At 45.2% G+C, this 114,751-nt stretch overlaps 1 protein-coding gene across 1 annotated transcript; it reads right to left on the bottom strand.

The window, feature by feature from the left end:
• Positions 1 to 35,004: 35,004 nt before the first annotated feature.
• SEMA7A (semaphorin 7A (John Milton Hagen blood group)) lies at positions 35,005 to 99,802 on the bottom strand. Its single transcript, XM_027858259.1, has 14 exons — positions 99,560 to 99,802; positions 55,862 to 56,004; positions 54,036 to 54,077; positions 52,965 to 53,057; positions 52,321 to 52,405; positions 50,810 to 50,920; positions 48,995 to 49,134; positions 47,552 to 47,736; positions 46,221 to 46,329; positions 45,681 to 45,876; positions 38,593 to 38,711; positions 38,239 to 38,399; positions 37,066 to 37,127; positions 35,005 to 36,540 (listed from the first exon to the last, which is right to left on the bottom strand). The coding sequence occupies exons 1-14, from the start codon at positions 99,768 to 99,770 to the stop codon at positions 36,173 to 36,175; spliced, it is 2,025 nt and encodes a 674-aa protein (XP_027714060.1). The 5' UTR covers positions 99,771 to 99,802; the 3' UTR covers positions 35,005 to 36,172.
• Positions 99,803 to 114,751: the final 14,949 nt, after the last annotated feature.

Raw genomic sequence — 114,751 nt, 5'->3', positions numbered from 1 at the left:
AAAGAAAGAAAGAAAGAAAGAAAGAAAGAAAGAAAGAAAGAAAGAAAGAAAGAAAGAAAGAAAGAAAGAAAGAAAGAAGAAGAAGTCTTAAAGTTTGGATATTTATTATAAAAAAATTAAAGGCCTACTACTAATAGTATGAAATATTAGGGTTTTAAAAATCAATTTTGTTCTCCTTCCAGCAATACTAAATAAAAGTTATAATAAAACCATCTCAGAGGGAGAGATTCAATTTCTGCCAGCAAGTGTTTTGGAGTTGGGAATGATGGTTGATGGTTGATATCAATGGCTCTAGTAAAATGCTTTGGAACAATTTCCATTTTCTGCTTTACTTACTCATATGAGCTAGTATTGAGGGGGGAGGGGGAAAGTGTTTCTGTAAATCCTTTTTTTTGCTTTGAAATGCCAAGAGTTTTATTTTCAAACTCATTGGGATTTGTTTGCAATGACTTTTGATATCATGCTAGAACCAGGGAATTGTACTATTTTTTTTTTAAAACTGAGCAGCATCACATATAGAATGCCAAAGAATCATCAGAAGCAAAGCCAGAGTCAGTCAACGAGTCTCACATTTGAGCTTTTTCTGTATCAGGGATCTGGTCCTTGAGGGGGGATTGTGGATGTTTGTTTTATTATTAGAGGCATACCCTGACTCTCTTGTCTCTTCACACTTTCCAGTTTTATCTACTTGGCCTTAATAAGCATCAGATTTTTTTAATGTATATTTTCAACAAAATAATAATGATTCTAGTGGATGATGGTTGATGTGAGGCAGGTTGGTGTACCAGATGGAGAGGAGGCCTTGGAGTCAGGAAAACTTGATTTCAAGTCTTGCTCTTAACCCATGTTGGCTGTGTGACCATGGGCAAGTCACTGAAATTCTCAGGGCCCAGACACTCAAGACTCTAAGTTGTAGAGGGTATAATCAGCACAGATAGAAGTATAGTTCTCTACACCAATAAAATAGTAACTCTGGACCAATATTTTGGTAGTAGGAGTAGTAGTAGTAGTAGTAGTAGTAGTTGTTGTTGTAGTAGTGGTGGTGGTGGTGGTGGTAATAGTGAAAGTAGTAGTAGTGGTGGTAGTAGTAGTAGTGTAGTGGTGGTGGTGGTGATGGTAGTAGTAGTAGTAATAGTAGTAGTAGTGGTAGTGGTGGTGGTAGTGGTAATAGTAGTGGTAGTAGTAGTAGTAGCAGCAGCAGTAGTAATATTAAATACTTATATAGCACTTTTTAAAGTGCTTTTTATATATATGTATCATCTAATTTGAACTGCACAACCAGCCTAGGAATTTGGTATTACAGGCATTATTATTGCCATTTTATGGACTAGTTGGGTGATTTAAGAGCCCAGGGTCTCTATTTTACACACATCATTCAGACAAGCTGGCAATCAACTGATTGTGCATCTTACATATCAGTAGTGTTCAGTAATTTAATCCAGACTGACAAGAAGCCAACTTTTTTTGTCATTTTGTTGGGTTTTGACTATCCAAAGGATCTCCAGGCTGGCTAACATGGTGAACACACATGGTACTATTGATGGAAACAGCAGAGAATAGGTTTTCTGAGCATCCTTGTTGATTGGTATAGTTTTTTTCTCTTCAGAACTCTTTGGACTGCATCAAGGAATCCTAAGGTCTGTGGAGCACAGGTTGAGAAACACTGGTCTGTGGGACAGAATCCAAACCCCTTATCCTGCATTCTAGAAGGGGTCCCCACCTACCATTCCATCCTTAGCCCTGTGCTAGGTGGTACTGTAGGGAACACAGACTCAGAAACATGATTCAATTTATTAACAATACAAGACAGTGTGCAGTGAGGCCCTCCACCCATCATTCAGATATTTCCACTGTCTCTCCCTCTATCCCATTTGGAGCTCAACAAACAAGTTACCTATTGCATATGGGCAGCAGGCCAGAGAGACTAGAAAGAATGAAGGTAATTCCAGATAAACTCTTGTGAAACTAGTCCTGCAGAAACCTAAAACACAGTATCACCTTCCTTCTAGCAAAAGCGTCTCTTGTCCTCAGCCATCTCTTCAATCTCAAAGACAAAGGACAGAGAATGGCACCAGAAGGCACCAGTTCAGCTGGCCTTCTCCCATTTGCCTTCCTACTCTCTTATACTTTAAAACACATACTTGGGTGGGCAGGGCTTCCCCCCCCCCCCCCCCCACCACAATACATTAGTCAGTGCCCTACCTAGCCAAATGCAGGTCATAGCCTGGCTGAGTCAGGCCCCTTCCCTGCCTCTTCACCTAAAATCTTAACAACCACGTGGTTGAGTCTCAAAATCTGTAAATGGAAATCAGTCCTGAAGGATCTTCAACTGAGGCTGCCACCAGCAGAGGAATCACAGAAATACAGAATCAAAAGGGACCTTTGAGACCAACTGGTCCAATCCTCTTTTTTTTCTTAAACAGGTGAAGAAACTGAGGCAGCAGGAGTTGAGGTGGGAGTGCACAAGTTGGAGAGCAGAGATTGTCTTGCCAAAAATCAGATAGCCAGTGCAGGTCAGAGCTGGGATTGGGGCCTCAAGTTTGTTGCTTGGCGCAGCAAAGGATGCCAATGTAACTCCCTGTTGGCTCCCCATTGAATTGACTAGGGCTGAGCTTCCGGCCTCAGAAGAATGCATAGCTCCATCCCACAGGAGAATCTCAGAGTGGGAAGAGAATTTGGTGGCCAGCCAGTCCAATCTGTATCCTAAATCCCTTCTATGAAATATCTGAAAAGTTATCAGCTAAGTGGGTTGGCTCATAGAGCTCTGATCTTTAGAGTTGGGGTAGACTGGAGTTGGAATCCTCACTCGATTATTTACTAGCTGGGTGACTCTGGCCAAGTCACTCACTTTCCTTTCTCTAAAATAGAAATAATAATAGCATCTATTTCCCATGGCTGTGGTGAGGATCTAATGAGATAACATATATAAAAGTGCTATGTAAATGCTAGCTAGCATCAGCATCAGCATCATAATCGTTCCCTTTGTTGTCGTTATTATGGTCTTCCAACTTTTGCTTAGAGACCTCCAGTGAGGAGGAACTCACTCCCTCTGTTGGCAGCCCATTCCACTTTTGAATAATGGTGGTTACTAAGAGATTTATTTCCTTACGGCCAGCCAAAACAGGTCTCTGACATTTCGCTCATTCATTTATTCGACAAGCATGTATCAAGCACTAAAACCGTATCAGGCACTACACTAAGCACAAAGACAGAAATGAAACAATCCTGCCTTCAGGGAGGTTACATTCTGCTGGGAGGAAACCACGAGTACACAGATCAAGTATAAAATATACAGGGTATCCCAAAGGTTTTAGGGCAGTTTCAAACTATTAAAGCTTAAAACTGCACTAAGACTTTTGGGACATGTTGTATTTAGAGTAATGGGAGGAGATAATTGGGGAGGATCAACTTCCACCAGGGGTTTTCAGTTCTGATCTCTAGGACCAAGCAGAAAAAAATCCTGGCAGCCTTCAAGGGCGGAAAGACAGAAGTGATTGAGAAAACACAGAACAGAGGGAAAGACCGAAAATAAAAAAAGCCCCAAACCTCCCAGCCCTGAGCACCAAGGGAATTGTTAAAGAGTCTGCCAGTGACGTCAAAGAAACCACAATTCTTTTTTTCTGCTCCCTGGGGATAAATTCCATAGTCTGCTTCTGAATAGAGTAACCCAGCCAATGGATGTACGGATTGCCCTGCGGATAAGAAACATTTATATCACACTTTACACAAATAATTTCATTTGATCTTCACAATGACTCTGTGAAGTAAGTGGGGAAACAATTATGATCTTCAGTTTACAGATGAGGAAACTGAGGCCCAGAGAGGTTAAAGGCACTGGCCAGGGTCCTACACCAGGTGTCTGAGGAAGGATTCTAACCCAGGTCTTCCTGATTCCAAAGTCCGAGGCTTTCTCCACACAACACCACGAAGCTGTACCATAAAATACCAGAGGCTAGAAAGGATCTCCAGCCCCTTTATTTTGCAGATATGGAAATCTGTGAATCCCTAGCCCATGGTCACACAGCCAATAAATGACAGGGCTGTGGACTCTTGGTTAAAGGTTGTTCTGCTCCCACATTCCTCCTCTCTACACACCTCTGTTTATCATTCTGTGTATGTGCACCTTGTTGGTTTGTATGGGTACCCATTTGTACGTATCTGTACTCACCTTGTGATTCTGCGTATGTGTTCATTCTTGTTTGGAGGTGTGTGCTTGTTCTTATACGGGTGCATAGGCATGTGTTTATAAGGTTCAGTAATATACCACCCAAGTTATTGCACAGTCAGGGAGAAGCTCATGGCCCTGGACAATTTGCCTCTTCCTCCTCATTCTAATAATGCCATACAGTTGTTGCTTAGAATGTCACCTAGCACCCATAAGAGGCCCTTAATGTGGGATGAATAAGTTGAGCAGGAGAATCAGGGCTAGACTTTTCTTCATCTGTAAAGAGTCTCCTCAGGTCACCACTCATGCACCCAAAGGCAAGTCTTGATCCACTCCCCTTTCCAAGGCTTCAGTTTCTCCAGCATGTTATCAAGAAGACCAAGTGCCAACCAGTAACTTAGTGCTGCCCTCCTCTCTATCATGGTGACCCTCCATGAAAGGCCAAGAAGAATCACTTGGAGTCTTTCAGCCCTCCAGAACAGGCAGGATTTTTTCTACTTAGTCCTGGAGATCAGAACTTTGAACCAGAACTTCTTCCCTGAACCCAACTTGGAACGATGGAGGCAGTGAGTCAGAGCATGCCCAGGTTGAGTCACGTTTTAACCCGGGGAACAGAGTGACTTCATTGGTTAATAATGGCAAGTGAAGGAGCTTCTAGTGACTGGGAAATTTCTGAACAGAAACTAGAAAGTGAAACGGGCCCCTACATCACAACTCTCCTCCCTTTAACACCAAAGGATGCCGCTGATTGGAAAAGGTGATGAGATCTTATTCCCCAGGTAGGCTAATTATACGACTACATCCTCTTCCACCCACATCAGGTCCCCAAATTGATCTACCCAAAGAGCAAAAATTTTCCTCTTCTTGGACCTCATTAAGTAGTTTGTTTATACCACCTAATTAATAATACATTTATTAGGTAATACTGAGTATGTCCAATATCAGACTTTGGGTCTTTTGTCCCCTGCTCCATGAGGGCAGGGGATCCTATCTGACATAAATCTTTTATATTCCTCCAGCTTTGAGCATAGAGCTCTATACATAAATGTTTGTTGAATAAATGAGTGTGAATGAATGAATAAAGACTAGCAGGGAAGAATTGATTGACTACTAACGGTTGATTCCAGTATTTTGGGGGAGAGGTGTGATCCTAGGAGAGAAGGATGGCTCCGAAACTAGAAGAAGCCCTTCCTGGTCCATTTGCAGGAGAGAAGTCCATTGTAGTAGAGTAGAGTTAGGAGGCAGCATGGTATAACAATGAGGCTTTATGACATAGTACATGGGTCACTGCCTTTGATGTTGGGAGGACCCAGATTCAAATCCAGTCTGACACACTTATTAGCTGTATAACTCTGAGCATGTCACTTAACCTGTGTGTGCCTCAGTTTCCTCATCTCTAAAATAAAGACATTGGACTCAGTAGTCTCTAAGAGCCTGGGATTCCAGTAATGGCTATGCCATTGATTTCTGGCATGATTTAAAGACAGTCATAATTTTACCTCCCTCTTAGATTGAGTATCAGATGAGATGATAAATGCGGGCATATTTTGGAAACCAGGATGCCTGGCACAAATGCGAGGATTGTTCTAACCCCTCTTAACTTTCTGCTGGGAGAGTGGCCCCTCACTCTTGCCTGCCCTCCACCCTGTCTTTCCCTATTACCACCCAACAGGAAGGAGATAGGTGTTTCTGAACACCCCCAACTTGAGCTGTGGTAGTGTAGCTCATAAGTGTGGAACCCACAACTTCCCCCACCCCAGTAGTCATGGACCCACTCTATCAGCAGCAGTCTCAACACCCACTTCCTGGAAGCCCCTGAAAGAGGCTGTGGTCTTTTAAGCTTTAAATGATGGACACAATACTGTACTTGGAATCAGGAGACATAGGCTCTGAGTCAATTTCCCTTTCCATGTATCAGCTTGCTCATCTATAAAATGAATGGTTTGACCTTTATGACTTCTGAGGTCCCTTCTAGCCCTAAATATGGGAACCGAAGCCCTAGAAGAATTGGGAGCTAGCCATCCTCCAATGTACAGTCCCCCAGGATTGAGCCTAATGAGGGATATCCAATAAATTTGTAAACACTTAACACAGTGCCTAGCATATGATAGGTGCTATATAAATGCTTATTCTCTTTCCTTCTCTTCCCTTTTCCTTTCCCTTTTCCTTTCTCTTCCCTTTCCTTTCTTTCTCTTCCTTCCCTTCTCTTCCCTTTCCTTTCCTTCTCCTCCCACTGAAGGTGATTCTAAAACCTTATAGTAGAGTGGGTTGATGATTTGGGATTGGGAATCAAGGGACCTGGCTCCTAATGCTAGCTCTGCAATTGACCTTGAGTGACTTCTTCCATTTGGACTTCAGTCATCTCATGCACGAAATAGGGATAATAATGTCTAGATCAAATGACAGCTTATGGGAAAGTGCTTTGAAAGGCAGGAAATGTCATACAATCAAGCAATGGGTATTTTTAAAGGCATTGAACTAGGTACTGGGGATGAAAAAGACAAAAATTAAGCAGTCACAAATGTGAGGTAGATTGTTAACATTTTCATTCTCATTAACCCCTCCACAAGGCAGGTCTGAGACTGGAGTTTGTTACACTGAAAAGGTATTCATTGATCAGTATGAGAGGCAGCAAGATGCTTGGAAACTCCACCAGGTGACATGAAGAATCTCAGATTCTCTAACCCAGGGTCTCCTACTACCTAACTGTGCTGGACAAGTCATTTCCTCTGGAGTCCAAGACTGAATCCCAATGTGAAGTCCTAGGTTTTCAGAATCATAGATTTAGAGCTAGAAGAGACCTTAGAAGTCTAGATAAAAACTAATTGATTAATTGATCGATTAAAATTTTTAAAAGAAATCTGGATAACCCAACCAGCTTCCTTTTTACAATTGAGGAAACTGAGACCTAGGAAAGTAAAATGGCTCACATAGTCACACAGGTATTAAATACTTTACTCAGGCTTTCCCCATTGCCTGGAATGCTCTCCCTCCTCTTCTTCTCTTGGAATCCCTAGCTCCCTTAAAGGTTCAACTGACAACAGAAGTTACATTGTATTGTTTTCTAAATATTTTGCTTATAATTGTTACCCAACTGCCACCTGGAGAATATAAGTTTCTTGAGGGCAGAACTTCTTTCCCTTTCCATCTTTGTATCCCCAGCACATAATTGGTGCTTAATATATACTTGAATTGAATGAACTCAATGAATCAATAATGTAATAGTCAGGTCCTCTAACCCAATTTTCTTTCCACTGCACCATTGAACTATTCAGCTCTGACATCCGTAAAGCCTCTAAGACTTTGCCTCCCTCCACCACATCCCCACTACCCAATTCTTGCCCCAATCAAAGCTCATATGGAAGCCATCTTTCTCTTGCTGACTCTACCTCCTTCAAAGAGGCTGCTTAGGAGACACCAGGAAGAGAAAAATCTGGTTCTCTGTTGATATTTACCTAGATCTTTGGGAACCATGCAGAAACATGGGCATGGGAGTCAACAGACTCATGATGAGAACTTTCCATGACCTAGAGTCTGAGAGCCACACCTTGACATGTTTAAACTCAAGCATGGGGCAGGGCCCTCTGGAATCATAGCACCCTGGTTTACTATATAGATAAATATATGGGGAAACTTAAGAAATCACCAAGTGGATCTGAAGAAAACCTAGAAAGGATGGGCATCATGAAACCATGAGGACTGGGTCCATCACTAATCCAAGCAATCTAATCTCAATTGGGCTCTCATCTTGACTCATATCGCATATCACTCTCACCACCGCATATGCTTGACTCAGAATCACATGATCATAGAATTTAGGGTTGGAAGAGAAAGACTTGATGAAGAAATCCTCACCCTACTGTCCCTGAAAAGTAGTCATCCAACCTATACCTGAAGACCTCCAGTGGTGGTCTCCTGCTCTTTGTGGCCAAACAGAACAAATCTTTCACAGGACAGCCCTTCAAGTGTTTGAAAGAATCCATGGTCACCCTGAATTTTCTCCTCTTAATGTCAAACATTCCAAGTTCCTTCAGGCTATCCTCATAGGATGCTGACTCAAGGCTCACTATTGTACTTCTCATGCCATCTGTTCCAAACCTTCTCCTCTCTCCTCAATCCCCCAATGTCATTCCATCCCTCTCTCAGCATTTGACCTAGCCCCTTTGTTTAATGAGAGGTCCCTCTGTTATGGATTCACTTACCTCCCCATCCCATACCTCCTTTGCTCAGAGGATGAGGTAGCCACTCCTGCCAAAGCTACACTCCCTATACTTCACCTCCATTCATACTTTTAATCACTTATAATCCTGTCACTAACATGGTATGGTGGAAAGAGCACTGAAAATGGAGTGCAAGGACCTGGTTGGAGTCCTAGTTTTGCACATTACTACCTACAAGATCTAAACCAAGTCAGTTTAGGTCTCTGTACCTCAGTTTCTTCATCCGTAAAACATAGAGTTTGGATTAGATGGGCTCTAAGGTCTCTTCTGGTTCTAAATCTATGTTCCTGGGATACTAATGAAATTTGTCTCAAAGATTCTTCTTTTCCTTCTTCTTCTCCTTTTCCTTCTTCTTCTCCTTTTCCACCTCCCTCCCTTTTCCTTTCCCACTTCCTTCCCTCCCTCCCTTTCTCCTTCTCCATCTGTCTCTGTCTCTCTGTCTCTGCCTCTGTCTCTCTCTCTCTGTCTCTCTGTCTCTCTCTCAGCTTCAGTTAAATTACTCTCTCTTGGGTCCCTTCCTGAATCTATCTGCTCCTTCTCAATGTCTTGGGATTTGGGGGGATCATTCTTCTTCTTCTTGCTCCCCCTGAGCTGGGTGTTCCTAAGGCTCTCTGCTAGCTTATCTTTACTCTCTGCACTTTCTCTCTTGGTGATGCCATGTATTCCCTCAAGTTGAATTATCACCTCTGTACAAATGGATTCTAATTCTCCACATTCAGTCCTAGCCTCTCCACTGAACTCCAGTCTTGCCTGCTGACCATTTCTGCCCAGATGTCTTGTTGGCAGCTCAAACTCATTTCATTCAAAACTAAACATCATTTCTGCTCTACTCCCAAACCTGAGCCATTCCCTCCTCCTGACTCACATAGTCAACACCTTAGTTCAGACCCTCATCTATTTCCCTCTGAAGCAGCTGAAATACCTTCCTATCATGTCCTTCTGCCTCCAGTTTCTCCTCTCATCAAACCATCCTTCTCACACATGTCAAAATAATTGTTCCAATTCATACATAGGATCCTACCAGTCCTCTACTCAAAAACTTTTGTTGGTTCCCTATTACAGAATCACAGAATCTCAGGATTGAAAGAGACTTCTGAAGACCCCTAGTTCAATTCACAGATGTCTGAGAAACCCCGCAAGAAAGTCAACAAATGATCATCAGCCTGTTTGAAGATCTGCATGGGGGGGGGGGGAGGACGGGAATCCACCACATTCTGTGGCATCCTACTCTACTTTGGAGCAGTTCCAAATTTCAGGAAGTTTTTCATCATCTCAGACCAAAATCTGTCTTTCTACAACTTCCAACTCATGCCCTTAGGGGCCAATCAGAATAAATCTAATTCTTTTTTTCCACTTAACTGTTCTTCAAATACTTGACAACATCTTTCTCAGTTCTGCCCAGGTTAGAGCATGTTCAGAAGTGAGTGAGTGGGATAGTAAGGAGAATGGGGATCAAATGCCACAAAGGTGTATTTGTGGGATGTGATGTTGAGCCTGGAAAGGAGAAGACAGGAGAATATAATGTTGCTAACTTAAATACAGAATGATAAAATCTCAGAGTTAGAAAGGATCTCCAAGTTCGTCTAGTCCAACCATTACCTCTACAATATCCCCAACAAATAGTAATGCAGCTTCCCCTTGAAGACCCCAAGAAATAGGGAACTCACTACCCCCTGAGTCAACCAGCCCGTTTCACTTCTCCATAGCTTTGTCAGGGCATATCTCTAATATGAAAGACTTCTCTGATATCCAGCCTAAATTTACCTCTCTGCAACTCCTACTCACATTTCTCCTAGTTCTGCCCTCAGGGACCAAGCAAAACAAGTCTAACAACTATTCTGCACACAACCTTTCAAATACTTAAATAGCTGGCCAAAAGGGAAATTGGCTGCTTTAATTGGTAATGAGCTCCCCCATCATGAAATGTGCAAGCAGAGATCACTAGTCCAGGAGGATGAAGAGGGAATTCCTGCTCAGTTATGAATCAGATCAGAGGATCTCGGAGGTCTCTTCCAACTGTAGGGCTTTATGATTCCATGACTTTACAGATGAAGAATTTGAGACCCGGAAAACTGAGGTGACTTGCCCAAGGTCACAGCTAGTAAGTGTTAGAATCAGGCACTTGAACCCAGATTTACTGACTTTCTCAGTGCTGGTACCAACCTTTTTTTCTTTCTTTCTTTTTCTGGCTTTGCAGTGTGATTAAATTTGTTTTAAAAGCCAAAGAAGACACAAGGAAAGAAGGAACCCCTCCCTAAAGACGTGGCCAAGTGTCTGTGGGTGCTCCAGACAAGAAGACAGCATCATTTGACCCATTTGATTTGTGGTTGCGTTTCCCAAAGAAGCACATGGATTATTGGTTTCTCCTTTTCCTCCAGCTTCCTGTCTTTCTTTGTCCCTTCATGTACTCAAGGTCAGACAAGGGGTATTAAAAAAAACTGACCTTTTTTCAGAGTTCATGAACCAGGGAGCAGCTAGGCAGCGCAGTGGATAGCGCTCAAGCTTTGGAGTCAGGAGGACCTGAGTTCAAATCCGACCTGAGATGCTTAACATTTACTAGCTATGTGACCCTGGGCAGGTCACTTAGCCTCAATTGCCTTACCAAAAAGTAAAAGAAAAAAAAAATCATGTTTGGAGCATTGTTAGGGGCAGCTAGGTGGCGCAGCAGATAGAGCACCACCCTGAGGTCAGGAGGACCTGAGTTCAAATCCAGCCTCACACCAAACACTTGACACTTACTAGCTGTGTGACCCTGGGCAAGTCACTTAACCCCAGTTGCCTAAAAACAAAACAAAACAAAACAAAAAGAAAACAAGAGTTCATGAACTATACTGCCCTGCACAGAAGGGGCAAGAGAGGTGAGTCCCTAAACTCCCTTGGGCCCAGCGGCCTCTGTCATAAGGATCAGGCCAAAAAATTGGCCAGACTTCCTTGGAGAGAGAATCATGGTATAGATGGTAAAAATAACACTGGCCTGGAAACCAGGAGACTGGAATTCAAGATCTGGCTCTAAGGTCAATCTGACCTTAGAAATGTCCCTTCCATTCTCTGGGCTTCCATTTCCTCATCTTGAAACATCTGTAAAGTCCTTTCCACATCCTGAAGTGAATAGCTTGTTTAATTAAGTCAGGTTGGAACTGTGGTGGTAGTATTTTCTTATCTCTGTTCCTTCCTCTAAGTTAGTATTGGTTTTGATCTTAGCTCTAACTAGCCCATGGCCTGATGATGGTTCAAAAATAACACCTAGCTCAGTTAACAGTTAGCAGTTCATTTCCTGTGTTGAGATGAAGGCAATTTCCATTTTTGTGGTGATGCTCAGTACTTCTCATGCAATGACTTCTGACTCTGTTATTGAAGAAAGCATTGTATGTGTATGTGAAACAGGATTCTGACTCATCAATCCACCTTTATCTCTTTCATTGCTTAATTCCAAGCCATATTTTCCAATATTGGTTGTTGTTGTTTTTTTAATCAATTTCCATTTTCTCATTGAAATCATCAAGTACCAAGGTATCCATTGTCTTATTTTACAGGATTCTTGGACAAATTCTTTGTAAATTTTTTCTATTTCACCCTCTGCAAGAAATCATAAGCTGGAACTATCTTTAGTGCTCTGCTAACATGAGCTCTACAAGATGAGTTGACCAGGTATCCCAGGAAATGGTGTTTCTTGATGGCTCTGAGCACAAAATAAAGCCAACTGTTTTGTCCACCTTCTGCAAGGAGAAACTGTGAGCCAAGCAGTCCAGCAAGCATTTATTAATCATCTATGTGCAAATCATGGTACGTGTGAGCAGGCTACAACATTTAACAAAAAAGGAACTTTGACGAGGAACTGGAATAAAGAATATCTATCATTGCAGAAATGTGTGATAGGAAGAGATGATGAGCTGGTCACATGATGACTGGTCAGCCCAAGAGCCCTACAGATATCTTCCAGATAGCAGGAAAAAGGAAGAATTCCAGTTTTCTGGGAGAACTCTCTATGGTGTAATTATGGGAGATATGGGAAAGACACACAGGATGGGCCTGCAGGGATGGTTGTGATCTGCCTTTTGAGAGGTTGAATGTTGCAGTGGAAAGAGCACTAAATATGAAATCAGATGACCTGTATTCAAATCCCAGCTTCCTGCTTACAACCTGTGTGACTGTAAGCAAATAACTCAGGCTATTTTGGCCTCAGTTTTCTCATCAGTAAAATGAGGGGATGGAATTCTCTAAATGGTCTCTAGGCTCCCTTCCAGCTCTAAGTCTAATCATACTATGATCCTTTGAGGAAAATGCTAAATTGATAAGATCACAGATACATTTTGAATATTTGAAAGTATGTGCCAGGCACCATGCTAGGCACTGGAAGAAAACAGTCCCCTTCCCCAACCTTAAAGGAGTCTGTAATCTTCCATTTAGCTGTAACGTCTTTATGTCTTCTGATTTCATTGATAGCGAATGTGTTAATATTGACACAACTCAGTCTCAGAGTCCTCCATAGTACATTCATCATTAAACAAAGATCTCTCGTTTGAGTACTATTAGTCTATTACAAATTAGCATTAATGTTTGCAGATGGTCTAAAAACTATGTAATTCTTAGCACCCTCTATCCCCTTTTCAAACTCTCCACCAACATCACTGTAAAAACAGAAAGAAGCCACACAGGACCATTTTTAAATTTGTTTTTGTTTCCTGAATCATCATGGTCAAAGAATTCATCACCTGGAACTTGTTTGTCTGTTTGCACATTTGAAGATATAAAATCCATGACTTCTGGCACAATAGCAGTCATCGGGTATTTGAAAGGCTGCTATATGGAAGAGAGTTTAGGCTTGTTCAGCTCCACCCTGGAGGGCAAGCAAAGGATAGAAGTTGCAAAGAGGTAGATTTAAGCTTGATGTTGCAAGAAATTTCTTGGCAATTAGAGATATCTCAAAGTGGAAAGAGCTACCTTTAAAGGGAATGAGTTTCTCCTCATTAGAGGTCTTTAAACAAAAGACAGATGGCCACTTCTCAGATAAGTTGTAGAGTGGGTCTTTTTTCAAGTACAGGTTGGACAAGATGGCCTCAGAGATGCCTTCCAGCCATAAAATTCTGTGATTCTTCAACCTAATGGCCAATCTATTGGTGACAAGATTTCAACACCTAGGTAGGCTAGTCCTCCAACAGAAGATACTGTCTAGGACAGGGGTGGGGACCCTGCAGCCTCAAAGCCACATGTCACCCTCTAGTTCCTCAAGTGTGGCCCTTCTGAGGACCTAAAGGGCAGCATGTGACCTTGAGACCTCAGGTTCCCCAGCTCTGGTCTAGGACCACACTCAAAGGCTTTCTAGCATTATAGATCCTTTCAGAACCTATGCTTTACTAGCCAGACTTCCGAGTTCCCAGGATCAACTCCCCTACTACAGGGGGAGGCTTTGTGGAGAGGCTCTAAGCTTTCTATAGTATGATTCCCTTTTGATTTCAAAGAATTTTTCCTAGAACACATGACATTTGGCAACCTGAGACTGGTCTATTTGCTTATTTTAAGAAATAAGAAAGAAGACATATAACACAGACAAAAAGTAGCTGCAAATGTCTGTGTCTACACTCCTCTTCTTTGTAACATTTTGGCTCAACACTGATATACATCTTCTCCTCTGTGTGTCTCTATGTGATGAATTTTTAGTATTCATAGTATGTGATGAAGGAAGACAAAGCATTGTGCCTTGGAAATAGTTTTTTCCTAAACCAAAATTCAAGAGTGCTAGAATAGTCTGGTGGAAGGGATGAACATGATATACGTAAGAAGCCCTCTGGACAAGGAGTCAAGAGACCTAGGTCTGAATCAAGAGACCTGATTCTCCCATGCTACTCTGTAGCTATATAACCTTGGGCAAGTCTCTTTCCTTTCCTTCCAAAGTCTCAGTTTCATATTCTGCAAAATGAAGGAGTTGGACTAGATCTCAAAAGTCCATTCCACCCTTAACATTCCATGACCCTGTGACTTTGGTTTTATCTGAAACCAGTCAGAAGTCTTGAGCTCCAGTCTATTTACTACCCACGTCACCTTGGGCAAGTGACTCAAACTCTCTGAGCCTTAACTACCTTGTCTGTGAAATGGGTCTAATGCTACTTTCAGTACCTGCTTCTCAAAGAGTGTTGTGAAGGTTGGGGAGCTAATGTATAAAAAAGTGCTTTGTAACCACAAAGCAGTGTATAATTGTGAGCTGTTGTTACAACAAACCCTGAATGAAATAGCCAGTGTAGAAGGCAAAAATGGAAAAGGTCAGTCAGCCAGTCAACAAGCATTTAGTAAGTGTTAATGGGAGGGGGGGAGAGGGAATAAGGGAAGAAGCATTTATTAAGCCTCTACTATGTACCAGGAACTGTGCTAAGGGCTATACGTATATTCTAGTCATTTTTATTATGTTGTACTTACTTTGTGCAAGGCACTGTGCTGGGGATGCAAAGAAAATAAAAACCATGGTCCTTTGCCCTCAAGGAGACATCTGCAAGGTATGTAGAGTATAAATGGCAAGAAGTCTCAAGAGGATGGCACTAGCAACTAGGGGGCCCAGGAAACGCCTCCTGCAGAATATGGAATCTGAGCTAAATTTTCAAAGAGGGAAAGAAAACTAGGAGTCAGAGGTGAGGAGGGAAGGCATTCCAGGGATGAGGGACAACCAGTGCAAAGGCCTGGAGTGTCCTATGTGAGGAACAGTGAGGAGGCCAGTGCAACAGGATCATCGTGTGCATAGAGAAGAACAAGGTATAAGACAACAAGACTGATGGAAGGAGCCATCTGACCCAATCAGATGACCCGTCTTCAAATTCCACCTCTGACACTTACTACCTGTGTGACCTGGAACAAATTATTTAATATCCCTGAGCTTCAATTTCCTCATCTGTAAAATGAGGGTGTTGAATTAATTAGGCATCATACGAGTTCCCTTTCAGTACTAGATCTGTGATACAGTGGTCTATCATTTTCTTCCAAGAAAATGGACTCACCAGTTGACATTGTCTGGGCACCATTGGAAGCAGGTGATGGCTGCCCTGAAAGGTCCTTGAGGCCAGGCTTTTGCCTTTTTTTTTTTAATCTCCATCACTTAGCCCAGTACCCGACGCATAGCAGGTACTTGGCAAATGTTTATCCATTAACAGGAGCTTCCAACCTGTGGCAAGAAATGCTAAACAAAGGCCAGATGTACGAGGTGAAGACACTCAGCTAGCCTAACACCTCCACTCTACTCCAAAGATGCAAAAGGTGTCTTGGGGTCAAGGTTAAGTGTGAGAAAATGGAGTGCAGACAGAAAGATGAATAGCTAGATGACCAGTGTTTCAGATGAATCAGCACAGAGCCTGGCACACAGTAAATGCTTAATAAATGCTTGTTGATTGATCAGATGGGCAGACGCATATGGGTTTCCTCTTCTACTTCATACTCAACCTATGCATCTTGCTCTTCCCCTAATCTCCCAAAACTATTGGGCTGAGGACCACTCTGTTTCTTTGCCTTTGCCACCAATGTTCACCTAGCCTAGGTAGACAGGCTCTTCCTTGCCCTTCATTCACTCAAGGCAGTGGCCAGGATTTTAAAAACTAACTTACAAATTAAATAAGAGTTAAAAAAAAAAATACTGAACTAACTGGGCTGAGGGGAGGATTTTCCCTGAAGATAATTTTGATCTGCCCATCTAGGCCTGGCTGCATCACTTGACCAGACACCATGCTGCCCCTTTCAAGGTCCAGAGACAGGGTTCTTTCCACTCTACCAAGCAGTTCCATATTGGCAGATTCTCTAAATGCCTCCCACTAATTTCTAGGGTCAGCATTTCTAGGCTCCCATTAGCAAGATCTCATCTAGACTGATGAGTCATCACTTAGAGTTCGTCTTCCCTGTCCCAGGGAGACTCCTCACCAGTTCATCACATCCTACATAGAGGAAAAGGCCCGACAATTCCCACCCCGGGCAAAGGAAGAGAGCTGGGAGTCATTTCCTCCAGGGAGAGGGTGAGGACAGGGGCTGCTCCAAACCGGTGCAAGCTGGCGACACTAGGAGAGGAGAAACAAAATGAGGAACCCAAGTGTGGAGGCAGTTTCCCAATTAGGTGGCTGAGGGGGAGGAGGAGGAGGAGGCTGAGATCTGGAGCATGGAGGGGGAGGCCAAGAGCAGGCTATTTTTAGAGATTCCACGTTGGCTTCCTTAACAAGACTCTGCTAGAATTGAGAGAAAAGAAGACTCCGGCTCCAACCAATCAGCAGTGCCAATCGAGGGAAGACATAAAAATAGTCCCTTCTACTTAGGATTTGAACCCAGGGCCTCAGGCTGCCCCTACAGCTTCCTCTTTTCACCCTCAGGGGAACTAGGGAGACCGAGTCAAGGTCCTTTCCCCCAGCAGAGGTAAGCCTTGCTACAGTCCTGCTCCAGAAAGGCCCCAATAATAGCTACTCATTTACATGCTGCTTTGCATATCATTTGCATGACATTCATACATCATTGGAATGAACACACACACGCGCGCACACACACACACACACACACACACACACACCCTCCAAGTCCCTGCTAAGCCCCTTAGACCCCAAAATATATCATTGCACACAGGGGCAGACCTTAAAGAAATTCCAAGTAATTGAGGCTGAGGACCCCATCCCCAGGAAGAAAGTTTGCTATTAACCTCTTGGAAAAGCTAAGTGAGATTCCCATTCCAGGGAGTCTTGGAATAGAAAGGAAATTGAAGAGGACAATACTGAATCAAAAGGCATCACTAATCATGGGAGCACTAATGGGAGCTATTTCAGGCACTGTGGTATAGGCATGGGGGAGAGGAGGGAAAGGATGTGGTGGAAATATTGGGAGGTTGAGGGCAGCCTTCTTGGTACACTTCATATCATATGAAAAATAAATCTGGACTTGTATTATCCACCCACCAATCAAACCAGTCCTTCCTTAGTCCAGTTGAGTTAACCTAACCTAGAAAAACCGTAGACTGAACTTCCTGACAAGACCTTTCTCAAAGAATTGTTTTTTCCTTTATGAGCTTTTCAGTGAATGGGTTGTGGGATCTCTTGTGGTTCTGCTGCTATTTCAGGAGCTGGAGGGTGGAAGGAACCAGTACATTGTTTAAACCCTCTCTTAAGCCCTCACTCCTGCAACATGGCTGACCTACCTCCTCTTCCAGTGGCCAACCAGCAGAAAGAACACTGGTTCAGGATCAAGAGAAGGGACATGGGATGTGAATCTGTCTCCTACACCTACCAGCTGTATGACCATGGGCAAATCACTTAGCCACTCTGTATCTCCATATCTCATCTGTAAAATGAGGGAATTGGACTCATTGACCTTGGAGGCCCCTTCCATCCCTAAATCTATGTTTTTATATTAAACAACAGAGGGCCAAGCCCAGAACTCTGTGTTGCTCTATCATGGGTTTCTGAAGTGGGAAATACCTCCCCTGAGGGGCACTGGAATGATCCAGAGGGGTGGTAGTAGCCTCAGGTGCAATTGGGGGCCATTGAATAAAAATAAGGGGGTAGTTAAAGCATAAAGAAAGAAGAGAAGAAAATTTTGAAAAACCATTTGTACATGTTTCATCTGTTGTGTAATAAAGTTAAAGTCATAGTGATTACAATATTTTCCAAATAAACACACAAAATGCAAGTTATAACCCATCAGTGGTCAAGTCTGCCAATGTGTCTTAAGCAAGTGTTGGCAGGCGAGCGTGTCGTGCATTGTTGGGAAGTCTAACATGCATCAGCAGGAGTATGTGACTATAATGACTTGTTTACAGTATAAAACTATATAGTTACATGATGCAATATTGCCTCAGCAAAATTTCAATGCAAGAAAAAACTACAAATTTATAATAAATTATTAAATTTAAGATGTCTTTTTTTAAAAAAAAATATTTTATATTTTCTTGAAATGACACAAATTTTTTAAAACTGTTAAAGGGTTAAAGAAAGTAGATTTCCAGGGGGGCATTGAGTAATTTTTTAAAGGGAGTGGTAGGCCAAATAAGTTTGGGAATCTCTGCCCTCTGAAGGATTTCCTTCCAAGTTGACATCAAACCGTGAATGACTAACCTTTGGATCCAGTCATTCAATTAAACCATTCATCCAAATCTACTTAAATTTGCTATCATCTAACCTCTATCTCTCCATCTTTTCCGTAACAATATCATGAGAGATTTTGTTGAATGCCTTGCTAAAATCTAGGCAAATATTTCCTTGATCTGCCCATTCAGTAACCTTGTTAAAAAGAGAAATCAGGTGAGTCTGGCATGACTTGTTCTCAATAAAATGATGTGACTCTTCATGATCTATTTACTCCTTTTCTAGATGCTCATTAGCCATCCCTTTAATAATCCATTCTAGATTTTTTCCAAGAATCAGAGTACAGTTCCCTGGTTAACAAAGCCAACTTCCTTCCTTTTTATTGTTGGAAAATCAGGACACCATTTGGCTTCCTCTGATACTGTGCATTCCCTTTTTTTCCCATGATCTTTCAAGATCTTTCAAATAACACCAATAGCAGCTCAGTAATAACATCTGTTTGTCTGGGCTGGGTGTCACATGATCTCATCTAGATCAGGTAAGTATCCTCTTTTTCCTTATTTATCTTGCCTATCAAACAAAGGCATGCCGATAAATGTTTAACAACTAATTCTCAAAATAAAAATATATGCAGGACACACTTTTAAATTTATAAATTTAATCTTCATTATTGGCTCTTAAGAGTTCGAGCTCAGTCCCTCACAACCCTTGGACTATTCAACTTCCATCAGCATTTTGCTTATATCCTTCCCAATCCAAAGATCATTATCTTTAGCAGAGAAAATAGGAAAATATGGGTTAAGCGGGTCTGCTTTCTCCCCATTGTCATTTATACCTACTTCATCTACCCTGTGGAGTGGTCCTATCTCTTCTTTGACCTCTCTCTTTTCCCCAGTGTAGATTTTAAAAAGGCAATAGTTTGTGCAGTCCTTTGCTTTCTTCACTAGCTCTGGCATATTCGGAACTTCAGCCCTTCTTCCAGGAACATACCACACTCTAGTAGCCCTCCTCATTTACCTGTCCTTGCTTTTATTTTCTACATATTTTTAAAACTCCAAGCTTATTCCTAAATTATTTATGTATCCAAATCAGCCTCTTTAAACAATGTCCCTTTTCTGCCTCATTGGGATTTTGAGATTTGGGATTGTTTAACTTTGTGAATTTAGAATTTCATTATTGAGAGCTTCCCATACCTCTTTAACTCACTACCCCTATATGTTTGTTTCATGGGATCCTACCAATTATTTCTCTGAACCCTTTGAAATCTGCTCTTTCCAAGTCTAGAATGCATGCCAGACTCTTTCTATCTTTCTTCTCTTTCTCTTTCACAAGTTCTAAGATGGTGGATCCACTTCCTCTCAAGGTTCCAGCCCCAGCAATCCATCCCTCCTTGTTGGTAAGAGTCAGATCTAGATAAAATCTCCCCTTGTTGGCTCCTCCACCTTTTGAAGGAGGAAACCATCATTAAGGCAAGTAAAAAAAATTATTAGTTGTTCTGATGTTGGGTGGGGGGAGAAAGAGAGAGACACAGAGAGTCAGAGAGGGAGAAGAAAGAAGAAGAGAGTAGGGGAAGAGAGGAGAGAGGAAGAGAGAATTACACATAAGATAGATAATTGAAGTCTTATCCACCCCCATCACTCCTACACCATGATTCTGTGATAGTTTGTAATCTCTTTCCGAAAGTCCTTTTTCAATTTTCTCTTTCTGTCCAGTTGGTCTCTAGCATAATCCAATAACAATATCACTTCTGTTTCTGTCTTTGTTGATCTACATTCACATGCTGTCTGCAATACTTCCCCAAAGTGGTGGCTGGATCCTCTCACATGAATATATCTTTTTTTTTAAGTATAATAGTATTTTATTTTTCCCCAGTTACATGTCAAGAAAATTTTTAGCATTCATTTTTACAAGATTTTGAGTTCCAAATTTTTCTCCCTCCCCTCCCCTTTTCTGAAAATGGTAGGCAGTTTGATATAGTTTATACATGTTCTATCATGTAAAAATATTTCCATATTAGTCACAGTTGTGAAAGAAGAAACAGATCAAAAAGGGGAAAAAAACCATGAGAAAGAATAAAGTAAGTGAAAGAAATGTTTCAATTTGCATTCGGAGTCCATCAGTTCTTTGTCTGGGCATGGATAGCATTTTCCTTCATGAGTCCTTTGTACTTGTCTAGGATCATTGTGTTGCTGAGAAGAGCTGAGTCATTCATAGCTGATTATCAAACAATATTGCTGATACTGTGTACAATGTCTTCCTGCTTCTGCTTATTTCACTTTGCATCAGTTTGTACAAGTCTCTACAGATTTTTCTGACATCTGGTTGTTCGTCATTTCTTATTGCACAATAGTAATCCTTTGCATTCATATACCTCCATTTCCAATTCTTTGCCACTGCAAAAAAAAGGGCTGCTATAAATATTTTTGTACATGTAGGCCCTTTTTCCTTTTTTATGATCTCTTCGGGATACAGACCTAGAAGTAGTACTGCTGGGTCAAAGAGTGTGCACCATTTGGTTTCCCTTTGGGCATAGTTACAAATTGCTCTCCAGAATGGTTGGATCAGTTCACAACTCCACCAGCAGTGCATCAGTGTCCCAATTTTCCCACATCTTCTCCAATATATATCATTTTCCTTTTTTGTCATATTAGCCAATCTGATAGGTATGAGGTGGTATCTCAGAGTTGTTTTAATTTGTATTTCTCTAATCAAAAGTGATTTAGGAATGCATTGTTGGTGGAGTTGTGAACTGATTCAACCATTTTGGAGAACAATTTGGAACTATGCCCAAAGGGCTATAAAATTGTGCATACTCTTTGACCTAGCAATACCACTTCCAGGGCTGTATCCCAAAGAGATCATAAAAATGGGGAAAGGACCCACATGTACAAAAATATTTATAGCAGCTCTTTCTGTGGTGGCAAAGAATTGAAAATTGAGGGGGTGCCCATCAATTGAGGAATGACTGAACAAGTTGTGGTATATGAATGTAATGAAATACTATTGTGCTATAAGAAATGATGAGCAAGCAAACTTCAGAAAAACCTGGAAAAACTTGTATGGACTGATGCTGAGTAAAGTGAGCAGAAATAGGAAAACATTGAACACAGTAACAGCCGCATTGTATGATGACTAACTTTGATAGACTTAGCTTTTCTCAACAATGCAAGGATCGAAGACATCTCCAAAAGTCTCATGATGGAAAATGCTATCCACATCCAGAGAAAGAACGATGGAGTTTGAATGCAGACCGAAGCATACAATTTGCTTTTTTTTTTCTTCTGTTTTGTTTGGTTTCCTCTTTCTTGTGGTTCCTCCTATAGGTTTTAATTCTTCCTTACAACATGACTAATGTGAAAATATGTTTAATAGGAATATATATGTAGAGCCTACATCAGGTTGCATGCTGTTTTGGGAAGGGAGGTGGGAAGGGAGAGCAAGAAAAAATTAAAACTCAAAAGCTTGGGGAAGTGACTGTTGAAAACTAAAAAATAAATTAATTATTTTTAAAAAGTGATTTAGAGCACTTCTTTATATGCCTATAGATAATTTTGATTTCTTCATCTGAAAACTGCCTCTTCATATCCTTTGACCATTTATCAATTGGGAAATGACTTGTATTCTTATAAATTTGACTCAGTTCTCTATATATTTGAGAAATGAGGCCTTTATCAGAGACACTTGCTGTAAATATTGTTTCCCAGCTTTCTGCTTTCCTTCTAATATTGGTTGCATTGGTTTTGTTTGTACAAAAACTTTTTAATTTAATATAATCTAAATTATCTACTTTCATGTTTTGTAATGCTCTCTTTCTCTTGTTTGGTCATGAATTCTTCCCTTTTCCACAGATCTGGCAAGTAGATTATTCCTTGTTCTTCTAATTTGCTTATGGTGTCACCCTTTATGTCTAAATCATGCACCCATTTTGACCTTATCTTAGTACCGGGTGTGAGATGTTGATCTATGCCTAGTTTGTGTCCTATTGTTTTCCAGTTTTCCCAGCAGTTTTTGTCAAATAGTGAGTTCTTATCCCAGAAGCTGGAGTCTTTGGGTTTATCAAACACCAGGTTACTATGGTCATTAACTACTGTGTCTTGTGTACCCTATCTATTCCACTGATCCACCACTCACACGAATATATCTTCTTAATATACAAAGCTACTTCTCCACTACTTCTCCTTTACCTATCCAGTTTCTTGCGAATAAGGTGTGTCCTTCCCAACATATATTACAGCTATGAATCCCATCCCACACCAAGTGTCAGCAAGGCCTATGAGGTCAAATATACCTCCTTGTTTTAGGATTTGTAGTTAATCTTGCTTGTTTCCCATATTTTGTATATTTGTGTACAGTGTATATATCTGAAACCATGGATTTTATAATTGCCTTCTTTCTTAGATTTTAACTCTGATAATCTTGTGGATATTTCAAATGCTATCCATCTCCTGAATAACATAGCTAGTCTTTGGTGTCTCAGTTGGTGAATATGTGTAGGCAATTTTCTCCTTCCCTTTTCCTTTTCAGTTTAAAGATTTTCTGATTAAATTTGCCAGACTACAGGCAAATACAATTTAATCAGTCTAATTTAGTTGCACTCCAAGAACCCATCATTCCAATATCGTAAGCAATAGTCCCGAAATCCAATTTCTATTCTTGTTCACCATCTCCTTAACTAGCTTCTTATTTCCCAAACCTGCCTTTCTTGTCTAAAACTCTTATCTTCAATGGGCATCAGTGATGAAAAAACTGGAGGCAGTATAGTACAATGGAAGACCACTGGATTTGGAAATAGAGGCCATAAGTTTGAAACCCAGTTCTATTACTTACTACCTGTGTGACAGCAAATCACTTAAAAATCTCTGGGCCTTGGTTTCCTTATCAGTAAAACCAGGCTGGTCCAAGGTCCCTTCCAACTATAACTCCATGATGCTCTGAAGTTCTCTGAGCCTCAGTTTCCTCATCTATAAAATGAGGGAATTGGACTAGATGGTTTTTGAGGCCCCTTATAGATTTATGATCCTAGGACCTAGGCCCATAAGGAGCTCAATTTCTTGCCCAAGATTTCACAATCTTTAGCAATAGTTTCTATGTTCCTTCAGACCATAACATCTGTGCTCACATACATTATCAGAATTGGATACTAGGCATCCAGTTTGATAAGTCTGTCATATCTTGGATCCATGCCCTGGGAAGACAGAGGACTTCTGTTCATCATATAGCTGCCTCTCTACAAAGAGTCACCAGCTACTCCTTGCATCTGTCTTTTAACTCACATTGAACAGTCTTACTCAGCAGCATCTGGACTTCAAATTATCCTTATCTGAAGGACAGGCTGCTGCTTCCTTCTTCTTCTTCTCCTCCTCCAGGTGTCAACCACCTTCATTTTTGGGGAAACCTCATACTTCTCTCGTAGCTCCAAGTTTTCAATGGTCCTTCCTCCCCTTCTCCTCTGTGGTCCATTCTTGTATTCTCCAACCTCCTGGTACAGATTAAATTCTCCTCTGCCCCTTCATTAGAAATATCCCAACAATTAGAGCTAGACAGAATTGCAAAAGGCTACCTCAGAAAGTAGGGGGAAAGAGGGATCATGTTTTGTATATGGAAGTTGTCAGGCACAAGATGAGTGACCACTTACTGTCCACGTTATAATGAGGATTCCTTACTGGCATATAGGTTGAGCTAGATGGCCTTAGTGGTCCTTTTTCACTCTAAATTCTGTAATTCTTTTATTGTGGTGGTGATGATTGTTTTCGTTCTCTGAGAGATATTTGAGCAGAAAAAGAAGTAGTCCAATCATCCAAAAAAGAACAACCAATAATGTAATGGTTAAGTCATACGCTCCATCATTAGCATCTGCACGTTATCAAAATATCTGGAGGAAGGGTTGGCTATCATGTTGGGTGAACTCCCTGTGTAGAATTTACCAGGCTTGATCAGGAGTCACATAGGATAAGACAACAAAGCTGAATTGCAATCTCTACGATGGAAGGGGTTACCTACATCGATGAGATCACAGATTTAAGGGAGTAACAATGACACTCACCAGTTGTGTGTATAGGGGAAGTTGCTTCATCTCTCTTAGGCTGTTTCTTCATCTATAAAATTGAGATAATAGTAGCACCTTCCTCACAGAGCTGTTGTAAGGATTAAATGAAATAACATTTGTAAGACACTTTGCAAGACTTAACACAAACTGTAAGTGCAAACTATTACCAACATATTCCTGTCAGACATGTCCTTGAACATGTCCTTCAAACCACTTACTGCATTAAAGTCTTCATTGGTAATACATTGAAGCAGGCTTCCACCTGCCATGAGTCTTTCAAACCTAATTGGTTTTATACAGAGGAGCCATCCTTTGGGTCACTTGCTGTTATATTTCTCTTGAGATCACAGTATTTCATAATCCACGGCCAAATAATATCACAGGAAAATCTGGGCATTAAAAAGATGGTCTCTGCTCCCCGTTGGGGGATGGTTTAACAAACTGGTACAGAATATAATAGAATATGTCTATATCGTAAGAAACAATGAACATAAAGCTTGGAAATATGGAAAGATCTATATGAACTGGGACAGGTGAAGTAAGCAGAGCCAAGAAAACAGCTTACATAATGACTACAACAATGGCAATAGATAAAATAATAAAACCAAAATTGAACATTGTATAATAACAATGACTTAAGTTTGTCCCTGAAGAAGAGATGAGGAAACCCTTCTTCAAAGAGGCGGGGGACTTTGGGAGTTAAGCATTACACATATTCTCAGACTTGATTGATGTATTGAGCAATGTTAGTGAATTGCATTTTTGTCATTTTAATAATAGCAGGTGTTTGTATAGTGCTTTGATGTTCGCACTTTACAAATATTATTAAATTATAATAAATAGTAAATTATTAAATTATGTAAATTAAAGCATTTTACAAATATTATCTCCTTTGACACTCAAAACAATTCTGTGAGATAGATGCCATTTTTATCTCCATTTTCCAGATAAGGAACCTGAGACTAAAAGAGATTAAGTGACTTGCCCAGGGTCAGACAAGTTAGCAAGTGTCTGAGGTAGTATTTGAACTCAGGTCTTCTTAACTCTCAATCCAGTGTGCCACCTAGCTACCTGAAAATGTTTTTATTTTTTATTCTTTGTTATAACAGATCATTCTATGGTTAGTAAAGGAGGGGACATATTCAGAAATGAAGATAGTTTTAAGATAAAAGTATCAATATTTTTTATTTTAAAAAATCATAAAAAGATGAACTTTGGCAGAAACAAGAAACTTGAGATCTCTGAAAGCACTGTGTGGTTTCCCACAGCCAGTCCAATTCCTTACTAGTCAATTTTTTTGTTGTTATTCAGTTGTTTCCGTCGTGTCTGACTCTTTGTGACCCCATTTCAGGGTTTTCTTGGCAAGGATACTGGAACAGTTTGCCATTGCCTTCTCCAGCTCATTTTATAGATGAGGAAACTGAGGCAGAGTTAAAATGACTTGCCTAGGGTCACACAGCTAGAAAGTGTCCAAGGCTGGATTTGAACTCAACATTGTGCCGCCTAAATGCTCCCTATTCAACTTTGACCCCAAGGTGATAATCCATATGCAGTACATGCTCTGCTCATGATTTGGGAAAGTTGGTTTCCATAATAGAGAGGGGGCTTGTTTACTGAGATAGCGATCTCAATTAAGTTTGAGAGCCCCCCTTTTCCCCTAAGGCTGGCTATAAGGAGGAGTCAGAAAAGGGAAGACTCATGCTGGAAAGAACAGGAAGCTGAGTGGACAGCACAGTCTGCAGCAGTCTGGACATTCAAGATGGAGGTCTTTCACAATATCCCCTCTGAGATGGTCTTGCTTGATTAGCTTTGCCCACACACCCCACCCACATTCTATGCCTGCCTATGGCCTCGCATCTTACGTGGTTCTGTCTAATTGCTTCTTTTTCCCTTATCAACAAACACTTGCTCAATACATTGTTGTCTTCAGACTAAGATAGGGAGGGGAAGAAGGGGCAGCCAATGCCCGGAGAAAGCCAGCTGCCTGGAGAGCACTATGGGCCCTCCCCTGGGCTCAGCTCCTTGCTGAAGCCCATCAGCGTTATAGCACCCTACAGATGATCTGGGGGCCTTTACCTTCTGTCCAGGGCCTTCACCTTTTGCTACTTTCTGAACTTCTCTCATCACTGAATCCCAATTCAGCATCCATGACCTTCCCAGGTCCTGAATCTATTTGGACGCCTGAAAGATCTGTCCTGTCCCCTGTCTCAGCTGCTGCCTTCTGAGTGACTTTGTCCAGTGCCCACTTCCTTCTTTTTTTCCCCTTTAGATGAAATCAGATTTAAGCGACTTGCCCAGGGTCACACAGCTAATAAGTGTCTGAGGCCAGATTTGAACACAGGTCCTCCTGACTCCAAGGCAAGAGCTCTATCTACTGTGCCACCTAGCTGCCCCTGCCCATCTCCTCATCTGCAAAAGTACAATTGTGGGTCTCGAACTAGAATGGACAGCCCAGGCTTTCTAGTCGCAACCCCTTTATTTTATAGATAACAAATCTAAGGCCCCAGAGGACAGGAGAGTTGCTCAAGGTCACACAAGTAGTAAGTATCCTCAGATAGTCCTCTGACTCTTCCCACTAACACCACAGGGCTTCCTCATCCACATCTCCATTTTCTAGTATTTCCCTAGTAAATTCTAGGATTTATTTACAATGGAAGAGAAAATATGCAAACTTGAGCATAACACAATAGGGTCAGGTAATTAATAATTCACACAAAACAAATCTGCCAGAATCTCACACTCGGTCACCTTCAGATCCTGAAGCTTTCCAATTCAGCTACAGCCCCCCAAGTTTGCTCCTCTCTAGAGCAGGGAGTCTTAGCTCTTTGTGTGTTATGAACCCTTAAGGCCGTCTCGGGGAGACCTTCTCAGAACAATGCTTATTGCCTACATTCAGAATGGAAGGAAATGCTAAATTTCAGTTACAGGTCAGAAAACAACAACCACAACAAGAAGCATTTATTAAGCACCTACTATGTGCTAAATGCTGAATTAGTGAAAATTAAAAACCAACTTTTCCCATCCCAAGTGCATGAATTCCTCTGAAATTGCAATAAACTCATTGGGAGGTGGGGGTTGTCTATCAAACCCAGGTTGGGATCCCCTTCTCCAGGCCATGGTTTAATGGAAAGAACTTTGAATAGATAATCAGAGGACCTGGGTTCAGTCCTCATTCGCCACTTACTACTCATGTGACCTTAAGCAAGTCATTGATATCTCTGAGCTTAAGGTTCCTCATCTCTGAAACGAGGAATTGGATGAGATGGCCTCTAAAGAAGGCCTCTCCCAGCTGCAGAGTTATTCTCCGAGGACTTGATCTTTAAAATGACCCTCTACAGGTCTTCCAATTCTAGTTCCATAATCCTATAGATAACATCTTCCATCCGTGGTCATTTGAAATATTGGGTCTCATTCTAGGTACCACTTTCAAAGGGGCATCGAGAGTCCCGATGAAGGCCAACTGGAAAACTATGTCATACAAAGAGCAGTTGAAGAAATGGGTATGCTGAAGTGATAGAAGAGAATTAGGAGGGCCATGATCCTATCATCAAAGAGCTGAGAAGTGATCTGTGGAAGAGAATGTAGGACTGGTCTATGTAGCTCCAGAGGACAGAACTTACCAACAAGGGTTTCAGTTAAGGAGACATTTCCTAACAATTAAAACCATTCAGCAACAGAATGGGCCACTTTGGGAGAGAGTGAGCTCCCTGTCACTGTCAGTGTTCAAGAAGGGGTTGTAAAGGATGCTGCAGAGAGGATTCTTACATTGGGTAGAAGATATTTGGGTCTGAGGAAGATGACCTGCAGAATGTGGGGAACCTTGCCTGCTACTTCCTTTTTACTTTTCCTGGGAAGAGGCAATATCATTGACCCAAACACCCTGCCTCTCATCTCCACGGCCCAACCAGCTCTAGAGATGGTCCTCACCATCTCTGAGATAGGGGCGCCAGTCTAGTTGTGTCTCGCAGATGGTCCTCAAGGTTCTTCCAGACAGAGCCCTGGGACAGGCAAGGGCTTGCCTGGGGGCATAAGACCATAGGATCATAGATCTAGGGAGCTCAGAGGCCATTTTACAGATAGGGAAACTGAGGCCTGTGGTGGTGAAGTGATTTACCCAATGTCATGCCAAGAGTAAACATAAAAGACATGATTTGAACCCAGGTTCTCCAACTGGCACCAGTGTTCTTTCGTCTATACATCATCTAGTGAGCCCAGGCTTTGCTGGGATCGGGGCCAAACCCCACAAAGCCTGGTCTTGCTCTCTCTTCCACAGGCTCCTCAGAGCCTACTCACTGACCCCAAGAATGTGTTTGAAGTCTCCCTTTCTCCAAGTTCACCAAAACCAAAGGAAACGTTTGTTTGTTTTTTTCTTTCTGTGGGTGAATTCTGCCTCCTTGACGCACTGTCCCATCTGGACAGAGAATGGTTTTTGTTTTGTGTTGTTTTGTTTTTTTCCCCACAGAAACTCAACCAGAGCGACAACTCCTGGCCTGTTCCCTCCTCCAAACTCCTTTATTCAAAAAGAATAACTTCCATCCCCAGGATCTGTAGGTCATGTGGGAAACACATTGGTCAGTGGTCCTCAGTGGTATGTCTCAGGCCAGGTATCATTTCATCTTTCTTTCTCAGTCAACTCTATAAATAGTAAAACAAAAACAAAAACAAAACAAAGAGCAGTCCCTGCCCATCCTTCAAGGCCCAACTCAGGAGCCGCCAGGTCCACGGAGCCTCTTTCCACTTCCTTCCACCCCAGCCCAAAGTATTTTCTCCCTCCAAGTTTCTCATGGTAGTTTGCCAGAACTTGGTCCTTGAGAACAGTGTTGTGGATAAAGTGCCAGACTTTTATATGAGAAGACTTGGTTTCCTGCCCCCCCCCCACCTGACAACTTACTGGTTATATGACCGTGTACAAATCATTAACCTCTCTGAATCTCAATGATCTTCTCCGTAAAATGGGAAATCTTATATATGTACAGTCCTTTTTTTTTTAATATAAAAGCAGGACTTTACATTTAATCCTTGTTAAATGAGATCATGGAAGCAATCATAGAATATTAGAGCTGGACAATATATATTTTGGAGTGCAATTCTCTCATCTTACCAATGGGGAAACAGATCTAAGAGAGGAAATGACTTTCCCGAGATCACCAAAGGATGAGCTGAGGCGAAATTCCCTAACTCATAGTCTGCCCCTTAATTCCAGTGTTTTGAGATCTTTTTAGATTCTGATATTGTTATCCAGCGCATCATCCGATCTCACCCAACCAGTTTCACGTCATCATTTGAGGAACATGTCCTCTCTGTCCTTAAGCAAGTCACTGATAAAAATGTTGAACGAAACAGTGCTCAGCACAGAGTTCTGTGATGGGCCATGAAATTCTTCCCTCCGGTTGATACAGGACCTATAGCAGGGCCATAAGTAGATATTCTGATGCTTGAGGGGAGGGGAAAGGTGCCATTGACTTTGATCCAAGGGACCACTTCCCAGCCTGTCTTGGGGTTGCCTGGTATCTGTGTTATTTCTCTCCCCATCCTGAATGAGGGAAAAAACTATATCCTGGGTAAAGATTGTTTCCTTCTTTGTTTCTTTTTCCCCTCAGTGCCTAACTGTATTTGAGACACAGTAGCAGCTTAATAAATACTTTTTAATTGTTTGGTTGAGTCGCACATCCAAGCTCCTGAACCCAGGAAGTCTATGAACCTCAAGTGCCCTCTCTCTCTGGGCAGCTCACTGATTTTCTGTAGCCATGCTGACCCTTTCTCAGGTGGGATGTGGAAGGAAGAAGAATATTCCCTTCTAGGAGCATCCTCAGCTCTACATCCCCAGCTCATCTCAGCAGGTAGATGGATGGTACTCAGGGAACTGGTTCCCAGGCTGCTGCTTGTGCCCAGGCTTCCTGGGAACCGCAACACATCTGCCTGGGGCCATACCCAGTTTGGAAGATTACTACCTCACCATACCCTGACTATTCCTTTTCCTGGGTCCATCCCATCCAGAACCTAACATGTCCTGCCCTTCCCTTGCCCTCCTTTCTGGGTAGAATAACAATAATGAGGAAGCACCCCTCTCCCATGTCAGCACCCTGGGGCAAAGTACCTAATGCCTTGCCCTAGTTATGTCTCTGACCTATAGTACCTCCTTCACAGGTTTCCATGATACTGAAATGAGATAATATAATGTAAAGTGCTCTGAAAACCTTAAAACCTAATGAAAATGTCCACTATTAGAGGCAGTATGATGAGGTAAATAGCATTCTGGGTTTGGAGTCATAAAGAACTGGGTTCACATTCAGCCTCTGACACTAGCTAAATGACTCTGAGCAAGTCTCTTAATCTCTATGGGCCTCAGGCAATGCCCAAGGATTTATCTGTTGTTATTCAGGTTTCAGACTCTTCCATGACCCCATTCAGGTTTTCTTGGCAAAGATACTGGAATGCTTTGCCATTTCCTTCTCTGGACCATTTTACAGATGAGGAGACTGAGACAAACAGGGTGAAGTGACTTGCCCAAGGTCACACAGCTAGTAAGTGTCTGAGGTCAGATTTGAACTCGGGGTGATGAGTCTTCCTGACTCCAGGCTGGGCACTCTATCCACGGTACCACTTAGGTGCCCTGGATTTATCTACTTAACTGCAAATAGGTTGTGATCTGTGGACCTTCTTCAGTAGGGAAAGATCCCACACCAGTTCTCCTCAGAAGAAATCACAGATCTCTCACATATTACCTGTGTTGACTTTATCTTTGTATCACTAGAGTCTTGCAAATATTAAGCTCTTAATAAATGTTGGTTGAGTGGAATTAAATTGAGGTGGAGATGAACTGACAGAGAGGTCCTGGGAATTGTTGGTGATAAAACCTATGATAACTGGGTCCTTTTTATCATTCATATCTTTCAATGGGGGCTTGAGGTGGGCTAGAATGAGAAGACACAGCTGTCTCATTCCTCCTTGGAAGGCTTGTAATACCTCTCACTATCTCCATATGAATGAAGACCATTCCAGAATACTTGGTTTTGTTTCAGCTTGGTATTCCAGGCAAATGGAAGAGTTTGAGCAAAAACACGGTGGCCAAAATGGATGAGGCAAGGGTGTCCTGGAGCCTAGAATAAACTACACAGGGAGACACAGGACTTTTTTTTCCCTAGTAGCAGAGTGGAATGGTAAGACCTGTGCATTATAAAGATATTGGCAGCTATAGGAGGATAGACTGAAAAGGAAAGAGACCAGAGACAGGGAGGCCAGCACACTAGTCTAGGTGAAAGGGGATGAGGCTCCTCATGAGCTAGGACAGTGAGCACAGGAGTAGAAGGGATCGGACACAAGAAGCTCTTGCAATCAGGGACCATACCATGTCTCTTACACACCCTCATATCTGTGACACAGCACTTAAGCAGAGTGTTCTGAGCAAGGTAGAGGCATCAATACTTGTTGGATGTGTAAGATTACTGAATGATATAAGGATGATTAGAATGGAGTAAAAGTGGAATCAGTGGCAAGGAGTTCCCTCTTCCTGGAAGTTTTCAAGAAGACACTGGAGCACTTATCAGAGAAGCTAAGAGATCCCTGTGCAGGGACAGTTTGAACTAGATGCTTCTATGGTGCCTTCCAGCTCTGGGACTCAGCACCCCATTGCCTTAATGTAATTAACAGAACTGGGCAACTGATCAATTGGATGAGTGAGAAGATTAAAGGGCATGTTCCTAGGACTTCATTTTGGGATAAATGATTATTTTTCTATTTTTATTAATAACCAAATTAGGGTTGAGGTTTTTTCCTTTCTATTTTCTCATTCAGGGAGCAGTCCTTGCAGGTCAGTCAGTCTCTGAAGGACAAGGGTGATGATGAGATTGGCCTCATTAAAATATCCATCCCTTCATTAATTGTTCACCAATCTGGGTTGATTTTCTCCTGTCAAGGGCACCTCCTTTTCCAAAGGTATTTAAGCATTCAGTGTCTCCATCTCTTGGTCTACCAAGAGAGACCATTGATCATCAATTTATTATTTGCTAACCTAATTAATAAATTGAGTATTAATTACCCAGCAGCCCTGTCTCTTGGGCTTTTCATTCATCTCAGTTTTCCATAATGCTTGGAGCAAACAGAAGATCACTCATTGGGAGAGACTGCCTGGACTAGATCCAAAAAGGGTATGAGTGGTGATGGCATCAGGAAAGGTCTCCGGTGGGGAATGATTCCTAAGGCAGGAGAGAAGTGACCTATTAGCCACGTTGCGTGGGTACAATAGAATGAGCAGCCCAAGCATGCTTAGGGGCATTAGGACGTGGAGCTATGGTAGAGAGGTCATATGGAGCAGTATGGCATGATGCCCCAAGACACGGATTCATTATTGACCCATGATACTCCAGAGCTGAGACAAGAGGCTTCAATTATTTTCTAGTCCACTACTAGAAACACCTGGAAAACAAGAGGCAAATGACAATGCCCACTATTATTTATCATGCAAATTTTAAAGAAAAACTATATCCTCTTCCACCTTTTTGCTGGAGAATCAGAGGGATTAAAGGGGAAATTGATTTTAACTTCCCTGGAGCAGTAATAGATTTTGCCCCCCCCCCATTTAGGCATTTTACCATTTGACTAGCCTCTTAATTATTTGCACTGTTTCACAATGCATGGTCTAGTACACAGCAAACTATCAGATGGGGGCTCAATCCCAAAGATGAACAGTAGAGACTACCGCAAAACAGCCACAGTGAGCTGTGAAAGTAACCAAAGGATGAGACCCCTTTCTGCTACATTTCCACCCAATTTGTTTTGTTGCTATTTTGTTCCCGTAAGGGAAAGGATGGATGGGAGGTGAGGGGAAGACATAAAACAGCATGGGACCAATTCCCAACTCTTTGTCTGACCTCGAGTTCTAAAATGCCATATGGACCTGATGCAGACATTAGAAGTCTTGCCACTGTGTGTTGAGTGAGGATGTTGATATGAAGTGAAGAGAGAAGAGAGGACTGTCCCTAGCTGGCAGATCCATAAAACATATTTCTGTAGCTGGCTTCCTTGTTTAGACAGTCAGCCAAGGCATGAGTTGGGGGTGGAAGGGGTGAGGTGGGGGCGGGGGGTAGCGTATGCAAAGAGAACAAGGGAGAAAAACAAAGGCCTTCTTCCCAATCCCCACCTTCTGCCACAATCCTCATTTGTATGTTATTTTGCCTTTGATTGTATGGTTCAAATACACAGAATTTCCCAGAGGCCACTGTTCCTCCTCCTAACTCTTTTTAATACTAATACCAAGATTTTTGCCTCAATGGAGAATTGTCCACTCATTCCTTTATTTCATTCTTATACCATCCCTAGTAGATAGGCTGGGTAAATAATATCATCCTTATTTGACAGTTGAGAAAATTGAGACCCAGGAGGTAAAGAGGCTTGTCCAATATCACGGCAAAGGCCAGAACATAGGTAGGTCTAAAACTCACGTCTCCTCACCTTTGGCCAAGGGAAGTCAACTGAGGTCAAGAAGTCTCTAGGAGTTGGTCCTGGCAGCAGCCCCCAGACCTGGAAGTAGCCCCCCACCCCTCCGAGCCTCTATTGACAGTGTTCTGCCAGTCAATGACCAGACACAGGTAAATAAATAGCTTGTTTATTAGTAATATGTTACATTATTAAAGTGCATCAAGAGGAGATATAGCAGACCCACAGGTTTCCAGATTCCCGGGCCTGGGCCCGTGGGCCACAGAGGAAGAAGGTTGCCTGGGCTTGCTACTGAAATGACAGAACAAGGGCCCTGAGAGTCCCTGCTCCACAGCCCTGGGGAGCAGGTGCTCTAGCCTTCACAGCCCCAGGGACAGCTCCTTCTGGGGTTCACAGTTTATCCTAAGTTATAATATGACCTGAGCTGAAGGCATGAACCCGGATGGAAGCACAGCCCTTGGGGAGGGCACACAAGAGGGGATTAGAATGGGATGCCCCCCCTTCTCATCCCCAACCCTCAACTCCAAAGGTCAAAAGAGGCCCAGGCCCTCATTACCCATGAGGACCAAACCCCTTCCCAATGAACACCATGAAATTTTAGACCTATTATATTATATATAATATATATATACATATATATTATATACATATATTCCCTCATTTTTGTCCCACCCACCCCATCCCCAACCTTTTTCCCCAATAATTCCCTCAATTTCCAAGTCATGGGGAATACCTACCCCATGACTACCATTCTAGGGGGACTCCAGAGCTGGTTTGAATGATCTTTCCCCTCAAGCCTGGAGTTCCTTGGGACTGGGGACTGTCTCCCCCATCAGATCAACACCCTTCTTTGTCCTGCCTTCCCTAGCCCTGAAACTGACCCCAACTCCTTGCTCTTCCAGGCTTATGGAGGAAGGGCCAGGCTACAACTCAAGCCCCTGGAACTCTTCCCAAGGTCTACAAAAAGATATCAGCAGACAGTCCTCCTCTTCTCGGTCCCCACCCTCTCCCTCCCTCCCTATACCCCTAAACTAAGCCATCTCTGGATTATGATTCCAACCCCAGGTGCCCTAGTCTGGGACACCTAATCCCCACCCCCACCCCCACCCTTCCCTTCATTGTTTAAGATTCATTTGGATGCAGTTGGAAGTTGTCAAACTTTAAAATAAGCTAAACAAGTACAAATAAAGTCCTTTCCTACAGGAAAGGAAACATCCCTAGATAAACATGCAAGCTTCAGAGGGCCCTCCCCTTCACCCCCAAAAGGGGAAGGGACCCAGCCTGGACATCTCGATGGCACACTCTCCCCTGGGGATGCACCAGCTTGTCCTGGGCCCCTGGGTAAAGAGCCCTCCAATGGGGAGAGGGGCCGGCCCATGGAGTTGGGCAGGGGCAAGATGGATCAGAGGCCAGCTCTGGCAGCTAGGGCACAGAAGGACCACGGAGGTAGGCCAAACCCGGGTGCCAGGGCTCCAACTGAGGGAGAGTCTCGGGATTCAGAGCTCAGCCCTCTCCTTCCGTCCATTCCCCTCCCACCCCTCACCCATACACACCCAATGCATAGAGTCAGTATAGTTTCCAAATAAGATTCACCTTTGGCAAACTCTTCCCTTTGGAGCCTGGAGGAGAATACTTCTTCCTCCCACAGCCCCTGTCCCCAGTCCAGCCCTTTCACCTACATCCCCTCCATTCTGTTCTGGTGGATATTTCCCTACTTTGCATCCCTGTGACCCCCAGAGGATGTCTATCCTTGAGCAATAAGCTTAAGGATGTTGTTTTTTTCTTTTAAACATTCTTAAAGGGATAATGTGCCTGGGTACGGGGTACAATCCCTATTCCCTTCACAGTCTTGCTCCTTCATTGGCGGTTTTCTCATCTCCTGCATTCCTCACCTCCCCATACCCCCCCACCACCACCCTGGGAAGACTCTTCACAAGCCTAGCATCCATGTGCAGCTAAGAGTAGACCCCTCTTCTTATGTCCCAAGTCCTTCCCCGCCCCCCCCCACACCCCATGCCTCCCAAGAAGACCTATGGCTCAGAAATGTTCATTCCCCTGAAGAAAGTGGGGGAGAAGCTCTCTGCTCCCCCAGTCCTAGCCCCCAGGGGTAAAGGCAAGGCTTGGGCCTGTAGCAGTTGTGAGAGGCACCTGGGGGGGAGGAGAGGGGCAGAGGGTGGCTCCTCAGAAGTGGCAGGGGGGAGCAGGAGCAAGCCGCCAAGTCCCACACCCTGAGAAGGAGGAGGTGCTGGGAAGGGGGTGGAGAGTGGAGGAATCCTTATTGAAATAGAAGGAAAACAGCCAGTGGGAACAGAAGCTGGAGACAGAGCGAGGCCCCCAGGTCCCCCGCGCTGCTGCCCATCAGCAGGTGCTCGGCAGTGGCTTCCTTGCGGAGCTCCCACTGAACGGCAATGCGACTGTAGGTGCCCTCCTCGGCCTTGCATCGGTACAGCCCATACTGCTCGTCGGTGAGCTTCTCGATGAACAAGATGCAGTCGGAGTTCTGCCAGCCAGGCTCGCAGCGGTGCACCTTCTTGTCTCCATGGTGCCAGGAGTACGTGGCATGGTGGGATTCCACAGGGCAGGTCAGGTAGTATCGGGAATTCCGGGCCAGGATGACACTCTGGGCCTCACTGGAGCTCTTCTCTGGAGAGGAAATAATAATAATTAATACTAACAACGACCACCAGCATTTACATGGTGATTTAAGAGGTGTAAAACGATTAACAAAAATCATCTCATTTTATCTTCACAATAACCCTGGAAGGCAGGTGCCATATAGAGGCCTCTTCCAGCTCTAAATGCAGTGGTGCAGTCAGTTCAATGACAAATCAATACAACCATTGCTTCTTGTCAACCAGATGGTCTGTGGATCAATTCATCCTCCCTGTGACTTCCCAGACCAAAAAGACCTTCTCTGGTCACCCCCATTCTACTATACATGCTGTCTCCCTACAGTAGAATATAAGTTCCCATAAGGGTTAGAACTGTCTCACTTTTGTGTCTCTGTTCTCAGCATTTAATATAATGCCTGGCACACAGTAAGCACTTAAATACTTTTTTATTCATTCATTCATTCATTCATTCATTCATTCATTCATTCATCCTATGACCACGGACTCCCCAAGGACAGGATCATGGCTCTCCCCCAAACTCAAGAGTATAACTTACCCAACTTAGATGATGGACATTCCATATGCGGTTCGTTGGGACCCAGAGACTGTAACACGGGGCTAAAGATCAGATGGTACAATAGGTCACACAAGCAGTGAGGGAGAGAAAGTGAGTCAACCTCAGAGCTCAGCCAACACCCCCACAATGGTCTAGCTTTCTTTATCCTGCCTGTTCCAAGACCACCAGCACCCAGCCCCAACCCCTCCTTCTCTTGTGCCAGGCCCTGGACCTCCACTGTCTTTCTCAAGCATTCCCAGAATGCCTCAGTCCCCCCTCCTCTGGGTCCTTGTCCTATCCCTAATCCCCCAACCCCAATAGTGAAGCCAGAACAGCACCAGCTTCTGATAGTCTCAGAGCATTGTAAGGGGCATTAAGATGTTTAATGACCAGCCCAGTATAGCTCATAGGTAGGATTTGAACCCAGGTCTTTTAGATGCCAAAGCTGGTCTTCTAGCCACTAAGCTATGTCTCTTTGGTAACGGGGTTTGGGTGGGGGGAGAGGAGGGAACTGGACTTATGGTTCCAACATTATAAGAAACTCCAATAAGAAAACTCCTTCCTCCATTGTAGATTAGCACATTTTCTGCAACAGTCTAACTAAGTAGCCTGAGGCACAAAGAAATAAAGTGATGTTCCCAGAGTCCCACAACCAGTATATGCAAGAGGCAGGGCTCAAACCCAGGGCCTTCCTAACTCTGAAGCCAGTACATGACACTGCTTCTTCGTCCTAGAGACTGACACAAAAAGAAAACAAACCCAGTCCTTGCCTCGAAGCATTTTAATCCTACTTCATGTCTCTGTTCCTCATCAGTTTAAAAAAAAATAAGGATTCATTTAAAAAATCCTTTGTTATATGGGCTTGTTTCCATATCAGTTAAAAAAATCATTTAAAAAATTCTGTTTTACTTGGGTTGGCTCTCTGGAAGGGAGGAGGGGAAAGGATACAGAAGGAAATGCAGGTGATGTAAAAACAAAAGATAGCAATGAAAATTAATTTTAAGAAATACTTTTCATAATCCCTGGAATGCCCATCTCCCAGGGCAACCCTGGAAAAGTCAAGAAGTTGTCTGTCCACATGTAAGAGACTAGCGAATATCTTTGTGCCAGATCTGATGGAGCCAATCAAGAGGCTCCTTGGAAACCCGGGGGAGGGTTGGGGGTCATACCTACCCTTTATACTTGTAGATGGAGACACACTGGCCATTAGTGTCATCCCAGCCGCAGTAAGGGTCCCGGGCCATCAGGCAACCTTGGCAGCCGCCTCGGTACTCACTGCATAGGTCCAGGGGCACCTGACTCACCTCCCACTGAGAGTTCACATACAGTTTCATCTGAAAGAGCAAGAAGGCCCAGGCTATGAGCCTCCACCACCCCATTAGGGCACTTCCTTAGGTCAGTGGCCCCAGGGGAGTGGGGAGGGTGGGAACGGTCAATGAGCTAGGTCAGTGGGCTCAGAGTTGTGGAGTTCCCTAGCCAAAGCCAGGACCCAGAGCAGGAGAGGACATCACTAGCACAGGGCCTTACCGTAATATTGTCCAGGGTCATGGACTGGATGGTGGCTGGACGTTGACGGAAGGGCTGGATTTCCATGATGTTAAAGGCGCCATGGTCTGACTCCACCACCTTATGGATTGTTCCTTTGTCTGTAGAAAGTGGGGTGGGAGGGGAAAAGGGCAGGAACCAAGAGGAAAAAATCAGGGAAGAAGAGGGGAAGAAACAGAGGGAAAGGGGAAGGAAGAGAAGAAGAGAGAAGAGGAGAAGAAGAAGAGAGAGACATTAGGGGAAAGAGATCCAGTGCCATGGGGACTCTGGAGGAACCTCCACAGGGCCCAGACACCATTTGGTCTATACCAGGCTAGCCCTACATGACTCAACATGGGTCAGGAGCAGTGTATGAGGGTGTCAGGGTGGAGAGTCTCTCTCAAGAACAGCAAAAGGAATGGGGAAGGGAAGGCGAAGGGAAAAGAGCCCTTATGTCTGTAGAGTAACCAGCTCGGGCTCTTGGGCTCACAGGATTGCTGGCGGTGGAGGGGGGCTGTGAAAAGTCTGGATTGAAGGGCAGGACAATGTCAACAGGACCTCCACCTAAGAGGGCCATTCAGAGGGCAGGGAAGTTTAGAGTCAGGTTGTGTTAGTACAGAACCGGAAATAGAACCCAGGCCCACTACATCCTCTATGACCCAGTATGTCGGAATAGAACAAACTGCTAGGGGTCACCTTGGCCATCCTCCCGCTTCCAGGCCAGCCCACACTCCACCCACCTCTAAGACACGACCATCTGTCCTACTTTATTAACAGAGCCCTGCTTTCTCTGTCCACCTCACCTAAAACAGTCCTCTTGTTCCTTATTCTCTCCCCGGGGCCTCTTTCCCTCTCCCAGCCTGAAATAACCTCTCTGAAAGTCTGATAACTTCTCCATTTGATCTCCATTGATCTGTGCCGGCCCAATGACCAAGCTTTGGAACTCAAAAAAGGAGGTCAGAGTGGAGAGGGGGAATGTCATAGAAACAAGCAGGCTGGGGAGGGCTGGCAGGCCCATTCCTCCGCACCATGAGCTCAGGACCATCCAGAGGTCATCCAGAGGAGGTCAGCTGCTTCTGGACAGCCCAGAGAACACAGAGAGCTGGGAAAGCTCATTACATACTCCACAGGAACTCCACGCCCAATTAAGCTGATTTTCCCATTAAGATTGTACCCAGAAGATATGGCTAGCACAGTGCAGACGTGGATCTAGCTGGTAGGATAAAAAATTGGGGCAAGGAGGACCGGCTTGTCTGACAACTCTGGAAGAAGACCAGAGATCAAGCAATTGTGACCACAGTGGAAAAATCGCCTTAAGGAAGCCAGTCCTGGAAGCTGGGAGCAACAAGGTCCTAAGCCCCCAGAAGGGAGGGAGTTGGGGGGGAGGGGAGGGCCAGGATCTGGACTTAGCTTTGACTAGGTGGTGCTTCACTTTCACTTTTAGAAAGATGGAATTCCCGAGTTAAAAGGGACCATGAATGTTTGCTGCATTGAATTGTTTTGGGGTGAATTGAATCAAAATCATAAAATGGTGATGTCTGAAGGAAGGAAACCCTACGGAACAGGGATTTGAAGCTGTGGGTTGAAATCTCAGCTCTGCCCCCAACTTGGTAACCCACAGAGTAAAGGTTTGGCTGCACTCAAAGCTTCCCCGGACGAAGGTTTGCCTCCCTCACCGGGAACAATCACCAGCTACGGAAAACGCACAGCCTCCCTCTGATCACGTCAGGGTTTCACAGCCCTTCCAAAGGAGCTTCTTTACTCTTCCCCCCCATGCTATATCCCCCACCTCCCTATCTTTGACAAGCTGCCCCCAGGCCTGGAATGTTCCCCCTCCCCATCTCTATCTCTGGGAACTTCTAGACTCCTTCCAGGCTCATCAGCTCAGTGCTGCTGCAGGGTCCCCTCCAGCCTCACTGCTCTCCTCCTCTGCAAATTATGCTCCATTTACCTCATATTTTTCTTTTCACTTCTCTGTGTTTGTGCCATTTCCCTCCAATAAAATGAAAGCTCTCTGAGAGCCAGAATATTTTCTTTTATGTCCTTATAACCCTAGCACCTAGCACAGTCTCTGGTCCATAGTAGGGCCATAAATGCTTGTAAATTGAACTGATCTGAGTTGAAATGCCATATAGTGTGGCTAACAGTCTCCTTCTGGTATCTAGGCCTGCTTCTTGCTGCTGCAGGCTCACGCCTTGTCCCTCTTAATCATTCTCATCACTTAGACACGCTCCCTTCCCAGATCTTCAAGGGTACTCTAGGTCCTAACTTCTGTCCCCTTTTCTCCCAACAAAATAACCTCAGGTCCCCTGAAAGCCGTGAGGCTTTCATATGCCCCTGGCCCCTTTAGTTCATAGAATCTTAGAATTCGGGAACATTAAAACCTAGAATCCTAGAGTGATCTGGAAGAGATCTTTAGAAATTTGTCTCACAGTGTAAAGTGTGCTGGATTTGGAGTCAGAAAACCCGGGTTTGAATCCCAGCTCCAATGCTTATACTAGCTATGTGACGTTGGCCAAGTGCATAAATCTCTTTGGATGTGTTTCATCATTTGTAAAATGAGAACATTTGACTTAGATTCACTTAAGTCTCGTCTATGTATAAATCCATGATCTTACACTCTGGCTCAGCTCCCCGATTTTTCAGATGAGAAACTGAGGCCCACAAAGCTTCAAGACCTTGTCCAAGGTCACACAGCTGATCAGTGAGCCAGGATTGGAACCCAGGAGTCTGACTCACACTCCAGTCATCATTCCACTACATCACAGACCTCCCTCTGGCCCGTCTACAAGGTCTCCACTTCTTGTTTCCTTTGAGGTTCTTTGAATTCTGCTGCAGGCTCAGAATCAGGAAAGACCCTGGCTATTCTGGTTGTCCTTCCTTGTGTAACATCGAACTGGCCTTGTCAAAGAAAGAATCCAATTCCCTTCAAAGGCCCGTTTTCCAGGAGGCTAAACAATAGCTTTCATGAGTAGGTCCTGGGTTTCCTGACCTCTATGAAAAGAGAACTTTGAGGTTTGTAAATAGGAGGAAATCAGACAATGTCCCAGTTGAAATAATCCTGGTGTACTATAAAAATAAGTTTTGTTATAAAAATAAACTGTCCGCAGAGGCCTACATATAACCAAAGTCCTTGAATCAACCTAAGGGAAACTCTGTCGTAAGCACTGAGGAGGTGGAGAGGGGAGAGAAAGGAGACTGTAATTACGGGTTTCTTTCTCCTAAATTCAACTCAGTTCAATTCAATGAACTTTTATTAAATGCCTCTAATGTGCCAAGCACTGTGCTATACCCTCCAGACAAGATGAAACAAGCCCTACCCTCAAGGGGCTTATGTTCTACTCAGGGAAAACAACACAGACACAATTAAGCAAATACTCCCCTGCTTATCCAACTATTACCTCTAGGATAAAGTATAAATTCTTCTGTTTAACTTTTAAACCCCTGCACAAGCTGGCCCCAATCCACCTTTCCAGCCTCACTGGACATTACTCCCTACCCTAGTCTCATGCAAACAAAGAGTCCTTCTCTCTGTCTCCCATTCATAATTCTCCATTACCCATCCTCATTCCTTTGCACTGGCCACTTTGCCTTGCCTGGATTACACTCTATCCTTACCACCACCTTCTCTCCCTTTAAGAAACATCTCAGCATCAGTTGGGGAATGGCTGAACAAGGTGTGGTATATGAAAGTAATGGAATACTATTGTGCTATAAGAAATGATGAACAGGCAGACTTCAGAAAAACCTGGAAAGACTTGTATGGTCTGATGCTGAGTGAAGAGAGCAGAACCAAGAGAATGTTGTACACAGGAACAGCCATGTTGTGCGATGACTAATATTGATAAACTTAACCCTTCCCAGCAATACAAGGATCTAAGACATCTCCAGAGGCCTTGTGATGGAAAATGCTATCCACATCCAAAGAAAGAACTATGGAGTTTGAATGCAGATCGAAGCATACTATTTGTTATTTTTTTTTCTTCTGTTGAGTTTTGTTTCCTCTTTCTGGTGGTTCCTCCTATTGGTTCTAATTCTTACTTACAACATCACCAATGTGAAAATATGTTTAATAGGAATGTATATGTATAGTCTATATCAGATTATGCGCCATCTTGGGGAGGGTGGTGGGGAGGAAGGGGGAGAAAATTTTTAAACTCAAAAGCATATGGAAGTGATTGTTGATAAATCAAAATTAATTAATTAATTAATTAATAAAAAAATTAATTAAAAAAAGAAACATCTCAGGTACCATCTTGGGCCTGAAGCCCTTTCTGATCCCCCCTACTTCTAGTGCCCTCTCTGCCAAACAAATGGTGTCTATGTCTTTATTAGCTTTATTTTGTATTATTATATTACATTTTTATCATTTTATATTAGCCTTATATTTATGCTCCATCTATTTTCATATGCATTTGTTTCCCCTATTCAAATAGAACTAGCTTGTGATTCTTTGTACTTATATCCCTAGTGTCTAGGTCGCTGTAATTCTTTAATTAATTTTAATAAATGTTTGATGCATTGATTAAATTTATTGGTTTAGTTATTTATCATTGAATTCATTAACTGCATTAATAAATGCTTGATGATTGTTGGTTGATTAGGGAAGGAACACAACAACTGGGGAAATCAGGAGCTGTCTCTTCCATGGGTGGGACTTAAAGTGAACCAGGGGTTTCAAGTAGAAGTCCAGACGAAGAGCATTCCATGTGTAGGGAACAAACAGCCAGGACAAGGGCACAGCCAGAAGATGGAATATCCTGCACAGGGAAACTACAAGGAGGCTGTTTCGGCTGGCAGAGGAAGAGATAAACAGATGGCAAGCATTCAGATTACTGTTACTTGCTCCCTGGGGAAGAGGCAAAAAGGTTCAGTCCTCCAGGCCCATGTTCAAGGTCTAGGGACGGAAAGAGGCCTAGCAGCAGACCAGATCTCCTACGACTGCCAAGGCTAGATGCACTACTCCACCCTAGTCCTTGGAGTCCCAGGTGCCTGAGGTAGTGACAGCTGTCTCTCCCCCCAAACCAAACTCTACCCAAACACCATGCCAACCCCCTGGCATCTGGAGCGGGGAACCAGTTTAGCCCAAGTTGACCTGGGCCCTCCTTCTATAGAAACATGACAGAAGCGATCAGCTAACATGTATCTATGAAGTACCTACTGTGTGCCAGGCACCATGCTAAGCTCCTGGTTGGTGCCCGTCCCAGGACCCTCTCTGCCTTCACTGGGTCTCTGACTAGGGCTGCAGCCACAACCCCTGCTGGGCTTTACCTCTGAGGCTTGTATTTGCATCAGACTTGGTTTTCTAGGGCAGCTCGTGAATGTCCAGAGACCACTCAGTCCGTTGTCCTAGCTTCAGACTCACAGAATCTCCAGAGTTGGGTGGCACCTCAGAGATCAACTAGCCTAACCTTTATTTGCCCAGAAATCCTCTCCACCACATCCTTTACAAGAGGTGACTCTGTCTATCTGCCTAAGCTCTCTCATGCTTTCAAAACTCTCCAGGGAAGGAGTTGTACTCACTCACACTCACCTGCCTCCTCTATAGAGAAGGTCGAGCAAAGAGCCCTGCACACAGCAAGCACTCAAACAGGAGGATGACAGTGATGAAGAAGCTACTTAGTCAGCAAACATTTATTAACCACCTACTGTGTGCCAGGCACTGTGCTGAGCACTGGGGATAAAAAGAAAGGTCCCCACACTTACAACTCCACATAAAGGCTAAATTGAAAGAGACTGGGAAAGGCTTTCTGTAAAAGGTGAGATTTTTAGCTGGGACTTGAAAGAAGCCAGGAGACAGCAGTGAAGAGGAAGAGCATTGCAGGCATGGGGGACAGCCAATGCAAATCATCAGCTTGGTCTGACCCTACCTTCTGGACCTGCTTCTAGAATCATAGAACCTCAGAGTGGGAAGGAACTTCAAAGGTCATCTAGTTCAACCTTTGTTTTTCAGTCATTTTTCAGTCATGTCTGACTCTCGGTGATTCCATTTGAGGCTTTCTTGGCAAAGATTCTAGAGTGGTTTGCCATTTCCTTCTCCAGCTCATTTTACAGATGAGGAAACTGAGGCAAACTGGGTGAAGTGACTTGCCCAGGTCCACACAACTAGAAAGTGTCTGAGGCCAGATTTGAACTCATGATGATAAATCTTCCTGATTCAAGCTCTATCCACTATGTCTCCTAGCTGCCCCTAGTTCAACCCTTACCTGTAGAAAAATCCCCTCTACAGCTTCCCCAGAGACTGGCCATTTAACCTCTTTCCACTTTGGGATGAATTCCACTCAAATTTGCAGTTTTTCCTAACATTGAACCTAAATCCGCCTCTGCACAGCTGTTACTTAACCATGATTTTTCTAGGGCAAGGTAGAACAAGTCTCCTTCATATGACAGCCTTCCAAATACTTCACGACAGTTCTCATGTCCCTCCTAAGTTTTCTCTTTTCCAGGCCACCCAGACCCAGTTCTTCCATCTGACCCGCACCCACATGGCATAATTTCCAGTCCCCTCACCAGCCTGACTGCCCTCTGGACATGTTCTACTTTGTCAATGTCTTTCCCAAAACATGACATGCAGAATTAAATACAATACTTGAAATGTGGTCAGGTCAAAGCAGAGTACAGAAGGACTCCAATCTTCTTTGCACTAGATCTGCTTTCTATTTCAGTGATAGTTTTTTTTGGCTGCCACATCCACTGAGGACTTACTGGACTTGCAGTCCACTAAGATCCCCTGAGTCATTTTCACAGAAGCTCTGATCTAACCACATCTCCCTCATCCTGCAGTTGTACATTTGATTTTTTTGAACACAAGGGAAGGGCTTTTACATTGATCACTATCCAATTTTGGGCTATTAGTTTTAGCTCGGTGTTTTAGGATAATGAGATATTTGGGGATCCTGATTTATACAGATGTTAGCTGTTGCCGCCAACTTTGTGGCACCTGAATTTGAGAAGAATGTCATTCACACACCTTTACCAAAATCACTGATTCCATTCACACCTTCATCCAGATCACTGACTTAAAAAAAAAACAGAGAGTGAATAAGGCCAAAGACAGTCGTTCAGAGAAACTGCCCAAAAACCATCCTCACCTGTGGCCAGGTAGAGAACGTCAAAGGTGGACCCATTCCTGGCCTGCATTTGGTGCACCAGGACTTTCTTGTAGTGATATTTAGAATGGAAGAAGGGTGTCTTGGCCCCAAAGGGCTCTACCCTCTGAGCCACCTCAGGGTGACTGTCAGCTACCTGGAATGTCTCTGTGGGTGTCAACTGTTGGTCAGGAAGGCACTAGATCAAGGAAAAAGGACACAGATTAGTGGGGAGGGGAAGATAAGATAACAACGGCAACCACAACAAATGATACCTTAGTGTAGGTAACACATTTTATCAGCATTAGTGTTTGCTCATTCTGAGCCTGGCTACAACCCTATAGGGTGGGGAGGTAGAGATAGATCTCCCCAGTCTCATTTTAACCTCCCACAGAGGTTAAATGATTAGTTAAATGATAGCTAGTTCAGTGTTGGAGGCAGGATTAGAATTCAGGCCTCCCTCAATCCCAAGCCCAGCACTCTATCTCTGTATCTGAAGATGGGGTGGAGAGGGAGAGGAAGGACCATAGGACTGATACTCACCTTGCCTGGTCGTGGGTTGGGGAGCATCCCACTGTAGCCTTTGAGAGGAGATGTACGGAAGATTTGGTCTATGTCACCAATGGAGTACACACAGATGGCCGAGTAGTTCCTGTGGGAGGCACGGAGTCCAGCCTCTGGTCACATCCAGACAGCTAGCCCAGCTTTGGGGAGGCCTCAGTAGCACACTTATCACCAGCAATAATATCAGCCCACAGGGCGTCACTGTGCTCGAGGGTAACCTAGCGTCCTCCCACTATAATCTAAGGCCTTTCTTGTCTTGTCAAAGGAAAGGACCTTGAGCATACTGCGATCTAGCCTCAACATAGAATCCCTGGCAGATGAGTATCCAGGCCCTGTCCCCAGTAGGCATGGACCATGGAGTACTACCATCTCTGCCTTCATTCTGTGCCTTCTGCCCAGTGGAAGGTAGCGTCTGCCCCCAGCCCTACTCCCTGGGCCTTAGAGCTGGGCACCCATGGAACCTCTTCGTAACAGGCTTGGATTTTCCCCTTCTCCTCCCCATTCCAACTCTGACCTAATCACAGGTAGTAAAGTAACTGTCACCAAAGATTCCATGTCTCCTTATATCCTTCCCCCATACACACTCCTTCTTGTTTTCAATCGATTAGCGTGATTAAGAGGCAAAAATTAAAAAGCTGAGCACAGTAATTGAGCCTGGTGTGATAACACCCCTTGAGAGACCAATGTGGCGGGAAGGGGTGGTATGACCTCACCTCACCTCCTTGGAAGCACATAGCTGGTGATCCAGAACTGGGAACTATGTCTCTCACAGAGCCCCCATAGAATCATAGAACCACAATTCTAGAGGTGAAAGGGACCTCAGGAGGCATCTAGCCCAACTTCCTTATTTTACAGATGAAGAAACAGAGGCTGGGGGTAGGACAGGGGAGAGTTGAGGACCCCATCCACTCAGTGAGGACCCTGTCTCTCTACCTAAATGACCTGTCTCCCTACCTGATACCCTATTTTTCTCCAAAAGGCCCTATCCTCTCCCTCTGGGCCCCTATTCCTATAACTGAGCCCCCTAACCCCCTTACTGAAAACATCCCTCAAGTATTCATCCCCTTCCTTCTTGAAATCTCCCTCTTTGACATCCTCCCCAGCCCCTCCTTTAGACCCCCCACTCCCTCCATGAGACTCCTACTCTCTGTCTGAGTCCTCATCCCTTTCCCCAAGCCCCCTCAATTTAACAGATTTCCCCCACACACACTCAACTCAACAACAGGTCCACTGCTCTACCCCCAACTGGTGCTTAGCTCACAGTCACAGCCATACTAACCAGACCCTTAGCACAGTCCTCCCCAGCTCACCAGGGATTGGAGAAGACGCCATAGACCTTTGTGGAGCGCCAGTCTCCTGTGGCATCAGGGACCAGGAAGACATCCTGTAGCCAGTTGAAGTTTTTGTTGGTGTCTGGGTCGCTGCACACCAGCATGGCCTTCAGAAAAGTGTTCCACTTGGAGGCAGACATGGAGCTAACGCCACCCCGGTCCCCCTGCTCAGGAGAAAAGGGAAAAGATGTGGGGTTATCACAAGGTGGGACCCAAAAAAAGGATCAGCAGCCCATCTGACCAAGAGGCAAGAGGACAGTCACAGGGGCTCCAGCAGTGGAAAGAAAATGGACTATGGAGTCAGAAGAGCTGGGTTCAAATACCATCCCCAACATTTGCTACCTCTATGGCCTTGAGCAAGTCACCTAATCCCCCTGGGCCTTAGTTTCCTGAGGAGTGGTACTCCTCAGAGAACCCTACTGCAATCCCAGGCTGAGGAAGATGGAGGACTTATCTGGAAGTTTCCCCTACTGGGACATGTCACGTTAAGGTTTGAGCATTGCCTGAAGAATATGGACCCTGCCATGCTATCATCAGGTAATAAAATAATCCCTGCCCACCAGAATGAGCAAATTCCAAGTATGATGCCAAGTAAATGGGTCCAGGGCAGAGATGGGAAGGGAGTAGATAAGGTGTCATCATAGGGGATGAAGCAGAAGCAAAACTGGGGGCTTTTCCTCCCACCCTATCTCTCTGCTGAAAAATTAATAAAAATGACCATCAATATTTTATTTAATTTTTTTCTTATTGAGCCTGACCTAAAATTTCATTGGTAGGGAGAAGTCTTCATAGGGAAGACTGCCAACATAAGTCAGCACTGCTCTGAAACTCAGGAGTTTTAGAGTTACTTAGACCACAGAGAGGCAATGACTTACCCTGGGTCATACATCCAATGTGAGTCAGAGCCAAGACTTGAACCCTGGTTTTCTCTGACTTTGATGTCAGCTCTCTATCCCCTAGACTATACTGTCTCCATAGCAACAACACAAATATAATAATGATACAATAATGCCTCACCCTTAAGTGACAGATTTTCCAAAGTGCTTTCACTGACATCTCCTCATTTGATGGTCACAATAGCCCATGAAGTTGGGAAGGTACTTTTTTACAGATGGGGAAACTGAGACTCAAAGAGAAGGGAAACAAGTTCCCTGAGGTTGCTCAGTGAATTAGGGACGGTGTGAAGCTAGAACACAGTAAGGACCTTATCCAAAGTCCTTTCCATTGGACCACCCTACCTTTTAGTATAGGACAGGGGTGTATCACTGAAGGAGGGACTGGGTCAATGATTCAGTATGAGATCCGGTCTCCAGTGGCCGGAAAGACTCTCACAGAGCACCAGCAGAAATGGCTACCTCCCCTGGGGGGTGGCCTGGCCCTCCCTGAAGCCCCCCCTCAAGCCGGCAAGTCCTGTGGCTGCACCTTACACAGTTGGGCCACCCTGGAGACGTTCATGGGGGCCTCGGGGCTCTTGTCAGGATTGTTCTCCCGGAAAAAGTAGTAGATTTTGTCTTCATAGGCCTCGTCTTGATTGATGATGGTGGCCTTAATGAACTGTGGGTCTGGAACAGACAAAAAGCCCCACCCACAGTCAGCCGCAGCACCAAGGTTCCGGCACCCTTGCCTAGTCTTTCTCCCCAATGCTCCTGCTGTCCCAATCCCTCCTATCCAAGAAAGAAGCCTCTTCCTCCCTGAGGACGGGACTGCATTGAGATCCTCCTGGGTTGGCATGACAGAGATGATACTGCTGAGCCCAAAGGGATGAACTAGGGGACTCGAGACACCACGTCAGGGTGGTGGGCAGTATATTCCTAAGGGGTGAGGGGTGGTTTCCTGGTGCCCCTCATGCCATCCTACACAGGCAGGCATCTGTTACATGTATGCATATGGCCAGTGCCCTAGCTGGTGCTCTCAGAGTCATGCCCAAGAGCAGGAAGTTCTAGGCCATTCCCTTCCTGGCACGGGGGATGGAGGAAGAGAGGGAAAATCAAGGGAATGAGGAGAGAATCGAGGGAGAGGGCTAAGAAAGGCATCGGTCTTCTGCTGAGGTAGAGAAGAGGCAGCCGCTTGTGTTAATATGTGGTGCCTTGGATTCCTTCTGCTAAGAACCTGAGGGGGCAGATGCAATAGTCCAGCGCTGAGAGGGCAGGGCTGGACTGGGGATGGGGCTGAGGCCAGGCCCCAGGAGAAGAGCATTTGTTTTTGTTTTGGGGTTTTTTGTTTGTTTGTTTTTTGTTTTTTGTTTTTTTAAGAGCATTTGTTTTTGAACCTTTGATGAGCACACCATCCGCAGAGAAACAATGACCTAACGTCCCTGGGAACTGCCAGAAGCTCCCCAGATGTTTTGGTTGTCAATAATGAGTTGGTGGGAGGGAGGCTAGAAGGCCTCCTGATGAGATCAGCCCTCCCCAGGGCAGGAGGGCAGGCAGGTCAAGGGCAGAGAGAGGAATTCCTGGCCCCACTGGGGCTGCCTCCTCCCTGGGGCTCCCAGGAGAACCACTGAGCCCCAGCTTGCTGACGGCACATACACATGCTGAGTGCCCGCCTTCTGTTTTGTTCTTCCACAAATGCACCAGCCTCAGGGCCAGCTTTCATTTCCCAACAGGTGTGTGGAAAGTCCAATTTAGCTGTTTGGCTGTCCTTTTTCTCTCCTCCCTCACCTAGCCTTACCCCCTCTCTTCCCTGCCCCACCACTTTGCCTTGACTAAGTCTTCCCCCAAGCTCCTAACACCCCCAACCATGTGCACAGCTCTCACCCCGCTCCCTAACATGCACTCTTCACTTGAATCTCAGGTCTGCCCACCATCCCTTAACCTGGGGCTCACTCCTACCTACCTAGCCTTCTCTGCGCCTCTCCAAATACTACCCCCCTGTTTTTCCAGCTCACATCCCACGTCCAACAGGAAGACTTCTGAGTCTCCTCCAGCTCTCCATAATCTCTCCTTCCCCTGACTTCCTGCAGCCCTTACTGTCTGAATCATACCATCTACCCCTCAATCACTGACCACTTGGGGTTGTCCTTTAACTGTTTCACGTGTGTGAATTGTCTGTGAACTCCCTGAGAGTAGGAGGAGAGGGAAAAATCCATTTCACCTCCTCCTGTCCTCTCCTCCTAACCTCCCCATCAACTCCAACCCTACAGTCCCCACAGAGCAGGCAGAGGGGTGGGATGGGGTACAGGGGAGGTGTGAGGGTGAGTAATAAGTCCACAGCAAGGAGGTCAATTGATTGACTCACTCTGCATGACCATGTCACTGGTGTACAATTCCCGCTCTCCTCCGATGCGCCGGAACCTTGGGATCTTGCCGTTATATTCTTGCTTTCTGATAGTGGAGTAGACCTGGTCGTCTGCAGAGGGGATAGAGAGAAGGCCCCTCGTCAGCCACCACTACCCTTACAGGAGCCCACACACTCTGAGAGGCTCCTGAGGCTTGCAATACCTTTCACTGGCTACAGTCACCCCACCCAAAAGACTGAGCTTTCCCAAATACCCCTGTTTCTTTGCAGAATTGGGGGTCTATGGGTATGAAATAATACATATGGTATCAGATGTTTCTGAATATTTTTCTAGTTAACTTTGCTGAGATTTTTTCCCCCTCTTTTTTCTTCTCTGTTATAAGGGATGATTCCGTGGAAGCATGTAAAAACAAAATAGCTCAATAAAAATTAATTGCCTTAGCCTTTCAACTTATGGATGTTCATGGTCTAATTACTCAAGAATCTCTCCCAGATTTCCAATAAGCAATTCCATGCATAGAATGTTTGGGGCAGCTAGGTGGGTCCATAGTGCATACATCACCAGGCCTGGAGTCAAGAAGCCCTGAGTTCAAATTCAGATCCAGACAGTTACTTGCTGTGTGACCCTAAGCAAGTCATTTAACCTCTGCCTCAGTTTTTTTAACTGTAAAACATGGCTAAAAATGACATTTGTTTCCTGGGATTGTCATAAGGATCAACTGAGCTATTTATAAAGCACTTAGCACAGTGCCTGGCACATAGTAGGCACTTAATAAATATTTGTTTCCCTCCTTCCCAGAGAAAGGCAACATGGCGTAATAGAAAGACCACTAGAAATAACTAGTACAGTTCCCTTACCCATCACAGTACTTTAATTCAATTCAATAAGCATCTGAATCAGAGGACTGTGGTTCAAATTCAAGCTCCACCTGAATTCAAATCAGGTCCCATAAGCATTGTTCTGGTTGTACAGTTGATGAAGGCTCTTGTAAATTGAACTGGGCCCACTGTTTTCTCTCTGTTTTATTTTGCTATTTCATCAGAGACTTTTCCATTCACTTGCCATAAGCATAAGCACATCATTTTCCTTTTCTGGGCTGTAGGGTCATAGTATTTCAAAGATTTCAAGCTGGTGGGGCCTTAGAGGTCCATCCAGTCTAACCCCTTCATTTCATAAATGAGGAAGCTGCGCTGACTTGCCCAAGGTGACACCACCGGAAAGTGTCTGAAGCAGGATTCAAACCCAGATCTTCCTGACTCCAAGGCCAGCTGTCTACCCACCAGAACACAATGCCTCTCTATGAGAATTTCCTTCCTCTTTCGAATGAGGGAGTTGAATCAGAGAATTGCAAGATCCCTTCCTGTTCTAATATGTGATACAACGAATACCACAGTTTTACACACATGTATCAGAGACAAGTGTGTGTGTGTCATCAGCAAGCTTGCCTACAAGTTTGGAAATCCCTCCAGATGGACCTCAGCCCCTCCTCCTTCCCAGAACTGCTACGTACCACTGAACAGGACCAGGGAGTTCTCATCTGGGCTAAACGGAGCATAGCCCCGTCTTTCCCCAAGCAGAGTAAGGTTCTTGTTATTCTGGGAGAGAAAGAACAGGCAGGGTCAGCCTGGACCTGCCAAAGTCCACTTTGCTCTTCAGGTCTATGAAGGATGAGGGTTCTTGCTCAGTCCCCCGCCCTCCATCCCTTTCCCTGAGCCTCCCACCTGAAGACCCTTCTCCACTCTCCTCTCTGCCAATCCATGCTCCTCTGCTCCCTCAAAACTCATCAAACCCCCAACTCCTGCTCACTTCATATTCCCTCATTATTAATACACTTGGCCTAGATTAAATTGTCCTCTCATGTCTCTGGGGTATGTGTGTGTGTGCGTGAGTGTGTGCTCATATTTGTTTCATATAATTGTCCTCTCCCCCCTTTCCCTTCAGACTGAAGTCTCATATAACAGGAACTCTTTTTCTTCTTTCTGTTTCCCGACATGATGCTGACTGGTCATTCCTCAGAAGGATGTCAGAACACAGCCAAGCCCCACTCCCCTGACCTTGACCCCCACTCTCCTGCATCCTCTTTGGCTAGGATGGGCCAAATTTTCCTCAGAGCCCAACCCCCGCCCCAGGCTGAAGGTGGGAGGGTGGCCTCACCAAATTCCAGCAGCTAGGGTGGCGAGCGTTGGTCCCACAAATAAGCAAGCCTTCTTTCTGCTTCTCCAAAAGGGTGATGTAGTTCTGACAGTCCTAGCAAAGATAAAACAAGCGTGGAAGTTTTAAGGTTGACACAAAACAGTAAGCACCCCAAAGGGGGAAGCATCAATCAAGGGAAAGGGACCCAGACAATGGGGCCCGAAACCATGAGTCCAGAGAGAAGACCTAATTTGCTGGAAGTGCGTTTCTATTCAACATAAGAATTTCCTAACAGTCAGAACTATCTAACAATGGAAAGGACTATTGTGTGGGAGAGGGAGTTAGTTCCTGGGTAACAGAGCAGTATTGGAACAAAGGCAGGATGATCGCAGGTTTGCCATAGAGGAGGTTCCTGCACTGCGTGGAGGGTTGTTCTGTGATGAACAAAATGGGATCATTTCCTTAACTAGAGCTGGTCCAAAAAGTAGGATCTAGGGACAGCAATTCTTCTGTCACAGGAAGTGCCTAAACAGAGGCTAGATGGCTACTGGTCAGAGAGATTGTAATGAAGATTCATGCTCCCTGGCCCTTTCCACTTATAAGATTCTATAAGATTACGCCTCCAAAGGGCTGACAGAAAGACAAAGAGGCAGACAGTTTACTCTTCCTTGTCTATACCAGGCATGGAAAGCAAAAAACAAAAGGTATCTCATATCCTATCCTAAGACACCTATCTAGCCCCATCCTCAGGGGACCAGGCCATGGAGCAAGAGTCAAGGCCTCTTTTACCACTAGGAAAAGATCCAGGATACCTCATAGAAGAAGGCCCTTGGATTCTTTTCCCACAGTTCTCCACATTGACAACTGCTACACATTTCTCCAGCAATTTGCTCCCTTCCTTGCCAAGGACACCTACCCCCAGAGGTGGGGCAAAGAACAGGGCTCCCCTGCTCCAGTAGCAACAGGATAGGCTATTCCCCATCCCAACAGCAACCAGGTAGGCTGAGAAAAGTAGGAAGGTAGCTGCTGAGGCTCATCTCCTAGGGCCACCCCTCTCTACCCACATAACCTATAAGACCCAGGCTTACTTACCAACTGATTCTGGCAGAACAATTTATTGGGATCGAATTTCACCTGTGTCAGAGAAAGAGAACAAAGGTAACATTGGCCCATACTGAAGTGATCAAGAAGGAGGGGCAGTGTTATCTGATGGTCAGAGCACAGACAGCCCCATAGTTTTAGGTCTGAATCCCAGACACAGCTCTCTCATCCCCTCAACCCCAACCCGGAGAGGTGCTCTTGCTTTTCTGAACAAGTTACCTAACTGGGGGTGGAAAGAGATCTCTGGGGAATGGAAGTAGCCACAAACTACAGGGTTTCCTGTCTTTTCAATGTCTCTTTGATTCTAAGCAAGCCCCTTGCCTCTCAGTGCCAATCTCCCCATTAGCGTCAAAGCTCTGAGAGTAGACCCTGAGACTCCACCTGTCCCAGACCCCAGAGTTCCCAGAGGGCAGAGCCCCAATTTCCTTTCTGTGTTTCTTGAGGAAACAAGAGAGCCTTCTCCTCCCTGGGGTCACTGAGGAAAAGGAGGGACCTTGGTAAACAGGAAGACCTATTAACATGAACATTTTTAGCTCCTTGGTTCAAAGCACTCCTTCACACTGGGGATCTCCCTCTTTCTCCGAAGGAAAGGAGGCCCAATCTCATTCTCCAGGGGGGCAAACTGAGGTCCAGAGGCACTCAGCGATTTCTCCCTAGAGGTGGTCACCATGAGTCACTCATTAAACTGAGACTGGAACCCAGGTCCCAGGCCGCCAAGATTAAGGCTCTCTTTCCACCAGAAGAGGTGTGGGACTCATTAGCTAATGTTTGTTAAGTGCAATTATATCAGGCAGTTTCCACCCCCAGGCTCCTCCATTTGGCCTATTGTTCAGGGCTCTACTCTCAGAGAACCATTTATGACAGATGGAGCAGGGAGGGGAAGCCAAGCCATCCCCACCCTCACCTCCACCCCCACCCAATTCCCAACTCCCAAGGGAACAGAGAGGCCCAGGGTTTAGAAGTGAGATGTTTCACCCTCCCCTCCCCCACCAACTGTGGAAACCTTCAGGGGTTTTGGCAGAGGCACAGATGAGAAACATTCATCTGATCTTCCCCTTCCTGGAGGAGGAAGGAGGAAGGAGAAAGGGGAAGGTTAGAAAGAGAGGAAAGGTTGTAGGGAGACAGGAGAGGGGAAAGAAGGTAGGGGAAAGGACAAAGAGAGGAAAGAGAGGAGAGGGAGAGGAGAAAGGGGAAGGAGGGAATGAGAGGAAAGGTTGTAGGGAGAGGAGAAGGGAAAGAAAGGACAGGGAGAGAAGAAAGGGATAGGAGGCGAAGGGAAGGGAAAGGAAGAGAAGCAAAGGAAGAAGGGAAAGGAAAGGAAAGGAGGGGGGAAGAGAAGAGAGGAAGGAGAAGGGGGACAGAAAGAACGGGAAGACAGGAGGGAGACAGGGATAAAAAGAAAAAGGAGATGAGAAGATAGTGAGCTGAAACAAAAAAGCCCAAAAAAGTGAGAGACAAAGAGAAAGAGGAGGGGAAGGGAACTAACAGAAGAAAGCAGAAGGAAAGAAGTGGGAAGGAAGAAAGGGAAAAGAAAAGAAGGATGGAGCAGAGGGAAAAGAGGGAAGGGGAATAAGGGTTGAGGAGAGAAGAGGGAAGAGGATAAGGAGGAGAGGTGGAATAGAGAGAGAGAAGGAAGAGGTGAGAACAGCAGGAGGCCTGTGCTTTCCAGGTGCCCAGAGTGGGCCACTCAGAGCTGCAGAAGCTGGAGGAGAAGATGGCAGGGTTGTCTGGGAGTGGGCGGTAGAGATTGGGGGTCAAAGAAGAGAAAGGCTCATTCTAACTTGCCCTGGACAAGGGGGAGGGAGCAGAGCCTTTACCGTCCTTAACGAGGCATTTTTCCCCTGGATGAAATCAAAATGATAGAGCTTCCCTCGTCCTCCCACCACGACAGAGTTGCTGCCCAGCTCGTGATACAGCACCGTGTGGGGCTCGGGCTCTGGGAAACTGTAGCTCTCCTGCCCTGCAGAGACCAGAGAAGAAGAGACAGGTTAAAGGGAGGAAGAAAGGAGAGAGAGGGGATCGAGTATCACAAAGCCAAGGGGGAAGACAAATGGTGCATCCCCTCCCCCACCTCACATCAGTCCCATCCCTCATTGAGGAGAGATGTGTTTTGAACCCTGTTCACATATCATTCCTCAGGAAGCCTTCACCGATTGATTCCATCTGACTTTCCTGGGGAGGCCATGTCTTTCCTCTTCATGCAGTTCCCCAAGGGCAGGGGACATTTCTCTTCCTCTAATTCTCCCAGTACAGACCAACACAGTATCAAAGAGGCCGCTGTCCATCCTTGGGACTGTCTTTGCCTGCTGTTTGAGATTCTGGGTTACTCTTAGGAAGGAAGGAAGGAAAGAGGGAAGGAAGGAATTAAGCATTTATTAAGCACTTACTATGTACCAGGCACTGTGCTAAGTGCATTACAAAAATTAATTTAGGTCCGGGGTTCTTAACCTTTTTTCTGTCATGTCAGTTAACAAGTACCCTGCCATAAGCCTGGTGCTGCAAATACAAAGAGAGAAATAAAACAGGATCTCTGCTCTCAGGGAGCTCACAATCTAACGAGGGAAACAACATACAAACAATGATGTATAAGCTCTATACAGTATAAACGGGCAATCATTTCAGAGACAAGGTAGCGGACTCTCTGTACCAATATGTGATGAAGCCTATAGACCCCTTCTCAAATGCATCAAATAAAATACATGGGGTAACAAAGGAACCTAATTCTATTTCAATGAAGTTTTCAAAATATTTTTTAAAAACCCCAAGTTCCTGGAGCGCGGGTTAAGCTCCCTCCAGGCAGGCCCCGTCAGCGACATCCCACTAGCTTCTGGAAGCAGAGGGAATGACAGCAGTTCCAGCCAGCAGGTTACATAACAAAGAAACCGTCTTTGGGAAACCTTGAACTGCTGCATCTCATCATAGAACCTGGGAGGTTAGAACTGGAAGCAACTTAGAAATCAGTCTTTCCAGGTCTCCTGGGATGAGTCTCAGAATCAGGAAGCGATCGATCGGCACAAAGTCACAGAGCTCCTGAAGGATTCAACCTCGGCCCCTTAGCTCCAAAGCCAGCATTCTTTCCATTCTACTGCCCTGTCTCTCTCATCCCCAAGGTTCCTGACACCGAGTTTTCCCCTCCTAGCCATTCAGCAAACAAGCATTCTTGTGTGCTCAGGTCTGCTTAAAGGAGAAGATGCCTGAGGTGCTGTTGGGGAAAGAATATTCACCCGTGGTATAATGTATACAATGTTGGATTTGTTGTTATTGTTTGTCCTTCATTACTGAAGAGGATCATGACATCAAGAAGGTGATGCCATGACCCCCAAGTGAATTGGATTTGAGTGAGGAAGGGCTGTGCAAAGTCACCAACCTCATTTTCTCCTCCAGAGTCACCTGGGTCCAGCAGCCAGATATAGATCAGGATGATTGCAGATGGCCCTGGAAGAATGCTGGACTTAGAGGGACCAGGAAAACCTGGGTTCAAATCCTGCTTCTGACACCTACTGGCTGTGAAGCCCTAGAAAATTCACTTAATTTTTCTGAGCCTCAGTTTCCTTATTTGTAAAATTAGGAGGTTGGACTAGATGGCCTGAGGTCCCTTCTAGCTCTAAATCTATGATCCTATGAACTGGAAGATTGTAAGTGATAATAGCAAGAGATAAAGCATTTATTGAGCACTTACTGTATGCCAGGCATTGTGCTAAAGTACATAGGGAAAAAAAAAAGTGAGGGCCTCAGATTCAAGGGTTGTTCAAGTTCATGGAAATAGATGAATAAGGTTCAGAGTGGTCAAGGAAAATTCCAGGCAGGAACAGAGGCCCTCAAGAATTGGTAGGCATCAGAATTACAGGCACAGCTGGGAGTGACTTTGGAAACTCTATTAATCCTTCCTCTATAGAAAGTTGTAAATGATGTAGTAGACAAGTCTTTGAGAGTTATCTGAGGCTGAGAGGGCTAAGTGAATTGCCAATGCTTAAATGTGGTGGTGAGAGAAGAGGAGGAAGAAGAAGAAAAAAAAGGAAAAGAGGGAAAAAGAGAAGGAGGAAGAAGAAGAAAAAGAGAAGGAAAAAGAAGAGGAGGAAGAGGATTTGAACCCAGGTCCCCCTGACTCAGGTCCGGCTTGCTATCCAGTAACCCTGCTGCCTCTAGGAGAAGGACCTTGGGAATCATTTATCTACCCTCTAATACAAAACCAAAGCCCAGAGAAGAGACATGGTTTGATCTTGACCATCCAGTTGGTGGCAGAGCCAGACTCAGAATACAGGTCTCCAGTCAGCCAGCCCAGTTCTCTTTCTCCCATACTACCGGCATAGTACACTGCACAATCTAGTTTATAGGGTCTCACGATTGAAAGCGACATCAGAGATCATTGACATCGCCCCACGCCTGAGCAGAAATACCTTCTACAGCATCCCTGACAAATAGTCATCGAGCCTTCACTTGACAACCACTGTTGACCGAGGGGTCATCTCACCATTCCACTTCCCACACCTCCAATGTTTAAGAAACTATTCCTCATGTAGCCAAGAGGCCTGGGTTTGACCCTTGGGTCTGCCCCTAGCTAGTTATGGGCCTTTGGGATTGGGAAACTTATTCTTTTATATGGCAGTAAAGAAAGTACTTTGGCAAGTGTTATATAAATGTGTATTATTATTGTTGTTGTTGTTGTTACTAAATCATCAAAGAGAAGAAACAGCATACTGGATGATGAGAACAGCATAGGCAAAGGTGCGATGGTGAGAAAGAATCTAGTATGTATACAGAACAGAGAGGAAACTAGAGAACAGAGAGGGGGAGGGCAATGTGTTGGAGAACAGTAGAGAAGGAGGATGGAGCCTTGAAGGTCAAACCATGGAGTAGAAAGTAGGCAATAGGGAACCATTATAGATTCTTTAGGGAGAGGGGAGGGGAGGAACAACATACGAGATCAGTGCCTTGAAAGAGCAGTCAGGAAATACTTTTGTTGTTGTCTTGTTTTTTAAGATTAGCCTGATAACCACCTATATCTTCAGTATTATCTAGGAAGGTTAATTAGTCCTAAGAGCTGTTCTTGGAATCCTCCAAAGTAAGGAAAACTGCCTAACCTGCTCTCTGGGTGCTGGGCACCATGCAGCACAAAGAAAGTCACTCAGCCTGACCTCTGGCGGCTTCCAATCACAGTGTTCAGCACTGGGCCACCTCCAAGGCCAGGAATGTCTACAACACACACAGAGACCACATAAGCATTCATCCCCATCTCTGGGACTCCCATCAGCCAGCCAGAAGGCCTGTCAGCCTTCTCCCCTCCTATCCAAAGCCTCCCTGGAGACGGCCCGTCGGCCCAGACGGTACCCACAGCACGAATGCCAAGCAGAGAGATGGCAGCCGGTGCCAGCCTGCCCACAGATGCTCCCCCAAGTCCTCTCCCCTCCCCCACAACATATGGACTATGGGGGAACAGTTATGGAGGGGGGAAGGAGGGAGACATCACAAAAGATATGACTTCCTCAAGCCTGGAGAAGACAGGCTTTCCCTCTGTAAGGGGAGAGGTAGGATGGGAGGGGGTTGTGGATGCTGTTAAGTGAGGGAACAAGAGAGCTTCTGTTAAGGATGCAGTCAAAGGCTCTACCACCCTCCCACTGGAGCAAAGAGGAGCTGTTTTTCAGGGTCACCTGCGGCACCCAGACACTGTTGCCCCTCCATCCCTGGCTGAACCACTGCCCCCCAGTTCTAGGTCTCCACTTCAATCATTCCCCTAAACTACTGTGTGACCCTGGCTCCTTGTGCCCCCCACATAGGGCAGAATGGTCTCTGATCTTCCAAGTTCCAAACCCCAGTTTGATTGAATTAATTAAGAAATAAGAGTGGGAGGATTGTATCCTGGAGAGTCTCAGGGCTGGGGTGTACCATCACTAGAGGCCACTGGGGAGATGGCACTGGTCCTGGGGCCCACTTCAAGGATTCAAGTTACTAATGATCCAGGAGGCTGCTTTGGCCCAGATTTTCCCCCTTCTCTGTCCCACTTCCTCTAGGGAGCCTCTCCTGACTTCTCCCACCTTTTGTGAGCCTGCATAAATACCAGACTCACACATGATCCTTCTGCTCTCCAATTGTCCTCATTATGTTCCAAGGCCTGGTCACGTCCCCCAACCAGACTGAGAACTCCCAGACGGTGGGAGTTGGGCCCCCCCCTCCTCCTGTCTTTCCCACAAGGCCTGACACAAAGCTGAGGATAAGAAAGGAGATAGGGAGAGGACAAGAGTCCTCAGTAGACTTATTGGTTGCCAGGCAGATTGATGAGGGTTCACAAGACATTTGTTATTCCAAGGCTCCTGAAGCAGGGCCAGGGTCACCAGAGTGACTGCCTGTGCCTTTAAAGGCAGAAGGGCTGACTGGGCAGAGGAAGATTCTGACCAAGGAGGAAACAGTAGATTCGTTGCCTCTAGGGAGAAAATGTATCTTCCTTGCTTCAGAATGTAGCCTGAGCTGAGAGCTGAACAGGCAGCATCTTGGGGGGAAAGAGACCAGGCTTGGAGTCCAGAGTCCCGGGTCTCAAACTGGCCAGCCTTACAACCTTGGGCAAATCATTCCAACTCACCAAGCCTGTTTCCTTATCTGTGCAATGGGAATAATACTTCTCTATGAACAAAAGATGACAAGATCACAGACTTAAACATGCAAGGGGTGTTAGAGGTCACTAGGACCAAGCTTTTTATTTTACAGATGAAGCAACGGAGGCCCAGGGAGGTGGTGACTCACCCAAGTGATTATTCTCTCCTCTGAGAAAGGGATCTCAGGCCTCAGCAGAGGGTGGGGAGGAATTTTCAGGGAAAGGCAACCCTCTGAGGGACCAGGAAGCACAGCCTGTGGGCCGTCACCAGCTCTTCCAGGGGTATAGTCAGACCTAGGTAGAGATTCGGGCCCCAGAAGGGGTCCATATTGACCGGGCTCCTTGGAATCTTAGGAACAAAGTCACCCGAGACATCCCCGTAGCTAATAGTAATAGAATAACTTCTCCACTGGTCAGGGAGTAGAGGTAGGTAGGGTATACCCAGGCAAGCAACTCCTCTCAGAACCCACTGAGTCCTGACCTGGCCACCAGCCCCAGCACCAACCCTGGCTGGGCAAAAAGCCGCTCTCGCAACCTCAGTGGTCCCATGAGGTCCGGATATGAATCAGTCGTGTTGGGGTTGAGGCTAGCAGAGCATCAGACTGCAAGTGGCCAGTTAGATGAACCCCAGCCTGGACAGACAAGAGACTCCTCAGTCCCTTGCTTTCAACAGCCTTGATACTCCTGAGGTCCGACCCAAGTCCCTGCTGACACAATTGGAATCCCCTGTCATTTGGGCTACATTTCAAAGAAGTCCGCCATGAGACCTAGAAGATGTGAAAATTGCCACAATGCCATTCTTCTCACAAACAAGTGTGCTTCCTAGCTCTCTGAGCAAACCACTTCCTCCACTCCGGTCTTCTTTCCTCATCTGTGAAAAGAAGGGGTTGGATGAGATGGCCACAAAGGTCCTTTCCAGCCCATCCCAATTCCTAGAACTTCTCCCCACTTCCTTTCCCTTCTCCCACTTTTACATCACTTGAGGTATTGACCTCTAGACCCTGTTAGGACTCATCTCATAAAATCCTAGGAATCAAAGTTACAGAAGACTGTAAATAATAGTTATAATAATAACTACCATTCATATAGCACTTCACAAATATTATCTAAGTGGCTTGCTGGGGTCACACAGCTAAGAAAATTGTCAGAGGTTGGATTTGAACTTGGGTCTACCTGACTCCAGGCCCATCAATCCATCCATTATCACTGCTGACAGATGCCTTACAGGTCAAATAGTCACAGGAGCACAACTCTAGTGCTGAAAGGGAACTCAGAGGCCAATTTGTCCAATCTCATTTTACAATTGGGGAAACTGAGGCCCTGAGGTTTAGGTGATTTGCCCAAGGTTACTGCAATCTAACCGACAGCTAGGACTAGGACCCAGCCCAAGTCTTTCCAAGAATCAACAACATCTCCTCTCTTTAGAGTCTGTGCTCCGGGGTGAATCTCCTCCTTCCTTGGTTGGGTGAGAGGGTATGTGAGCTAAGGAGCTGAGTCAGTAGCTAAAGGACAATGAGGAAAAGAAAAACACTCAAGGTCACTGGCCTGTTGCTTCATGCCCCCCAACCCCCACAAGCCCTTGTTTGAAGTTCTGCAAATGTTAAGAAATGGGGCAGGGGGTTGGGGACTAGATTATTAAGTCTTTGGTTTTCTCCTCCTCCCAAGAGAAGAATCTGGATCCCTTGAGGGCACCTAGCAAGGTCCTAGGCTTCACCCAAATTGAGGGCCTCTCATGGATTGGAAGCCCTAGGCAGTTCAGCACAGAACTTCTCCTTTCCTTCCCTCTTGGAGGGCAAAATTATACTGGAAGGTTTTGGGTTTCCTGACTCAGCTCTCTGCCATCTCCACTTTCATCCACTCACCATGCTGAGGCACAAGTTCCCTCCACACTGGCCCCCTGGGAGCCTGGCCTGGGATCCAGACTGTCTGTGTGCCCCCCCTCTTCTGCCCTTACTAAATGTCTTCCCAGAGTAGGCTCATCCTTCTGCCCCACTAAGGCCAGGTTAAAAAACAGCTGAATTCACATCTTGGAGATATTGGACCATTCCCTGGGAGCATTTCCAAAAGCTTATCACATCTTAAGCGGTGATTGACCCTAAGGGCAACCTCCAAACCTGCCCCAGGCCCAAGACTTCCAAAGCAGGTTTTGACCCCCAACCCTGCTCCCACCACCCCATATTGTGGCCCAGGCATTATTAAGCCCTGGGTTAGACAATGGAGACAGAGGGAGGAAAACACATAGACCCCCAAACTCAGAGAGCCTCCTATGACGAGGCCAGGCTCCACCTCCAGAAATGCTATAAGAACACCAGCAGATAATAATTAATATGGTACAGACCATCCCACTCAGGAGATTTGGGATAAAGGAACAATAATATTAATAATACCTTGAAATAGCCTTACACTTTTCATAGCTTTTCCATTATCTTCACTGGGTCCCACAACACTCCTGTGAGGTAGGCAGGGCAAGCATCATTAACCCCACTGATGAGAAACTTGAGACCCACAGAGATTAAGTGAATTGCTCAAGGTCACAGAACTCTTCAGTTGTTGATAGAAAACCGGAAACCAGGTTTCACAGTAGAATGAGGGCTGGATATGAACCCAGAAGAGCTGGATTCAAATCTTGCCTTCACTACTTATTCCCTGAATGATCTTGAGCAAATAGCTCAGCCTTAGGCCTCAGTTTCTGTAAAAAGAGAAAGTTGGCTTAGATCACCTCAAAGGACTCGTCTGGCTCTATATTTATGATCCTATGAATCCTGGTTCAACCATCGGCATGGGAAGAAGAGGCGGAGGTAATCCAGGAAGGCTTCCTGTTGATGGGAGGAAAGGCAGCATGTCCTAGGGAAGCAGGAGATGAGATGACACCAGTTTGGGGGAAGGGGGCGAGGAGTGAACAAGAGCCCCAGCTCATCCTCTGCTCTGGGCCCCTGTTCACCCCACCAGCCAGAGCTCAAAAGGCCCAATTGTTCCCTACAGAAGCGTCCAGCCGCAGGATGAATGCAAGAATGAGCGGCTTTGTTCATTTCGGGGATGAGGAGGGGGGTGCTGCCATCAGCACTCTGGGTGATCTGCCTGGAGCCCAAGTGAAGAGGAGGGCAGCAGGGGAGCCAGAAATCCCCGGGACCAAGAAACCCAGCTGGCCTCATCCTTCTGAGGGAGGGGCAAAAATACCAGGGAGCTGCAGGAGTCCTTCGAAGCCCCCTTGGTTGTGGAGGGAAGCCCCAGACATCTGCCACCTGGACCTCACCATCTACAAGGAGGGAACCCTGAGCCTGAAAGGATAGCTAGATAGATAGGGCGTCAGCTGCTGCTGCTGCTGATTACCATTTACTGTGCCCTGCTGATCACTCTCTGGTGGCGCTGACAGGGGCTGGGTTTTTATTAGTTATTAAATTTAGATCCCTGCTCTTCCCACTCCCTCCACCTCACTGGTAAAAGCACAGAGGAAGAAATCACCTCAGAAACTCAGAGAAATAAATAGACCAATACTACTGTGGTTTCTGTCCTTACTATTGGACCTCAGTCAACCACGGTCCAGAGGAAACGAGAAGGCTCAGGCTTACCGGGGACCCAGAGGATTTGGATTTTATTCCTGGACTTGTCATTGACTGACTATGTGACTTTGGGCAAGTGACTTTATCTCTCTTCCACAAGCCCTTTTCTCTTCCTTCCTTCCTTTCTTTTTTCTTCCTTCATTTTTCTTTTTTTTTCTTTCATTCCCTCAACTATAAAAATGGGACAATCATAATACCTACCTCAAATTATCAAATGAGATCATGCATGGAAAGCATTATCTAAATCTTAAGGTACTATATATGTCATATTATTATTAATAGAATTTATTTAATTGCTATTCTTGATAATAAATGGCAAATGAGCTAACACATGTAAAGCACTTTTTAAATCTTAAAGCTCTATATAAAAGTTAGCTATTATTAATAATAATAACATAAGGGAGCTGGTCTGCTTGTTGCCCCTCTGAAGTTGGGGCATTCTATATTTATGTCCTATGTTCTGAGGCCCCTCCCCCCAGATCTGACATTCTATGACTCTTATGACCAGGTCAAGGGAGCAAAGTCTCAAATTCCTGACCATTTTCCCTTTTGCCTCCCCAGGAATCCAAAGGGTTGGGAAGGATGGAAAGGCTTTCAATAGGAGGTGGGAGAGAGGGGAGGGCATGAACAATGCTCTGAGCAGGCAGTGAGTATGCAGGCTGCATTCCTAGGGTAGTGAAAAGACCAACTCTGCCAGAATGGAGGGTTCATATTAATATAGAAGAAAAGATGAGAAAGGTGAATTGAGACCAGACTGTAGAGAAAGCAGGCAATAGGGAGGCATTATAGAAGGCCAAGTTAAGGAGTGTGGCATTTGTCCTGTAAGTGATAGAGAGTTAGTGAAAAGTTGAGGATAGAATGGTGGAGTGGAAGGATTGTTCGACTGGGAGCCAAGAAATTCGGGTTCTAATCCTAGATCCTGATTATATGACCACAAGTAAATCACTTCCATTCTCTGAACCCTTTTCTCTTTCTTGCTTTCTGTCTCTTTTTCTTTCTTTCCTTCCTTCCTGTCTTCTTCCTTCCTTTTTCTTTTTTCTTTCTTTCCTTCTTTCTTTCTTCCTTCCTTCTTAACTAGTTGTATAACCTTGAATCAGGTGCTGGGCCTCATTTGCCATATCTATAAAATGAAGGTGGGGGATATTGAACAAGAAGTTCTCTAAGGACCCCATAAAGGCCAACTCTCTTGCTCTGATAGTCTAAGCTTCTCCAAGAGCAGGGAGCAGAGCCCTGGCTTCAAGCGACTATTCAATTCATCAAATGTCTCCCTGAGGGAGATTCAGCGTGTCTACAGGTAATCATAATGCTTGAAAGTAATGGAGACAAAGAGAAAATCCAGACAAGATCTTCCAGTAATATTTAAGGAGAGCAAATATTCTCAGTTAAGGGGGAATCAAGGAAAGTTTCATGGAGGAGCCGGTGCCCAAGCTGAACTTGAAGGATGAGAATTCTGAAAGGTGGATGAAAGAGAGACAGAGACAAGAGCTGGGGAAGGACAAGGCCAAACCATCCTTTGGCTACCATTACAGACCCTTAGGACTCCATGAAGGACCCCCTGTGGAAGTCGCATTAGTGACACTGAGATGCCCCAAAGAGCCCAGGGACAATGGAAGGCAAAAGCCTCAAGAGAGTCCAGAGCCCCAATATCTATGAACCCCACCCACTCTCTGCATCTAAGGCAGCTTCGGGCAGCGTGGTATAGCAAGAATCCTGGGGATGGTGAGAAAGGCAAAGAGTGTGGGGCTGGGTACTAGGGAGCTGAGAGATGAGTGGTCCTACATCGATCAGCAAGATGGGAGCCCAGCAGACAGCTCCATAATCAATGTCAGACCTTCTCCTACTTACCAACGTGCCCAGACCAGGAAACCCAAGCCCAGGGAAGGCCAGGAAATTGCCCGAAGGCACAGAGCCTTAAAGAAAATCCATCATTCAAAGTCTGAACTCACTTTCCTGCGGGCATCACCTCCACAGCCCCTCCCACTTCCTGAGGAGGCCCAGCTATTCATGGCTGTATCTCCTGCCTCGCATCTCACACACCTTTCGCCTCCCCTGCCCCCTTCCCCTCCAGTTCCGATGGACCAGGTTTCTCCCTGGGGCCTCGGTTGGCTGGGACAGAGTGTGTCTAAAAGAAGCACAGTCTGGCACCACAGCCCCCCCTCCCCCTTGGTTCCTGAACCTGACGCATTAGTGGCTGAGTAAGTAGCAGCTAAAAGCTCCCAGAATAAATAATGGGGGGGGGGAGGCAGGGAGGAGGATCCACAGGGTGGCTGCTGGCCAGGACCTACCCTATAGTATGTCCTCTCCCCAGAGCCAGCATCACCAGTTATCTACCCACACCTCCATCCTCCCCTGAAAAATGATGCATGACCCCCACACCTTCCACCCCCAGCCCAAACACTGGGGTTTCCAAAAGGGCATTGTCCTTTGGGGAGGCTTTATGAGACACATAAAACCTCAGAGCTTGCAGAGCAGCATGGTCCATTGCAAAGTGTTAGATTTGGAGTCAAAGGGCCCGGGTTTGAATGGTGCTTCTGTCATTTATTAGACAGCATGATTCAAACCCAGGTTCTTCGTGACCTTGAACAAGTAACTTAACCTCTATCAGTCTCAATTTCCTCATCTGCAAAGAACTGGATCAGATAGCTTCTGAGGTTTCTTCCATCTTTAGATGTAATCATTAACCTATCTGAGCCTCAGTTTCATCTACAAAATGAAGGAATTGGACCAGAAGGCTGCCAAGGTCCCTTTCAGGTCAAAATCAATGATCCTTATTCCCTATGTAAAGTCACTCCTTTCTGGGCCTCAGTTTCCCCTCTTTAAAAGGGGATTGGACAAGACCATCCCTAAGGTCCCTCCCAGCTATTAATCCTAAAATCTCTTTAAGGGATTTTAGCTGACTTCCGATCCCACCCCTTCATTTTACACTTAGTGTGGTGGGAAGGGATGGGCACTGGAATCAGAAACCTAAGTCTCAGTCAATTCACTTCCCAGAATGCCTTTTTGGTGAAATGGAGAAAATAACAAGGGCTATTGTCCTGACTTAATAGATAATAATGGATGTGAATGCCTTCTGAAAAGCACTATATGAATGAAGAAATTAAGTGCAGAAGTTGGTGAGAGGTGCCCTCTTGCCTGGAAGCTTAGAGGTATGTGTGTGCCCATTGAAAGGTCTGGGATCGGCTTAGTCTCCAGAGAGAAGCCTTTAATTCTGCCCACTCCCCATCCTGTTTGAGAACACTGTCCCATCCTCATAGGGAGTGAGCTAAGGAAGCTTCCTTTAGTCTTTCTCCAGGGCACCTCTAAGTCCCAGAACTGAAGGACTCATACAAGGTCACAGCATCCGAGGGAAGTGGGAGGTGGAGAGAAAAAGAGAAAGATGAAACATTTATTAAACATTACTATGTCCCAGGCACTGAGAATGTGCTAAGCATTGGAGATATAGAAACATGAAAACAAGATGGACTCTACTCTCAGGATCTTACATTCTGCTGAAGAAAGATAAGCTGTAAGGGGGAGCTGGGAAGCAAGGGGAAGGGGAGGGAGCCCCCTCCCTTGGTGGGGTTGGGCTAGTGAAGGTGAGTGGGAAAGAGAGAATGACAACTGGGCTGGGACTTGTGATATGGAGCTTTCAGACAAGGACTCAATCATTCAGTCTAGCCTAGACAGCCAATTTTCAAATTTCAACTCTAAAATTCTGTGTTTCTGAGAGGGAAGTGGCTTTGAGGAGTTGTGGGTAGGTTTCCTCTGAACTGTCTCAGAATATCCTGGAAAGGACCTAGAAACCCTTCCTTCCTAGGTGAGGTTCTCCTAAACATTCAGTTTGGGCCCTTGTCTTGAGTGTCCCTTGGCCCTGCCAACACATGGCAGATGTGTTGAATGTTGGGTCAGCACTTGGGGGTCTGTCTTCTTGTTGGTAGGCATCTATCTGCTCCACAAAAGATGGAAAGATGGAAGAAAATTCAGTGGCCTTCTAATCCAATCCCTTCATTTTGCACATGAGGAAACTGAGGCTTGAAGAGGTTGTTACTTGTCCAAGGTCATGTTTAGTATTGGAGTTGGGATTTGAACCTAGGTTCATAGATCATAGGGTCCTAAACCTGGAAGGGACCTTAGAGATTGTTTAGTTCAACCCTCTTAGTTTACAGATAGATAGATGATTAAGAGACTTGTCCAAGGTCACTCAGATGGTAAACACCAAGGGTAGGATTAAAAAACAAGAAAAACCAAGATTTCTTGACTCTAGAGCCTCTGTTCTTTCTAGGGTGCCCAATGCCTCTATTTCCTCATCTGTAAAATGAGCACAATAATAGCACATATCTCACAGGATGGTTGTAAGGATCAAATGAGATAATACATGTAAAGCGCCTTACATCTCAAAGGAGCCAAAGAAAGGCATTTCCTGGTGTCCAACCTTCTCATGATGAACCTTGCCCTACCTATCAAGGCTGTTCCTTGCACCACAGACCTGCAACTCATTGGTGAGCCATACTTGGAGACTGTCTAGCTTGGTAAAATCTACAAGAGCATGCATTCCATAGGTGCCACTCTTGAGAATCCAAGATCAACTCACCATCACAAGTACCAGGGTAGGACTTCAGTGGAGCATTAAGTTATATAAACCTCTCAAAAATCCTGAGCATGTGATGGCTCACCCCTGCAGTCCCAGCTACTAGGGAGGTGAAGGGTGATGGGTCCCTTGAGTTGAGGAGCTCAGCTAAAGCCAGTCAGGTTCAGCAGCAATATGGGGAGGCCCAGGGAGTAGGGGAGAGGAAGAGGAAGTCCAAAGGGGTCAAAGCATCTGGAGTCAGAAATGGAAGCTGCTCAAAGCTTCCTTGTCAATCAGCATTGGGAAACTCATTCGTTTATTGATTAATTAATAAATAAATAAACAAGCCAACAAATGGACTGATGAATGAACACTGATGATGTACTTTTAAAATATACAAATAAACTTAATTTCCTTATTTTTCTCTTAAATTTCCCCAGCCCCCTACTATCCAGTCATTTTTCCACACCCCTCAGCCCCTCAGAACAGCATGTGTAGGTGCCTCCAGAATATTTCAAGCCTCAAAGTATTCCCCCAACCAAAGGAAATTAGAAAAGGCTGCTCTCCATTCATGCACTGTTGTCCCAAGGTCCCACATGCCAGTCTTGTGTTTCCAATTCCTAAGGGCAGCCCCAGATTCTTTCCCTCCTGTTGCCCCTTTAGAGTCTAGCATAGAATTGGATACCTTTGGTGGGGGGGGGGGGAGAACTCAATGGATAGAACCTTAGACTTGGAGTCAGAGAGATCCAAGTTCAAATCCTACATCAGACATTCAGTAGCTGTGTGGCCCAGAGAAAATCACTTAGCTTAGCCTCTGCATCAGTTTTCTCATCTGTAAAATGAAGAAGTTGGACTCAGTGGTTTCTATGGTCCCCTTGAGTTCCAAATCCAATATCTTGTGATCCTGTCACTGCTCAAGGATGGGATATGGGATTTATTCAAGTCACCCAACCCTTGCAGGGCACAACTGTTCCAGAGAGCTCCCCAGGGCCCCTTCTCACTCCCCTCCAGTGCCAGGAAAGTCGGGCTCCTCTTTCTTCCCAACCCCAGTCCCACGGTGTGTTCCTCTCTCTTTGCTGCCCCAGCTGGGATCCTGAAGTTGACTTCTGGACCTCTCTACTAAACAGCTGTGTTTATCTGTCTCAGCAGCAAGTGTCAAAAGAGAGAAACAGAGAAGGGAAATGATTGCTGGTCCCAACTCAAACAATAGATCAAAAGTGGGAACAAGGCACCAGGGCAAAGGATAAAGAACAGCTGCAAATGAAAGGAATGAATGTGTAAGTGCTGTGGGATGCTGAGAAAGTCAAGGGGGCTTGGGAAGGAGAGGGTGGGATGGAGAGAGATCTGGAGGGCTGGACTAAGACACTGACCACTGGTCAAGGGATCACTTTCTTCAGACTTGGCTAGGAGGGGAGAGAAGCTTAGCCTCACCAGAGGAGGGAAGGAAGAACAACTGAAATCAGGCAGAGAGAATCAAGACATCTCTGGTATCCAGAAAAAGACACCTGGACATGGAGGGGCCAGGACTTTAGGACTAGAACCCAGGGGTAGAAAGAGGCCTCCAAGACCCAGGAGTCTCTGGAAGAGATGGGACTCCTGAGCCACACAGACTCTGTTTTCTTCCAATCCTTGGATGTGGCCCAGAATAGAACCTGGGCTCACCTCCTTCACACTTAGTCAAAAAGACAAGAAGGGAGGAGATATCTGCTGTCCTCAGGACATCCAAGATAATGTGGTCATCCAGGCATCCCAGTGAGGAGGAACTGGATGGTTGAGAAACAAAGGAGAGCTGTGCCCTTGGGAAGCCAAGACCAGCCAGTCACACATCATCCTAGTTTACAATAGATCTAGTCTTACCTGCTGGGCAGGCCCAGAGGAATAGCTCTGCCCTTTGTCTCCAAAGAATCAGAACAGCGTGATAGGTTCATTTCAAGATAACCCAGATCCTTTCCCCTAGGTGAAGGGTGAAGTCTTCCTCCCAGTCCCAATCCATTACAACATAGGGTATATCCCCTCCTTCCAACATCACCTATAAGTTATAGGATTTCAAAGGCTCTGGGAAAGTTCCTATCCCTGAGGGCCCCCATATCTTCCCTTATAATTCCCTCTATACTAGCTGTGTGACCCTGGGCAAGTCACTTAACCCCATTGCCTAACCAAAAAAAAAAAATTCCCTCTATAGATGCTTTGTCCAGAGATTTATAATCTTGGGTCTTTGATCTTATTTCTTTTTCAATATTTAAAAAATATTTTGACAACTACATTTCAATAGAACTGGTGTCTTTGATAATTCTAAATAGGTCATACAATTAGGAAGCATCTAAATCAGAATTTGAACTCAGTTCCTCTGGACTCCAAGTCTATCCATTATGGTCATCCAGCTGCCTCAAGGAAGGAGAAAAAGACACAGAAAGGAATGAAGAGGCTGGAGACACAGCTCCAGTCAGATACGCAAGCTCTTGGAATAAACATTTCCTATTTCCCATCAACTCCCTGGGCCAGCCATTGTGGAGGCCATCACAACATCCAGGCAGGCTTCTGAAGTGGGACCTGGGTAAGGTGTCCCATTAAGTCAATCCTCCTTCAAATGGAGCAGGGAGGATGGCTATTTAAATATCCCCTGGAGTGACTTCTATAAAACAACTCATTATTTCCCTAAGTAAACACTCACATCCAGCCAACCACCCAATTCCCAGTTTCCTAAACCTAAATTTTCATAGGGTGAGTTTTCTTCCCGGAAGGCCCCTCCAGATTTCATCTGGGTGTGATCACCAGCTATCCTCCCTTTCCAGAAACCCTGTAACTCCCTGCCATTTGTTCATTCAGAGAAAGCTCCCATAAAGCAGGGGACAGAGGGCATCTTGGGGGTAGGGGAGTTGGTAGGCAATGCCAGAACACCCTGAATGGGAGGATCCAAATCCACCTGGGGATAGAACTAGTTAATTCAGAGGAAATCGTCTAACCCTAATGGTCATTTGCTCTAATTGCTTAGAGACGGAGTCAAAAGGAAATCCCGGGGAATGATACCAACACATGAGGAAGAGCAGGGTAATGTTTCTGGAATGAGGTAGGCTGGTGTAGGGAGCTGAGAAATACCTCCTCAGAGAATTCTAGTGCTGTGGATAGATGGGGATCAGGCAGTGTTAGTTATAGTCTTGAGATCCAATGAAGCATCAGAGATTTTTCTCCTCAATCAGTGGCACCTGACAAGCCAGGGCTGCCCACATCCGTGGTAGACATCTGCTCTGCACCTGGCCTCTGACATCATCCCTCACCATCCCCATCATCTTCAAGCAATTCAGCCCACTCAAAGCAGGAGAGCCAGTTTGCCCAGGGCAGCATCCTTCATACCTCCACAGCTAACCCCACCGTATTCAGAGATGCCCCTCAACCTGACCCCCATATTCTTTTCGCCCCACTTTGAGCCTCAGCCCTGCCCTCACCCAGCAGTTGGAGGCTAGAGATCCTAGGACAGGTTCCCTGTGAGAAGGTTCTCCCTTTCTGAACGGGGGATCATGGGATCCTAGGTTTTGAGTTGGAAGAAAACTTTGAGGTCATCTAATCTAATGTAATAGATTAGGAGGCCCCACCTTCCTCTTAGCCTAGGAGAGGGAGTGTGGCCAAGTGGATAGCATAGTACATAGAAGAAACTTGCCTAAGGTCAGGGATGGTGTAGAGGACATAACCCAAAAAATGAGTTGGGGGGTGGGAGAGGTTCTGTTTATCTCAGCTACAGTAGACACTTCCAAGAGATATGTCACAAGTTTCTCCTGGACTCCTTCTTCCTTTGCTGCAAGATTATCCTAGGAACTGATGTCATCTTGACCTTTATTCATTTATTTTTTACCTAGATTTATTTGGAGCTGAGACATCATTTTTTAAAACATGTCATGGGGGTGACTAAAATAAAACACATTTAAACCAAAGAGGGAAAAAAAGACTGTCCCAGGAGAAGCAACAAGGGCACTGCCGTTATTTTTCTGTCCTCTTTCAGAGGATAAAACCTCTCCTTTGAGAAGGACTTGGGCCAATTCAGCTCTTAGGCCACTCTCTGACTTTTGCCATGCATTTGATATCAGACATGCCAAGCATCCTTCCAAGGGCAGGACAGTGAGACTCAGAGCTACCTGTGCTTAATGAGATGGCCAGAGATGGAAGGAAGGGGAGGGAGGAAGGGAGGGAGAGAGGGAGAGAAAACAAGCGTAAATTAAGTGCCTACTACGTGCCAGGCACTGTGCTAAGTGCTTTACAAATATCATCTCCTTTGATCCTCACAACATCCCTGAAAATAGATGCTACATTTATCCCCATTTTACAGTTGAGGAACCTGAGGCAAACAGAGGTTAAGTGACTTGCCCAGAGTCACACAGCTAGTAAATGTCTGATGCCAAATTTGAACTCAAGTCTTCTGGACTTCAGGCCCAGCACTCTAATCACTGCAGTACTTAGCTGTCTCTCAGGGTCAGTGGTAAGAGACAGCAGGGCTGCAGTAACCACCTGCTCCTGGGTATCCATCAATAAACATCTATTGTCTTTTAAGTCACTCATCTAAGTCTCTTGTAGTGCTTTGTGTTTTCAACCTGACCACTCATCTGCTGGTCTAAAAGGTTAATATAATATAGCTCATCCAAATGGCTTTGGCAGCCAAGGTCAGTGTTTCTCACTGAAGTGTTGTCCCTCTACTTCTCCAGGTCCTCAGGAGCCTCAGCCTGTCTTCCTCCATCCCCACCCTCAGCTGCCCAGAGGCCCAAGTTTCAGAAGGCCCAGCAGTGCCCTGTGATCCTGACCTTTCCTTGCTCATAGTCAAAATGAATGCTCTGTTCTCCCTTGCCCTCTAAGTCTGATGAAATAATAATAGAATCATAAAACCTCAGAGCTAGAAGGGGCCTCAGAGGTCACTAGTCCAACTCTGATCAGCAGAACAAATTCTTTCTACAACAAACCGGATGAGTAATCATCTAATTTCCACTTGGAGACTTGTGGGCCTAGAGAACGTCCAAAACAATCCATTTCATTAGTTATAGCTTCAAAGCCTTAGATGTGGGAGAGACTTTGTCATTCATTGAGTACAACCCTCCCATTTTACAAATGAGGAAAATCAGGCACAGGAGGTTAAGTTACTTGTCCAAAGTCATACAGATACTAAGTAGCAGAACCAGGAATCTGAACCCAAAGTTCTCTGACTAAATCCAGTGATCTCCCCATCATGCCATACTGCTAGACAGATCTAATTATTTGTTTCGAGTGGCAGAGTGGGCAGTGGATAAGGGAATGGATTTGGAATCAAAAATCCCTGGGGTTTCAATCCCACCTTTACTGTGTGACCCCTGGGCAAGTCACTGACCCATAGTGCCTCAGTTTCCTCATCTGTAAAAAGAGGATTGGCTTCTAAGGTCCCCTTCTGTTCTAAATCAATGGCCCTTTTACTGAACCAAAATTTGTCTCCGCACTAAGTACATCCTTTGTTCTTAGTTTTGCCTTTTGAGGACTAAGAAAAACAAGTCTAATCTCTCTTTTCACATGATAGCCCTTACTTGTAAACAGCTATCATGTGCTCCCAAAAGTTTCTCTTCCGCAGGGTAAACATTCACAGTTCTTTCCATCAAGTCCTTGGGTTGACGTCCTTTCCAAACTCAGTCACACAATCCACTTTCTCGACACCCCCAAACCAAACACAGTAATCTAAAGGTGATCTGAACAGGCCAGAGGAGGATGGGATTATCCTCACTACCTAACCTCAGAGTATGGAAGCAGGATAGCAAAGCAAGCTGGCTTCAAATCCAGCCCAGGCAGTTGCTGGCTGTCAGACCCTGGGAAAGTCATTCAACTTCCTGTCTCTGTAAGCACTTACTCATAGACAGTTTCGATCAGGATTGCCGCAACACCAGAAGTCTACCTTTATGAAATCACAAATCTTTCATGCATTTGCCTAAGATCATATTTGCCCCTTTTTTTTAAACTGTCATATCACACTGCTGATTCCCACTGAGTCTGTCATTGGGACCATTGTCTAGCTACCTTTCTACCATCTTTGACAACGACAGTTGATTTTTCAAACCCAAATGGAGGTGGGACTTTGTAGATTTCACTATTAAATTTCATCTTATTAGATAAGTGTTGGGAGAATTCTCCCATGGGAGTTCTAGCTTCTCTTGGCCGAAGCTGAGGGTCACAACCTGTTGTGTGGCAAAAACAAGGAAGTCTCACAAGACCTCTCCTTTGCTGACACGCAGCTCCCACGGTTGGCTCGGCTCTTCTCTCATTGGGAGAAAAGTCCTACTCATACCGCTGACACAAGGGCTGCAGGTGTCCAGCAGATTTTGTGCTTGGCTATTACATGGAGATCATGCTTTGGTCAGGTGTTACTAAGGATATAAAAGAAAGCTACTAGCACTTAATAAACAGAGCTTCTGCTATCTTGCTGTCTCCCGCCTCATCAATGCGCCTCCAGGTTAAGAGTATTGAGCTGGTCTCATGCTCACCATTGCAGTGGCCGCGTCAGATAGGGCCCATCATTCTAGCCTGTCTGGGTCTTTTTGGATTCCAAATCCATAATCCAATATGTCCGACCTAGCTTTCTGTAAGTCACATATTTGGTAAACACGCTGTCTATGCCTTTGTCCAAGTCATTGATAAATATGTTGAGTAGGATAGATCCCAGCATGGATTCATGGGACATTTTACTAGAGATTTCCCTCCAGGTTGACATGAATCCATTAAAAACTCATCTTAAGGACCTATTATATATGTGTTCTGTGTATATATGTATGTATGTGTATGTATATGTATTTGTTATTCTGATGTTTCAGTTGTGTCCAACTTTTTGTGATCCTGTTTTCTTGGCTAAGATGTTTAAGTGGTTTGTCATTTCCTTCTCCAGCTCATTTTACAGATGAGGAAACTAAGGCAAACAGGGTTAAGTGATTTGCCCAGGGTCACATAGCTAGTAAGTGTCTGAGGGTAGATCTGAACTTAAGAAGAGGGTTCTTCCTGACTCTAGGTGTGACACTCTAACCATTGTGCCAACTAGCTGCCCTGCTAGCTATATCTATATCTATCTACCTACCTATGTACATGTGTATATACACATACACATACATACACACACACACACACACACACACACACACACACACACACACACACACACGATACTATATCATCTCTCCCATCATGGCCACAAGGATACAATGAGAAACTGTTGAACATCTTGCTGAAAATCCAGTTTTACAACAAATAAAATGACCATCCTTGATTATAAAAACTGGAAAGGGTTTGTACAAAATTAGAAAAGAAACAATTGGGGGGGGGGGAAGGACCACTTTGCCACAGGTTTCTCTGATAAAGGTCTGATATCCAAGATACAGGAGGAACTGATTCAAATATATGAGCTCAATTTCCCAAGAGGTAGATGGTTCAGAATATGAATAGGTAGTTCTCAAAGAAGAAATCTATCCATAGATATTTGAAAAATGTTCCAAATCATTCATAATTAGAGAAATGCAAATTAAAATGACTTTGAGGTTTTGAGGTTCCACCCTATACCCATCAGATTGGTAAAGAAAATACACACCAAAAAAAAGGAAAACGATCATTGTTGGAGGGGATAATAGGCAACAAATACTTTGTTGATGGTACTGAAAAGAGGTCCAGCCATTCTATTGAAGGCAATTTGAAACTCTACCTATAAAGTCACTAAACTGTGTATGTCATTTGACCCAGCAGTACCATTACCAAACCTCTACCCCTAAGAGACCAAAGAAAGAGGGAGAAAAGCCCATAGGTCGTTTCCCAGGTATTTCCAGACCATGATGCTTTCCTCCTCCCTATCCTCCCACTGGACTCTACCCCTTGGTTCTTGGGCTTTGGCAGCTGAGTTTTCACCTAATCTTACATGAAACCAGGCCTCTCCCTTACTTCCCAATCATTCCCAAGCCTCCTTCTAGTATTCCCTCCCCCATGTTATCTTCCCCATTATGATGGAGTCATCTTGAGAGTAAGGCCTGTCTCTCTTGCTCTTCTTATTGTAATCCAGCACTTAGCATAGTACCTGGCACACAAAAGGCTCTTACAAAATGCTTTAGCATTCACGCATTCATTCATATTTACAAAAAGCCATATACCAGCTCTGTTTGTGGTGTCAAAGAACTGAACACTGAGGAGGTGCCCATCAGCTGGAGAATGGCTAAACCAATTATGGTTTATTAATGTAGTGGAATATTATGGCTCCATGACAAATGAAAAAAGAGATGATTTCAGACAAACTTGGAAAGACTTGTATCAATTGATGCAGAGAAGTGAGCAGAACCCAGAGAATATATCTGCATAATAAATATATGCAGGGCAGCTAGGTGGCATAGGGGGTAGAACACTGGACCTGGAGTCAGGAAGACCTGAGTTCAAACATGGCTTCAGACATTTACTAGCTATATGACCCTGAGCAAGTCACTTAACCCTGTTTACCTCAGTTTCCTCATCTATAAAATGAGCTGGAGAAGGAAATGGCAAACCACTGCAGTATCTTTGCCAAGAAAATTCCAAATGGGGTGACAAAGAATCTAACACAATCATATTCTCTCTCTCTCTCTCTTTCTCTCTCTCTCTCTCATATATATGTATATATAGGTGCATATATGTATGTATACACACACACACGTGCATACATACATCCACATATGTACACATACATATATATACACACATACATACATTTTACACAATAATAAAGACATTGTAAAGGAAAACAACTGAGAAAGGCTTAAGTACTCTGATCAATGCAAAGATCAGCCACAGTTCCAGAATGCTAATGATGATGCATGCTACTTTCCCTCCTGACACAGAGATGATAAACTCAAGATGGGGAAGGAGAGACATTTTCAGACATGGACAATGCAGGGATTTGTTTTGCTTAACTATGCATGTTTTTTAACAAGGGTTTTGTTTTTCTTACTGCCAATTTGGGGAAGCAGGGAGTGTGAGGAGAGCATTGTGATAAGGTTATCAAAATGAAAAAGAAAAGATAAAGAAAAGGATGAAAGGAGGATCCTTGAAACATTTTTTTCTCAAAACACAGAAAAGAACAAGAAGAAAGTTCAGTAGGAAATGCGGACAAGCAGGACAGCTTTGAAAAATACAGGCTGAATGTATTATGTACTTTTAAAAAATAATGAAATGTCCATGATACCAATTTACACCTCCATGTACAATCTTCTTTCCTGTTCAACTAGGTATATGGAAATGTACATCTTATTTAGTGTTTATTAAGCTCAGAATTCTTTTTTAAAAAAAATTTTAAGAAACTTATATTTGACTATGTCCATGGAATTCCTCTATTCTACTAGCCTAGAAATCCCATCAAAAACTAATTGTTTGGAAGGTTCTCCCCCTCCCCATTTTCCTCATATTGAAGGAAAACTTGTATTTTCCATTCTCATTTATTTCCCCAAGAATGATCTCCAGATGGAAAGTCTTATGGTTCTAGGACTCATAGTCCTCATAAGGACTATTTCCCCCTCAATCTCATATCTATGCTTATACTTTCCTAACCACTCTCATCTGATCCTCACAATAGCCCTGTGAGGTAGGGAGGGCATGCATAAATATCTCCATTTGACACATAGGGAAAAGCTGAGGTCCAAGGAAGTTAGATTTCCTCATTTCCAGGCCAGTGTCCAACTGTGTACTCTGCGGTGCCTGGATGAGCTTGCTAATATTGGGACGGCTCTGCACCCTGACAGAGAAGAGAGTGGCGAGGTAGACCAGGCAGTGGTCTGAAGGGGCAGACAAAGACCATGAAGCAGAAAAGACTGAGATCCTGGAGCCAGGGTCCTAAATAGTAACACTGACATTTTCCCCTTCACCTTCACAAGTTTTGGCTCATAGTTGGCGCAATCCCAGACAGAGGAATATTTGGCCTTGAGCAGAGATAGCCCAAAGTCCCGAGCAACGGTGCCAACACTCCTGTGCCAGCCTGTTTCCGCCTCCCTCTCTAATTGCCCTGACTTAGCACTCTCCACTCCCAGGGAGCCTCACGCCTCCCTTCGTTGACACCCACACTGCCTACAGAGAGGCAACCCAGATGCTAATGGAGAGTCATCCCCTGTTTTCTTCTATCTCCACTATTGATTTGAGTTAAAATCACCTGAACCCCATGAAGCTCAGTTTATCCATCTATAAGAAAACCAATCAAGTTCGGTCTGTGCTAAGTGTTTTGCAAGGTACCAAAGATATGGTTCCTACACCCTCAGAATGCTTATAGCCTAAGTACTCATCTCTAACTGCCTGCTGGACATCTCCACCTGAATGGGGAACCCAACATGTCCAAAAGAAAGTTCATCATCTTCCCCTTTAACTCAGCCCTTCCCCCTAATTTTTCCTATTTCTGTGGAGAGTATCACTATTGGATTCATCTCTGATGATACATTTGTCTCACCTCCCATATGAAATGCCAAGTCCTGTCATTTCTACCTCTAAAGCATGCCTCATATCACCCACCCCCTTCCCTCCACTCATACAACCACCAGCCAAGGTCAGGGGCTGATAGCCCCTTGGCTGGATTACTGTACTAATTTCCTATTAGTCTCTCAGACTCTTTAATCCATCCGTCACACAGCTGCCAGAATAATCTTCCTAAAACACAGGTCTGACTACATCAGGTAGGTTGGTAGGGGGTAGTTCATGTTCAGATCTGGGCTGGATTCAATGGTTCTTAAGGTCATTTTCATCTGTAAGACTCTGTGATAGGTCACTCCTGGGCTTAGCATTTCGAGTCTTACCCTGATTCTAACCTGTCTTCCCAACCTTATTTCACCTTCTTGCATACAGAATGCCAGTCAAACAGAAGGGCTAACATTCCTCGTACTCAACATTCCATTTCCACACATCCCCCATTGCCCACAACGCACTTCCTTCCCATGCCTGACTCTCAGGTTCAACTCAGGTACCACTCCTTCCTTCCTAATGCCCCAATCACTAACGTTCCACCTCAAATGACCTTGTATTTATACTTACTTGTGCACACCTTGTATCCTGCCCCACCCCCCAGTTGAATGTAAGTTCCTTGAAGGCAGGGGCTGATTTTGTTTTGTTTTATTTTTTTACTTTTTGTCCCCAGCATCAAACAGAAGCGCTTTGTGCATAATGAGGGTTTGAATAAATATTTGTTGAATTGAGTTGCTTAATCTAGTGAATGAAACAAAATAAATACATGTGGCACCTCCTGGGGAATGGATGTACCCTTAGCCACTGTCGATAATTGAATCCAGCCCTGCAAAGCTGCCAACTGCTGCCTCCTGGCACTAAGACCAGGGGGATAAACCTCCACCATTTTCCTGGTTATCTCCTTCATGACTCCTCACCCTCCATCCTTTTCTCTATTGCCCCCTCTCTTTCTGCCAGACTTTAGGATCTCACATTCTGTCCTCCTAGCTCTGAGAATAGTGCTGTTTCTCCCATTTCAAAGTGGGGGGGGGGGTTGTCACTGTTGTTTTGGTTAGGGTTTTTGTTGATGGCTTTAGAGGCAAGTCTACGAGGACATTAAGGAATTTGCATTGGCAGAGCAGCATGGGAAAGTTTAGAACAACTCTGGTTCCAGCTGCTGACCTTGGCCATATCGTAAAGGGCTCCTGACTAGGCCGCTTTATCAAGACTATAGGAGTCTCATCGCTGACACAGACTAAGGGAGTATCCATTGTCCCTTTCCCCCCCTTTTTCCCCCCTTTTCTCCCCCCCCAAACATGGGAGATGGGCCAGATTCAGCAGGGACAGTATCACCAGCTCAGGGATTTCAAAGGCTCAGAATGTTCCAGCCAGAAGGGATGTGAGTTGGTCACTTCTACAAACACTCCTTGATGTTCAAAATTTCTCCACCATCAAAGCAGTGAGAAGACAAATCAGAAGAGTGATGTGATACAAAGGAAAAAACCCCACTGGGCATCTAAAGAACTGGATGCAGGATCCCAAGGATGTCAGGCTCTGGCTTGTTGGGTGGCCATATGTGATTCCCTCATCCTCCTCAAGTCTTAGCTGTTCTCATTTACCCTCTAACTACACAGGGACCAGCAAAAAAAAAAAAAAAAAAGAGTATGGACTTTGAAAAGAGCAAACACCAAAGAATTGGAAATCACTATACCAACAAGAAACATGGAGTGGAAAAAAGACCATCAAGCTAGGACTCAGGAGATCTGGGTCCCATTCCTGTTTCTTGGTTACCCCATAACCCTGGACAAGTCACTTTGCCTATCTCTCTGAGTCTCAATTTCTCCTTTTGTAAAATGAGGATGTTAGCTCAGATAATAACTGACATTTATATTGAGTTTTAAAGTTTCTCAAGCATCTTACATGCATTATGTCATTTGAACTTCAAAACAACCCTAAGAAGTAAATAATATAGTCATTGTCACCCCCACTTTACAGAAGAAGAAATTGAGAGTCAGAGAGGTTAATGTCTTTTCTGTGGTCACAGAGCTGGTTAAATATTAGAGGCAGGATTTGAAACCAGGTCTTCCTGACCCCAAGCCCAGCGTACTATCCACTAAGCCACATTGCTTCACATAGATGGCGGACAAGTTCCTTACCAGCTTTGTCATTCTAGATTCTATGGTTCTATGTGCCTCATGAAATAATTAAAAGTTAATTAAGAGCTTAACCCCATGGTATGGGGTATAAAGTGCCTTAAGACCTGTGGGAAGTAGAGATTAGTGTGGGCTGAAGGAGTCAAGGATGTTTTCATGGGAATGGAGGGCCTTGGTCTGGAGTTTGAAGGATGGGTAGGGTCTGGATAGGTACAGGGAAGGAAACTAGGGGAGGAGGCAGTAAGAGTAAAGGCATATGGGTGGAAATGAGTCCAGGTGGCACAGTGGATAGAGCACCAAGCCTGGAGTCAGGAGGACCTGAGTTCAAATCCAACCTCAGACACTTACTAGCTATGTCACCCTGGGCAAGTCACTTAACCCAGTTTGCCTCAGTTTCCTCATGTGTAAAATGAGCTGGAGAAGGAAATGGCAAACTAGTCTAGTATCTTTGCCAAGAAAACCTCAAATGGGGGAAGAGATGGACGTGACAGACTGAAATGCCTGAGGACAGTGAGGAGGCTAGCCTGCCCTTGTCACAGAACTATGGTGAGAATCTAGTGAGATCATGGCTGGGAGCTAAGAGTTCTGATATTAGGAAGAGGAAAGGCTTTGGGACCCAAGAAGAGACGAGGAAACTGGGCTCAGCCCCATCCTGCAGTCACAGGAGGCAGAGCATTGGATGAGGATTTGGAGAATTCTGGTTCAGATCTTCTCCTGACTGGCTTTGTGACTTTAAGCAAGACCCTTCACTGCTCTTGCCTTCTGTGAATTATGGTAGGGAATTGCTGGCCTTGAGGACCCCTTTCAGTCCTACATTCTACAGTCTTTGTACTTAGAAGGTTTGGGAAGGAGCAGGAGCAAATCTGAAAAGGCCCTTAGAAACTTCCTAGTTCAAGCCCTTTGATTGGGAGCTGAGGAGCCTGAGGCATGGGAAGGGAAAGAAGCTTTGCCCAGGTAATACAGGGATCCTGTGACCCCATTGTACCCCACTGCCTCCCAGCTGACACTCTGTACAGCCAAACATCTATAAATATCTCCTCTTATGTTAAGCCCATTTCCCAGAAAGCGGTAGGCTCTAGGAAGCAGATCCCATGCCCAAAATAAATGTATCCATTTGGAAAGACAAAAGGTCAAGTCTGAGTTTGGAATAAAGGAAAATCATTTGGCTGGAGAGGTCATCTTATTCTCAGACAGTAAATGAGGTCAGTCTGGTACAGGGCAGCAAAGGGACCGGGAGGTGCTTAGCAGTTAAACAGGGACCAAGCAGGAATTGGTGGGTCAAGAGAGGGCAACTCACCCCAGGAATATCAAGTATGCCCTTGGGGAGCAGTTACACCAAAAGGACAGGTGGTCCAGGAGCCATCCTGAGTATGAGACAAGGGCTGAGGAGCCTTACAGAGGGTCTGCCTTATGTAGTAAGGTTTGGCCACTTGCCAGACTGCGTGAGGCACCGCAGCCAAGGGGGAGAATTTGTGCCAACCAGGCATGACAGGGTGGAGATGGGAGAGGGAAAATAGCCTGAAGAGAAGAGCTGGGCATTTCAGAAGATGCTGACTGAAGAAAGGTCTGGGGTAGCTACAGGGAGTGGGGAAAGTGTCTACTGGCAGCCAAGCACCCACTGTTCTGGAGGAATGCCCGAGAGGAAGGTTAAGATCTCAGGGCAACAACCGACCCCATCCCAGGGCCTCCAGAAGAAGCCAAGAGATTTTATGGGCAAGTGAGAAACGTAGCAGCCAGGTCAGCCACTGATCAGCAACCATGGACAGTGACAGCAATAGCAGGAAATTAAGCACAGCCTTCAGAGAATGTCAAAGGCAGAAGAGGCCTTAGAGATTATGAAATTCAACCCAGTCATTTCACAGAAAAGGAAGCTCAGGTCTGTAGAGAGGAAGTGACTTGCTCAAATTGGTTGCCTTGGGGCCCCTGCCTCTGTTGTCTGAGGTTGTGAGAAAGATATGGCGGGCTTTAAAGAAACAGAACAAGTGTGTATAAGCACCGGCAGACATATAGAGGCAAATACACACGTCCTGGTATGGGGAGGCATACATGTATTATAAAAGGGTATGAGGTGTATATATAAATACATAAGTGTGTGCATGCATTGTAAGAGCTCATGTGTTTCGTGTACCCATATGTGTGTATTTTCATGGCTTGCATGGCTGCATTGTGTGACCACATATACATAAATGTATACATTCTGCATGGGGTGCATGTGTATAGAGACGCATTTGTATGTGTGTGCAAACAATATGTGTTTGAGGACATACACTGGCTGAACACATTTCTGTAAGTGTATTGTACACAAATACACTTGTGTGTGCCCAGCTTCCTCTGCGTGCCTGTGTGTGTGTATGTACAAGTATAGAGGCCTCCCATACATGGGTGCACATGGGTGAGTGCATGCGTGTAACAGCTACATGCACCAAACTATGGGATATGCCCAAGCATTTCTTTCTGTATGTGCCTGTAGTGTGCCTGCCTCTGGGAGGGGGCCAAGAATAGGAGTAAGCTGGTACATTTGTTGGACTTATTGACAAGGTCAAAGCTCCGACTGCCAATGGGAACAATAATATTTGGTTGTTGTGAGTATTAAGAATAGATCGGAGTCTCCCAAGAACATACGCCCAAAAGATAAACAAGTCCATGGCTCTGGCAGAGGAGACAAAACAAATACAGAGAAGGAGGAACATTCAAAGGAAGCCAGTGATTGCCACGGCAACCCTGCATGGTGGGGGGGGGGGATGAGCAGGGGTGGGGGAGAGGAGGGAGAGGAGGGTCTCATCCACAGAAAGGAACATTGGTCCTTGGTTAGTAGTGATTACATTAATACTTCTGGAGGTCTGTCACATCACCGGGACATTCCTCTCCCTGGCAAAGGGAGCCATATTTATTTGAGACAGTAAATATGGCAGTAAACATAAGGGGAAGGGGGAAGGGCACTACCCTGCTTTGTTTTCTAATATTGCTGAGTCCTAACCACCAATTCTCTGAGTTTCCTCCCTCTTTCACTGGTTCTTCCTTCTTCCCCTCTCTTCCCCACTCCCTAAGATGGGTTTTGCCAAAGTTCTGTCCCCACCCTACATTCTCTCCTTTGCCAATCTCATCTACTCACATGACTTCAATTATACTTGTACAAAGAAGACTCAAACTGAGATGTAACTAGGAATTCTTTCACCTTGGGCAAAAACAGTGAAGTTGGGGCAGCAGTTGGTGGCATTGGTGCTGGGGTTAGTTTGACCATAGCTACAGTCAGGTCAAAAGACATGGCCCATATTGAAGAGGGAATGGCTCCTGCCCTTCAGGGATCGAGTGAGGAAGGAAGAATGTAGTAGGAGATGGGACCCTGGGGGTGCTGGCCCTGGTAGAGACTACCATTAGTATCTGATTGGACTACAGCAATATCCTCCTAATAGGTCTTCCTTCCACCATTTTTTTTCTCTTCCAATCCAATATGGTTCCCACTATATCTCTCCTCTACTCGAGCTCCCTATTGCCTATGGAATAAAGTTCTGATTACTTAGGCTGATGATCAAAACTCTCTGTGACCTGGCACAATTCCACTCCACCCCTCCACCTCTCTCACTCAGGCTACACCTCTCTCACTCAGGCTACTCCTCTCCATGTGCTTCACATCTCATCCAAGCTCAATGATTATTTTCCTCTATGAACACCCTACATGTTATGTGCCTTTGCCCAGGCTCTTCCCAGGACTCCTTCTCCTCTTTTCCTTACCTCTTCTTCCTCCACTGATCTCACCTTTGAAACTCAATTCAAATGCCCTAAAGGAAGTCTTGATGTTCTCAGCCAATACTGAATTTCCTCCATTTCCTCAACCACATCTTTCCCAGATCACATAGTACTTTTCTTATGCCTCTTGTGTTCACTCAACACATATCATTATGCATTATAATTATTTTTATCTATGTCCTATTTCCTTACTAAACCATTAACTCCATGAGGGCAAGAACCCTGTCTTATCTAAATGTTGCTTTTTCCCTGGGGTCTAACAAAGTATTCTGCATACAGTAGGCGCTTAATAAATGTATGTTGAATTGAATAATTACCACCCCCCACTGGAAACAGCTCAATTTCTACCCCAACAATATTCTTGGTCAGGATAACTCATGAACCCTAGTGGATCCCTGCTGCCTAGTATTTCAAGCCTATACTCCTCTGTTGGCGTTCAAGGCCCTCCACAATCTGATTCCACCCTACCCACCCAAACTCCTCTTTCATGGCTTCCCATGGCCATCCTCCCTGACAGTGTTCTCGGTTCCAGGTGGGTGAATCTTGTCACCCCAACCAGAATAGGGACTCCCAAAGGACAGATAGAGTCTATGTCTTCTCCTTTTTCCCCACTGGGGCCTGACACAGGGCTGGGCACACAGGTAGCACTCAGTAAATCTACAGAATTTCACAGATCACTGTTATTCCCCAATAAGTCTCCAGAAGGTGGTCAGTCCATCTGGACATCCACCACATAACCAAGAGGGGCCCATCCCTTAAGCCTTGGGAGATTGCTGACAAGCCTGGCTAATGGCCAGATGGTTCTGATGTGTTAAACCTTGATTAATCAGAGGAGCAGCAGAAAGCTGCTTGGTATTAATAATGATAGTCTCTAAGAGGCTAAAGTCTCCCTACGCCCCTCCCTCAGGCTTGATAACCCCAGACGCATTCCTCCACCTTGACCTTGACACCAGTTTTCTCTCCTTGGAGAAAACAGGCCACTACACTCGCCCATAAAAACACCAAACAATTAGGCAGGAAGAAGACATGACCTTGGAAAGGGCACTCCAGCAGGGTAAAAGACAGTTCCCTTATACCATAGCTACTCCTGAGGTAGGGAAGGGACCCTGGGGGAGTGGGGTGCAGGTCGAAGGCAGGAGCTCCCAGCTTTTTGCCACTCCAAGACGACCTCAGTCATCAAGCTTCTTAGGAGGAATGTATTGGGTTTAACCCGATGCAAAAAGACATTTACTTTGTGCCCAAATCTTCATACATTCACTCATTCATCCATCAATCATTTAGTAAGCAGCTCCTGTATATAGACTCTACGCTAGGAACCAAGAAAGATGCTGCTCTCTGCTCTCATGGAGTGGCCAGGGGATTGGGAGGGATGGGGTGAGAGAGCAGGGGATAGAACACATGGGCAAGTATGCAATCCGATGCCATAATTATCCAACAGCTATAGTGCAGAACAGACTATAATAAGGGCATCAGAGAAATAATGGTCCCCAGGACAGATTTAGCCACTTCTGCCCAACAGCCTACGTGCAAAGGGGTTTCTCACCAGAAGGCTAGCCACTAAGCGATCTCTCTCTCTCTCTCTCCCTCTTTCTCTCTCTCTCTCTCTCTCTCTCTCTCTCTCTCTCTCTCTCTCTCTCTCCCCTCTCTTCCTCTCTGGCTGTCTCTGTCTCTCTCTGTCTGTCTCTTTCTCTCTCTCCCTGCCATAAGAACCCAGCAAACCAATAAAAATTCAAAATCATCTTAAGTCCTATGTAGCCCCCTCCCACTTCCAAAGTGACCCTGATGGAATAGTGCAAAAAGTAGGAGAGAACCCCAAGAATCGCACCTGTTTTGAACTAAGAAAGCGGTACAGCAGAGTGGTCAGAGTGCTGAACTGGTCCAGAAGACCTGGGTTCAAATCCTGTCTCTGACACTAAGCTGGGGAAGCATTTGACCACTTTTGAGCCCCTATTTCTTCATCTCTAAAGTGGATATAATAATAACACCTACCTCACAGGTCAACCAAGATAATATAATGCCAAGTGCTTTGCAAAACTTTAAGATTGATATGTATTAGATATCATTAATACTAACATTATCATCATCATTATTATTAGACCCACCTACAAACATTAACCGAAATGTTAACACTCTAAGTATGTGATTTTTGGCCAACCACTGAGTAGACACACTGCTAGAAGAAATGAACCACCTCCGTAATATTGATACTTTTGTTAGAAATTAAGCCAGAAGATGTAAACAGGTTGTACCTCCATGGAAAGACAACTCAGGGGTGTTCCTCAGGAGACACGTAAAGGAGATAGAATAGTTACAAAATATCTGAGGAGGAAGGACCTTGAAAGTTGCCTGGTCCAAACCCTATATCTATTCTAACATTCTTAACAAGTGAGCAACCATACTCTTCTTGAGGACCTCTAGTGAGAGACAGTTCACTACCTTCTAAGATAGATCATTGCCCTTTAGAACAGTTCTGATCATTAGGAAGTTGTACTCCTCTCCCATAAAGATATGAACTCCTTAAAGCCAAGGACCATTTTGATGCTGTCTTGGCCTCCCCAGCATCTGCGGTATAGTAGAATCTTAATAAATGCTGGTTGATTGACTGATTGACTTATATAAGGTTTAAATCTGTCAATTTGCAACTCCTACCTATTGCTCCTATTTCTGCCTTCTGAGAACAAGCAGAACAAGTCTTCATTTTATCCACATTTTACTGTGTGCCAAAAAGCAACAAGGAATATTGTTCCATGGAACACTTAGCCATCTACCCTTTTCACCAAGAACCTAAGCATGAAGCAGACCATTATGAAAATAATTGCCACCAATGTGCCAACATCTGGTGCAAAAAATGGAGTAAAGAAGTTCTATGAAGTACTTAAAAAGGAAATCTACTCTAAGTCAACATTATGTACAACCAAAACCATGTTGGAAAACTTGGTTTGTGATCAAGAAATGAAAGAAAGCAAAAGCTGGTTGACTAGTCAAAAGGTTCACACCCATACATCATGAACACTTTGGAGAGAGTTGGAAGGCCCAGGACACTGAATATCAGAAAGAAAGAAAAAAGAAAGAAAAAAGAAAGAGGAGGGAGGGATAGAGGAATGGAAGAAGGGAAGGAAGGAAGGAAAGAAAGAAGAAAAGGAAGGAAGGAAAGAAAAAAAGGAAGGAAGGAAGGAAGAAATTAGCTGTCTTAGGAAAGAGGAAATAAGTTGTTATAGATGTAGGTATTATTTCAAAATGAGCTATCTATATATAATTAGATTGTTAACTGATGAGGGAAAAGGCCAAAACCAGCTATAAATTACAGGAAAGGATAAAGATAAAAAGAAACCACTATGTGCAATCACAGCACTTCCAACCCAACCAGTTGGCCAAAAGTAAAGACATGGACTCTTGTCACCATTTTTCCAGAGAAAGTTTAACTTATTCAAAGGAAAGACCACATACAAAAAAGGTCCAACAACGGGTAACCTGCCCCAAGCAACAAACATTCAGTTTCCTAGCCAAGAAGGACGTAGCAGTGAAAGACAATGTTTTAAACCACAATCTAGATTATGGAAATATTAGGAAGCATGAAGATGGAAGATTACTAAAAGATAATAGTAGATAAAGAGGGAAGGAGATTGTAGAGACCCCAGCATAGGAAACTACCAAAAGGATTTGTATATACAACCAGAAGGAGGGCAACAAATAGACATGAAATGAACCAGATCAATCTGTATTTATATGTCTACCTAGCCTCATTAGCAGGGCAAATAGGGGGCACCATAGTGCATAGAGCTCAGGCCCTGGAGTCAGGAAGACCCATCTTTCTGAATTCAAATCCAGCCTCAGACAATTACTAGCTATGTGACCCTGGGCAACTTGCTTAACCCTATTTGCCTTAGTTTCCTCATCTGTAAAATGGGGTAGGGAGAATGAAATGGCAAACCACTCAAGGATCTTTACCAAGAAAACTCCAAACAAGGTCATGAAGAGTCAGAAACAACTGAACAACAACATTCTCATTAGCAATATTAGTGAAATCACTGCATTTGAACTCTACTACAGTAGTGCCCAATGTTCTGTACAAGAAAGAAGAAATGGTCTTTGGGAAGATGAAGACAGATGAGTAACTAGGCTTAATCAAACATACACAGAAAAGGGGGAAGGGGAGAGTTCATGCTCCTGAGGATGAAATTTTTAAATTATTTGGGTATCAATTTTCAAGATATTTCAAAGAAGGGAAGATTCCAAAAGAATAGACTATAAACAGTATTGTCACCACCAAGGTGTCAGCATCTACCAACCAATATGCCTCGTCTCTAATCTTTATAAAATCTTTATGATAATGATCAATTCCTGTATCAAGATACCCTTAATGAAAACATAAGGGAACAGGCCAACTTTAGCCATCAATTTTCAGTAGCAGACCACATCTTCACAAACACACAACTAACTGAAAGGTATAGAAAAGAGAAAATCCTACTTCATTTATTGTCAGTCATTTACAAAAGAACATTTGATTCAACTCAAATACAGCCTCAAAGGCCCTCCTCCAACAAGATGTCTCTATGACATGTAAAGAACATGCACATATCTTCTGTGACAGGTGTAACAGGGATGATCTAACTTTATGCTTCCAAATGATGAGCATCAATATCTACCTATTCTTCAAACAAGGAGATCTGCACTAATCCGAGTTACTTGCCATGGAGGATTTCCTGTGCAAAGTCCAATTAGAAGATCAATTCCCCATCAGGAATAAGGCTTTCCAGGTACTTCTGAAGATGTAATCATCCTGATTGTATCAAGCCTGGAACACCACCAGGTCTTGTCAATGAGATCCACTGATCACCTAAAACAGACGACCTTAGCCATCCATATGAGAAAAACAAAGTGGAGTAAGAATGCATGTTTCCCAGATTATGGCACTCAGTTGAATGGGTGACCCATTGAGTTAGTCCACCAAGAGATAAGTCTTTCACATCCGATGAGACTAGAGGCTCCTTCAATCAATCAATAATATGTATTAAAGGTTGTGGCTATTTTGTTTTTTCACTTTGTATCCCAAGTACCTAACCCAGCACTGGCACATAATAGGGATTTAGGGGGCACTCAATCCATCCCCTTCATTTTATAGATGAGGCAGAGAGTTTAAATGATTTCCCCAGGGCCACACAGATAGTAAGATAGTGAGCAAATTCTAACAAAAATCCAGTGTCTAGCCACTATTCTATACTGCCTTAATAAATGTTTATTGAATTGAATTGGACAGGCACTGGAGATGGACGATAAACTATGCCTTGACTTGAATAAAAAAGAGATAAGGCTGGATCCCATTTGGGAAAGCAGCACTGTCACTGATATTAAGCTGCTCCCTGACACAAAAGCTCATCTTCCTCAATATCAATATTATCCCAGTGATGCCATATGATATCACCGTGAGCTCAAAAGAATCAAAATTGCAGGTGACCCCAAGGGTGGGGGTAAGCAGACTGCAATGAGTTACCAACCATGACTTGTACTTAAAAATTGAAGCAAAAGGCAGAGCCAAGGACAAAAAAGGAGGCCACGGAGCTAAAGCAAGAGCTAACAGATGGACAGCCTTAGTTTGGAACTGGGATTATGTCAGAACCAGAGGAAAGCCTCCAATCCACTGCAGTCCTGTCCAATCCTACTAGAATTTATTAAGCACCTGCTTACTAAATTTTAATTTATTATACACAGAGCTCCCAAGGAAGCTCCAGAACTTTGTCCAGATCTACGGCAAAGTGTTCAGGGAAAGGCATGGACAAAAATGGCACTGGATGGGAGGGCAGTGGATAGATAGGTTGCAACCCGCACCCATGGAGGGAGTATCCACATTGATATGATCATGGATCCACCTACATGGGGCATACAAAGTGCTATGTAAAGCCAGAGAAAAGGATCATTCCTAACTGGAGACATCCGGGCAGGCTTCCTAGAGCAGATGAGACAAGCTAAGTAAGCCCCATAAGATGGACAACACTGAGAGGCTGAGGGAGGAGAGAAGACCCAGCAGAGAAAAGATAGTGAAGAAAGGCACAAAGTTTCCTCAGACATGAAGGGAGGGGCTGGGAAAGAGGAAGAACACTTCTGATACCTTTAGTAACATGAGCTAGCAACTGAGGGGAAGTGATAGGGGGCGATATGTGGAAACAGAGATTGGTCAAGGACTATTTACTGAGACACCTGAGAAGCCCAGGGTCAAAAATTTTAAAAAAAATTAAAAACCATGCAACAAGACATATAGGAAAGCCAGAGGATGTGGGTTCCAAACTCAGCTTTGCCATTTAGTACCTGCGTGATCTTGGGGAAATCACAAAACTATCTTGGGTGTCAGTTTCATTAACTTCAAAAGGAGTTGGTCAAAATGAGTAAGGTCCCTTCCCACTCCAGGATGATCCCATGACCTTTGAGGGAGCCAATCTCAAGTTTGCCTTGCCTGTCTATATTTTTCCCATTGTTTTCTGTTTTTTTCTTGGAAGTGATTGGGAAGATAGGGGATGGAGCAAAACTATAGGAAAATGTTGAGGTTCTTCAGTGTGAGTTGGGAGGAGACAAAGAGATGCATGTGGAAAAAGTGGAAATTATGAGGGTTTTCCTTCTCAAAATTGATTTGCATGGGAGAAAGGGCAATGGCCATGCAGATGGGAGTGAGGAGTGGAACTGGAGGCTCCATGGTTGACCCTTTAGGAACCTGCCCGTCCCCTGCATGCCCCAATACATGGACCCGGGCACTCCAGGTGTGACAAAAGGAATCTGTCCCCTATTGGGAAGCCAAGAACATGTTAAAGTCCCATGTGCAAAATACCACATGAGGAAATCAAAAGAAGGAGAAATGACTTCTCTAACAAACCATGAGTAACTTCAGAGAAGAAGGTGAAGTGTGAACTCTCTCTTGTGACACGCCCCAGTCTGTCCAGTTTAGGAGGGGAGGGGGAGAGAATGATAAGGGAGGGGAGGCAAAAATGCCAGCTCAGGAAGATTAGGGTCATGGAAGAGGGTGGAAGAAGGCTGAGGGTAGAGGATGTTCCCAAGACCTGGTGTGACAGGGATGAGGCCATAGGATTAGTCAAAGACTGATGGTCTATAAGAGAAGCTTTATGTCCCCCTCTAAGAAAAAGGGCTATCCTTTCTGTCCTTCATATGGGGTTGGATATTTCCTATGTGTTCTGAGGTGAGAAGAAGAACCCTATATGTAACAATTCCACCTCCTTGTTTCCTCTTGCTTAGAGGGGGAGGGCTAAGGGACAGAAGCCTGTGATATAGTAGATAAGAGCCCCCACCATGGAATCAAAGGGCCTAGGTTCAGATCCTCCTTCTACTAGGTGTGCTACCATGGACAAGTCACTTAACCTCTCTGAACCTCAGTTTCCCCATCTGCAAAAATGATGGGATCAGACCAAATAACCTATTAAGGCCCCTTCTACCTCCAGCGTCTAAGGTGCTATATCCCAACAGTTACCCCCAGCTCCCTTGCACCTCCTCTTAGAAGCCTTCCTTGATTATTTTGCCAATGTATCTACCTCTTTTCTGATCTCCTTCAGCTCCTTGATCTCACACTATCCTGTATTGTTCTCTAATCCTTTTACAGATGAGGAAACTGAGGCAGACAAAGGGTAAGTGACTTAACCAAGATCTCACAGCTAGTAAATGTCTGAAGGAAGGTTTGAATGCTGGTCTTCCTGACTCCAAGTTTAGCTTTCTAGTTACTATGGCACCCAGCTAACCAAGAAAAGCTTAGAAGTATGGGATACAGTGGAAGAATGGCAGATTTGGACTTGAAAGTCCCAAGTTCCAATCCTGGCTCTCTCTGCTCTTTACTTTCTGTGTGACTTCAGTTTCCTCAAGGGAAAAATGAGGGAGTGGACCAAATGGATTCTACAGCGCCTTCCAGTTCTAGATGAACGAGCGAAATTTCTTCACAACATGAGCTATCCTGAAAGTGAATGGGCTGTTTGAGAAGGGAGTGGATTCCCCCACTGGAAGCAAGATGACCACTTAGAGGGTAAGTCATAGAGGGACTTTGTGCAATGCGTGGATTTTACTAAGTGGCCTCTAGGGTCTTTCCAACTTTGTGATTCTGGGATTTTTATCAGAGAACAGGAAGAGCAATATTTGACATTTCTACAGTGCTTTAAAGTTGGCAAAGTATTTCACAGACATTAATTATCTCTTTCAATCTTCAAACTCAGATACTACAGGAACGGTTAATCCCATTTTATATCTGAAGAATTTGAAGTGAACCTCAGATTATCCTTGGTCACACAGAAAGCACATGAAAGATCCCGACCTGGGCTGGGTTTGTTCCTTGGAGGAAAGATAGAAATCAGGCAGGACATGCTAAATTTAGAACCAGAACCTGGGTTCAAATCTTGACTCTAACCCAGTGTATGTAAGGCACTTGTCTCTCCTCTATCTGAACCTCAGTATCTCCATCTGTAAAATGGGGAGAATGCTGGCAATCTCTACTTTAAATTGTTGTTGAAAGGAAAGGCATCAGTGAGTTGTACAGGATTACAGAAACGGAAGCTGCAATTATTTCTGGCTAAAAGCTAAGTGGATACTCCCAGAGGGCCCTGGGGACTATTCTATTGAGTCCTCAGGTAGGGGGGACTTCCAACCTCCCCTTCCCCAATGATGTCACACAAGATGTCTCCAATTACTGAAAATTCCCTCCCCAACCACCACCACCAACACTGACTTGGCAGCTACGGAATTGTCAGGCTTCCACCCCAGAGGGACAGAATCCTATCATGTGGGGACAGAGTTCACTCCCAGAAGAGATGAGCAAATAAAACCCCTTGGGACTAGAGGATTTCCACTGGAAATGCTCATGCTTGGGGAGGCCCAACAGTGACTTCAGCCTGAGGAAGGGTAACAATTTCCCTCCTCCACCCCCACACCACCCACTGGGAATAAGACATCATCCTTCCCCCAGCTGTGGTGACCAAAATCGGAAACAAATTCACACTTGTTAATTGCCTTGGCCTCAGGAGAGAATCTGGGCCAATGAAGGGGGCCAAGAGACCAGCTGGAAGGGCAGAGCCATGGGTTTCACTGCCATATGCTAGCCTGGAGGGGAAGTGGACTTCCCTGGGCCTGTCTGCCCCCAAGGCCAGGTATGCCCTCTTTTCCCACTCCCAATGAAGTATTCAGCAAGAGAGGGGAGCAATTTCATAGATCATTAAAGCAGGGAGGGACCTTGAAAGTATCTAATCCAACTCCTTCATTTTACAGATGAAGAAACTGAGGTTCATAGAGGCAAATGACTTGCCCAAGGTCACATTGCTTTTAGCAGAGCCAACATTCAAACCTGAAGTCTTTGAACTCCTGGTACTCTCTACCATGTTGGCCGCAATGATGGGAATGATCAGAACCTTCCTCAAACTGGCAGTCTTCCAGCTCCTAACCCTACCTTACTTAGCCAAGAAAGCTTTGTAGCCATGTAGGCCCCTGAAATCACGCCCCATGGGACTCCTCCTTCAGGAGCCTCAGTCCTGCCCCCCTGCATCTTTGTTCAGCTCCTCCATTAGTGACAAGCCTCACATTTGCACAACCTTTTTCCCTTCCAATGTACTTCCCCATCCATTATCTCAGGATTGTCACAACAAACACCCCTGGGAGGGGAGCAGGGCAAGCATTATTCTCCCCATTATATAGCTAGAGAAATCAAGGCCTAGAGAAGGAAAAATGGCTTAATCAAGATTATAGATTCAAGGGCTAACAGAAACAGAACCCAGATGTGCTGGTGGCCCATCCAGTGCCCCACCTTGTCAGAGGCCACAGTTCAGATAAAGAGTTAGAGTATTGTGAAGGGAATTGGGGCCTCCCCTTCAATCCCCTATTCTTAAGAAATGCTGGCTGATTAGCTGACTGACCTAGTCCCTAGATCAGTATCAACATCAGTGCTGAGAAGAATGCTAAATTTGGAGTCAAGAATCATGGACACAGAATCCCAGAGTCTGATGGGAGCTCGGTGAGCATCCAGTCTAACCCATACCTGAAAAGGAATTCTCTCTACCACAAATCACAGCCTCAGGTGACTGAGGACCTACAGAGAAACTGGCTCTCACCTGAGGAAGGCCACTTCACTGTTCATCAGCCCCCATCATTAGGAAGAGGTTGGTTGTTTGTTCCTTACATAAAGGCTTTTATTTTTTTCCTTGTATAAGAAATACTCTCCCTCTGCAGATTTTATGTCTGGAAGTTCAAGATATTACACTCGAAGGATATTTGGGGGACAAAGAGTCAGAGGAAATCCACTAGCCATTGTCTGATCCCTACCCCACCCCAAAAAAGGACATAGCTTGACCAAGTCCAGATATCAATTGAAATTACTCAACGTCTTAGCCAGAAAAAGGAAGTTTGAGTCAGAGCACCTTGGTTCAAATCCTTCCTACCCCTGTGTGACCTCGGACGAGTCACATCCTCTCCAGATCTCGTTGATTCCTTTGTTAAAAATGAACAGGTTAACCTATACAATTCTCTAGGTTTTGGTCTTTTTTTGTCCCACTTGTGAAGGGCAGTATTCCTGACACACTTTCCTGATCTGGGCTCTCCCCGGGTCTCTAGGGTCTCAGGCGGTGGAGTAAGGCTAGGGAGAAAAATGCCCTCCTCCCCAAACTTAAAAACTCATAAATTGTAACCCTGTCTCAGGCCATTCCCTCAGTAGGGGCCTCTCCGACAAACTGCTACCCCTTCTAATAAAATTGTAGCTAGTGAGGGGGAAGGGGAGAAAGAGAGGAGGCAGGGTGGATGAAGGAGTCAGAGTTGCCAGAGGAAGGCAAGGGCTGAAGGCCAGGGAATGGGGAATGGGATGGCCATACTTCTCATAACAAAGGGGATGCTGGGCCCATGGGCTTCTCCACCAGACACCCTGTGGTCATTCTGTTCATGGCCAACTCTTGCCCTGGGAGCCATATGCCCCATAGGTTTCCTGAAAGCAGCTGGAGGATGGGGCAAGTGGCAAGGTCTGGATGATGGGGACCCCTCCCCGACTCCTGGCAACTGAGTCCTGGAAAATGAGCTGGGAACAGATGGTACCCTGCCTGGGGTTAAAGGAGGAAGGCCTCAGAGGATCTCCCAATCCTAAGTCATCACTGTTTTACCATCCTGAGAAAGCTTCGGAGTCTGAAGATGAAGCCAGTAGTCCACTAACACCATGAGAACAGAAGTCAGCCTCTTAATGCAGAGGCACAGGTAGATGAAAGGGAGCAAGTCCGGGGGCGTTCAAAACTGTCTGAGAGGATTTCCTCTGACTGCCTAACATGGACTCCAAAACTGCTTTCAGCACCACCCCCCATCCTGATCCTATAAGGAAGGAAAGCTAAGTGCCAGGGAATGGGGAAGAATAGGGGCAATACCTCCTACCAAGTGCCCCTAAGTTTGGGGAACTTGGAGAGAAGTGTGGGTAGGTACTGAGTATCAAGCCTGGGGGGAAAGGGTAAGTGTTGGGAATAGGGGAGGTGGGCAATAACCCAGTGCAGAGAATGGGGAGAGGGGGCTAAGTGCTAATGGCATGGGGGAGATGAAGTGCAGAACCCACAGATATGGCCCCACAACACAACTGTTTTCTCACTCCATCCATGTCTTAGCACTTTATAACTCCAATCTTGGGGGTGGGGGAAGAGTGGAATGAGCTCAGGACAGTGTTTGATCCAGACCCTCCCCACCACCATGAATGCCACCACCTCAAAGAGCAAGAGGAGCGTCAACAAAAACGGAGACACTGATAACACGGGGCATCAGGTTCTGGCAGAGTCTTGGGCAGGACAGAGAGAGGTGGAAACCTCCCCACTAACCTTTAAGTTCAGCCTGACCTCCTTGCACAATGGGGCTGTGTCAACTGAGCCCCTCAGATTTGTGTGCTGGGACTCCACACACACACACACACACACACACACACACACACACACACAGAGGATTTCCTGGGGAAGCCTTGCTCCCTGATGAGAGGTCTGAGATCACAGCTGCCTCTTTTCCCCTGAAGTATCTGCTCCTGCTGCTTCCCATACTTTCAGTAAGTCAAATACTATCTCCCACCCACCCACCCAACTGCTTCCTTGCTGCAGTCCAGGCTGTAACGATCGTAAACTCGAAGATGTACAATTGAAAGGGACCTTAGATTTCATCTAGTATTCTCTCTTTTATAAATGGGGAAACTGAGGCACCGAGGGAGTTAGTGATTTGCCCAAGGTCACACAGGTATTAAGCTGGAATTGGACCCCAGGTTCTCTGGCTCCAGTGCTCTTCCCACTTTACCTCCCTACCTCTTTCCTCCCCCTTCCCAATACTGGTAAAGAAGGTAACTTAAGATACAAAGCAGGCATCAGCTTCTTCATAATAGGACATGTACACTTTGTTGTATCCCCAACGTCTAGTTCCATGCTTAGCACATAATAAGCATTTAGTAGATATTGGTTGAATGAATGAACAGTTAGCTTGCTCTGACCTAGAAACTAGACTGGTATTTCTTCCAGGTTCATTCAGTCACTCTCCAGGCTTCCCCCAACCCAGTCAAGTCCAGTATTAGTGTGCTGTGTGACCTTGAGCAAGTCATCTTCCTTCCCAGTGCCGCAGTTTGGGGATTTTTTTTCCCCTCAACCACCTCGGGCTAAGAATACCTGCCCCAGATACTGCCTTCCTAGCAGCAGGGATTCCGCATTCCTTTGCGAATCTAGCCAACATCAAAGAGCTCTGACTGAAAGCTTGCCCCAGGCTGCACCACAAACCACAGCAGGGATGAGAGATTTCTGGGCCAGACCCCGGACCCAGGTAGGGAGAGGCATTTGTGCATTGCAGGGGAAAGAGAAGAAAAGACATTTGGGAGTGAACGCCACCCCCTCCCATTTCAAAACCACAAGCCCGGGACTCCACCTCTCAGCCAGTATCCCCATCGTAGGAAGGACAAAACTAAGGCTAGAGTCAGAAATCCGCCAGGGGCCTCCAAGTTCACAAGGGACGTTTCCTAGGGCTAAGGCACTCCGCTACTCCTCCTTCTCCAACGCGCCCCCCAAAAACCACCCTGCTCTTTCAAATGTCAGAGCCTTATGTTGCCATCTTCCCTTACCCGCACCGTTCCCGGGCACTGCTGTAACAGGAGGAGGGAAAAAAAAAAAAAAAAGCCCTGGCATCCCAGGATCCTATCTGCCACCTGCCGGGAGCCATGTCCTTCCCCGGCCAGCCTCCAATTGGCCCCCTACCCCGGGAAAGCCTGCCGGAGGGAGACTCAACCAGCCAGATAGGTCTAGAGACTCAACGAGAGAGCCTGAGCCATCAAAACCCCTTTTGCCCCCTTGCCCAGCGAGCGGTTCACCCCGGGGAGGGGGACCAATGGCCGCTGTCCCGCCCACCCCTGCTGGGCTGGGGCTGCACCCCGAGGAGCAGCCCGCAGGTCGGGGTGCAGCTGAAGGGCAGAGTGACGACTGGCCCCCTCTTCTCGGACAGCCACACACACTCCCAGGAGCCCTGAGCCAGGCACCCCCGCTCACGTGGCGGGGCGAGGGGGCGAGAAGGGTCTTTGTTCCCGCAACAAGAGAAGGAATACCAGCAGGCAGGCGGGGTCTGCAATAGGCGAAGCTGAGAGAGGCGGTAGCAACGCGTGCCACGCTCTCTGCAGCCCCAGAATAGAAAGAGAGCTCGGGGCCGCCAGCCCCCGGGCCCCGCTCGGCCGGCTGGCAGCCTGCTGGAGGCAGGCCCAGCGGCGCCCCTGCACGGCGCTCCCCATCACCCCACGCTAGCTAGAGACAGCGGAACACAGAAGGACGGGGCCGGGGCAGGTCACCCTCAGGCTAAGGAGAAAGTGTCTCGGGAAAGGGCATTTGGTGCAGCAGGAGTGTGAGCTGAAGTTGGGGCGCTCGGAGATCCTCTCCATCCAGTCTTTTCTCCACTTCCCTCCCCCCTCAAACGCTGCAGATTTGGGCTGCGGGCAGGTCTCGGTGGAGACTGAGCTCCAGGCTCAGGCAGCCAGGGATCGCCGCCGCATTAACGAGGCTCTGGCATGCGACACACACACACACACACATATATATATACACACACACTCCCACAAATCCAGACACACACTGACTGGCTCTCACTCTGACACAGGAACACACCAACAAACATGGACCACACGCCGGCATACTCACATACGGATACACACCCCGACACAGACGTACACTCACATCCAGTGATGGATACATGGACACAATCCGCTCCCACATACCCATACTGACAGACTTACTCACACGTCCAGTGGCACACACAGACCTAGACCCCGACACACATGGCTGCACTCGGACACACTCATCCAGGCATACTCGCGCTTGCCAGGCGCCGCTGCTGCTTGCTGCCACACGCGCGCGCGCACACACTCACACACACACACACACACACACACACACTCGTGGACACACACTGACCCCGGCTGACAAACTGACCCTCTCAGCGCCAGCAGCGAGCGGGCGCCAGCGCTGGCTCCCGGCGCTCGCCTGCTGCCCTCAGAGCGCACCCACCTTTCCAGGCTGCGGTGATGCGGGGGCTCGTCTTGGAGTGGCTGCCGGCGGCTGCGGCGGGGACGGCGGCGGCGGTTGCGGGAGTAGCAGCGCGGAGCAGCAGCAGAAACAGAGGGAGGTCCAGGAGGCGGCTAGCCCTAGGTGCGCGCCGCGCAGCGAGCCGCGGCGAGGGATCAGGGCGCCGAGTTGGGAGTTGCTGCAGCGGTGTCATGGCCCGGGTGGGCTGAGGCTGCGGGGCCGGGAGCCTAGAGAGCTAATGCCACCCGAGCTAGCGAGTGACTGGAGGCAGCGCCGTGCAAGCCGAGCCACACCAACCCCAAGCCTGGGGGCGGAGTTAGGGACGGGCAAGCACCAGCGCGGGGCACGCCCTCCCCTCTCCGCCCACCCCACCCCCCACCCCCGGCTTCTGGCCGCTGAGGGCAGTGGGGGCGGAGCGGGGTCCGGGGCCAGCAGGTAACTGGAGCGGCGGGAAGGGCTACCGGGATGCCTAGGTCCGGTGCGCACCCCAAAGCTCCGCTTCCCTCCCCCTGCCTTATTAGAAGAATTAATCACACGCGCGCGCGAGCCCTTCAAGTCCGGGAGATGCCCAAATGGTAGAGCTTAACAGAAGAATGAATCATCCCGGGGAAGCCTCCTGGCTGAGAAAGCACCTTTTCGAGGTCCTTTTAGCCAACACGCTTCAGGCTGGGTAGCTGATACTTGGAGACTCTGAAACAATGAGGCAGTGAGGTGAAGCGGATACCGCACTAGGCTTGGATCCGGATTTGAAAACCACCTCCTCGATAAAGCGGGAATACTGATACCTGCAAAGCGTCTCTCAAAAGGTTCTTGAGAGATAACGTATAGCAAGTGCTTTTCAAACTTTAAAGCGCTACATAAAAGACAGCTATTATTACACGAGCTAGGTGGCAGCAGTGGATAGAGCCAGGAAAACGTGAGTTCCAATATCGCTTCAGATACTTATTTGGCCGTGTAATCCTAGGCAAGTCACCGAGCTTGTTTGCCTCAATTTCCTCTTCTGTAAAATAGAGATGTTGATGATGATGATGATGACAACGACGACGACGATGATAGATGCTACCTTCCAGGACAGTTGTGAGGATCAGATGACAAAATACTTGTAAAGGCTTTGCAAACCTTAAAGAGTTATATAAAGATAACTATTATTATAAACAAATGGAAAATTTCACAATCACCTTCCCTTTACAACATCACCCCACACACACAAGTAAGCAGTCTTGTCTTCCCCCCTGCTCAAGTTTACATTCATGAAACCAACCCTGAATTGTGACTGTCAAGGACTGATGACTGCCAGTTTAGGGTTCTTCGGGTTGGCATCAAGATAAAATGTATATAGCCATGCTGATCAGTACCGTCTCTGCATGTATAGCCCTAGAGAGTTTCTTAGAGCTTTGTAAGGTTAACTGACTTGTCCTGGCATAGGCAGGCTTTGCACCTGTCTTCCTGCCTTTGAAGTTGGCACTCTTCACACAGCCTCTGCCCAAGGGTGGTGGTGGTTGTTCAGTTGTTTCCGACTCTTCATGACCCCATTTGGGGTTTTCTTGGCAAAAATAGTGCCATTTCCTTCTCCAGATCATTTTACAGATGAGGAAACTGAGGCAAGCAGGGTTAAATGACTTGTTCAGGGTCACACAACTAATCGAGTGTCTGAAGGCGCATCTGAACTCAGGTCATCCTGACTCCAGGTCTAGTGCTTTATCCACTGCGCCACCCAGTGGCCTCCTTAGAGCTCCTTGCTACCTTCAAAGTTGAGCTCAAGGCCCACTTCTCACAGGTAACTATCCTGATCTCTGGTCCCTTCACTTGTATCCTCCTGCCCCTTCCTCTCCTCGGTGCTCCATGAAAGAGGTCGCCTGCTTAGGCCCAGAAACTAGGTGGGCATTTCCTCTGCTCGTTCAGGCTTTCTCCAGCATTTTGACTCCCCTCAAATCCCTATCCATATATATTTTTCTTTGTACCTACAATTGCTGCCTTCCAATAAAATGTAAATTCCTTGAGAGCAGAGGCGGTTACTTTTGTTGTCTTTGTATTCCCAGACTTGGCACATAGTAATATTTAAGAGATCTTTTTGAATTAAGTAATTTAATTCAATAAATATTAAACTCTTGCTGTGTATGGTGAACCTGCTTGGTGTTAGGGGAGATCTGAAGTGTAGATTAAAAAAAAGATTCTCATTCTCTCAGAGTTTATAGTCTAGCAAGGAAGAAAATCTCCTTGTTGGTAGATAAAAATAGGTGGGGAAGATACAGTATGGTGTGTAAGGGGAAAAAGTACTGGATGTGGAGTAAAAAGGCCTGAGTTTGACTCTAGGGTTCAACATATAACTAACTATGTGACCTCAGACAAATCACTTCCCCTTTCTGATCCTCAGTTTCCACAACTGTAAAATGGAGCACCTGTGCGGTTGAGTGGATGGAGAGATGGCCACACAGTCAGGAAGTCCTGGATCCAAGTTCTGCCCTGAGACATATTGTCTGTGTGACCAAGGTGAAGTCACTTAACCTCTCAGTGCCCCTAGACAACCTCTGAGCCTCTTCACTGCGGAGCAGGTCTAACCTGCCCTCATAGGGGGAGATTCTTACTGGAAGTCCCCTACAATGATGAAATTGTATCCTGGGACCCTGAAACATCACATAACCCCTCTGATCTGCAACTTCACAATGCAGATAACAGTCACAGAATCATAGATTTCAATCTAGAATCTTAAAGGTCGTGGAATCCAACTCTCTCATTTTACAGATGAGGAAACTGTGTTTAAGCCTAAAAGAGGTTATGGGATTTGTCCAGGTTACATAACTAGTATGAGCCTGAGGTAGTAGGATCTGAACTCAGGTCTTTCTGACTATAAACACAGAAGAAAACAAAATTACAGGATTTAGGATTAGGTTAGGATTAAGGTTGGGTAAGGGTTAGGATTAGGGTTATTTCGTACATTGTGCCACCTAGTGGCCAGTCCCTATCCTGCCTCTCTCCCACGGTTGCTGTGAAGAGCCCATGATATACTCAAATTCTATGATGCCATCCACACTGCCTGCCCTGTTCTGTCTCTTTCCAAGTCCTCCAGTAAATGCACCACTCAGGGGAAGAGAAAGGAATGGAATCTACCTAGTACATTAAAGGCCTTCCCTTCCTTGCTTTTTTCTTGACAGCCCAGGAATCCCACACAAGCAGTCCAAAGTTTTACTGGTCTCCTGTGCTCTGCCTTAGTCAGACAAAATTCAGAGGAGTTAGCTGTTCAGTTCCGGATGCCACCATTATAAAGGATATTGATAAGTTAGATGAAGGCAATCAGGATAATGAAAGGTCTGAAACCATGTCATGTGGAGGTTGGCTAAAGAAACCCAGGGATGTCTAGCTTCTAAGGGACATGATAAATGTCTTTAAGAATGTTAAGAACTCTCAAGGGGAGAAGAGATGAGGCTTGTGCTATATGGCCCCAGAAGGTAGAAAGAAGCTGGAGGAAAGGGTGGAAATTTCAAAGGGGCCCCATTTAATCTTGATGTCAGGAGGACCATCCTAATTGTCCCAAAGTGGAATTCAATGCCTCAAGATGAGGTGGGCTTCTCCCTGCCTCCACTGGAGGTCTTCAAGCAAAGCCTGGGTGACCACTTATCAGAGGGCTCTTTTCTAGGGGGAAAAAATGATGGTTGAGGTTGCCTCCAACTCTGAAATTCTATGGTTCGGTGAAAAGAAAAGCTGCCCCACACAGGTCAAGTCATTATCAAAGCAAGAGGGTGGTTTTTGTTTTTTGGTTTTTGTTTTATCTTTAAAGAATAGCCATCTTTGCTAGTACTATTGTTCTGGAATTCTTGCCCAATTACTTCCCCCACAACCATATGGAGTTCGGTCAAAAAGGCAAGGCTAGGAGGGAAATCATGAAAAAGCTGAAGAACATTGGTAGGGTGGAGCTTTGGGGTGTGGCGTCCCCAAAAGACCAAGATCAGAGAAAGGAACCAACCCATATATGGCTTGGTTCCCAACCAAGTGTCTCTATGGTTAGATTTTAGTTAACTTTAGGTCAGAAGGCAGTCTGGTTCTTGGAGACCCTAACCTAGGCTGTTGCATGCGGTAGTGGCTAGACAGTTGACCTTGAAACTGGAAAGACCTGAGTTTGAATCCTGCCTCTGATACATCCTGGCTGTGTGACCCTGAGAGAGTAACAAAAGCAAAAACTCATTAGGAGCCTACTGCAAGTCACTTAACTCCTCAGTGCCCCAGACAACTCACTTAAACTATAAATTACAGAGAAGATTCCAGATTTTCGTGGTCAAGGCAACAAGCATTTGTTTAACACTTGCTGTATGCCAGGCACTTCTCTAAACTAGGGATGCAAAAATAGTCCCCACCCTCAAGGAGCTCACAATCTAAAGGAGGAAACAACATGCAAATAACTATCATATAAATAGACAAGATCTACACATATTAACTTGGATCCCAATGGGAAGGCACTGACATTGGTGATGAAGCTACTCAGTGGGAGCTCCCTACATGGATGAAATCAGTCAGTCAATGAGCTCTTTTTAAACAGGTGTGATTAAAAAAGAAGAAGAAGAAGGGGAGGGGTGTTAATGAAGAGATGGAGGACGGTTTTCAGGAAACTAGAGAAGAATAGAGGGGCCAAGAAAATCTGTGAGGAGGCACTACAATAATCCAAGCAGCTCTCTAAGACCCTGGATTAGGGAGGTGGCAGTAGGAACAAGAGAAGAGGGAATAAATGTGGATGATATTACAGAGATAAAAGTGACAGGTCTTGACCTTGACTGATTGGAGGGGAGAGGAGAGGAGAAGGGGAAAGTCCAAGATAAAAAGTAAATACCAAGGTTTTAGCCAGGAGAGATACAGTGAACAATGGTGCCATTGTCAGAAATTTAAAGTTAGAAGGGACAGTAGTTTGGAGGAAAGGAGGAGGAAGATAAGCTTTTTAGTTTTTTTGTTTTAGATCTATTGAGATTGAGATGCCATTGGGAAAGCCAACAATGGTCTTATTTTAGGAAAGTGGTCCAGACTGGCAGGATAAAGATTGGAGAGTAAGCAACACTGAGGTGATAGAGGAAGATAGTGGAAATAAGGTTGCTGAGGGAGAGAGGGGAGAGAGAAGAGTCTAGGGCCCAAGACAGAATGCTGGGGGACATCTACCTTAATGGGTCAGGAGGCAATGAAGAATACAGAGAAGAAACAGTTAAATATAGAGGGTCCAGGAAAGGAAATGTCTCTGAAGACATTTCTGAATGTCTGTAGGCAATGTCTGAAGATAAAGAGGAACAGAAAATCATCATAAAGGATTACAAGATTTTGTCAAGGGTTCATAGGATCCCAGACACTTGACACTTACTAGCTGTGTGACCCTGGGCAAGTCACTTAACCCCAATTGCCTCATCAGAAAAAAAAAGAGTTCACAGGATCACAGAGTCATAGTTCTAGAGCCACAAAAGACCTTAAGAGTCATTGAGTCCACCCCCCCCATTTTACAGATGGGAAAATTGAGTCTAAGAGAGGTTAGGTTGCACAGGGTCACTTGGCTAGCAAGTGTCTAAGGTGAGATTTAAACCTGAGGTTTCCTGGCATCAAGGTCAATGTTCTGAAGGGATTTGCCCAAGGTCACACAGGTAGTGAGAAAAGTGAAATGCATAAGGGGGTATAGTAAAATACCCAATGCTGAAGAGAGGTTGAGGAGAATGAGAAGTGAAAGAAAGGGGCATTGGGTTTGATAGTTAGTAGGTCTTTTTTTTTTTTTCTGACAACCTTGGAGAGAGCAGTTTCAATGGGTGGTCAGAAAAAAATTCAGATAGCAAGAGGTTGAGGAGAAACAGAGCAGTCAGGAAGTGGAGGGATTGGGTATAGACAACCTTTCCAAGAAGGTTGGTTGTTCTGGAGAAGAAAGAAATTGGAGAGTAGGTAGATGGGGTAGGAAAGTCAAGGGAAGGCTATTTCAGGCCTGGGGAGTCTTGAGCATGTAGGCAGAGAAGAAGCCTGTGGACCTAAGAGATTGAATATGTATGAAAGAGACCATGATTGCTGAAGCAAAATCTTGGAAAGGTTGACTTGGTTGGGATGAAGGGCAGAGGTAGAGGGCTTAAAGGAGAAAAATCCATTTTCCCCTGATACTGGAAAGGTTTTGTGGATTGGAGGAGGGGAGTTGGTGGAATATGCACTGTGGCTTATTCAGAGAGAATTTTTAATCTCAGGCTGGCTTCTTTTCACCAGCCAGCCGGCTCCTGGGCCATCTTTCCCCTCCCCCTCCATCCTCAACCACCCAGCTGGTGTACAAGGAGAGAAGCCCAACTCATTTTAATATCAGTCTGAGTAAGATATACTTAGGAAGAAAACTCCAGTGTAAAAAAAAAAAACACCCAAATTGATGCATGCCTTCCCATGTATCCTAGAGATGGCTCTTGGTGTGATCCAATATTTCAGATGGTGTTTGTCCTGCTACTAGTGGGCATTCTGGAGATCACTGAGGCCAGTATTACCCTGGCATCTTTGCCCTGCAACAGCCCACTTATGCAACCTGGTCACATAGTCCCCATGGCACTGCCTCCTAAGCATCTTCATTAGCGATGTCACTCTCTGTTAGCAGTACCATGGTCATTAGCAGAGATCAAGAGAGCCCTCTTCTGATTCTCCAGCTAACAGGGATCAAGGACAGCCCTTTCAGTTGCTGTCCACAGATAGCTATGCAATCATAGAATGTCAAAGATATAAGGGAACTTAGAGATTAAATACTCTGTGTGTCTGTCTGTGTTTCTCTCTCTCTCTCTCTCTCTCTCTCTCTCTCTCTCTCTCTCTCACACACACACACACACACACACACACACACACACACACACACACATTTTGAAACCCAGAGAAAGGTAACTTATCGAAGGTCACCCAACTAATAAGTGATAGAGAAATAGGACTAGCATCCAGGCCCTCTGACTCTTTACCCAACACCATGTTGCCTCCTGAATGACCCCTGGAATAGTCCCATGGACTCATTTCTGGAGATTAATTCAATTTGAGAAAGTTCAGAAATCATTTACTAAGCCTGCCCTATGAACCAAGCCTAGTACTAGTCACCATGGAGGAGAAAAAAGAAGAAGGTCCCATCACTATCTTTCTGGAGTTCCAAGCTTAAGTTGATGGGAGAAGATTCACAGATAGAAAACACTTAGAAAATAATAAAAGGAAATGCTTTGGGCAGCCTAAATCCATTCCTCTGGAGAAGCACGAAATGATGATAAGTGACTTGCCCTGGACCACAAAACCAGTGTGTGATAGAGATTTGAACCAAGGTCTTCCTGATTCTAATCCCAGTACTCTATCCATTACTCAACTCTGTCTTTATATTCATAATAAAAATAATGTGTACTTATATATTTATATGTGTAAAACATATTTATAAGAAAAAAATGTATACTTCCCCACTTCCACTTTTCCTTTCAGGTCCACTCTGTGCACACTCTGACACAATGAAATGGATTTTGTTCAATCATTCCTTTCCTGGAAAATTTTCAATGACACTGATTTCATAGAAATTTGGGATTGGAAGGGGTGGTTGAGTCCATTCAGTAACTTTTCAGGGATTTCCTCTCTAGCATCCCTAAGCAGTGGTAATCCAGCTTCTGTTGGAAGACTCTGAGTAAGGAGGAACCCACCACCTCTCTAAGCAGCTCATTCCACTCTGGCAGCTCTAATTTTTAGCAAGTTTTCCCCTTCTGTTGAGGCTAATTCTACCCCTCTACAACCTCCACCCATCACTACTAGTTTTGTTTCAAGTCTAATCCATCTTCCATGTGACAACCCTTCAAATACTTGAAGACAGCGATCGTTTCCCCTGAGTCTTCTCTTGGAGCTAATCATTCAACTACTCCTCATAGTCAGGGTTTCCAGTTCCTCCAGTCTAATACCTCTTTCATGTGACAGCTCTTCAAATACTTGAAGTCAGCTGTCATTTTCCCCTGAGTCTTCTCTTATAGCTAATCATCCAACTACTCTTCCTATGACATGATCTCTAGTTCCCTTCCCATTCTTGTTACCTTCTTCTTAAACCACCTCACCTTCTCTGACCTTGCTAAAACATGGTACTCAGAACTTAACATAATACCTCAGATATAGTTTGATCAGGGGCTACCCCCTCGTTTGTTCTAAAAACACTCTACCCCTCCTACTATCTCAAATCTAAACATTTCAGCTGGGCATTGAAAGCCCTCCACAATGTGATCCCACATTATTTATGCAACCTTAATACCTACTGCCCCTCCAAGTGAATGGCTCCCCCACATCAAATGCCTTTCTGTTCTCCCCTCTACATAACAAAATCACAACAGCATCTGCATACATTAAAAAAATAATTGGTTTATTTATGAAGTGTCCATCCTTAGGTCTAAAGAAAGTATGTTCAGTGTTTTATGTATTTATAACTTGCATCCCAATCCCTTCCAGGTGTCTGCAATCCACAGAATGAGGAATGCTGCTATGGAAATTAACATCTGAGTTAGGTTTTAAAGGTTGGGTAGGAATTCTGGAGGCCAAGGAGGGCAGGAGAGCATTCCAGATGCAGAGAATGGTGTGAGTTAAGATAAGGAGATGAGAATGTGCATGACATATTCAGGGGAGAAAAAAAGGCTTCATAAAGGAGATAAGTTTTGAAGTGGGTCATGAAGAAAGAGGATTTCAACAGGCAGAATGGCTAGAGTGCAGAATCCATTCCAGGTATGGAGAATAGTATGAACAAAAGCACACCAAGAGAAATGAAAACCAGGAGTAGTTTCCACCCTTTTGGCTCAAACTTAGAGTCCATGGAGAGGAAAAGCAGGTTAGGCTTCAAAGGTAGGGTGGTGCCATATTGTGAAAGGATTTGAATGCCAACCTATGGAGCATGGACTTCATTTAGTAGGCAGTAGGGAGCCAGGGAGTGACCTGATCAGAGCAGCACATTAAGAAGAGGAATCCAACAACAATATTTAGGGTGGTTTGGAGGTAGGAAACCAATTAAGAGACAAATACAATGTCTAGAGAAAGCTAATGAGATCCTGGACTAGGATGGTGGCCGTGAGAGTGGAGAAGAGGGGACAGATCGGCTGGAGAGCTTATATTAGAGGTGGAACAGAAGGGACTTGTCAACTTATTAGACATGGGGGATGATGGAGAAATCTCTTTTACCTAGCACTTGTGAACTACTACATTTTAGGCTTATCTGAACATTTGAAGCCAGAGAGCCAGAGAAATGAGGAGAATTTTTGAGGGTTTTCAGAGGAAGATTATTATTTGTTTTTGCACTCCAGCCCTGTGCCTTGAGAGCTATTTCAATCAAGGGGAGTTATTTGTGGCAATTCCAATTTAAAATGCAGGCTCTCCATTGCTGTTAAGTCATCAAGATGATGATTACTCAGCTTTCTGCTGGGTGCCTCCAGAATTACTGAGCTTCAGAGCCTGTCCCCAGCTTTTGGGTCTGGGCACTTGATTTAGAGGTGGAGCTCTTGAGAGGCTCTGTGTGTCTGTGGGCAAGAGCCCTAGATACAGTCAGAAGATGTGGGTGTGAATTCTACATGTGTCAGGCAGAGAGCTAGAGTACTAGAATGGAGAATGACCTATAGTCAAGAAGACCAGGTCTCAAGCCCTGCCTCTGATACTTACCCACTGGGCACCCACGGGCAAGTCCCATCACTTCTCAATTTCCTCATCTATAAAATGGGGATTACAATATCTGTCATACTGGAAATGAAATAAAGTATCCCACCTTCAAGAGGAGACTTTCCTAATCCCTCTTAATGCTAGTGCCTACCATTTGTTAATGATTTCCTATTCATCCTATTTATAGCTTATTTGGACATATTTGTTTGCATATGACCTTCCCCACTAGATTGTAGTAAGCTCCTTGAGGGCAGGGACTATCTTTTGCCTCTGTTTGTATCCCTAGCACTTAGCACAGTACCTGGCACATAGTAGGCACTTAATAAATGTTTATTGACTGACCATATATGCAAGGCATTTTGCAAACTAAAAGTGCTACATAAAGGTCAGTTACTGCAGTGGTGTCCAAATTGGTTGCCTGCCTCTAACAAGTCCTAAATATTACTGTTGGATTCCTCTTCCTAATGTGTTACTGCAACCATCTGTATGACTTTGGGTAAGCTACTTAACATCCCTGGGCATCTATAAAATGAGAAATTAGACAGGTGCTTCGGAGTCCTTTCCAGCTCTAGAACTCTGATGCTATAAATGACCATCGATGCCCATTATGAAACAATCCCAAAGTGGTGGTAACATCACCAAAAGTTCATTTCCACCATCAAGCCTTCTTGTGAGGGACTGTCTGATGTTGGCTACTGCCAAGTGAAAGTTGTGGCAAGATGGGGTAGGAACAAGATAGTAGGAAGTAACCCGAGCTCATGCTCCCAAGGCAGGGGCTGTGCTATGTGGAGCTGTGATAAGCTGGGGAAGGAATAGAATACAAGGAAGTAGCCGGAGCACGTGCTCCTGAGGCAGGGGGCTGTGCCACGTGGGAGTGGGACGGCAGAGGACGAGTTCCCTTTGCTTAGTCCCCTCCCTAAGTGCAACATCAACCCCAGACACCTCCTTCCTGTGTCCTTCCTGACTTCCTGGGTCACATACTTTCCCTTTGTCTATGCACTAATCCCAGACGCCTCCTTCCTGTATCTGGGCCTAGCCTCCTGCGTCACTTCCTCTCCCTTGGTGCGCTAAACTCAGACATCCCCTTCCGGTATCTGACCCTACAATCATTGACTAGTAGGCGGGCTGAGGAGGAGGGGCTAAGTAGGTACTTAAGGAATGGTCGTGGTCGGGAGCTCGCTCTCTCTTTGCTCCTGCTCTCTTGCTATGGCCTTCCTGCTTGGCCTTGCTGTGATGGCCTCTGAATAAAGCTTGGGTGTTGGCACCTCCTGGCTGGCTCGTCTCTGTGTGTTTATCCGGGTAGGCTCCGAAGACTGGTAAGTAGTATGACTCTGGCAGCCTGCTCTTTATAGGAGGAGAGTGCACGGCGCGGCCGGCACACCTTCTATTGGAAAGGATAGTTTCATCAGACTGGCGGGGACAGAAATCAGATTTCAGGAGATTGAGGAGTGAGGGGGGGAGTGAGAAAATGAAGTCAGGGAATGTGAACAACTTTTCCTATAAAGTTGGATGATGAAGAAGAGGAGGAGAAGGCTTGAACCAGGAGTATGATTGAGGGAAGGTTTGGGTGGGGGTGGTTAGACCAAGGGAAACCTGAATTTCCAGGCTTTAAATCCTGCCCAAATATCCTAGGAACTGAAAACATCCCTGAAGTCCTGCCTGGAGATCTCTGAAGGCCAGCACTTCAAGGGGAGAGGGAAAGAGGTATGTGAATATTTCGTAGCAATACAAAATCTATCCCTCACATCTGTACTATTCTCTGTGTCTGCCAAAACATTTTCACGCCCATTACCTCATTGGAACCTTTCAACTCCTCTGGGAAAGTAGGCAGGGCCATGATTATTTTCATATTTTCAAGTACAAAGGGGAAGTAAAAAAAAAAAACAATCAATGATAAAAAGCCACAATCAAGTTGGTCAGGCAAAGCTGGCGATGGGGTCTGGATTAAAGCTTAGCTCTTCTTCCTCCCCACAATTTGGAGGAGAAGGGGCATGAGAGTGCATTTGGAAACTGAAAAGCTTGTCCCTAGAGGAGGAAGTGAGCTTATTCTGACTGGTCCCAGAGGACAGAACCTGGGGCATGGGTGGAAGTCAGAGTTGGATTTAGACCAAGATATATGGAAGAACCTCTTAACAATTAGAGAGGAACCATCCAAGAGAGGAGAGAATGGGTCCTTCCTTCCTGGAAGTCTCCAAGCCACCCAGTTGGGCATTCATTGGGAATGTTGCAGAGGGGATTTTTGTTCAGATGGGGCTAGATGAGATGGCTACTGAATTCCCTTTCTGAAATGTGTGCCATGGTGGACAGGGCACTGAACTTGGTGTCTGGAAGCCCCAAATTCAAATCCCCCCATAACACTACCTATGTGACCCTGGGTAAGATTCCTTCCCAGTTTTCTGCTTCTGATACAGCCTGTGACCTTGAGGAAAGTACTCTCTCCCCTGCTGGACCATATATTCCTAGAATAAAAGGCTTAGACTCAGTCAAAGCTGAGGAAAATAGGAGCCTGCCTGCCAGTAGTGTTGTTAAGTCATTTTTCAGTCATGTCTGACTCTTCATGACCCCATTTGGGGTTTTCTTGGCAAAGATACTGGAGTGGTTTGCCATTTCCTTCCCCAGCTCATTTTACAGATGAGGAAACTAAGGCAAACAGGGTGAAGTGACTTGCTCAGGGTCACACAGCTAGTAAGTCTCTGAGGCCAGATTTGAACTCAGAAAGATGATTCTTCCTGACTCCAGGCCTGGCACTCTATCCACCATGCCACCTATACTGCCCAGTACAGGGCTCTGTTCACTGAGCCACAGAGATCAATCCACCAGAGGCTCTCCTAGATCAAAGATCATTGGGAAAGGTTTCAGATATGATCTGCTTGAAGTTTTCTCTTGTCCAAGGTATAGCCAAGCTAAGTTTCTAGAACAGGGGTTGTTACCTGGGGTCAAGGGACCCCCAAGGGGCCTGAGGTTCATGAACTTAAAGGAGGCAAAAATGGTATCTTTATTTCAATATAATTGGTTTCCTTTATAATCATAAATATTGTTTTATGGATTAAAAAAAAGCAGTCTGAGGAGTTCATCGACTTTAACAGACACTGTGAAAGGGGTCCATGACATGGAAAGATATAATAACCCCTGGCCTAAAGGTCACCTCAAAGTTGCTTCAGGGCACTGCCAGCCACAGCATCCAGGGCTTGAGATCTGTGTTGGTAAAGAGAGAACTCACACCCACAAAAGAATTTAGTCACTCAGTAAGCATATATTAAGCACCTGCTGTGTACTAGGTATTGGGGATACAGGAAAAAAAATGGAGCCGCCCAGTTCTCAAGAAGCTGACATTGCAAAGAAGGAAGCAGTTTTTTGTGAATAGTCTTGTCCCAAGAGCTGTAATTAGAGGGTTTTGTACCACAAATGAGGCCCAGGGAAAGTAACAGGAAGGGAGCCATCCCTTGGTAGGTAGGGTGAGGCAAGAGAACACCCCCTTGGCGGGGAAACAGAGAGCCCAGGACCCTGGCTCAATGCTGTTCCTGGGAAGGCTGCCATGTGCATGAGAGAGGATGGGAAGGTAGAATGGGAACTGGGTACTGGGAAGAGCACACCTCCAGCCTGCCATCTGGTAGAGTCCCTTTTCGACTAATTATGCTTGCTAATTAGGTGCTAAATTCTGTGGCTTCCACTTAGCTGAAGGACTGTTAGCACTCTCAGTGCCCTCGGATTCCAGCATTCTTTAAATTCACCCTTTGAGGGCAAAGCTCCTTGCGCCCTGTCCTAGTTACAGCTTCTGCTTATCCCCCATTGAACTGCATCCTTCAGAAGCGCTGGGACTGTGTTTTATCTGAACTTCATATGCACAGAAAACACCAGGCTGGTCTTAAGAAAGTCACTTAATTCTTCTAGTATCTCTCCAGCCTCAGTTTCCTCATCCGTAAAATAAGAGAGGTGAACTTACTCTGGTCCCTTCCAGACCTAAATCTACATTCCTATATCTCCCCTAGTGCCTTAGCAAAGTCCTCTGCACACAGTAAGTGGCTTAATACATGTTGAATTGAATTAAATAGGGGGCAACTCTGCTTTAGATGGCTTCCTTTGTATAGAGCCCTGGATGCTCCCCATAATACCAAATCTCTAACTTTGGAGCTTAGAATCTAGTTAGGGAAATGAGTGCATGAACACAGATTACAACCTCCACCATCAACAATTACAGGTCAGCGAGGGGAAATTAGCAGAGTTCAGACTCAGTATACTATCTGCAAAGTGGCTGAGGGGCACAGATAGAGAAGAAAGTGTTGAATAGAAGCTTTCATACGCTTTTGTTAGAATTCATCACAAAGGTGACTGGAAATGGGAAGTTTTGAACCAAACCCTGAAGGGTGGCAAGGGACCGGGATGGGCTGGGAGGAGGAAGGAGTCCAGAGGGGAGGGGGTGGGGTGGGAGGGCTGCTAGTAGATTAACCCGGCTGATTACACTAAAGCAAAGAGAGGAGAATAATGAGAATGGGCAGATAAAGGCCGAGGCCACTTCTATTCCTCCAGGCAGGATCTCTTAACAAAGAATTACAATAGCCAACAACTGGAAATGCAGGTGGGTGCCCATTGACTGGGGAAATATCTAAACAAATGAGAGTAAACAAATGTAAAGGGGTATTATCCGGCCCTTACAAATGATGGATTGGAACAATTTAAACAAACTGGGAAGATGTGTATGAACTGATTCAGAGCGACGTAAAAACAGAACCAGGAAAGCATCCGTAGGATGAATGGAGCAATTTCAACAAAAGGAACAATGAGATGAGAATCTGTGCTGCGGAACTATAATGACTAATCTCAGCCCCGAGAAGGGATGAGGAAAGGCAGCTCCCTCCTTTCACTGGAGAAAACACTGGGGCCTCTGGGTGTGGAATGTTGTCTGAGCTGTCAGATTTGGTCATCGTGTTTAACTATTCAGTGCAAAGGAAGGTTCATAGTTGGGGCAGGGAGGGGCATATCTGAAAATGACTGGGATATTAAAAATCAAAGGCATCAACACAACTTTAAAAAATTCAGTTATGATTTTAAAAAAATAATTTAAAAACAACCCACCCCTCAAAGATCCAAAATAGAAACTTCAACAGATGCCTGCTGCTATGCCCTTCCTTTCCTGGGGACTGCAAAGGGCTCCCCTCGCCCCCCAATGTATTTATTGTTTCTCATAGATCTCTCAGGCTCCCTTCTAACTTTGGAACAACCTTTTGGGTTACACTGAGTCTGAGGTCAAATAGTGCTCCGTGATCTCTCTGGCTTAGAGGGGCTGCGCAGAAGTGGTACAGTCCATAAGAAGACTGTGCAGAGACCACCAATTCCAGGCCCCATTCAAACACAAGTCTTGTTTTCCTGGAACAGAGCTCACTATTGTCTCTCTCTAGGTGATGGGAGACAGGTGGCCATTGGAAACTTGTATGTGATTTCATGGAAAGAAAGAAAGAAAGAAAGAAAGAAAAAGAAACAAAGAAAAAGAAAGAAAGAAAGAAAGAAAGAAAGAAAGAAAGAAAGAAAGAAAGAAAGAAAGAAAGAAAGAAAGAAAGA

The sequence above is a fragment of the Vombatus ursinus genome, unplaced genomic scaffold, assembly GCF_900497805.2.
Source record: "Vombatus ursinus unplaced genomic scaffold, bare-nosed wombat genome assembly UNPS02012811.1, whole genome shotgun sequence".
In the NCBI taxonomy this organism is placed as follows: Eukaryota; Metazoa; Chordata; class Mammalia; order Diprotodontia; family Vombatidae; genus Vombatus; species Vombatus ursinus.
This window is presented reverse-complemented; position numbering and strand designations above follow the sequence as displayed.

Coding starts and splice junctions, on each gene's coding strand:
- SEMA7A (XM_027858259.1), bottom strand. CDS start 99,770: ATGACACCGCTGCAGCAACTCCCAACTCGGCGCCCTGATCCCTCGCCG. Junction 56,005..99,559: donor CATCACCGCAGCCTGGAAAG/GTGGGTGCGCTC, acceptor TGGTCTCTGCAG/GGCAGGAGAGCTACAGTTTC. Junction 46,330..47,551: donor GGCGTCTTCTCCAATCCCTG/GTGAGCTGGGGA, acceptor TGCCTCCCACAG/GAACTACTCGGCCATCTGTG.